Consider the following 116,921-nt stretch of genomic DNA (forward strand, 5'->3'; position numbering starts at 1 on the left):
CCAGCGTCTCCAGGAAACCACCCAGCTCTTCATCCGTGTATTTCACTTGTCATTATTTCTTCTATTTTCAGCAAACTGCTCTGACAGATCTGTGTGCGTCTCATATCCCCCCATCTAACAGATTAGTGGTGGTTTCTTTGGGACGCCAATGAGCAGAACGTACATCTGTCCGTCTGCAACATCCCCGGCGTTATTCAAGCAGACGGCAAAACCTGATAACATAAGTTAAAAACAGCTTAAGCCAGTAATTTAAAAACAGTTTGGGCTTCTCAAAGGAGTTTTGCTGCTCCTCATGTCGTGTCAGAAGCGCATCACTAGCGCAATAAACCATCATCTGCAGAGGCTTGGGCTTCGTGGGAAGGTTTTGGGCGTTTGGCTGAGGAAGGACTTTGTATAGACACAACAGGGAGGCTGGAAACAGCACTGCAGCTCCATGTGGCCTCTCAGCTGGGTGATGAAAATCAGCACATTTCGAGGCGAATGCCTGTTTTTCCATTTCCAACCCACAAGGTGGTGTCACCGACTTCCCCTGCTCCGAGCTGCGGTGCTCCCTGCAAGCCTCCAGTGTTCCCGTCCCACTGGGTGAGGGAAACAAACACGTTAAAAAATCACATCCCGTTACAAAACGCGGCGGGGAAAACATCCGCGCTGCTGGAGCGGCGCCTGAGAGCCGCCAAGGACACGGCCAGGCCGGTCGGTGCCGGGGGGACGCGGGCAGGGCGGGCCGTGCCGGCAGCTGCACCGCATCACCCGCATCACCCGCATCACCCGCCGCGGGGTTAAAGAGCCCCGCTCGATCGTTCCGGTCACGAGCGCTCCGAGCACGATCGCGCCGCCGCGCGCTCCGCCCAACGGCCGCCACCGGCGCGCGCCCGTGTCCTCCGCCCTCCCCGCTCTGCGCATGCGCGGCGCGGCCGCATGAGGAGACGGGTCCCGCCGCCGGGTCAGCCCGAGCCCCGGACCATGTCGGACCGGCTGGGCAAGCCCTCCTGCCTCATCGTCGCCAGCGCCGCCGCCGCGGGTGAGACGCCCTCGGGGAAAAAGCCCCATCCCGCCAGGCCCCGTTCCTCCCCGGCCGTGCGGGTTTCTGCGGCTGCCCCGACCCCCCGGTTTCTGAGGCCGGTCCCGGCCTGCGCGGCCTGGGCGCGGTTACCGGGGGCGCTGTGCACGCCTGGCTGTTCCCCAGTGGTTGGCACTGTGGGGTTTACAGACTACCCGACCCTGCCTCAGTTTACCTGTCTCATTCATCTAGTTCTGCCAACCCCCTCCCTTATTGTTTTATTTAAAATATGGATTCCTGACTCTCTGGTTACCCTTCCCCCTAGATTAATTTTTAAATACAGTGCAGTTTGCCTTCTGGGATTAGTTCACAGAGACTTTGTTGTACATTAAGAATTAGTCTGATGTCTCTCAGTCTTCCCGCCCATGTCCTCAATTTTGTAAAAAGAGCATTCCTTTGTTCAACATTCCTTACAACTGTGGCCGAGCTGTGCGGTCACGCGTGGGTGTTTTTGCTTAGCTTTGCCCCGCACAGGTGTGTAAACACACTGCTCCTTGTGCACCTGTGCTGGGCACAGATGGGCCCCCTTTCTGTCACCACTCATGTGCGGGGCACACGTGTCTGCGTGTCCCCTGTGCACGGCTGGGCTCTCCAAAGCCTCCTGCTTTCCCCTCTGCACCTTCCTGCTTCTGAGCTGCACTCGCACGTACAGCTGGGAGCCACATTCCCTTCAGTTCTGCCTTCCTTCCTTCTGCTCTCCCTGTAACCCTCTGTGCAGACAAACACAAATACCTTCAGCATGTATTTCTCAATACATATAATTAAGCTTGTGCATTTTTTATACCTTACAATACTCCCTGATGTTATTGAGAGATTTGAAGGTGAGCAGAAAACCCTAAACTTGTGTACTTTGCTAGATAAAATGAGCTAGAGTGGCTGGGATTAAAATATAACTGCTGTTTCCTTAAATTATTGGATGTGTTTTTCAGGTGTGTCAGCCCAGTCCTTCCTTCACTGCTTTACACTGACTAGTTCGGCTTTTAATCTGCAAGTTGCGACTCCTGGGGTAAGTAAAAAAGGGGCAGTTACTGCAATTTGAATTTGAAACAAAGTGATATATCAACTCATGAGAGAGAATTATACTAAACTTTATTTGAGAGGTGTTTTATTTGCTCTGCAGATTAAGGGACCTTTTTATTTTAATTCTGTTTTCTTGATGTTCAATTAAATGCATGCTTTGTATAGTATGGTTTTGAACCTCTGTCTGATATCTGTTACCCACAAAGAATGGAGAGGGAACTATTAGAAGAACAACTGCAATGGGAAAAATGGAAAATTTCAGGTTTTTGAGAGCTAAAGGCTCTCCAAATCCCACATAGCTGTCCTTCAAGAAATAAGCAGATGTTTGTGTGGGGATACTGACCACAGGCTCTGAACTGTGTTTTCGCCAGGGGAAGCCGATTGATTTTGTGGATGTGAACGAGAGCAACATGCGCTGGATACAGGACTTCCGCATGAAATCGTACGCCAACCCTGCCAAGCTGGAGTCCATTGATGGTGAGGGCTTTACTCTTGGCCAGTGTGGCATCTCCGTTTATCAGGGAAACAGACGTTTCTTAGCATTAGGTCTTTAGAGGAGAATGACACAGAAAGGCATAAAACTTGTGTTTTAAGAGGAAGCCATGGCAACTGCAGTTGCTATTTTTTTTATTCAAGAGAAAGCCCTGGTAACTGTGTTTATTTTCTTATTTGTCCTGGATTGGTAATTCTCTCTTATTATATGTTTATACACACACACTCTCTCTCTATATATATGTTCTCTCTCTTATATATATGTATACAATATATATTGCTATTTAAAAAAAGAATAAATATTGTGCTAGAGTAGAAGCCAGCGGCCATAGCAATTTTAATCTTTGCCAGGGTAGGAACGTCACATTACAAATATATGTTCTTTGTCCTGTAAATGACCCTTCACTCCACTTAGATCCCTTAGTTTCTTTGTTTCTGACTCTGGTATTGTCTTAGTTTTGTCAAATCTAAAATGGGTTTTTCATCAGGCTTTTTTGTATGTTGCTAGTATTGCAATCAGTTTATCCTTTCCTCCTCACTAGGTGCCAGATACCACGCGTTGCTGATTCCAGACTGCCCCGGGGCCATGACTGACCTTGCAAACAGTGGCTACCTGGCCAAGATATTACAGCACTTCAGCGCTGGGAACAGTAAGTGAACATTATTAGATGTTTTGTGAAATAAAATAGTACTACCATGCTAGTCATGTGAGACTGTTACCTTCCAATGACTTACAAATGTTTATGTAGTTGAAGAGCATTCAGAACTGGAAAGAGCTGCTTTAGAGAAATGAATCTTTTCTTGAAAAACATCCTCTTTATGTAAATATATATATATAAGTATCAGTAGCTTTTCAGTGTGTGTCAGAAGAGACTTATCTGCCTGACAGTGATAACAGAAAAGGCTCTCTCCAAGTCAGCAGGACTCAAGGTTCAGAGCCAAATGTGGAATGTACCAGGACTGTCATTAAGGTTGTAGTTAGTCAAGACTTGTGTGTGTATCTCACTTACCATTTGCCTGTGTGTTTTTGACTGGTGCTGTCTCTGGCCTTGGAGTTTACTGCTAGTAGCTCTTTGCAAGACTGGGGCAATTCTTACTGTAGTGTGCAGGAAAAACTTCACAGCCTAGGAGAGTATAAACGGTGCAGTATGAATTTATTGCAGGAGGGCAAGATGCTGTAACACAAAGAATCTCATGAACACTCATCTGTGTTTTGGCTGTTTGAAGATGTTCACAGCTGCTCCACGTTGCTTGGATTTTTTCTTTTTCCTTTTCTTCCTCTAGAGCCCATCTGTGCGATTGGACATGGAGTCGCAGCTTTGTGTTGTGCTACCAATGAAGATAAGTCCTGGGTATTTGAGGGGTACAGCCTGACAGGGGTAGGTTGAGCTCTCACCTGACTTGCTGTTTAGGGGCATATTTAGCTCTGCAGGGGCCTGAGACTTCAGGTGATGGTGTTTCTGGTTTTATTGGGTAATTTTCTACAAATCATCAGTTTGGTACTTTGAGTTTATGTGCAAGATGTGGGGAGATGTCATTGGCAAGGGGGCCCAACACAAAATGCAGGGAGGAATTATTGTCTCCCTCCAGCTGTCACATGGAGAGTGTTTTCTGTCCCATTGTTCTGTAAATTTTAAGTTGAATCAGTGAAATGCTGGAAATTACTGCTGCAGCTCTTTAGATTCATAGCTGAGGGCTTTTAAGAATGACTTTTGTTTGTTTGTTTCATGAGTGCTGGAGGTAAGTTATAGTTCTCAAGGTTCTCTTTCATTTTGAAAGGTAGAGGAAGTTTTAGGAAAAAAGGCTCAGTACAAACTGGCTTGTAATTCAAAAAGTGGGCAGATACTGTTGATGTTTTATTTAATGTACAGTCATATCTGTGACCTCACAAACCATTTAAGTGGCAGTTGTACCTGTGTGCTGAGATGATGCAAACCTTTGTAGTACAGCTTCTGGAGATTTGAATTTACATGCCACATTAAGAAATTTAGTTTATGGGACCCCTAAAGCTGTCACTAGTCTGATGTGCTTGTATTTGACGTTACAATCCATGATAAAATATTTTAAATAAGGCTTGATGTGTCCTAGCTACAGTTGCTATGGAAACTGTAAAATTTGAGTTCCTCCTGTGCATATAAAAACTGAACTAAGTACTCTAAATTTTTCTCTCTTCATTTAAGCTGTTTCCCATATTCTTTCTAAGGCCAGAATGCTGTTATTTGGACTCTGCAAGTGGCACAGCATTGGTGTCCAAATGTTTGTGTCCAACAGCCAAACGGGTCTGTGCTTTCACAGAGTTAATTGCACACACACCGTTCAGTGTCCAGTTGATGTACAGGAATCTCTCGGTATCTCTGTTTATCTCACGTAAGAATTTTCAGCTTTTTCCCTACAGAAAATCTGTAGAAGCTGATTGTGCTCATTTGATTTTATGCTTCACTCTATTTCATTTCCTGTGTACATTTGAGAGAATGGTAGGAAGAACAGAAAAATAAATTGCAGTGTTGGTTTTGCTTGGCTTTTTTAATTAAAATAGACAAGACAGACTTTTCTTTTGATCTCTTTCAGCCCTCTGTGTACGAACTAGTGAGGCAGCCTAATTTTGCCAGTTTGTCCATTATTGTGGAAGATTTCGTGAAAGATTCTGGAGCTACGTTTAGTGGTAAGTTGTTCTATTGTTGTCCAGGACTTCATGTTTCATAGTTTTGTTTTGGAAATGAATGTTTATCTACTAATTTTACACATAGTATTTTCTTTTTTCTTTAGTAGTCAAAATATAGAATTTTGACTTTGGAACTGCAAAATCTGAAGTTCTGTCCTGTGTGAGGAACCAAAACCACTAAAGCACAAAGACGTCACTTTTTTCCTAGATTATTTCTGAATGTGGATGGAAAAGTGTCTTTTTCCTTTACATGCTGCTTTCTTGCCATACTGAAGAGCTACAGAGAGAATGAAATTGTAAGCTATAAATGGTTCTCTTCAGTTGCAGCTGTCATTCAGTCTGCTATTTTGTTAGGTAATTTTTTAGAATCTGTCCTTCCAGAGAACAATGAGATGCCAGTGGAATTTAAGTCATCCTTTATTTAACAGAATAGTGCCGCCCATTGAACTGACACAATTTGAAGTGGCCAGATTAGAGATTATGCCCCTGACATAGACAGGACACAGAACCAGGCTCCTAATGCCACACAGCTATTTTTCACTAAGAAGTGCCAGTGTCTTATCAAAATGCTCTGTATTCTTTGCTTAATCCTCTTTCATCTGTGGTGTGCCAGCCTGTTTCTGTGTTTAAATGGCATCTTTATGCTCTTCGAATGAGCTGCTGCTGCCACCTTCTGCAGAACAGGCTCAGTACTGGCAGTTTAAAAGCTGCTGTCTGTGGTACCCGTTATGTCACAAATACGTAGTTGCAGTGGTAATGACACATTAAGTATGAACAGGAAAAGCGTGTTGGGTTTGAAGGCATTTAGTCTCTATTTAGATAGGCAGTAGCTCAGAGAGGGAGAAGAAAATAAGAATTGTTCATAACTGACAAAATAATGGTTCTATCTGGAATGAGGTAACTTAAAAAAAAAATCCTGGTTAGAATACTGAACAATTCCTGGTAGACATTAACGTTTTGGGGTATTATCATTGGCCAGAAAATAAGTATCTTGCTGCAGGCTCTTTGTAGCATGGTGATTACAACTTTGTCTTATATAAGAAGAGTTTCTATTGTAGTGCGGGGTCAGTACAACTCTAAAATATATATTTAGATGTTTTTATTATGAAAATCTCTTGATAAATGCAGTTTACCCATGTGGTGTCAATGGAATGAATCCTTTCAGAGATGGGCTTTCTAGTGGAGTTGTTTCAGGATTATGGGCTCGAGATTGTCCCTGTCTGGGGTTATAGGTCAGTATGTCTGGACAAAATAGTTCTATCTTCTGTCAGAGACACGATGTTGACACTGAAGCAGTGTCCACTAACACACTGCTGCTTGTTTTTTCTCCATTATTTAGCCAGCCTTCCGGATGCTGTACATGTCGTTCTGGACAGGCACCTGGTGACGGGACAGAACGAGAATTCCACTCTTCCTGCCATCCAGAACCTGCTTATTCTTTGCAATGTCAGGTGAGGCAATAGGGGAAATAGAACTAGGAGCAGACAGTGGTGGGCATTCAGGAGTAGTGTCCCCCAAGAGATTTTGTTCTTTTTCCCTTGGTTAACTGCTGAAGTGCATGTCGTCTTTGTTTGATCTAGTTATTCGTTTGGTTTTGTCTTTTGGTAAAAAGGATTTGTGACTATTAAAAAAAGGTAAAATGGGTTGGAAAATATACAGCTGTCTGTCATGTCTGGTAAAGTAACACGCAGAATAGGCCTTACTAAACATTTTTGTTAAGAGAAACATCTCTTGTGTGTCACTCTTTGTGCTTTAGTGAGTTGCCATTAGTCAGCTGTCTTTTAGGATTCTGGGAATGGACTTAATGTCTTTGGTAATGGCTTGGCTGTTTGACTGTCTTTCATCTTGTCAGATAGAACACATATAAATAACCACAAACATCTTCTTTTGTTCAGGTGAATGTGTGTTAGAAGTCCTTTCCTGGCTGTGGACTAACAGGTGGTGTCATGTTTGGATGTGTTTCATTCGGCAGGAAATGAAGGAGCAGGTCTCTTTGCAAATAGGATGGATGAAGAGCCAGCAGGCTAAGGATTTGCTTGTCTCTTAACTGCATAAAACATCCGTCTGTGTTTCTGTTCTGGACTGTGAAGTGACTGTGACAGTCAAGTGGCAATGTCAGGTTTTACACATGTAGAATGGATAAAGGTTGTGAATGAGAAAACGTTGAAGGGCATCACACTTCAGAAGCAGCTGTGAAACCACCTTGCATTTTTGTTGCTATATATTGTTTTCCCTGCTTTTCTCTAGACACTTCATCTACAGATGTGGGGAACTGTCTCTTTTTTTTAAAAAAAACAAAGTTGGTGCTATGGATACAAATAGCTGGAGCTGAAGACCTTGCTCTAGGTTGACATGATACAGGTATTTAGTAACTCTGCCCTGAAGAGCACTTGGAACTCTGTGAACCATTTGGTGTTTGTGTTTCAAATATCACAGTCCACACCTAGAGCTTCACTGAAGTGGTTTCTGATGTGTTTTCACCTGTTTTGGTAGGTCACAAAGTTACTGTCTGAACTCTGAATGTGTCTGGGACACTTGGATGTACTTGGAATAGGATGGAAAATGCTGAGCTGAACTCTGAATAAAGCAGAACCAGTTGTTGGAAGGCAGCTCTGTGGTGACACTTGGCAAAATGTGCCCTTGTTTTCTTGCTTGCCTGTTCACATTATTGGACTTCCTGTTTAAAAAGTTTGCTCAGCAGTTTTTAAACGGTCTTCTAACTGGTTGTCTCTTTTCCTTTGTGGTGTTTATGATTTTTGTTCTCTTCAAAATGTTTGAAATATTTCTCCCTGGCCAAATACATTGCGATTGTCTCTTGTTGGAATTTCATGGACTAAGAATAAAATGTAGGCGGCTAATGCGGATCACATCTTCTGAGGAACTGACTGCAAGATGAAATCTGGTCTTCTCTTGCTTTTGAGCAACAGATGTGGCTCAAAGTTGAGCATGGAAAGGAATAATCAGCCTGAAAATGCTTTTCACTGTTGCAGGCTCAAACATACTACATCTATGGGAAAGCAGACAGAGTAACATTTTTCCTTCACTCTTGGGCAACATTTCTGCAGTGCTCTGTGGAGGAAGGGATCTGTGTGGTTGCATTTATTTTTATATATCATAATACAATATATTGATTAGAACCAGTCATCAAGCAGGATAATTTTACGACCTAGTGGCAATGTCAGGAATCCTCAAACCACGCCAGCTCTTGATGCGCTGGTTCAGCACATGTTGTGCAGTGTGTGGTTTTCCCCTCTACCTGGCTGGAGTGCAGTGATTGCACGCTGCGGGGAGGAGCAGCTTTTGGCAATGCTTGCAAATACTTGGTGTTCTGCTGTCTTTGTGAGTAGCTGTTTATAGAGGATTCTGGCCTGTAAGCCACATGACAGGCCCTTTTGTCCCAAAGCCAGAAACTGCTTCTCAAACAAATTGAAAGCTTCAAATTCTGGAGATTTTCAACCCACACAAATCCTGATTGTTGGTGCTGCGCTCTGGAGTGCCTGGTGCTTTGGTCCTAGGGATGTTCTCAGCCTGGCTTATTTCCCTACAAATCTGTCTGTTCCTGGTAACAGCTGGCTGCTGGTTTTTTAATTTGGGCAACCTTATACATGCGGAACGTTATATCTTGTCTGGGTGGAATGCATGGGAACGTATTCTATATTTTCCTCTGTTCCAATGGGCAGACATTGAAGTACCTGCTAGAAGCAACAAAGTGCCTGTGCAATACATGGAGCAGAAACATCTCTGGGATGAATCCAAAGGGATGAGGAGCTTTCTCAGAGGATTTATCCCCAGGATAATCTTTACAGCAGTTGGCTCACAGCTGTAAAGAAACATTTCTCTGTTGCAGCCACATGAAAGGTTTATTCACCAATAAGACAACACATATCGTTGTGCATTGCAGCATCACACTCACCACTAAAGCTGTGTAGGTGGTTCCTGCAGGGAAGAAACAAAAGGTGGAAAACATCTTTAATAGGAGCATTATTGGCCGTTTTATACGCAAGCTGTGAAAAGGGATGCTCAAGGCACTTAAACACAAAACATTTGCAAACTGATGCAGCCGTTGGAGTGAGCCCCGAGACCCGCTTGTGGATGTGATCTCAATATTGATGCTTTTTACATTTCAATTTGATTTAGGTTTTGGCTGTAACGATAATGAAAAGATCTTTCTAGTTTGACTAACCTTGTGTTTACAGGGCGAAAGAGGCTAGTGAGTGATGTAAAAGGTGATGAGGAATGGCCAAATCCCCAACAGCTTGGGCTTTGGTAGCACAGAGGACTCATGGTCACACCTGGAGAGCTTCCTGCTGTACGTGCGGGCAGGAGGTGGCTGAGACCCTCTGAATCCAGAGGAGGTGCCACAGCTTGGGCAGACTCAGCTTTTCTGATGAGAGAAAGCATTCTCTCTTCAAAACACTTAACAGAGCATTTGTTTGCTTTATCCCTTGCATGAGAGTCCTTGTTACTGTCTGCACTTAGTTGTTGTTATATAAGATTCTTTTCTTGGAGCTTCCACAGTATAATCTTTTTTTTAAAATAAATAAAATGAACTTCCTGCTTTCTTTCCCCACCCCCCAGCTTTGCATGTTTGCATAGAGGTGGATGATGAAATTCAAGACCTGCCCCCGCCACAAGGGAAGGTTGATAACATTGCTTTTGTGCTCATCGTTGATTGCTGCTCTCTGGATCTTGGGAAGGATGGGGAGCTGTGGGATGTTGCAGCCTCCCTGGAGGGTGGTGGTGCTGCTCTGGGCAGACCTTCACCTTCCTCCTCAGCCACCAGCAAGCTCTATCCCCAAACACCAGCTGTGAAGACTTTCCTTTCTCTTGCCAGTTGCTGAGGAAGGGGCTGCTGCTTCTGTGTACAGCTGGAAGGGGAAAAAGCTGAGACAGTAGCACAAAATGGTGTGAACAGAGTTATATGCACTGTTGTGCTGTAAGCAACAAGCTGTTTCTGTGGCTTCCCAGCATCTGTGACCAGTGTTGCTGCTTTTCTTGGGAGGATGAGGGCAGCATAGTTAGAAATCTTGTCAGGAAAGCCTCGATCCTTTGTCATCTCTGAAAACGTTATGCAACAGTGCTACTCTGCCTGCTTTCCTTAGAAATTATCCCTCCTCTGCATCTTTTGCTACTAAACCCTTTTTCTCTCAAAGGCCTCCTCTTGGCAGGTTTTTTGTGTAAAACAAATGGCCAACTCTGATTTGCAGCAGATTCTTTTAATTTCTAATCTTGAACTACTGAGTGAAATTTAAATAGCTGTGCAGCCACTGAAGGGAGTTTGGGAATAAGTCTGAGAATAAGAGACAGGACTTGGACTGCTAAGGTGCTGCAGGGGAGAAGCTGAATCCTCGCTTGGGTGCAACATCCCTTGCCATTAGTGCAATGTAGTGCCAGGCTGAGCATCAGACTGAGTGATGTGGGCTGTGGGAAGAGAAGAGTCCCCTCTGCCTTCTAGAAATGTGACATTTCCTTAAGATAAAACTGAGCCTGGAGGGTGCTGCGATGGGGTGGGTTTCACAGGGAAAATGGGAGACCCTTTTGCAAATACTCACTTTGCATGGTCCAGATACATCAGAGCTCACACTGTAAGCTGAATCCTGGTGGTAAAGCAAAACCAAAGTCAAACAAAGGTCAGATTGTAAGCTTTTATTATACTGAAATCAAAATTGAACAGCAGAGCCTGCAGTGGCCTCTGACGTGTAGTGGCTGTGGAACACTGAACCTGCCAGTGCCTCCTGCGGTTGCTGTTGTCCCAGATGTCACGCATGCTGTGCAGAGATCCTCTGAGAGGCCCCGTGTGCGTGGGGACCCAGGGCATGCAAGTCCCTTCTCCTGCAGAAAGGCAAAAAGGAGGATCGGATGCTGTGGGTCATGGTGTGTTCCTCTCCGAGTTGGACTCCTGCACGGACCACAAAAGCAAACCAGCCCTGCCGTTGGGTTAGAGTCACAAATTGCTCACCTTCTGTACAGTTTTCCTTATTTTCCCAGCAGAGTTTTTCTTTTTAAATAGAAATGCAGGGTCATGGGATTTCTGTATAAAGTTTCCAAGACTTCCAGGCTGAAGCCATGAAGCCCAGAAGCTATAGAAAGCAGCTGGAAAAGACAAAGCCTGACCTGGCCTTCTTTCCAGGCAGCAGCCCTGCTGTCGCCTCAGCCCTGCCTGGATGAGCCATCAAGTCCCAAGGGTGGGAAACACCATCAAACTTTAACCTGGTCATTGCTACTGATGGTGTGCTTGAAAGAGTGAAAAAAGACAGGAGACCAGGCAGCAGCTGCCAGTTGGCTGGAGGGCTGACAGCATGGCTTGTGTACGTGTAATAGATACAGGCTGTTAGGCCCATGGATATCTGGGGAGACTCCTGTTGATTTTGAAGATGTTTGGTGCTGATCCTGCCATTTATGATCGCTGTTTGGTGGTATTATTGCAGTTTAGGGCCTCACACTGTGCAGGTGGTGTGTGCTGCATGATCAGTCCCTTTGCAGGCTTAGTCCAAGCGTGCTGCTGGAGCTGTGTTGCTCACCTTTGTCTTGCATTGGCACATACCACCATAAAGAAAACCTCCTCGTGGGGTAGGAGGCTGATCTTTTCCCTCTTGGCTGAGAAGTGCTGGTGTTCTGGCCCAGAAGAGCAGCCCCCCACTGGCATTTCCACTGGAAAGCAAAGCACAAAGGGTGTTTTGTAAGGGCTGTTCCCTTCGCTCTGTGATGTTCCTCAGCAGCTGCCCGTGGCTGCAGGCAGGATGCTGGATTCTGTGCTAGATGGAGCTACAGTCTGGGGCTGCTCTTGAGAAGCACAAGAAGTGTATCTGTTAGGCTGTATTGAAGCCTGAGCTGTTGTTCATAGTTGATGGTAACAAGGAAATTTCTATTTCAGTTAATTCAATAAGTACATTTCCCAGGATTCTGTAGTTGACCTAGCAGAGGCTGATTTTTTTTTTTCTTCCCAAACCATGGTACTATTTTCTTCTGTAAAAGCAGAGGTTTGTGATTTCTGCAAGGGGCTGGGGCAGCGCAGGTGAAGCCCATCTCACGGGGAGGGCCTGCTCATTTGGCTCCGCTGTCGAGGGAGAACTTTCTGTCCCAAGGGCTTGGAAAGGTTTAACCTTTGTGGCTGGGAAGTATTTCTGCTCTGGGCGCATTTGATAAAGTGCAAGGGCATTTTAAAAATCAAATTTTAAAGTGTATGTATTGGTTCTATGGAATTTAAACCCATTTTATCTGCCCCTACTTGCTGAGTGCTTGTGGCTGCGATAACTAAAAGCGTTTCTGGGAGACAGCAGACATCTGCTCCCAATTTCTTAATCTGCGGAGGTGTGGAGATCTGGGAAGTCACTAGGATTTAAAAGGTGGGCTCAGATGGGATCCTGGGAGAGACATCTGTGGGGTAAAGGACACACAGGTATAGGCTGAAGGGTATGTGGTTATTGGGTTTTTGCTCCGTTTCAGAATGGATGCGGACTTTGTGATTTCGCCGTGTACATCAGACACCTCATGACATCTAGTGTGCGCTGAAGAGAGGAACCTCCAGTGCTGAACTGGGAAACTGCAGCTGCTACCGGAGCAGGTAAGGGGTCCTATGGCACTGAACATTTTAAGCATAACTTGTTCACTTCCTGCTCTTGAGGGGACCTCGTGTCTATAGGTGAGCCGAGTAAGGTTTGAGTGTTACTGAGGCACCTTCTCCTGCCTCCATTTTCCCTCTCACTGCGGTATTTTATTGTCTCTTGGGCAACTTTTGGAACGCTTCAGCGTTCTGACAGGTGATCCTTCTGAGTTGCACGGAGAATGAAGCTAGTGTGAGGACTGACCAGCCGGGGTCAGTGCTAACTCGAGTTCATGCAGCTTTGCAGCACAGTTGAGTCTGAACCCTCCCACCTGTGAGAATGCAGTAGTGGCCTAAAATACCTTGTAATTCCTTTGCTGAGAAGTTGGGCATTAGGATGTGCTTGCCTTGGTGTGAGACAAGCTGTGGCAGGCCGAGAGTTGTCCAGCTACCTGGGTGGAGTTATTGTCTGTAAAGAGGCTTATCGGGTGTCAGAGCGGAAGAAAGATCCGTTCTTCAGGAGACCAGCAACAAGCGCGCTGACCCCTCTGTACAGCAGTTCTGTATTCACCATTTCCACAGCCCCAGGTCTTCCTCTTCAGAATATGGGAAATACTTGGGTGCTTCATCACTGACATTGTGTTTAGTGTTCACATTCCCCATATTAAGTAGGCTTGTTGCTCTGGGGAAATATTTTTGTCTGGCTGAGGATCCTCATCCTGCCCTGTCATCTGTTCTGGTTATTGTAATAGCAGTTTTTAGGAAACATGTTGAAGTGTTTGCTCTGCTTGTGAGGGGTGTTGCCTTTCTGAAGTCATCTCCAGTGCTCTGGCTCGCTGTGGTGCTCACTGGTGTGTCACCTCTGCGGTGGTCAGTCCCGCACTGGTCAGGTTTGTGACAGCTGTCCAGGGAGGTGTCATTTCTGCCCGAAAGTCGGGTTTGGGAGCGTCCGGCCAGCTGTCGCTGGGGCTGAAACAGTTGCCAGGTTATATGGCAACGTCCTGACAATATGTCCTGACAATAGTGCTGCTGTGTCACCCTGACGTTACAGATCAGTTGCTCCCTTGGCTTGTTTTCTTGTATTATTGAAGCTGGATATAGCGTGTGTGTCTCAGTATTGGAGCCTCAGTGCTGCCTTTTATTCCTTTTTTTTTTTTTTTTTTTAAGAGGGTCTAAGTTTAAGCAACTTTATCAGGAAACCGTTGTGTCTACGTATAAACAGGAAGCTCTTGTCTACTCTTGATGGAACTGGAGCTATATAAACTAATAAGAGTTATATTTAATTAGTCTTAATGAAATACAGCATGAAATGTAATTACATGCATCCCAACTTAATAGAAAGCCCTGTAATGGGTAGTGCTGCATTAGGATTAGGTCATTCCTGAGGAAGGCTGCCACATGGCTCTCTCACAAAAGCAGCATCTGAAGAATAATGAGGAAAGAATGCGGTGATAGAACTTAAAAAACCAAACCAAAAACCCAGAACCCCTCCTGTTTGTGGGGTAAGGCTGGCAGCATTCCATGGCTGTTGTGTAAAGAAAAGCAGCCACTCCACAGACAATGTACAAGGCTTTGCCAGACGATCTTAAGTTGTAGCCACGTGTTCACTCTGTCAGCTCAGATTAACCAATTGTCAAGTTCTTTTTTAACCACCTGAGAGACTTAGTTACTTAATTTTGAAAGTGTAGCCGTCAATAATATTATGGGTAGTTGTCACTTATGCTTGTGTTGTGATTGTGGTGGCATTTTCAGCTTCAGTCAATTCTGTCTTCTTGCCCATGTCTTGCTTTGCGCTCTAGGCAAGTGGTAAACAAAATGGTAATTGACAAAATTCCTAAAATCGCTCGTGATACAGCTTTCCCACTTTAAAAACGTTGTATGTCAGATTCCTCTGCAGCAGTGAAATGAACACATTACAAGGAAAGTCTGTGTTAATTTGCATGTATTGACAAAAGTGCCACAAAAATTTGAAATTCTATTTGTCCCTTTGCAAATCGATAAAAAAGCATGGTACAGAAATCTATCCATACACAGCATAAGACTTTTACCGGTAAGACATTTGTACATCCATTATAAGCTCAGGTGATCCACTCGTTCAGCCTTCACCACTTGGGAGAACTCTGGTTTTTCTACTTGCCGTTTTCAGCACTGAACATTCGCTCCTAGAAAGAGAGATATCAACAAACAGCAGCTGAGTGTGAGTCTGGGAACTGGACTGCGCTTCAGCAGTGCAGGCTCGGGGCACTAGTCAGTAGTTGTCAGTCGGCAGGAACAAGTGCCTAAATCTGGAAGAGTTGGTGTGTAATTTTTCCCCTCAAAATACATAGTTCAATTAATTGCATTTGAAGGATTCTCCCTAAGCTGACAGCAGACTTTCCCGTGGCCTGGCTATACCCAGCACATCTGCTCCTGGTGCCTCCTACGGCCAAGTACAAGCACGATTTATTTCTAGCTCACTAGCGGAAGGTTATTTACATCTCTCGCAGCACTGCTGACTGCTAACGAGTGCAGAATTAGACTGAAGGGACTTTTCACTTTGACAGTAGTGTTATCTTGATTAGCTGCCGCTCTGAATGCTGCCTTAGGCCCCAAACAGGTGTGGCTGGATATATTTGGCATCGGTTCTTTCTTGAGATGCAGTGAAGTTTACCAAGTTCATTTAGTTTAGGTGGCCAGTTTGCTTCCTGCCTGTATAGAAACCTGATCAGACTTGCTTAGAGATTCCTAATCTTTAGCCGTACTGCACAGAACCATAGCTGCAGTACTTGGAGGAACACGAGAGGTGACAAGAGTGTGATATAACATCTACCTTTAACATTGTCTCCAGTTTAATTGCATCTGCAGCAAATTTTCTGATCCCATCGGATAATTTCTCCACGGCCATTTGGTCTTCGTTATGGTGCCAGCGGAACGCCTTCTCGTCCAGGTGGATCTTCTCCAGATCACATGCCTGAGCTGGGCAAGGGGAATTGCAAAAGAAACAAACCATGTTACCAGATGATTATTATCAAACACCACAGCCTTCCTCAAACAGTCTCAGCATTCTGACCAACTACAGCTGTTTAAAAATTTGAAATACCACTTTCAACATGACTTGCTACAGGATCACACTTTGGGATGCAAGACTGAAAATGCTCCTGATGTTGTTTTAGCAGAGAAAAAAAGTCACCTAGATCATCAGTTTCTCTTAAAATACAATGTTTACATGTATGCCGTTACCTTGTATCTGCTTCTGAATGGTACAGTACTTTCAGGCTTACTATCAAGCATTATGCAACAGTCCTACAGCAGTGAGACATTCTAAGCAAATATGCTGAACAATTAGGTCTTTGAGTATCCGGCAGTACCTAACAAAAGCTCAGTTGATAACAGGCCTCCAAGCCAGCTCGGAGGCTGCAAGCAGCAACCCATGGCTGCAGCTGTGCACAAATCTCATTTCTGAGTTGTAAAATAGCATTTTATAAGGCTACGGAGAAGCAGGAGCAGCGCAGGGGGAACATACATTCAAAGCTATCGTGGCACAGTATTGCTAGATCAAGTCACTTGGTCTTGCATAGGATTAATTTCTAGAGTTTCTGGAGGGAAAACACAGCTTTTGGCACGTCCAGAGCTAACTGCATCACTGACGCAATATTAACAGAAGGTTAAACCAGGCTTGGCGTCTTTGCTAATATTCAGGAACATTTCATCCCAGGCATCTCTCTGCACTCAACTGTGGTACTGAGTACAGTATTTCCTTTAGAGGTCAAGAATTATCCGTAAAGCAGAATGGAAGCAAACAGCAGAGAGCCGAGCAGAACTGCATACTCGACATTCAAGGAGCCTGAGCAAGCCCGTGTCATGCAGAAGTGGACTTTTGTGGACTTACCCTCTTTGATGCTGAGCGTGGGAGTTAACTTGACGTGCTCTTTGCTGAGCTCTGCCAACAGTTTGGGTGAGATGGTGAGATAGTCACAGCCCGTAAGTGCTTTTATTTCTCCCGTATTTCGAAACGAAGCTCCCATCACGATAGTTTTGTAGCCAAACTTTTTGTAGTAGTTATAGATCTTAGTGACACTCTTCACGCCTAAAAATGATTTAGAATGTGCTCAAAACCGTTTTTTTATAAGAGGATTTATACGAGTAAACTGCAGTTGGAGTGAGTAGCTCTAGGGTTTTTAACACAGATGTTAAAAGGAAGGCTGACCTGGATCCTCAGAAGGCTCGTAGGTTTTCTTGTCTCCATTTGCAACATACCAGTCCAGGATCCGTCCTACGAATGGGGAAATCAGAGTCACTCCAGCTTCGGCACAGGCAACGGCCTGAGCAAAGGAGAACAGCAGGGTCATGTTGCAGTGAATCCCGTACTCAGCTTCCAGGACCCTGCAGACAGAGGCTGCCTTGAAACAGCAAATATACATTCTAGTAACAAGCTAGTAGGTGAAACTACTGAATTTCTTGAATTAGATTAGAAATGCGGTACAGTTTATAAGCTTTAAAATTTTAAGCTGACAGCAGATGTTTTGCGCTGCCAGACTCTGCTTTATTTGATGCTGTTCCTTGAACCAAATCCAGACAACAGCATCGTATTTCAGGAAACTCCGTTTGTGGCTTGGCCCTCGTATGACCAAATTTTTTGTCCTTCAACAGAAAGCTGTAGCAGAGCACCTTGTTGTAGCCCTAGTAACAGTGCTTGAACTGTGTTTGTGAACAGGCAGAACGTGCTGTGAATCAGCAGAGCAGGTACCCACACACTTACTTGCCAGCCTGGATTCCTTCCCAGGTTGAAGAGAGCTTTATGAGAATACGATCTTTGCCAATTCCTGCTTCCTTATAAAGGTCAATGAGGCGCCTGGCCCTCTGAATCATTCCTTCCTTATCAAAGGACAACCTTTGAAACAAGAGCAGGACTGCTTAAAACTTGACTTTTTACTATAAATGCTTCCCCTCAAACCCCATTGAAAAACATTGTCCTGTTCTATCAGGATTTATATGCCAATAGCAGGTTTGTGTTCTGAGATCCTATCTGGATTGAGGCAAACTGTTACAACAGATATCTTGGTAAACTGAGGAGACATTATTATACAGAAGAGAATGAGCAAAACTTTTAAGTATACAGGAAATGCGAGGTTGCCCTTGCTTAAGGAACAAGAAGGTTACAAAAATCCAACCTCAGTCTGTCTTGTTTTTGTAAAGTTTTGTCACCAAGCAAACTGGGTAATATCCATGTTCTAATTAAACAAATATTAACAATATAAACTCTTGCTGGCCTTAGTGAGCTGTCAAGTCAAGAATATCTCTCTCCAATTCACATCGTGTCTCTTTTTGTATGTACGAATATCTAGGGTAACCCAGAGGAAGAAGAGCCAACCTTGCATCTACTTCTGTGGACACGCGGCCAGGTATCCTCTTCAGTATCTCAGCTCCAAACAACACAAAAAGTTTGTCAGAGGCATTTTTGATCTGCTCTTCTTCTGACCTGAAAACCACAAAGGGCAAAATCTGTCATATGTGGGGAAAAAAAAAGTGCATTCACACCTTGCCATGGATTGGAAGATCCAGTTTCACGGGCCATTTAACATTAAATTCCAGAGTTCAAATAGCCACTTCGGCTCTGCTCCAGGTTTATGTTCTGCCCTCTGTGCTCCACCAGCAGCATTAGCCCTTGGATAGTATTTCCTCCTGTGTTTTCCTGAGCAGACCCAGGCGGCCACGTGAGAACTGGTAAATGCAGATGCGCTTCTTCAGAGCACATGTGAAACCATGACAAGTTTTCTTTAAGCATTGAGGCTTTTTGGGGCAGGAGATACACCTGTGAGTACACAAGGAGAAAACCCCAGTACACTGCTAGTAGTACTAACCGCTGTTTGTACAAATAAGGCAATTTAAATATAGATCTACCGAGATTAAAAAAACCTCTTTACTTACCCGCCAAGTTTTTTCCCATAGGCAACGGCATCATCCACAAGTTCCTGGTAAGCTGGCATCTGAGCAGCAGCCAGGATCAGAGACGGGTTTGTGGTGGCATCCAGGGGCTTGTACTCATCGATTGCTAGGGAAATAAAACCAGGCTGTTTGAAACCATCAGCAGGCCTGGGCAACTGAAAGGATTTTGCTCAAATATGTGAGAACGGAAACACTTTTGGCTGTAGGATTGCAATGTTTGTGACAGAGCGGATTTGTGCACAATGATGTTTGGATAGCGCTGCCAGAACAAGGTTAACGGAGCTGCAGCGATAAATACAGCAAAGTTTATTCACCACTATGGACATCACCCAAAAGAATTTAACTAGCAGCAATGACAGATGAAGTGGTACTAATTTTCACCTTCTTCCACCTGTCCACGCCACGTTCACCAGCATGGCTGAGTTCCAGGAGTCACAGGGAAAAGATGAGGGGATCTTTCTTCCCTTCCAGCAGTGAAGCGTTTGGGTTTTTGTCTACAGCTGCTCGAACCAGAACAGGAGAAAAAACCCTCATCTGTTGGGCTCTTACAACTTCTCTTATTGTTTTTTAATTTCAAATGGTTGCAGACCAGTTCTTAGAATCTGCTCTTGTAATTTCCTTGTACTAGCACGCTTCCTTCCTCGCAGAAAGTATTTGGAGTTCTGGCTTACCTTAAACCCCAGACTACACCTATTTCAGGCTTTGCCCGTGCACCGTCCAGCCCTGATCACAGCAGAGCTGCCTGACTCAGCACCTTTCAGCTTACAGCCTCCCTGGGTAACACAGCTCAACGTCAAAAATAACAATATTGATTACCAGCTCATTTTCCTCAGCATTTTTGCCCAGGGATGAAACCCCAAGTGCAAATTAGAAACCACCACCACTTGCTGCAGGTACATCCTTGAGGAGCCATCCAAACCAGCATCCTTTCCTACGCCACACCGTACAGCCACGTTTATCTAAACCAAACTGGGAACTGGTGGTACCAACAGCACCTTCACCAGCACTGGTGTTGAACTGGAGTCAGATGGTGGCTGTAGCCCTGGCTGGAGTGTAGGAAGGATCCAGAGGTGACAACAGGCAGCCAGAGATCAACTGCAAAACTCCTTCAGGGAGCCTGTTAAAAGTTTGCAGCGGGCAGCACACAACCTGCGCACAAACACCCCCTTGGCCATCAGAGGGATTTTTTTCCCATCATGCTTTCTGAGACCAGGGTGACAGTGTGATGTTTTAAATTCACATGATTTCAGCACTGGGCTGTAACCAGGTTTGTTGCTGCTTGAGGGAACACAAGCCCGACAGGGCTGAAGTTACTGAGCCACTTCGTGTTTCCAGCTCTTGATGCAATACTTGATGAAACTGTCCGTACCTTCTGTGGTACGGTGCTTGTCTGTTTCTCCCTAATATTTCATGTACCCTGGCACTCAAAAGCAATCCAAAGCATTTAACAGGCAGACACTACCTGGAACCAGTGCAGGGATGTAAATACAGGCAGGCAGTGTTGCGAGGGAAGCGTCTGAGCTGTTGCTGCCTCTCCGCGTTCTTAAATTTATTAACCTAAGACATTTGACAGTTGCTATTTAGGACTGTTTTTTCATCACGTATAGGATTAGGTGAGCAGGACAGAGATTACCGCTGTCTCGGTGACAGCAGAGCAGGACTCAAGTGTTGCTCTGTACAACCCAGAGACGTTCAGGGCAGGGACGTGTCAGTCCCGTGGTACTGGGGAGCCGCGTGTGCCCGTGCAGGCACCTGGGCTGTGACAGCGTCGGGACAAGTGGCTTTAGAATCGACGGCCACCTCCCTTCCTGGGAAAGGAGCGTGCTTGCTCCTTGAGCAAGCATGAGATAAGGAAAAACAAAAGCACTCTGGCATTATTTTATTTGCTTTGTAACTGCTTTGGAAAAAAAGCAAAACCAAAACAGAAAAAAACCAAAACCAACCAAAAACCCTAAACTGGTTATTGGAAAAAATGAACCAACAGCTTTGTAAGCACCGCAGAGCTGAGCTTGTCCAGCTGAATACTGGAATTGTACAGGCCAGTTCGAACTGGGGAAATTAAAAACAAAAGGGAGGTTCTGGCCAATATCCTGCCCGGGCTCGACCGAACCTCCCCGTTCCCAGCTGCAAGGGCCGGGGTATAACCGGAGCGGCGGTAACGGGCTGTCCCAGTGCGCAGGTACCGCGGGGTCGGTCTCACCGGGGACCCGGCGGAGTGAGGCCGATCGGACCGGAGGGGTGGGAAGATAAAGCGCAGCGGCGCAGCAGCTGGGAACGCCCGGATCTCCCGGACCCCAGCCCGGAGGATACCGGGTGGCTCGACGGCTCCCGCCGGGACCGGGATCCCCGGGAAGCCACCGGTGCCTGCGCCTTTTCCAGCAGGGAGCTCCGGGCTGCCCTTCACGGGAACCCGAGAGCGGCCGCCCCCGCGCCCCGCGTTGGGTAACGGCGTTTTTCCCAACGCCGCCCTTGCGCAAAGCGCCGGTACCGAGCGGCCGCGGCCCCGCCGCCCCCCGGGCGCACGGCGACCCCCCCTCCGCCTCCAGGGTGGTTCGCTCCCCCGCGGGCACTCGCCTCTCCGGCCGGGCGCGCCCACTCTGCGCAGCGGGGGAGAAGTGCGCGGTGACCGGGCGCCCCCCTTGCCTCTCACCGTTGAAATCTCCGGTGTCGGCCACCACCGTGGTGTGGTGCTTGAGCTGGTCCAGCACCGACTCCATCTTCTGCCGCTTCACGGGGGACACCGACATAATCCACGGGGGGGTTCGCGCCGCCTATAACGATCCCTGCGTGCCCGGAGGGGAGCCGGCCTGCGCGCGCACCCACCGCTCGCTCCCGACACCCGCCGCCTGTACGGGGGGGCGTGCCGCCCGCCAGCCGCCAATCCCATCCCAGCGGGAAGGCGTTGAGCCAATCAGGAGCGAGGAGGCAAGACGGACGCGGCCAGGAGGAGCCGGGGCAGGAAGAAAGCCGCTGATTGGGTGGTTTGGCGGCTCGTGAGGCGCGGTCGCCTTGGTGACGGGGGATGCGCCGCCATTGCCCCGGGCGGGGACGGGGACCGGGACCGGGGCCGGGGCCGGGAGCGTGGCGCTTGGTTCGACCCGGTCCCGGGGGCCCTGTTGTCCCCAGGAGCTCTCGTGGAGCCTCCTCGCGGCCGGGCATGGCTCCCGAGCCGCCCCGCAAACACCTGTCTCTCTTAGGCCCGCAGGCCTCTCTGAGCCAGGGCTCTGCCTGGAACAGAAGATGGCGGCGGAGGGTTGGTGAGGGTGAGGGGCTCGGCCGGGTGGCAGCCCTGAGGAGAGCCTGGCAGCGGTGCCGTGGCTGGGGCAGCCCCTTGCAGGAGATGAGTGGTGTGTTTCTGCCCTTACTGTTGTGGCCAGGGCTCCAGCCTGCACTGCCGTGCTGGAAAGTGCCCCCTAATCCAGCACGGCCTGGGCTCTCCTTGGGCACCTGTGGCCGTGCATTCACCTAAACTTCATTGAAGCTCTGGAGATCCTGTTAAAGTGATTGTGCTTCTGAAATGGGGAATGGGACTTGGATGGAAACATTGCAGAATCTGCCACTTGGCTGTTAAACAGAGGCTCTTTGGATCATTCCGTTCCCCTCATTTTGCCTTGTATTGTTTCAGTTTTGGAGGCTGTGACAGTAATTTCCGTTACCGATATACAAGAACATGCTTTTGCACAGTATTCTCATGCTTTGTCCAGTCCAAAGAGAAGGTAATGGAAAGAAGTATTAGGTTTAAGCCTTGTTTGGATTTGGTGACTAGGAAACATGTTCTCATTGTCTCCAGGTCCTTTGCCAAGGAACCAAAGTGTCTCCCTTGTGTATCCCTGCCCTGCTCTTTGTTCTCAGCATTGACCAGGGCTAGGAGTTTTCCATTTGCCAGCTCACCCTGTAGTCATGGACAGTGCTTGTGTGTGTAAATCCTGGCGTGCTGTGTCAGTTGCATGTTCCAGAGGTAAGAGAGATTTGTTCTTCAGTAAAGGACATGGTTTGGATTCAGCTGGTGGTTTTCCCAGCATTTGCTTGCAATAGTGTGTGGGATTTTCACCTGCCCTTGTTGAGACATGAATGATATTGAGGCCGTAACATCCTTCCTTTTGCAGGGCAGCCCCCCAGGAACAGAAGGAAAAACATGCTTTCAGATGCTCTGCTGTGCAGCCTGGCAGACTCACAGTGACAAGTTGCTATGAAAAGCCAGCCCTTAACAACTCTTTTTATGTCCTGTTCCTTTAATTTATATGCAAGTGAAAGAGCCAGAGATAAGAGTTATAAGTATAACTTAACTATTTTAATAAATCTTATACAGTGCATGGTTATATCATTTTATCCTTCGTTCAGTTACATTAATGTACAGTACATTATAGCATTATCTGCAGGCAGTACAAATATAACAGATGCACAGCTCAGTCATATGAAAATTTTTAAAAGTGACTTCTGCAATAAGGTCTACCGATATATTTATTTTAAGAAATGCTTCCGTGGTTCCCAGCTTTACAGAACTGTTGCGTACGCTCCTATTATAATCCCAAGTAGCTCTAAGTCTGTGTGATTTTTTCCTTTATACCCAAAGACACGAATGGTGTCATGTTTCCTAGCTTACTCTTTGTTTTTGTTTTTATTTTAGAAATTATTTAGCTTCCTGTGCTCGTAACACCAACGGTTTGCCAGCGTTCACACCTGCTTCCCAAATCCAGAGCCAGGGCTGCTCAGGAGGATCATCTTCTTCATCCCTCCCTGACAAGGTGAGTGTCCTTGGCGGGTTCCAGCCCCTGTGGCAGACCAGCAGGCTTGTGACTAAAATCATGGTCCTCCTCTGTCACTTCCCTGCCTGCACACTGATTCTGCAGCTGCTAACAATGTCCTCTTTCAAGATTAAGAAAATACATCATCCATTAGAAACATTTTTGGAAGACAAAGCCAAAATTGAGAGGTGCATCAGTCTTCCCCGATTTAGACGTGTGTTCCCCAGCCACCTCTTTACAGCTTTTTCTGTTAAATGTGCAAGGACAGGCCCAAATTCTGCAAAGACTTGGGCATGTGCTTAACCTTTAAAGGAGGTGGGAACAGGCAGGGGGTAAAGGAAAGCACGTGTGTGAGGCTTTGTGGAGTCTGGGCCTGAGTTCCCGTTCAACCAAAGTTAAGGTGTGTGCATGAGAGAGGAAGACAGAGTCTTGCCACTCTGGGTGGTTTCTGTGGATGTCTTTGCTTTCCTGCATTCCTGTCAGGTTGATCTGTAAGTGAAATATAAATACAGTGTGTGCCAAACTTGCTGCGGACAGGAAACCCACTGTGTGCTTCCTTGAGCTTTTAAAAGTTTGAGTAAATTATTGACGCAAAATCACTTAATTGTGTCTCTAGGGAAAGGGTTTTTTTCCTTATCCCTACTTAGAGACTGTAAGAGTTGGGGGGTGCCTCACTAGATAGATATAGATATAGATATATACATATGCACATAACATTATTAAGAAAAACAGGAAGTGAAGAACAACACCCTCTACAAAATTAAATTACTATTTTTTTCTTGTTGCCATTGATTTTGTATTAAAACAGCCTTTCCAAGTGTGCTTGTGTTCCTTAGGTATTTAGGAAGCGTTTCAGATTTCTCTTTGCAATGCAAATGCAAAGGTGGGGACAACACCCTGGGAAGGGCTTTGGGTGTGTGAGTGGGTTGTGAGCAAATGGCAGGAGCTTATCTCCGTGTTTGAGGCCTGGCTTTGGCAATACCGCCACTGCCTGACGCAGGATCAGGCTGCCCTGAGCCCCAGCCTTGGCCTAAGTGAGGATTATCAGGCTGAGCTCGCCTATTCGCAGCTTCAAATCGCTGCAAGTTTCACTCAGATCTTGCACATGATCACACAAGGAAAGCCCGTTTCCATGGTTCAAAGCCAGCACTAACTGGTACGAGTGTTTAAGGACACAGCCAGTGTCAGGTGGGCTGTGCTGCAGTTCCAGCCTCCCCTGACAGAAGGATGGGGAATTGTCATGGGGCCTTTGCCAGTGGGCTGTAGGGGAAATCTGCCACAGAGAAGAGAATGAAAAGTGGGGGGAAAGGTTTATTACCTGGTCCCGCCTTGGAATAGCTCATGCTGGGCTGTGCTGAGCTCCCTGCCGTGCCCTCAGCCCCAGCTGCTCTGCCCAGGGGGGTGGCAGCAGCTCCAGCCCTTTGAGAAAAGCTTTGCGGGGTCTTTTTTGCTCAAACGCAGCCATTGTCATAAATTCAGACACGTGTGAATTCCGATCCACTCTGACCACATGCACATAAAATTTCAGTATAAAATATATATAGTTATATATAAAAAAAAAGTACTTCATGCAATATTAAAACACCTTTCCCAATGGGACATGGTCTTATTGTCTACCCTTATCAACAGTGTTCAAGAAATTGTCACTTTGATGGCAACTACACTGCTAAGTGTGGAGCCCTCCTGTCTCTCCTCTGGACTGGGGATTATTCCTTCCGTTCCCTTTTTCTGCACTACTATGACTAACAGCTGAAATAAAGCAGATAGATTTTAATTAGCGGAATCAATCCTTTCCTGGCGACGCTTCATGATTTCTTGGAGCTCCGACTCCCCTCTGCTTTTCTAGAATGGAAACAAAAGAAGAAGTTTGAATGTGAAGTTCAAGCTGTAGTTCAATGATAATATTTAACTAATCCTGTAAGAGCAGAGCTAGTTTCAAAGGGATGGGTGATACCAGTATGACGGCAGATCCGTTAGTGGAGGCGAGGTGATCTGCCTTACAGATTGGGGGCCTTTTCACTTAAAAGGCTTCTCAGGATTTTTAGGTGGTGTGGGAGTTTTTTGTTGTGTGGGTTTTGTTGGTTTGTTTTAATTGTGTTTCTTAGAGTGCCTGTTCAGTGGGGTGTTTGGCACTGCTGGTGCAGGTACCCGCTCCAGGAGAAACTGTCCAGAAAGCCACTTACCTCCAGCTGGTTTTTCTCCACTGTGATTTTGCTGTAGACTCTGTTGCCCTCATCACCACACACCTTCTTCAGCTCCTCTCTGTTGAGGGAGAAGAGCTGAGCCCCGGTGAGGATGCCGAGGTGTTCCACTGTCCTGGGAAGACACAAAGCAGGAGATAACTGTGCTACCTGGGGCTTCTGCGAGTCATGTGAATAAGCAAGACCGTTCCTTTATTTGCAGCTATTCACTAGGTCTTTTGCTGCGCCGTAAGACAAGGTTTATTTGATAGTGTATAAGAAAGAAAGGGAGTAAGTTTGGGCTCAGCATGTACTCATATAGCCTGGATTTAATATGATTGAAATCTAATTTGCAACAGAGGCTCTGTAAGTGAATACAAGTGACTTGTAATCCAGTTGAAGTGTTGCAAGCTCCCCAACTCATTTTTAGACAAAAGATGAGTATTTTGTGTGACAGTAAACCTGCTCTTACTCTTTGCTGAATGACTTTGCCTCCAGCCAGGCTTTGACTTCTTCAGTGCTGGATTCGAAGGTGAGGGGCACAAAGACTTCCTGAGGCTTTTCCACTTTGAAATTCCTCTGGGGAGGCTGAATTTTGTTGTTTGTAATCTTCTTTAGCAACTCATCGTTCAGCTCGTCCATTTGATGAATAAGTTCTGGGGAAAGGAGGCACAAGGTAAAGAGCAGGGAATGAAATCCAGTCTTCAGTCACAAATCCTATTAAATGAATGTGTTTGTGGGGAAATTGTAAGGCAGGTCAGCTGTCTCATTGAACAAGCACATATTCCCCAGTCCATGTTTAGCTGGGTTGGTGTGGTGCGGAAGAGGAGAGCTCGCATCTGCACAGGCCTTTGCTTTTAGCTAGAAGGAGCAAAACTACCCATCGGGCTGCCTGCAATATTCTTGTTCAGAAGCACTTATGGAGGGAGAAGGGTGTCATATTTGGCAAAATAATAGGAGAATATGTTGATAAGAACACACTCGTTTTGTGAGACTGGTATCTGTAGCAGGTGCTGCTGAGGATCTATATTTTCGCCTGCTTTATATACAAATTTCGATTGGGACCGATCTTGTTTCTCGTGTTGCTAACCTATCCTGTTCATCACACCTCATTCAAAGGACACAAAACCCCGCACACGGACTAGGAGCGGTTTGCTTGAGGTTGTAAAACTGATCTAGCAGTGTCTTTGCTCCCACTGATGCTGTCAAACGGTGACAAGGGACAGGGTCCTTTTTCTCTGGTGTCTGATGGTGTATTTTTGCTTTAGTTTGTCAGCTTCCTGTTTTCGAGTTACTTAGTTCCCTTCGGGCTGTTGAAATAAGGAAGTTGCCCTGCAAACTTAGCAGCAGGGAGGGGAAACAACCCAAACCACATGAGACAGCAGAGGTCAGGCAGGCCTGACTGTGTCTGAGAATGAGGTTCCCATTTTTCTGTGCCTCCGCGTTGCCATTTATTTTCTCTCCATTTTCCTTCCAAGCGGAAGGCCAGTTCTGCTGATACCTGTTATTATCACCTAATACAGTTAGGCTTGGGTTTGAGCTGTAGCCCTGCTCCCTCCACTTCCCAGTCCTCACTACTACTTCTAATCAGTAATTTGTTGATCCAGGTCCTGCAGCTTTTACTGTGCGGCTGGATATGAGTGGCAGGACGCACGAGCTGGGAGCGAGCAGCACACTCGGACTGCAGTGACACTTCACCCAGTGTCACTTTTTCCTTGAGGCTCCTCAAGACTGTGGAGAATAGCTCAGTGTTATTAATAGATATGTGGCCGTGATGTTTGTATTTTGGGGATTTCTGTCATCCCCAAAGGGCTCCTGGTTCCAGGAGTGCCCAGGGCTGAGCCCTGGCTGTGATTCCTGGGCTTTCTTGTGCTCTGTGACAGATGTGAATCTCATATTTGGCAGATCCACTGGCTGTGCTTTCTCTGAAAGCACCTGAAAGGCCAGGCCAGGCCAGGCCAGGCAGGCCCTGTGTGTGTGGCAGGAGACAAGAGCGAGGGAAGCCAGACAAATAATTTGCCCTGAATGTGAATAGGGGCTGAGACAGACTGAGATGTGTTGGTGGGAAAGGAAACTCCCTCCCTGGGAGGAGGAGGGTGAAGCGGATCACATTTTAGCCCTGTCTGTGCCATGGCGCGAGTCAGTGAGCGGCTCAGAGCTGCTCTGTTGGCTGTGGGACCACCTGGAATCTCCTCCGTACGCCCCCTCCAAACCCACTGCTGGCCTGGTGCTTATTACTGAAAGGGGCAGTTGTGCAGAGCATCGGAAGAGGGAACTGCACTCGGGTAGGTCTGGTTACGTGCACACAGCAACACATTACAGGGAAAGTGAAGAGAGAAAACCCCCAGGACAGAGAGCGAGCAAAAGCTTCAGTTTCCGTCTCAAAATGCAAAGCCTGGCTCTGAGCTCTCTGGCTGCCTGAGGCTGCTGTGTGTGGTGGAAGAGGTGGCGGGAGCACGCTCTGGGACACGTACGTTCTTTGGCGTCCTGGGGAGAGTTGCGTGATAACATTTCACTGCCCCACTTGTCCCCTGCGTAGCTGGCAGGCAGCTTGTGAGATGGGCTGGATGGTCCGTAGCCCCTGGGGTTCAGTTCTCCTTTGTACCTCTGGTTAGACTGGGTGAGCAACAAGAAAAAAAAAAACAACATAAGATTTTATTTTTTTTGCTATTTTGCATTTTCTTCAACTTTTTGCTTCCCACCCACGAGAGCAAGTTGAGGGACAAATTGCCGTGTTCTCCTGGTCTGATGTGACCTCAGGCGGAGCCGTGTGGGAGAAGTTCGTTTCTGGGGTCTAAAGGGAAGGAACAGACCCCAGACCAAAGGCCAAAGACACTGTGAAGGCATTTACAGCCCTGGAAAACACGTCACACAGAGACACGTGGTGTTTGGTGCTGCCTTTCTATTGCTGGGGCTGACGGCCCTGACCTGGCCCTTCAGCCTTTTGCTGTGCAGAACTTCCTGCGCAGAGGATTTGTTGGGCATGGAGAGCAGAGGATTCCAAAGAATTTGTATATGAAGAGAAAGCACCTTATGCTTTGCCCAGGCTGGGACATACCAAAGTGAGGAAGCAATTCTCTGCTTCCTTAGGGCATTTGGGGCTCTCCACAGCTCAAGGCTGCTGCATGCACGGAAGGATAAGCCTCATTTGGGGAGGGCGAAGGTAAATGGTGGCAAAATGCAAGAGTTTTATCATAGGAGACTCGGGAATCTCCAGGATGTTGTTTTTTCTACCTGTGAGGGTTCATCCTGACTTGTGCACAGCATCCCAAGAAATCCAGGGACGTCTAATTACAGGCTTACTCTGGGAGGCTGATTATTCCCTGTAGCCGGCTCCCAGTTAAATATCACCTGCCTACAGACCTGTTCCAGCTCTTCCAGTTTCACCACATCCAGGATGTTATAAGGGACGTAACCAGCCTGCCCACTCCGGTTGAGCAGCTTCCACCACTGCTTGTTGTCTTCTAACACCTGAGAGAGGGGAAAAAATAAATTTGCTAGTGAGAACATCGGATTTCTGGCATATGTAAACAGCACGTAGTGGAAATAAAGCACACAGTAACCTGAAATTGTCAGAATAGCATCACTGAGGCTGGGAGCTGGCAAACAGGTCTGTTGTGCTCATTTGCAGTTCAGGACTGAAACCTTTCCTGAACAGCATCAGAATTTCTCCTGATGGTGACCAGGAGAGCATCTCTGAGAAACAGACCTGGGGAGGGGGAGAGCTCATACTTCCTACTTAATTTGCCTGTTTCTCTGTCTATTTTCTTCCCAATTACTGAGTTGGTGTTGTCTTTTTGCATTAAAAAAAAAAAAAATCAAGAGTGGCTCCTGGCAAAGATGCCAAAGTGTTATCACATAACTGGAGTACAGGTTACATTGAACTCGTCATCTCGTTATAAGCACCATGTGGCAATGAGATTGCACCGCCCCCTGCTCCTTTCAGCAGGCTTGTTCCTACCCACAACTCTGAGGTTTTTGAGTTTTTTCTTGTTTTTTTTAAGTAATCCTCCCCAAATGCACGAGCTTTGCTGGCAAGACCCACACACATTTCTCATTCTAGCTACATTTTTGAACAGAACTCTTTTTTACACAATAGATCTGTCAGTGTGTAAACCAAGTCATGTCCCACATTCTCCAGCTGCCAACAGTGTTTTGCTAAGAGAAAGGTTATGAAAATCATTGCAGGGTGGGGGGGAATGGTAATAATGAGCATAGGCCCAGCAAGTGGGTGAGCAGTGATTTGTTTTCCTTCCTCCTCATTGCTAATTAAGATGTGACTGATGTGTTTCAGCTGAGCAAATGAGGCGGTACGTGCCGCCAGCCTGCTCCAGCTCAGGCGTCAGGCTCCACGTTTGAGCAAAGCTTCGTGTCGCTGCTCACAAAACCCCAGACAACAGTAAGCTGGCGCTTGGCGGTGTCTGCAGGTCTCTGTCCCGCTCCTGGCAAGGGGAGAAGGGGATGCGTTTTCTGCAAGCACGTTCATGTACCTCCAGGATTTCATCCTTGAGCACTGAGAGTTCATTGGCATTTCGTGCAGTGAAATCGTAGCGGATTTTGGCATATCTCTTCGGCAGAGCCATTCCCTGCGCCTCAAAATTCCTGCCGGAGAAAAAAACCAGAGCTTTAATGGAGGCCCATGTAATAACTAAGGAAATAGATGTTCAGTGGCACAAGGGACAGAGGGACAATGGTATGAATATTTGTGTTGGGAGGGGGCAGAGCCTCTTTGCTGCTCTATTTTAAGGAGGATTTTCACCCCTCATTTTAGTGAAATGTGTTTGGGAATAAAAAAGCTGTTGGGTTAGTGGCTTTATTGGAGACTGAGGCTGCTGCTCTCAGGGTGGGAGAAAAGGCACCTTCCCCTGACAGCTGCTGCTTTGCAAGGACTGGGGAGATTGAGAAAGCACAAAGAAAATGCTCTGATTGCACCTCCTGTGAAAAATAAGTGTGAAACCCTCTGTCCTGCTAAGTGGGAACAGCTGCCCCACGTGCCTGGGTAGGGGAGAAGCAGGAGGCAGCGTTAAGGGAGAGGGTTTTGGAGATGAGTGGTGGTAGAACTGACTGCAAACCTGAGCTTTTCACTAGGCAGCGAGTGCTGAGCTCCTGAAGCAGAATTCTGCAGATGCCTGGGAAAAGTGAGTTGGAATGGTTCTATTCTAAGATGTGCTTTGGGGGAAGAGAGATGTGGTTTGGTGTTTTGTTTGGGAACTTCTGACACAAGGCTATGCAGCTTTCAACATTGAACTTGCTTTTCATTTGGAGAGAGACACACAATAAATATGGTAACTGGTCAAAAATTGAAACTGGTCAAAAAGTGAAGAAGTGGAATGGAATATTTGCTTTGACCCAAACTGAAATGGTTTGTTTTTTCATAACTTTCTGCTTGGCTTAGGAAAATTTTGCAGACCTCATCTTTTTCTCCTCCAGTTAAGATGGGTGTAGTGTTATTTTTTGAAATTCCAAAAATGTTTGCAGTGTGGAAAAACTGTCTTGCCTCATTGTGTAAGGGCAGGTAGGAACCATCTGGATGCACCTTCTACTGATCTTTCTGCTTATGCCTTGCAACCTGCACAGCTGCCCCGTGCAGAAGCCTCTGGGGTGCTGTGTTCACAGTGGGTGTGCCAATGGGGGCAGGTTCTCTTCCAGTTTATGTCAGTTCTGTTGATGTCCAGCACTGCTGACAATGAGGTGTTTTAGCCTGATGTTTTCCCATTGCTTAATTCTTGGGTTTACTCAGTGATTTTTAAATCTACAATCTGTGGGAGCTCTTTGCGGGCTGCTGAGGCATCTGTAACACCTGACTTTGAAAAGCGAGGTCATTGTGCTGTTTCAGTTCATTTTAATGTCTTCACTAGATAATTCAGTGCCCGAAGGCAGGGAGGGGGAGGAAAACCTGAGGTAGGTAGAAATTACTTATTTTGTAGCATTCCAGAAGGTAAATGGATTGTGAGGAAAGAGGTGGCGGCTGCAGGAGTTTGGGGCTGATGTGTACTTTGCACACACCGAGGTTTTACACAAGCATCCTTTGATTATGACAATATTGCTTGGGGTTCTCATGACACTTGTCTGCAGCAAGAAGCCTTGGTGTAATAACAATACCGATGCACAGGTATTTTTGCTAATATAGGGCCTCTCAGTTAGAAAACTAGTTCAAACTGCTCTGAAAAAAGCGTGAGTATAGCAGGAAATATGTCTGTCCCAGAAGCATCATCTTGGCAAACAGCTGGGCAAACTTGGGCAGGACCTGCTCCGGGCTCACAAGGGCGTCTCAGCACATTCTCAATTTCAGCATCTGCTTCAGTGCCCTTGACTTTGGGGTTTGTTTGTGTGGGGTTTTTTTCTTAAACATTATGCATGAGGAGGACTTGCTGTTGACAGTCTGAACAATAGGTACAAAGTACAGCAGCTATCCCCGGAGAAGGGAGATGCTCTTTGGCTCTAAAGCACAGCGGCTATCCCCGGAGAAGGGAGATGCTCCTCGGCTCTAAAGCACAGCGGCTATCCCCGGAGAAGGGAGATGCTCCTCGGCTCTTTCCTGAGCCCGCACTGCAGTTAGACCGGGTGGTGTCTCAAGAAAGAGTCACCTTGGTAAAAAGGCAGCTGTGATTTGTATTTCAGGACTCCATGCTACTATTTATGGTTTATCTGTGCTGAGACTAACAGAGGAAAATGTTTTGTGTGTGTTGTCTACCAGTCACTAAAGACAAGCTTAAATGTACTCAAGTAGACTAAGCTCTCCTTATTTTTTGTAGTCTCACTGAGAAAAATGGAATTGGAGAAAAGAATTCGTTATTGCTCTTTCCCTACTCAACACTGTATCTGTACCATTCTATGGGTCCACCAGGACCTTTGATGGCATGAATGGGATGAATAAGTTATTATGCTGAAATAATTGGATTTAAGGTATTTTGCTGTGAATTTGAAGGTTTTTTTTTGGTTTGTTTGTTTGTTTTTTGTAGTAGAGCTTTTAAATGTTTAGATTAGAACATAAAAACATGAAAGAAACAGTCTGGCGTGAAGGTTTTTCCCCAGTCCAGAGCTGGTGACAGAACAGTGTGTGGTTGAGTGCTCTGCTGCATCTGGGTTTCCCATCTTTAAAGATGGGAAGTTGATAATGTCATGTCAAAACACTGCGAAGCAGAGTATGGCAGAGAGCTCATTTGCAATTTGGGAAGAGTTTGCTGAAACGTGGAGATTTTGTGAGAGTTTCAAAGACATAAGCTCATGTAAACAAGCAAGGAGGTGAAAAGCCTCTAAACTTTGAACCAGAAGTACTTTCCTAAAGATTTTATAGCACTGAGTAACTGGTGATGGAAAACACGCAATGGGGCAGAGTGTTGGATTAAATTGTGAAAGAAACATCTTTCCCTTGGAAAAAAGCCTGAGGCAAAGGGGTGGCCTGGTTGGGAACTGAACTTTTCAAGGCTTCTGAAGAAAGTGGAGGTTTTTCCTCAATTTCTACATTTATCTTCGTAATGAGTTGTGTGAAATCAAGACCTTGGCACTTGTGATGAGCAGGGCTGGAAACACTTTTTTTTTTTACACAGTCGCTAATGAGTATCTTTCCCTTTGCTTGTGTCTAAAAGCAAAAGGAGGAGCTGCTGCCTCCAGTGAAACACACGGGCGCTTCCTCGCTTCAAGCATTTGCTGTGCGGCGCTGCTGAGGTCGGGCTGCGCTCCCCCGCAGCACAAAGTTTGCACGTGCTCACGCTTTACTGCTGCATTCCTCCTAGGAGCAGGTTCTTCCCACGCAAGGTGTTGTGGCTGTGGGATGAGTGGAGGGACACGAACCTCTCTGAACGAGCAGAGAATGAAAGTGCAGCGCGGTCTGTTTGGCACATGATCCTTACTATCGCTTTGAGCTGATGTTATGAAACAAGATCTACTGATTGACTAGTTAAGTCAGTCAATATTTTTGCCTCTTGGGGTGGAAAATAAATGTAACCCATTTCCTTGTAGAGCTGCTGGTGATTAAAAGCAGACAGTGTTTACATGAATAATCCCTCATCTAATCTTTCTCTTGATCTTGTTAACAAGCCTGAATTATGGCAGCGCGTTATCTACCAGGGTACCAAAACATCCTGGTGTTGTGCTACGTTGCGGTGGGTGTTTCTGTGGTTAGGAGGGGGAGCGGAGGCGCCGCTGTTACCTATTTACATGCTGAGTTACGTTCTGTTTGAAGGCGTCCACAGCTTGTGTCTGGTCAGCACTCTGGCCGCGCTTGAGCGAGGAGTTCCGGTAAGGATATCCATTCGCCGACGAGAGCTGGAAGGGGAAAAATGGAGTCAGTGTCACCAGGAAAAGCGTGTCAGAGGAAAGGAGAGTGATAGCGGGAGATGAATCATGGCCTGGAAGCTTTTGGTGCACGTCAAAGAAGTGTTCTTCAGGCAAACCTGTGTCCCTGGGGCTCAGTTACAGTGCAGTATCCCAGTTCCTCTTGAGCAGGAGGTGAGGCTGATTACTGCTGCCCTTTTCTGGCCTTATTTTCCTTCCATATTTAACTGGGGTTACCAGACCCAACTGAGTTTTGAGCCGACTAAATGTTACAGACCAATACAAACTCCACAGATCCATCTCTCACTCTGAAAAAGGGGGAGGAAGAGGAGAAGAAGCGAGGCTGACGAGGGGCACGAGACTGACCTCTTCTTGAAGGTGGCCGATATCTATTTCCCAGGGTGCTCCGCGGAAGATCTCCATGGGCGCTTCCCAGCCGTTGCGGAATTTGGGGATGTAGGTGGGGATATTTGCTTCTCGGGGCCACTCAGCTCTAGGACATGAAGCAGGGAATACGCGGTGAGATTCAGAGGGAACGTGTCTCGGAAAGGACGTCAGGGAGAAGCGGGGGCATTGGGGCATCCTTGACCAGCTGTAAAATCCCATCTGCCTTTCTCAGGAGCTTGGGGAATCTGCTGAGACCGCGGCTCTGTCCTCACCTGGATCTGGTCCATGTCTCTCCCAGGGATTCCCAGAGGTTTATCTCTTTTGGTGTCAGGTGTCCTCTGAGAAAGTCGGTAGTGTCTTTAGAAAGAAGCGGGCTGACCACAGACCTGGCAAGCTCGGGGCCACCGCAGCTGCTGACGATCTGGGTTAAACACAGATACAAACAGATGGGAGAGATTTTGCAGGAAATGTTTGAAATATCAAACAAGCACACACACACACAAAAAGAGCAGAAGTAAAAGAGAGAGAAGTGAGCGGCTCTGATCCTTTGGAGTCTCTGCCTGCCCACAGGCACTTGAAAAAACATGGAAAATCGCTTGGTATTTCTGTGTCTCTTCTGGCTGCTTTTGCAAGCTGGGATTTCTGCTTCCTATTTGCAGTGCAAATACTGAGCTGGCTTTGCTTGCAGGTGAGGTCAGGCAGATTCCCAGCCGAACCAGAGCTGCCTTGAACTTCTGTTCACAGCGAGTCTTTGTTAATGAGGTGGAAAGATTCATATTTGCTAGCGTTTGTGTACTTAGTTCAAGCTGGAAATCAGATCAGAGGCCAGAAACACTGGCGTTGTTGCTTCTAGACCTCACTGAGAAAGGTTTAGCCAGTTGTGAGCAGTTTTCTAACCCTTCTGCATACTCTGCTGCCTGTAAGTGCAAGAGCAACATTAGAAATAAGAAGTGAGTTCACAGTGAAACCTGTGAGATTTACCAGTTCCAGTGGCCCAAATAGGAAATGCACCAGCTCGGAAGCGCTGGGGTTCTGGATGTGCTTTCTCAGTTTGGCCTGAAAAGAGAAAGGAAACCGGGTTTAATCCTAACCTGATTTTGCCTTCTCTTGTCTGTCGCACCAAGGGATTGTTGCTGAGATTTGCGACAGTTAACACAGCCTAAAGAGTCAGGAAAATTTCAGCAGTGCCCCTGAAATGAGGGAAGAAGAGTGATCAGGGAGTAGGTATCATTCCGTTTTAGATTATTTTGTGTCAATTTCTAAGGATGCTGAATTTCAGGAGTGGAGTACATACCATACTGTGTTAAAACTGGTCCCTTTGAAGCTATTTGGAGCAGAAGCAGAAAACCTTGGCTTATTTTGAAAGTCTTAGCGAGGAAGGGCCAGGCCTGTTGCTTCTGTCTCTTGCAAAGCTGAAAATCCCCCTGGTTCCCCCAGAACAAGTATTTTGCGGGGTCCCTTGGCAAATGACTGACAAGGACAAGTCTCCGCCAGGGTCTTTCCTGCAGCTGCGTTCACTGCGCCAGTCTGGTGCGAGCTGACAGAATTCTCTCCTGGCTCGTTACCCTCCTGCTTTCACACGCCTCGCTAAGCGGAGCTGGCAGCGCTGGGAGCATCCTTATCATTCTGCTTTTCATTCCCGTCTTAAGACGGCAGCTCCTCAGGGGAGAAGGAGGAGGAGCCGGGGGTCCCAGGGCAAGGAGGGACCCAGTTATTGCCAATTGGTCATTGTTAACCAGAGACTTTGCAGGCCCCTGGCTCAGGCAGCTTTGCAGCTGCTCTCTAGAAAGAGTGGGATGAGAACAATTTAAAGTAGAAAAGACTTTTTCGTGTGCATTTTTTTTTTTTTTTAAGTATTTGCAGTGCTCTGTTTTATGCCTTGCAAGGATAACAAGGGCTACAGCTCTCAGAAAACTACCCAGACTTACTTGCTTCTGCTTGTGGCTGTTGAATGTAGAGCAGGGATGTCTACAGAAGCCTTTGCACAGCTGTGCTCAAGGTGGGCATGGCACTTTCGGCTCTCTACACTCGCATCAGGGCTGTATTTGCAAAGAGCTCCAGGCATCGTGGGGCCCCTGGCTGCTCTGTCCCCTCCTGGACTTTACGCTCTAGTTTCAGTTTAACAACCTGCCCCAAGAAACTTGCACAAGCCCGACACAATGTTCTTCTGGACTCTGAAGAATCTGGAATCATGCCTTTGTCCCTTAATAATGTGTTCAGGTCAAATTTCATTTTAAGTGCTTACTACTGTGATATATGGGGAAAAAGCCCCGTCGCTACATGGCACGGAAATACCCTGTCACTTACCAAGAGGTTAAAAGCCAGTTTGGTTTTCTGGAAGCAGTCGATGAACTCGGCCTCACTTGGGGGTCTCGCTCGAAGGGTCAGCATGCCCTCTGTTGGGGGTGGTGGAGAGAAAGACACCTGAATCAGAGCATCCCTTTCCCTGTCCAGGACACTTTCATTTGCTGGCACAGTGAGAAAGGTGCTGAGACTAGAACTGCTAGAAATCAAGGGTGCAAGAAAGCTAAAAGTTTTCCTCTGTGTTGGAGGCTTTGTGTGCGCTACGACGGGACCGCAGACCAGCGGCACCTTCCCAACTGGCGTAGCTGGCGTTGGGTCCATGGCCATGCTGCAGCATCAGCCTGGCCTTGCTGGGCTGCGAGCTGAGGGCCCCTCCCAACCTTTATCCCGGGCTCCCCGTTTGTTGTAGCCGTACCTGCTGGCCCTTTCTTCTTGTTCTTCTTTCCTTTCTTCCTTTGGTTGAGCTGTTTGAATGCCTCTGCAGCCTTCTGAAGCCTGGCGACAAACACTTCAATGTCATCCAGGGTGCAGTTCAGGATTTGCTGTGAGGACAGAAATGCGACAAATCAAGGTGAAAGGAGCCCAAAGCGCTCGCAGCTGGGAAGCCCCGTATCCAAAGTGTGCTGCTCTGTGCCTGCCTCCTTTCCTGGAAGAATGCACAGGAATCCAGGCATGAAATGAAGCTGAATACATCACTTTCCGAACACAAAGCTGTGCCTGGTTGTCTGCTGTTATCAGTGTGACAAGTGACCCCTCTGCTAATGGGCGTCTGGAACATAACCCCCAGAGCGGCCGGTGGGCTGGGGAGGAGCAAAGCTACCACAGGGCAAAGGAGGTTGTGACTGGCACAGGGATTGTAACCAACCCACCTTGTGTTTATGAACAAACACAAAAAGAATCAGTTTAGCAATGACTGGATTTTGCCTAAAGTGTCTGCTCAGGGAGGAGCCCTTGGTTGCTTCCTCTCCTTCTGCCTATTGACCATGTGCCGTTCTTGTTACCAACCGTTTCTTTTTCAATCTTCTGTGCTAACATGGCTCGGGACTCTTCATGGTCGTGAGAGCTGGAGCCTCGTCGTTCATAGTCTGCAAACGAGGGAGAGAAAAATATTTACTGTCAGAGGTTGAAAATAGGCTCCATTAAACGCAGGGACCTGTGGGATGGCGACTCCCAGCTTGGTTGTTTATTCTGGGTTATGAGAGCACCGCAGGAGATCACAAAGAGCAGGACGTGATCAAAGTTACCACCGATTAAATCTTCCAAGGTCACAGCACCTGCTCATCAACCCTCTGTGTTGATAACGCTGCCTGTTTTCTAATATAAGCAGTGAATGAATCACGAAGAGTGTCCAGCTGCGGGCAGGGACCTGCCAGCCCCGTCTCCGGGTGCCGTGAGTCACCAGCTCCTTTGCCTTTGATGCACCTGAGTTATGCCCACTGAAGAGCCACCGCAGAGCACTCCACGTGTGTGGAAAGTGTGATTAGATGAACTCCCACTCGCTCTTCAAGCCCCAGCTCTCCGCAGGAGCCTTCCTTGTCCCAGGGCTATCACTTTATCTAAATAGTAGTTGAGAAAAACCAAAATAAGACCTGGAAGTGAATGCAAATGTCACTTGCTAGAAAGCAGCATGCCAGGAATTCTGCACGACTGAAGTTTAGGCAGGCCCGTGCACAAATCAGCGGGTTTGTACAAATTCCTGTGCAGTCTCTCAAGCGTTTTCAGTGGGTATTAAAAAATATTCATCCTGCAATGGAAAAGCACAGGCACCTCGCAGCTTCCAGGGCACCGACCGGGGCTGGTGGCTCAGTGCGAGCAATTGCTAGGTGGCCTCTTGTGGAAAGAATAAAGAGTTAGCTCAGTGAAATGGGGTTGGAAGGGCCAGGTGTTGCAGAGCAGGATTTGTGCAGTGAACTGGGGAGGCAGCCTTGGCAAAGCACTATGAAAAACATACATTGTCTTTAATGGTTAAGATGAGGCGATTAGTTTTGACAGGTTTTGTAGAAAAAGCAACAAGGCGTGTATCAAAGGAGAGGCTGTTTGATGGAAAGCTGCTGTGCATCAGAATAGAGATGCTTAAACGTGGGCCAGCTCTGAACTATAGATCTGATTTTCATTGTGCAAAGCTGGAGCTGAGACAGGCCGCTGGATCCGCTGCTTGGCTTCGGATCCCAGCCCAGGGAAACGAACGTGGGTTTTTTCTTTTCAGCTGGCGTCTGGAGTTTTATGTTGTACCCTGATCGCTGATTTGCCTTGAACAGAGAAGTTAATCCCAAGGGAAGGTGGTACAATAGGCAGTGATAAAAAGGCTTAAATTTTGCTCATCATCTTTTTGCGTCATCATTAGTCAACTTGAGCTTTTGTCAGAAAAGAGCTTATTTCTGTTGCCAAGAGCTTATTTTTGTTACTTCTTTCTGCAAAGAGAAATACAGGTTTTTTCAAGCCAGCTCAAACAGGCTGGAGTCAGGATGGTTTTGGAATAAGAATTGAGATGAGCGCATGAGAGAGGCGAGCTCAGATCTGCATTTCCATGCTCAGCTCTGGGAGAATTAACGAGAACCAGTTGATTTCCAGGGGTGAAGTCTTGGCTCCTGGGAAGCAGCAGGGCCAGGAATTTGCCTTTCTGACCAGGTCTGTGCGTTTTCTGATCCCAGTGCCTGGTGCAAACGTCATGCGATGGCTCAGTTTTACGAGGGGCTTTCACCTCTTTTGGGAATTTCAATGTCCCCCAATACAGGTGTCGTTACAAGGAGTTTCTAGGAGCTTTGAATTGTTGAGCAAATGTTTACCACTAACCCAGTGGGTACAAACCTTTCCTTTGGCCCAATTTTTAGGCATTTATAAAGCACAGCCAGAGATAAAACAAAAGTTGTGCCTTTGGTGCATCTGTGTTACAACACAGTGAAAAGACACTGGGCTCCCTTGTGCCCCAGCGGTGCAGGGCCTGAAACGCCACAGGTCTCTGTGTCCAGCCTGAGTCCCCTGTCCCCAGGACGGTACCTGAGTTGTGCTGGGACGGGGGCGCCACCCGGTTCCTGTTGACGGCCGAGCCGCGCGCGTCGTGCTGGATGGGGATGGGCGCCGGCCCCTGCGGCGGCGGGAGGATGGATTGCCTCTGCTTGATCTTTTCTTGGTTTGCTCTGCAAGGGAAACAACGCACAGTAACCCGTCAGTGGCTGCCGATCCTGTTTCTGAGAGACTGCTGTGTGAATGCGCCATTGTAAAAGGGGCTTTTTAATGTATTTTTTAACTCCGAGCGGTATCCTGCGGTACTTACTTGAGTGTCTGTGGCCGTATCTTCTTGCCGTGCTTGTGGTCTGCCAGGGCGCTTTCTATGTCCTCGTGAACCATCTCGGCCTCAAAGATAAAACAGGGATGTTTTTAAGGGCTTTGCTTTGGGAAGGGTGGAGGGCTCTGAGCGCGGAGGGGCTGGCAGGGCCGCAGCACACTGTGCTGTGTGTTGCAGCGGCACGGGGGGCTCTGCTCACCTCCACCTCGTCGCAGTTGAAGAAGTGGATGTCGGGTTTGTGCTGCTCCGAATCCTGGCACACCAGGAGCAGCACGGAGGAGTAGCGCATCTGGTTCAGCACCGTCTGGCAGTGCTGGACTGTGGGCAGAGGAAAGTCCTCCAGCTCCTCCTAGAAGAGAAGGGCTCAGGCAACGGGGAACCACTGAACTGCTGGGGAATAGTGCTGTGTATGAACTCTTGGGATCCCTGGGGTTTTTTGTTGCTCACCATTGTCTAATCGCTTTGTTTTACCTGCACCAGTACACTTGTCATCCATCCCAGCGGAGCACTGGGAGGAAAGATGCTTTCTGCACGGGGTTTACCCTCCCACTGTCTCCTTGGGTGACCTTGGGCTAATATTCTCTAGCTTCTCATTGCTAAAATCAGGCGGCATCATCTCCGTGCCACTCTCTGGCTGCTGTGTGCCTTTTGTGCATGTACACATGTCACCTGTCAAAACAGGGCGCTGTTCTCAGGCAGGTGATCCTACGTGTTATTTTAATGCTAGCAATGCGTCCTTCCTGCTCTGCTTGTGCTTCCCGCAGATCTCCGTGGACCTGTGGCTCTGTGTCGCTCCCACAGAAAGCACTTCTGTTGGCCTGGAGCACGGCTCAAGGTGTCTTTCACCTGGAGTACCTGTGCTCTGGAGCCGCGACTAAACCATCACACACTAACCTGCCCTTTGAATTAGAGTCAGCCAGCCCCGGCGTGCCCGGGAGTGGATTTTGGTAGTGATTTGCCCTTATTTGGATCCCCTAGAAACGGGCACACGCTGCACCCTGCGTGTCATCCAAGAGCTCTGGGTACCTGCGACTCGCAGTCCAGCAAGCGAATGGACTTGTCGTTCACTTGCAGCAGCATCTCCTGCGTCCAGATCTTCTCTTTGGAGCTGAGCAAGATGAGTTTTCGAATGGCGTCGTCCACCGTCACGATGGACTCGCTCTTGTCCATGATGAAGGTGGCCAAGTGCTGAAGTTGGGAGGGAAGGAGGAGAAAACGGGTGAAAAAGCTTTTTGTGTGTACTAGTGCTAAAAGCATCTCTAAAGGCTTGAACGACTATTTGTGTGCCCTTTAGAGCAGAGGGATGAAAAAGAGTTCCTGCAGAAAGTTGATGTTCTGCTGTTAGTGCCAGCCTGTCTATAGTGGTGAAAGATCGGGGTTTCGTAACACAGCAAGGCTTTTCATAACGAGTTTCACCACTTGCATATTTATCTCATCATATGTCAATGCTGGCAGCTCTGGCTCCCATCCAGCAGCGCGTGTTTGCAAACGCTTCACACACACGAGTTAGTCCCCTGGCTTTTCTGAAACTGGCTTGGAAATTTAAATACGGTAGTTGAACTTCACTTGCCAAGCTAAAAGCATTTTGCTCATCTCACTTATCAGATGTCCCTGCATGGAATTTGTCCCAGGGAAGGAGCTCACAGAAGAGCTCACGCTCCAGAAATCAGGTAATCTATTCAACTCTGACCAGCCACCGGGAGCGAGCGCTGCTCTCAGGGCTGGGGAGCACGGCCGTCTGCCGGCACGTGGGACTGTGGGGCAGGAGAAGCTGGAGCCAGGCTGGGCCAGTGACAGCACGGCCACGCCATGGCCAGGTGGTAACAGGGGAAGGGGAAAAAAAAACGAGAAGGAAAAGGCAATGGTCTCGTTTCACCTTGTTCCCTCTGCCCTGCTGTGTTCCAGGGAGGAGACGGGAAGGAGAATGTGCCTGAGTGGGAAAGCAGCTGAAGCTTTTCCCCATCAGAACCAACTTTCTCGAGGAGAGACAGGCCAGAGGTTTTCAGGCAGGCAGGTTGTAGGTCTGAGCAAGGTGTCTGTGCCAGGGTGGTCCCCGCGCTGAGCAGCCCAGGGCCCGGCTCCTTCTCTCTTCCCTGGAATATCGATGGCCCATCCACCAGCGGTAAATACACATTGCTCCTGAATGAGCTGGGGGTCAGCTGAAGGGCCTCGGAGCAGATTAACCCTAATTAGGCCACAAAGTGGGGTGTGAAATTGGGAGAGGCTCTTTATCGTCTCTAGTGACAGGGATGAGATTTGCCTAGCTTTTCTCCCTCCCATTCCTTGTCTTTGTGCCTTCTCCCAGGGATCAGACACAACCTCTTTTTAGGTTCAGGCAGTTCCTGTCTGGTGCTGGCTCTTTGTTACAGGGGTCAGGGTCTGGCATGGCAGGGCACGGCACGAAAAGCCAGGAGACCGGCAGGCAAAGAGCTACAAAACGTGAGAAGAGGAGGAGGAGGGACTGGGGGAAAATGTGTCAGTCTTCAGTAGCAGTTTCAACTCATGAGATTTAAAGCACTGGTAGCCCTGACAGGCAGAAAGGAATTCAGTTCTGGGAATCAGGGGTGGGCAGGGCTTGTGGTGACCAATTTGTTGTGCAGGTGTGGGCTGGATAATTCACAAAGACCGGAAGGAGCAGAGAAGAGCAGAAACACTGCGGGGTGTAAGACCCACTCCTGTGTTCACAAAGCAAAGGTATTGGGTGAGGCGCTGTCCAAATAAAACTCCTGGCAGGTATTCGAGCTGAAAGCTGAGATTAACCGTGCCATCAGATACGAGAAACATGCTTGGGTATACATTACTGTAATTGTAAAATAGTGCACGAGAAGGTATTCACAAAGTCAATATTATCTGTGCAGAGGTGACAAACCCTCTGCTTTCTGAGCAGTGAAGGGAATTGGTTTATACCTGATGACGGGCATTCTTATCTGTTCTATTATTATAACCGCCAGGTTTACAATCTTCATAAATTCCTGCGTTGTTTACTGTTAGGTAAGTTAATTTTCATGGAGGGGTTTGCTACTTGTCTAACTGGGACTTTTTAGGATATTTTTTACTTTTCCATTTTCTTTAGATAGCGGTGGAGTGAGAGAAGCTTGCTACTGCCTTGGATTTATCTCGTTAAAAGCCATTTCCATTCAAGTATAGTAGCTTTTGTAAGAATGGGCAGTGACTCTGTCCGCTCTTAGACTTTGATCAGCTTACAGATTACTTCAGAGGGTGTAAAAATGCCTCTTGTGAGGAGAACTCTTCCTGCCTCAGTGCCTGCCCCTGAAATCCTGTTCGCCTTGGTCAAAGTTCAAGGCAGAGACTTGCAAACGGGTGGCATGTGGCATAATTAATGAAGAATTCATGTACATGTCATGGTTTAAAGTCCCTTCTCTGCTTCCATGGGTGACTTGACTTGGCAGGAGTCACTTTTTAGTTCAAAGAAACGTATGTGAGAGGAGAGAAAGGAGAGGAGCCCATCCAGCCCCAAACCGCTGGCTCATAGGATGGAGCGAGGTCAGTCTTGGGAGAGGAGTCATGCCAGGACCTGTGCTGCTCTCATAGGCATTTAGTTTATCCCCTCCAAGTGTCCGTGGTGAAGAAATTCCTGTGCTCTACCTATGTCTGCTCTTCGTTTTCCTATACACTGTGTTAGCAGCATCTGGCACTGACGTTGGCCTCTCGGTCCATAGGGTTTCCTTGCGCACTCACCTGTACGTGGTACTGGGAAGTCTCGTGCATTATGACATTGGAGTTGGAGTATTTTTTCCTTTGTTCTGAAAAAAAACAAAAAAGAAGAAAACAAGCCTTCATGTTAGTGGCTGTTTATGGGCGTAGCAGGGTTTGAGAATTAAAGCTCTCATGATGGGCAGCTGCAGTCGTCAGTCCCTGAGCTTCCCGCTTCAGTCAGAGTGCTGAGAATAATAAGACATATTAACAATATTAACCTTTGTCACAAAGATTGGCAAGTCAGGTGTGTAGCGTATACATTCACCTTGTATCCCTTAATGCTGCTGATCATTTAATTCCTGCAGGTCAGCAGCACTTGTGGAGGAATTAAGCATAGTGTAAAGGGCGGGGGTGATGGGGGATGTGCTGGGATGCGGATTGGGGAGGCTGGGACGTGCACGTGGCAAGAAATAAAGAACCCAACCACAAGCCAGCAGTTTGGAGATAAGAGCCCATTGGAATGTCCTCCAGAAGCACCCTCTGTGCTGCTGTGACGTGGTTAGTTTGCTCGCCCGCGGTTCCTGGCAAGCACTGGAGTTGCAGATAGGAAGGGCTGTGGGGATCAAGGCCAACCAGTCAGGACCTGCCTTTCTTGTACAGTATTTTTATGAGGCCACAGATCTTCATTGCTTCCTGCACTTCTTACTGGAAAGCAGCTGTCAAGAGCAGCTGAGAGAAAATTGCTTGGAATTTCATGAGGATATTGAACATAATCCTATAAGAATTTACCCTGCCAGCTCTTACTTGCTGTTTAATTGGTACTTGTCCAGGGATTCCTTATATTAATAAATTGCTTGAGTACTGGAGGAGAAACTCTCCAGGCGCAGTGGTGTGGGAGCATCCGAACTGAAAACATGTTCGTGGCCAGCAGAGGACATCCTCCCACTGTTCTGTACACTGTCACACTTGTTAAAGCCTGTGCTAAAATAGCGTGTCTTATGCAGCAACAGTCACAACCAAAGGGATTTCAGAGCGCAGCAAACGTTAGTGCTCCTGGTGCTTTAAAGAGGTGTATATTAGTTTGGTTGTGGTTTGCTTCAGAGCTGTCTTTAATGCCTTCTTGGGGATGCTGACTGCTCTCTCATTTTCCCCTTGTCTTTGAACACAGAAAATGCAGCCTCGTTTAACTAATTTCACATTAAAGAGGCTGGCACCTAGAAAATTAATATTCTCATAGGAACTTGTTTGGTCAGCTTCCAAACTTATCTTAAAGACAGGAACTTTTGGTGAAGCGGTGCAAGACCAAGATACAACTTTCCAAACTGTTCCCTTAGTTTATACTTTTAGTAGCACGTCACATGTAATTGAAAAGCAGTGCTGCCCGATGGGCGTGCGTGGCTGCGGAAGAAGGAAGAGCGATGAGTGGGGGCGATACGAGCAGGGAACAGCTCCTGGTTTGCTCTGGGGTTGTTTGCACGTTTGCTAACAGGCTCTTTACAAGTGTATCTTATAGAGGTGGCTCTGGGAGTGACAGTGGGGACACCTGAGCTGGTGTGTGGGCCAAACCTGCCCACCCCAGGGGTCTCTGCGTGGGAACAGGGTCCAGCCAGGGGCAGAGGACACACCAGAGCACGCACAGAAGGGAAAGCTGTTGTGCTCAGCACAAGTGGTGACAGATGCAGTGCTGCTCTGACAGCCTTCTCCTCTTCTGACTATGTCCCGGCAAAAGTGGTCTCTGACTTCTTCACCCCAGGAAAGCATAGTCCCCTGGTTACTCCCAAAGCACAGTTGTTTTCTACAAGTTCTACTAAGCCTGACCTTTGCATCTTTTCCAAGGGCATCACTGAGACTCCTGCAAATGGACAACATCTCCAGCAGCTGCTGCTGCTCCTGTTCCACACCGGTTTGGACCATGCGTCGTGTCCGCCCCTTTCCCTGAGCTCGCCTGAGTGAACTTGTCCCACAACCATTTGCATGGGGACAGCGGAGGGGTCAGTGGGCTGCAGCGATGGGATGGAGAAATGAGGGTCACGATTGGAAAGGGTGGCAGCTCCTGAGGCTGGTGATAGTGATGGAGAAGATGTGACACTGAACTACAGCCCGAGTGTTGGCTGGGGGTGGTTTCCCAACTCTGACAAGTGTTCTTCTTTAGGTCTTACATACAGAAGGGTGCTAGCAAGGAGTAAATGCAGCAAACAGGGCATTCTGCTGTGCTAAGAGCAGAAAATAAATCCCAAAGCACCGGTTTGGAGCTTTAGCTTAGTCCTGGGGTGTCCTTGTATCCACTTCTCACCTGAATAGCTGTTATTTAAACCTCCTGCCAGCAGATGCTGTGCAAAGGAAGGAGAAGCTGCCCTGACCCTGCTGCTTTCCCAGCCTTAAGTGTCGTACAGGGACCTGCCTCCTCAGCACTGATCGCCAGGATTTCTGCGAATGTCCTTCCTCATGTGCAGACCCTTCCATGGAACATGCAGTGTCCTGCCTGGATTTTTCCTGCCTAGAACAGGACAGGGTTTCCAGCCATCCCATCCAGCTCTGGGAATGCTCCTGTTCCAGCTTACTCTGATTGAGCTCACACCCAGTAGGAATTTGGGGTTTCTTTCCCTGTCCTGAAATCAGAGTCAGGGAGGGGGGTTAAAAACTGGGGATGCTGAAACAAGCTCAGACCTCTCGGGTGTATCAGACTGTGAGTCTTTTGCGCTGTTTTCTTGCTGTCAGGTGCTCTCACCCCTGCGATCTGCCCAGGTTTGGGGCTGCAAAGTGCTGGTCAGCCACAAGGGAGGAGGGAGGACATGTTCAGGTTTGCCCCGTGCTTTTGCTTTGGGTTCCACCTCTTCCCCAGGCTCCCCTTGCATCTCCATTACGCTTTTTTTTCCTACTTGGCTTCTGTGGAAGGAGGATGAGTGCGTCCCTGAGCTCAGCTCAGGCTCCATGTGCATCACTAGCAGGTGTCTCTCCGGAGCAAGCACTGGCCCCAAGGGCAGCTTTCCTTAGGATTTAGCTTGGGATTGGTACCTTTCTCTTGGCTGAAGTTGACAGAAGCTGATTTCAAGCTGATTTCTAATGCTTTTCAACACTTTTCTAACGCTCTGTAAGCCTGGGGTGTGCCATCAGCTTGGCAGAATACCTGAGTACTTTGCACCTTGTTTCTCTGTGCCTGGAAACACAACAGTGCGTTTTGCCTCTGCCGCTAATTCCTGGTAGCCCTGAAGGGACCGGCGTTCGCAAGTAGAAATGATTTATTGGTGGGCGGAGTGGCAGAGGGTTAACAGAGAACACGGGTCTCTGAGCCGCTGCCTTGTACACCGCTAATGCCAATTCAGAGGTGGAGCGAGGACAGTTTGGGGGTAAAGACCTCAGACACCCAGCACAGCAGCCTGCTCAGTCATTAGCCTCCAGAGTGACCTTGAGTAAATCAATTAATATTTCAGCACAGCCACTTCCCACTTCAGGCTCGCACTGAAGGGTCAATGGCGTTTTGTGTTTGCTGGGTGTTTTAATTGCAGTCTGCCCTACTTCAGATGTGGGGCAAGGGCTGGAATAGGGCACACGGCAGCACACCCCCCAGGGACGCATGTCTGATGCGAGTCACTTTTTTTCCTCTCAGTAACCTCAATTTCCTCTCGGAGCGTTTCTCGTGTAAATAGATGACACTGATGGAAATGAGAACACTGCGTCTGTGTGTGACGGAGACAAATTTGGATTTTTAAGACATCCCATCCCCTCCTTTTTCAAAGGGAATGGAAAAGGCCAAAGTGGTTGGTCTGGGGAAAAAGGTGTTTTACATTAGGACAGGCAAATGTGTCCATCCCTGAAAGGAAGGGCGCAGAGCGGCGCCAGGAGCTGCTGCTCCCCGAGGAGGGGAAGGTGTACTGGGGGCACTGGGATCGCAGAGAGAGGGCTGGCGTAGGACTGCGTTTCTGGTAGAACAGCCTAACCAGGCTGTACATGGGGCTTCTGGTAGAACAGCCTAACCAGGCTGTACATGGGGCTTCTGGTAGAACAGCCCAGGGAGCTGCAGCGACGGTCAGGGCTGGGGGAGTTTCTGCATTACCTTTCAGAGTTGCAGAACTGGGACAAAGTGCCTCTATTTTGTCTCAGGATGCCATTCAGGTGACGTCCCAGAAACTGCCCAGGGCGAGGAAAGGGGCGTTTCTGCATATTCGCTTTCCTGTCCTTTTCTTTAAGATGCCTGCTTGTTCTTTCTGAAATAGTTTGTCTTGTTGGCTTCTACCTGGCCCCACACCCATGGAAACTTTTATTTTTGTGTTTCCTGCTGGCATCTGCAAATATAGGCAGGCTTGAAAACAGCCGGGCTTTCTGGGACAGCGGGGTGCACAACCATGGAAATCTCCCTCTTTCCTAGTGCTTAGTTTTGATTTCAACACAGAAAGAATTGAAGGTCCGGGCTGCAGATCACAAAATAGTCAGTCTTGGGCCACATCTATCCAAGAAGCGTTGGGTGCTTTAAAAACAGAGGTTTGTTTACTTCAAAGCAATGTGGTGAAACATTGCAGACCGTTCTGTGGATGCATCATGGTTGGCTTTAGCTTAACTTTGGCTCTGGTTTTGCGGGGCTAATGTGAATATGCCAGGGTGACTCCTGCAGGGAGGTGTGTGGCTGTTTGCCGGTGCGGATCAGGGATCCTCTACCTGTGACAGGTGAACTGCCTTGGCCAGAACAGCCTTTGGAGGAGCAGTCGCCTGTCCCGGGTGGCTCCGTGCTGCCCTTATGCACAGCTTGTCCTCTGCCTGCTGAATTTTGTATGAATGAAGGCTGGCACGCCAGCAGCAGTGCCTAATTTCCTCCCAGTTTATCTGACACCTCTCATACGAGGACACTTTGCATTTCTACAGCATCTTGCAAAAGAGAAGGCCTGAGCACCATAGGTGTTAACCAACCCATCCCCAGGAGAGCTTCGGTTTGGAAGCATCTGTGCTGCTTCTTGTGAAGCACGAAGCTCCCTGGTTTTCCTGTTAGCACCGTGGTATTTTCTGAAGCTTGTCTGTGAGGCTGGGAGTCTTTGCATGGGGCAGCTGTCACTCACGACCGGCAGCTGTCATTCACCACCGGCATGTTAGTACGTGATACGGAAGCTCTCAAAGTGAATGAAAAGGCTCCCATTGAGGCTGGGGGCAGCCGGAGGCGTGAATGGTGTGGGCAGGAGGGAGCTGCGTTACTGCTGGGAGGTGCCACAAGGCTGAATTCCTCCTCGGAACGCTTAATATTTGCCACCAGCTCAGAGCCAAGTGCTCACATTCCTCTTTTATTAGCTGAAGACACAACCCACTCTACAAGAGCAAATAAAAACCTGACCCACGTCCTGGGTTGTGCAAGGACTGAGCACAGCAAGAAACACTGCGTGTTTGTGTGCGGGGATGGACAGGAACCTTCTGTCTGCTGGGCTGGCACCCGGGGGCCGCTCAGCCGAGAAGAATCGGGGCATTGAGGAGCTGCAGGGAGGCTCTGCGGTAGAGGTGTTCCTTTTTACCTTTACAACCAGAGCTGGAAGAAGTATGCCAAGTTATTTTTCACCAAATAATCCAAAATGACGTTTTCTGAACTTCCCATAGCTACTAATGACATTTTTTGAGTGTCAGAATACGTTTAGTAAGGTTGGAGGAACCTTGATTTAATTAAACAGCCCAGGCAAGTCAGTTTTCCAGCCAGCAACACCCAGAGCAGGGCCTGCTCCTCCCAGCAGCTAAGCCAGGGCAAAGCTGAGCCTAAATGTTCCCTGTCTTACCCATGGCTGGGTTTTGATCTGCTGCCTTCCTGTTTCCCTTCCAGCCCTGCTTTCAGTTGGGTATTAAATGTCCAAGGCTTTGAATAAAAGGGTCACCCCAAGGCAGCATGGGAGGAGAGCCGGGGTAATCTGAAGCTGGAATCTCGGATGGGAAAGGGGATGAGAAGAAAGAAGCTGAACAGGCACAGAGGGAGCAGCGGGGCAGGACAAGGGCATTATTGGGGCTGGCGGGGAGGGGATGGGGAATGAATGTCTGGGGCGCTGCCCTGACTCAGACCTGTGACCAGCGCTGCCCAGGGCTTGCTTGCGGTGGGCTGGGGAAGGAAACGGTGACAGCACATGGGGACACTGTCCTGTCTGTCGCGCACCTGCTGCAGGAGCGCTCAGGCTCCCTGTTGTTGTCCCATTGCAGGGGGCAAAGGCGCCCAGGGACGCTCCCTCCTCTGAGCATCCTCGTCCTGGCAAAGGGCAGGAGTGGGGAAAAGCAGCGCCCAAGGCTGAAGTGTGCTGGCCGTGGCTGGGGACGGACACAGCTGGCTGTCCGTCTGCCCTGTCTGCTGCTCTGCAGGTTTTGGGCAAGCAGAGCAGGACCCAGCAGCCCCTGGCTGGTGGTGCTGCTGCGGGCAGCACCAGTTCCCTCCTCCCGTTTTTCCCAACCGCGAATCTGCAGGACAGTCTGGGGAAGTGGTTCCTCCTCCCTACGGCAAGGAGCCTTGATCTCTGCGAGTTCTCAGCCTTTCTGTCCTGAGGGGTGACGGCTTTAAAGGAATTGCCTGTTCAGTCAGTCAGGCGTGAAGTTGCTTTATCCAGAATTGCAGCCTTGCTGCTTTACTGACGGCAACGCCAGCCGGCTTCAGGGCACGGGCTGGAGCCTCACCCGAGTCAGACGTGCCTAACACCACACACCTGGCCTTCCTGCCCAGCTATTGAGCCTCAGAAATTGGCTCAATGACTGCTCGTGCTTTCCAGTTTTAGATTTTGCTAAAAGACACAAGGAGACAGATCTGCATCAGCAGCGGGATTGGACTAGATGACCTTTCGAGGTCCCTTCCAGTCCCTAGCATTCTATGATTCTATGACACGGCGGTATCCCTCGGGTGGCACTGGTCAGTTGCTGCCAGATCCCTTGGCTTCAGGCGTTCTGTGGTCCTCTGGACCCAGCTGTGTTTCTGACAAGCTCGGTTTCTTGCCGCTGCTCCTGCCAGGGTTGTATCTTGCAGACAAACCAGCATGTGTTAAATTCCTGCACAAACCCTGTTCAAGAGGGCTGTGGGGAGGGAACAGCACCTCAGCGCTCCCATTGAAAACTGTGTGACTGCCATGTGGCTTCCAGCTGAAATAATTAACAAGCTCGTGGGCAGGCAATGACTAATAGTAAATAATGACCCTTTTGTTGGTCATCGTGCCAAGCCGGCAATAGGAAATGCACAATCACAATGCAACTTTAGGGAGAGCAGGAGTGTCTGGAGTCAGTGTTTCTGTCTGTCTGCTCTTGGGGCTGTTGGGTGTTGGCACAGCTCTCATCTGTGGTGGTATCTCACAGTGCAGGGAGAGACCGTGGCAAGGAATGACAGGCTGGGGAGCATGGGGGCTGGCGGGTCTCATCTTGGAGACCTGCCCCTGTGGCTGGGGTCTGTGGAGACCCCTAGGAGTCGTTTTGTGCCTGTTAAACATCATTTACTCCTTTGCCATTCTGCCAAGCAGCTGCCGGAGGAGCCTCCTCTCCCAGGCAGATGATCCCTGTCCCAGGCCACGCCAAGCAGAGGGAACGGCTCTTCTCTTTGTGTTAGTGCCCGTGTCCTGTTACAGCGCCGAAGCTTTTCTTGGGTTACGGGGGATGTGCAGTGTCAAGTGATCGCGCCGCGCAGGCTGCTGCTGCTCAGCACCACGCTCCTCCAGCCTCATTCATTCTATAGGCAGCTTCTCTTGCTCCAGAATCCCTTTTCCAGCCCTGTACCCCAACAAGTTCTGGTCTTTACTGGCAATGAGTGTATCAAGGGTGGTGTGGGCAGGTTGGAGCCAACTGGCCGCTCTCACAAGTTGGGATACGAGGTGAGCTCTGCCCTCCTGCCAGGCTGGCGTCTCTCATCACTGTGGTGTCCCTCCATCCCTCCACATCCTGTCCCTCTGCGCCGTGGCCCTGCCGGGGCTCCAGCCTGGTTTGGGATCTGCCGGGTACTTCTGTGCCACGGCGCTTGAAGTGAGAGGCAAAGACACCCAAGCAGTTGGCTTTGCAACTGGAATCCTCTTGGCAGGGCAGCCAAAACAGAAACGGGCTGCTCTGAACGCTGCTCCAGAGGCATTGCCCTGAGGAATCCACTATAATCATTAAACTCTATGCAGCTTCTTGTGGTTATGGGAGACAGCGCTGTCTGGTCACCCCCGAGAGCAGCTCAGATGAACACCTGCAGAATCCACCTGGCTGTCACCGCAGACAGGGGTGGCAGAAGCTGCCCGTGGGACGCATGACGCCAGAACACTTCCTTCCAGCCCTTCCCCTGGCTTCTGCCGGAGCCACACTGGTCTCTCCCCCACAGCCTTTCATCTAGGTTCAGCACTGATGCCGGTAAGCGGAGAAGCAGCTTAATTTATTTATGGTATGCATTAACATTTATTCAGCTGGCCGCTGTGCGTTGAGGAAGGTGGCAACCTGATCGGCGCCAGCCATTCCACTGCACCGGAGCCGGGGTTCGCTCTGTGCAGGCAGCCACAGATGCTTCCAGAATGTGGAGCCAAGCAAACCTGGTGCTGTTTTGCTAAGCAGGGAGGAAAGGATGAGTATCCTGCTCCCATGGCAGCAGGAAACTCCACCAGGGACAGCTGAGTACGTAGATAGTGTATTGAGCTCTGATAGGGACAGAGCTGGGGGAAGATACTCCAGGGCTTTAAGCCAGTTTCTCTGCAGAATGCTGGGGTGACTTGTGGTATGGCTCTGTACCCCTCTGTGCTCACCGCAGTGCAGAAGAAACGGTGTCGTGCCCTGTACTTATGACAGAATCATCGAATACTTGATGATCGAGGCCAATTAGAGCAGGCCAAGGGTGACGCCAGGGCAGCCACCATCGCCAGCCACGAGGCCGTGTCCTCTGCGTGGCCTGTGCGGTTCACGCTACGTCCTGGAACCCCCAGAGCAGCCTCACAGTGATGCTTTTAAATATCCCACTCCAGGGTCTCGCCTGAGGTGGATTTAATGCTGCCAGTAAGTCCCTATTCATGCTGGGGACACCGTGGCCCACAGCAGTTGTGTCCCTGCAGTTGGCACCGGGTCAGCATTCAGAGCCCAGGTATGTGGCCCCTTCCTCCCAGACCGCTGAGTGGTGGGAGGCGCTCGGCTGTAGGAAAATTCATCCTTGGAAGAAAGCTAAAACCAAGGCTGCTTTCACCTAGGAATAATATTTAGGTGCCTCTGTGCATGGGAGCCGCCCCTGCTGGAAGGACATTACCCCATGAGCTTTAAATGCAGCAGGTGTCTGTGTGCTCTGAGCGTGGGAGTTGCTGCGCTCGTTCTTGTGGGGCCTGGCAGCATACACGGGCTGAGGGGCCAGCCTGATTACACGGGCAAGAAATGGAAATGTGAAAAGTCTTGTAAGCTCTGAGTGTCCCTTAGCAGCATTATAATCAAGGCCATCTCAGCTTGGTGTGATTTGTTTCATTATGAAACATAATTCTCCCTGGAATTTTAGTTCTTGCTTGCCCTCCACTCCCCAATGTGCCAGCTCACAGCAGAAATTAATGTTGGGGGAGGGAGGATCCAAGTGTGACGGGCCCCAGATGTTTAAGTATTGGTTTAACACATGCGGAGCGTCCTTGGAGAAAGGCATGCTGAATTAGCGGGTGGCTTTCAAGGTCTGCCAAGCAAAAGCCCTGTGTATTTATGCAGTAAATTACTGCAGACCTCGGACTGCGCTTCAGGGGTGACAGGGAAGGAACCGGCAGCTGATTTACTCCTCCTGAGGACTTGGCCCCTGGACCCGTGGTCCTAATTTAAGGTTTGCTGGAATTTGATCAGAGAGGTCCCATCCCTGGTGAAATTTGCTTTTGGGGTGTGTTAATGTAAAAAAATTTAAAAGATGTAACTGTGTTGAAATGACTTATTTGAGAAACCGTGTTTGTTCTAGAGGCAGTTTGTCAGCCGTTCCCTTCGCGAGTGTTTGTGGTGCCGAGGCACCAGTCAGCCAGTGCTCCCACTTACATCTCACCCCGAAACCCTGGCAGTCCAGAGCCTTCGCCCATGGGTGCCAACCTGCACGTGCCGTGTGTCAGCCACAGTTATCAGCGCTCTGTTTCATTTTTACATGTCTCTATATGGTTCCCTATTTACCTTGCAACTAGAATCCTTCTGCCCGCCATCAAATCTGCAGGATCTTTCAGTGCACAGCAAAAGGGATGATGCCATTGTCCTGCATGCGCGGTGGAGCAGCACCCAACCATTCCCACGCCTCGTCCTCTTGCTTCATTCCAGGCTTATCCTGTGTCCTGTCATCTCCAGACACCGCTCAGCCTCTGCTTGGCACCTGCCCACCACGCAGCATCCGGGCCACAAACGCCCCCCAGCCACTAACACCCTATTTCTGATCTACCTTTATTCCCATGTTTCACTTGTTTGCAGCTAATCGAAGTTAACAGTGATTTTGTTTAACGCTTCATCCGCTAAGACCCACCAGTGACCGCTCATCTCCAGGCAGGAGAGGTGGCCGGTGGCCAGTGCTCCAGGCCACTCCACACCCATAAACCTCCAGGCAAAGCCCTTCAGCAAAATCACTTCCTAGGGACAAAGAAACCACCGTCACCTCGTAGCTGCAGAGGGAGAATTCTGATCAAATACAAGCTCTCCAACAGGGGCACACACAGTTTGTACCCAGTGAAAGCATCAGCCAGGCAGATTGACAGCTCTCGGGTGAGAGAGTTTGCAGGCTCAGACTCCCTGAAAGCTGCTCGTGTTCCCCCATCTACTTATCCAGGGGGTGACTGAGGGAGGTGAGTTCTCACAGGACTTTCTGTTTTTTCTGCCTGCCCCAGGCCAAGGCTTCCCCTGGGATACGTTAAGAGAGATGCTAAGGTCAGGAATAACTGTTATTGATATCTAAGCGTTCACTACAGCTCTTTGCCCAGTGGCTCCTCTGGAGCTGGGCTGGTTTATAAAGAAGCTGCAGATCAGGCTCTGCACGAGCACCATCCCAAATTCCCTCTGCTTCCAAAGAGCACTGGACTTTTCATGGTTCGCTGCACAGCTAAAAGAGGATAATGATTAACCTGCTGAGGACAGTCTTTCTTTTGTTGGGCCCTTTATCAGGTTATCTTGCTAGCAGAACTGGAGAGGATTTGGATGAGGGGAAGCAATGTTCTGTGGCACTTGTCCTCACAAAATCACGCTGTCCGCAGCACAGGAGGCAGTGACACACAGGTAAGGGGCATTTTTTCTGCCCTGTCAGGCCAGCCTGTTGCCTGTGGAGGATTCACATGGCTCTGATTGAGTCCCAGCCTAAAACTCCCCAACAGCCATGTCCAGATCTGCAGAGGTGCTTTTGCTGTAGGAAACCCAAGACGTGTTTATGGGCACGACTCACCGTACAGGTCCTTTGCGCTCAGCTTGGCGGCTCCGTCCGCTCTGCCCATGCTGCCACTGGAAGAGAAGGAAGGTACAAATCAACTGTCAGCTACTGCATCTTTCAAACATCTGTTTCCACGCTGTGGCTCACGCGATGGTCAGCCCTGCAGCTCACCCCTGGGGGACCAGCCCTGCCCTGCTCAGCCCGTCCGTCAGACCTGGAGCGACTCCGAATTACCAGGCAAAGCATTTGTGTGTCAGCCCGTGCTGGCGGCTGCCTCTGCAACCCAAGCTGTTATCCACACCGCAGGCACATGTCACTAAACCCAGCAGCTGGAAACAGGAGACAGAGGAGCCCTTCTAGGCCTGTCCCCACTAGAGTTACCTTCACACGCGGTGTCCCCTGGAAGGACATTGCTGCTGGAGGGGCTGTTTGAAGGGCAGTTAAGGGGGGTTGTTACAGGGAGCAGCACAGGAGGCCCTTCCGCATTATACCTGAGCCCACCTGGACCTGTGGCTGTGTAAGTGCCAAGATTAAGGTCCCTAATGAATGGAACCTTTTGAGATACTCTCCAAAGGCAGGTGCAGAATGTGTCCCATGTAAAAATGTGCCAGGATGTTAATTGTGCATAAACACTTGGATTTTGGGGTGTCAGGTCTCTAAGCAGGACTGCTAGGAGCACCTCTGGGTGCTAGGAAGGGGTGGTGGTGCCAGTGTGAGGTGGAGGAAGCCACAGAGATCCTTACTTTGAGCTGGGGTTGCTGCTGAGGGATCCCTTGAGACTCATGTCGCTTCACAGGACAGGCAACTGCAGGAGAAGCAGAAGAGACGAGGTTAGTGATGAGGAGACACACTGTCCGACAGTTTATCCGTGTGCGTGCTCTGACGTGGGGTCTCCAGGCAGCAGGGTGGGCAGGCGACAGCAGCCGGGTGAGCACAAAGGGGTTTTCTTGCTGCCCTCTGCTCAGCCACCTCTCTCAGCCCCGACCTGGGCTGAAGGTGACACATCCCCAATACCTTTCCAAAACCTATTTCCGCCTCTGGCCCTTCCCTTCCAGGCACACCCTGACTTTGAGGTACTTTGGCACATCTTTTTTTAGCAAAGCTGCCCTGCCTACGGTTTAGCAGAGACTAGTGTGGCCTTTGTGGGGACGCTTTATATTGGCATCCAAGGTATTATTTGCTTCTGTGCAGTGCGTGAGCTGAAGGAAAACGAGACAAGAGTCTTCAAGTGTTTTTCTTCACTTTGGAAAAGCTGAGGGGACAGCTACCCGTGGGGCGCTCGGCGCCTCTGTTTTGCTTCGGCTGGGTCGGACCCCGCTCACCTTCTTTTAAGGTTGTCAGAATTCAAAGGGATGGCTTTAAAATATGTGTCATTGGCCTGAAGGAGGAAATTCATCGGTATCTTGGGTGGCATTTCCTGCAAGGAGACCTTTGGATGTGCTTGGTGTCCATGACAGCCATCCCTGGCAGGCAGCAGAGCCGCCTCGCTAAGCTTTGTCTTAACTGAGCTCAGCCTAAAGCGGGTGTGATCCCTGGGGAACACTTTGGAGTCATCCCTGGCACCTGGGATTTCCCGTGCCGAGCCTGCCTGGCTGCTGCAGGGCTTGTCCTATCCCATCTGCTTTTATTTCTGCTTTGTATCCTGGTAATACTCCTCAGTGCTGGGATGCTGTTAGGAATGACTTTGAAGTGCATTTTGTAGCTGGTATGTGAAATTCTCCCTTTTTTGTCTCTCTTGTGGTTGATACTACAGTCCGTGCACACACGTATATGCAGATATAAATTCATATACATGTTAGAAGAGAAACTTGGTGTTCTGCCAACCCCTCCGAGCGTAATAAAACCCATCCCTGTGCCCAAGCTTAGGTAGCTGTGAATTTTCCCTCTGTTAATAGCTGTCTGCTGGTTTCCTTTTACAGTCCTCAAACTGCTCCTATCTCCCAGATCTCCGTGTGCATTAGCATAAGATACCTAGAACAGGGAACGGGCTCTAATAAATAAGCCCAGCTCTGCTCTGTTCGCTTTACACCATCTGGTTGCTTCGGTCCCATGGCTGATGATCATGGTGGGGAATATTTCTGTGTATTATTGTAATATTTCAAGCTCTCTTTCACTTGCTGCAAGGCAGGCTGAGCTATCACGGACCTCAGCCAGCAGAAATGTCACCGGACCCTGCAGATGTCAGGAGGACTTGTCACCGCACTGAGGGAACACCCGTGGCCCGAGAAGCAGCAGAAAGGTTTTGTGCTGCTCGCAGTCCCCTTTACACCCCGACGCTCCAAAAATCTTCCACACAGCCAAGCAGAAGCTGTAAAGCATTAGCACCGCTGCCATTTCAGCCAGGGGCTCATTAGAAATTGCTCCTTCTGACCCCCACTCTGTCTCGGCATTTGTAAAGCAATAAACCCCCATGTCCCCTCCCTGTGCCCAGCGCTGTGGGAAGCTTGTTCCTGTATCTCCAAGGGCCTGGAACTGGAAGCACCACAAGCACCTGCCAAGTCAGCAGGTCCTTATCCTGCCGGGCTCCCTTCTTTTGATTTATTCATGCTATTTTCATTATTTAACCTTTGCCTAGTTCTTGCCACTGTTGTGAGGGCCGTGTCTGTGTTCAAACTTGTGTTGATCGAAATGAGGCTGTGGTGTGATGCTGGCCAAGTTAAACCAGGACAGAGCCTTGCGCCAGAGCTTTTAATTCAGTTTAAATTGCCTGATATTAATTGAATCCCAGCTGGCAGACTCGGGGGGCACACGTTTCTGAAGCAATGGAGACTTTATAATGATTTTGCTAAATCACAGGTCAGTAGGACTTGAATAGATGAAGAAAGGGCTGAGAGCATTTCACTTTTGAGTGCAGACAGAGCCCAAGGTAAGACATGAGAGGTACCACGTCCCAGGCCAGGAGATGCCATGAGCTGAAAGGCGGGGCCGCAGGGAGCTCAGGAGTGGGTGCTGAAGGACACCGGGGTGGGCCACGTCGTGCTGTACTTTAAAGCGAAGGAAATCTCACTCCCTGACTTTCCGGACCATCCTATCCTTGGAGGTGGAATGTCCTCCCACAGACCCGCGGAGCCGGGATCGGAGCCTGGCATTGTTGTCTGCGCTACATTTTGGTACTTTTATAGCAAATGGAAGCGGGCCATACATTGTTTTGACTTTCTTTGAGTCCCTTTGAAGAGGGAGCTGCAGTGTTGCAAGGGTGGAGAAGCTCTATGGGAGGGGAAAGATTAATAGCTCTGCTCCGAGGGCCGATCACTGCTATTGTCATACAAGATTTTTATTAGAAATACTTCTCCCTTGTCTGCCGCAGTCATAGATTTTTGTTCTTACAGCAAACAGAGATTGTGAAAACCTCTGGACTTTGGGTGAAGAAACTTGAAAATGTGAAATACTAGTGTCATTTTTTAGGGCTATTATTATTCTGATGACTGTTGATACTGATAGCAGCGTCTAGTGCTTGTGAGTGTCTGAGAGTACCCAGGCAGGGTGTGCTGGAGGTTTCCTGGTATCTGTTAGAATATAAGATTGTAGCAGCAGGAAAATGCTGGGCAAAATGCAACATCTTTTGCTGGAACAACAGGAGAAAAACACAGCAAAAAGCCTCAAAAACTTAAGAAGCAATGAGCTACCTAGCAGTAGCAGTGAGAGCAGTAACAGGGATGCTACTGTCTGTGCGTGGGGGCTGTGCCAGCTGGAGGGTCTGGCAGAAACGCTTGATTAGCAAAAGCCTCAGCAAGTAACTTAAAGCATCGGTTGGAAACATTAGCCGGCGACCACATGATGTTATCATTTAAACTTCCCAGGACAACAAAGCGCTGTCTGTTCAGGCTGCTGGGTGTTTTCACAAGGGAATGTGACGCTGTTTGAGGGACTGTCCCACTGGGATCGTACTGAAGGGCCTGGCAGATCGGCAAAGCTACAATCCCACATCAACCCACCAACAGAACAGCTTTGGGTGCGAGTGAGGGACGGGGGTCTGTGCGCTCAGTGCTGCTCACGAACCACCAGTATTTACAAATTCCTGATGCCAGATTGTCCAACTACGTAGAGAGCACATGGGAAGTTACCCACCGTGCCCCCCCGGACACACACACACACACGGACTCGTGTGTCCGTGGCTCTTTCCAGTCCATGTGCAGCCAGACCGTAATTTAGGTGTGTGTCAGGAGTGCAGGCAGCGCTGGCGGCTCTCGGTGCCCCCGCGGTCCCGGCTCTGCAGGCTACCTGAACCAAACTAGGAGCTTTTATATTCCTGCCAGAAGGTAAAACCTTCCTTCAAGAAACACAACCAAGAGCAAGTCCAGACAGCGCCTTGCTCTATAAATACCCAGGGAAAATGCGCAACTAGATGCAGCCTCCATGATCTTGGGAAAAAACTGGAAGCTGATGCCACTCCCCCTCCAAAAGATGTGTTTGCAGAGTCCCCGTGCTGAGTCACAGCTCCTCACTTGACACTTCTCCTCTTGCTGGAGGAATCCCGCAGGAGCCGAGTCGGGGGGGAACAGGGGGCAGGTTGGGACGTGCTGTGTCCGCTGAGCCCAGCTCTTGTCAGGGGTACCAAGCTGAGCTTTAGCTATGCTTGGGCTGCAGTTTAGCCAAGCTTGAGAACCAGACCCAGCAATAGCGTGCCAAATATTCATAGATGCTTTTGAACAGACAGAAGGAGACAGATGAGTGCACCTTGCATAAAAATTCATTAAATGGTTTAAACTAAAAGACCCCAGTTCAAAACTTTCTAAAGAGGAGAAAGTGTGAGTCACTTGCATTCCCCAGGAAGGAAAAACGTGACGTGTTCCCCAGGCTTCCCGGGAAGTGTGTTGTGGGGAATTCTGTACTATTTTATTTGTGCCCATAGTACAACTGATACCCAGAAAGTTTGCTGAAGATCTACACTGGTAGTTGTCAGGCTGAAGGTTTTTCTGCCCCCCATCTTTATTCTACATCCCCCCCAAATGACCCCTTTCCTGGTGCTGGTGCTGGACTCTGGGAGCTGGATCACCCCAGCTGGGATTTTTAGTGGGGGAAGGATTTGACACTGCAACTCTGTTAATGAAAGGGATCCTTTGTGTTTTCTTGGTGTAGAAATCAGGACTCGGACCTCAGGCCAGTAAAATTAGGGAGTGACTGTGTGTGTGTGTGATGTTCCAGATGGATAACGGCACAAGGCGCTGCTTTGCTCCAGCCCCGCCTGACGGGGGGACATTGAATTGTCTCCCTTCTCAGGGAAAACACCCAAACCCTGTGTGGAACTCGCAGAGTGCTCGTGTGTTCCAGCTGCAAGCGCCGACTCCCAGAGCTGTTCCTCACGTGCACCTTGCTGTGTAGCGAGAACCTCTCTCGTTTCCCTTATGGCTTTTCCAGGCTCGAAGGCATTTGTGAAATAGCTGGGGGACTCGGCACAATGCTGACGCTGGTGGCCGGGGATGGAGAAGGTCTGAGGCTCCTGCTGAGTTCACACCGCGATGTTACAGCTCCGGTGGAGGGCACAGCGCGGTGTTCTTTATGGTGGGACTTCAAGGGCAAAAAGCTGCTTTGCTCAGGGCTGTCCCATCCATGCTCAAAAGGTGGTGGGTGCTTTGGCAAAGCACCCGCAGCAAAGCTGCTCCTTCCAGAAGCCTAGAAGCTTCTCTGGTCCAACTATCTGCTGCCAGCACAGTAATAATAGCTGGGTGCTCCTTGTTCATCCCCGATGGGTGTCAGTCCTTTACTGGCAGCTGTGGCTGTACAGCTGGGTGGGAGATTGGCCTTTGCTGTCATGATGGCTTTGAGCTCATCACTTGGGTTCCTTAATTGTTCATTAAACGATTGCTTTAATGTGTAGGTACAATGTGACCCTGCCTCATTTAACACTGTGCAATCCCCACAAGCTGGCTGTCGCAGTCCCAGTTTGTTGCTGCTTTTACAAGAGACCCATAAAAATAGATAATAATAATTTGTAAAGAAATGGGCAGGCTGATTGATTTTTCATGTTACTTCCCAGCAAATGCCTTTGGCCCCAGGAGGATGGCGATACTGCAGCCTGCACATGGCTTGCCCGGCCAGCGCCAGCCCAAGGGAGGGTGACGGGGTGACACGGCTGGTCCCTCAGGATGTGCAGAAGCAGTTTTGTTTGTGAGTTAACTCCTCCACGCTGAGATGGCCGGGATGTTTCCACCGCCTCCTCCTAAAGGAAGGGCATTTTTGGTCACTCCCCGAAACGCTGATTCAGTCTCCTGGCAGCAGCTCAGGCGTGCAGCAGCATGGTCAGCCTGCCAAGAACTTCGCTTCATCTGAGAAAAACCTCTGATTAGGCTGAGAGCCACTTTGGGGGCCACACTTAGCTTCTGTTTGTCTCCAGCATGGTCATGTTGAAGTCTTTGGGGTAATCTGAACCACAAAATACTCCTCTCCCTGCACAGGAAGGTCACACCATGGTATCTTTCCCCAAAAGCGGCCCGTCTTCCCCCTGCCTGCACCAGTCAGTGGCCATTTCACTCTGCTCCCAGCTTGCCAAATGTCTGCCCACAGCAGCCAGGGCTTGGGGAAGCTAATGCATCAATCATTTTAATTTCCTGCCGTAAAACTGGCCCTGGGGTTTTTGCTGGGAGGGTGTGACAGGAGATTTAAGGGAGGAGATTCATCTCTTGAAAATCACATTTGATGTTTAAGGCTTTTCCAGCCTTCTCTGGGCTAATCACGCCGACATTCGTTGCCATCTCTCCCCACCCCAGTTTGTGCTTCCTACTCATATCCTGTCTGGGTATTTTTGGCCACTGGCTAACAATCCAGTTGAGCTCCAGCTTGGCCCCCAGGGGCTGGGCTGGGGGTGTCACTGCAGGAAAAGGAGCCGATGCGGGTGAAGCAGCTCAGGGCCGCGGTGGCAGCTGCGGTGGCAGGGACGGGCAGGGCTGGGAGCAGCTTTTGGGGCGTACGCTGAGATGTGATGTCGGGCCATCGGCAGCGGGCGCAGCTGGGATCACCGAGGGTCCCTCATCCCTGTGCTGCGCAGGGGGTAAATGAGAAAAAAATGGCCACACAGCAGCACTTGGGCATTTTTTTAGGAGCAGTCTAATATTTTTTGTTCCTGTCATTGGTATTTCCATATATTTGTCACAGTAGATAAGATTGTATGTGAAAAGTTGTGATTTGTTACTTTCCGATCATCGTTGAAAGGCAGAAAGGGGGAGTTAATCCAAATGTGCTTTTGCTGCCAGTCATTTCTTTGTTTTACCTGCAAAATGCTGAGATTTTCCAGTTCCCACAGGATCCCCACAGGAGCCGTGTCCATTGCCGATGCAAAACGTGTTCTGGTGGAAATCTTTAACCAAACGTTCGTGCCCAGCTAAGGGTAGCAGGTAAATCCTGGGCTCTTACAGAGTGCTCAGCCATCATCTGCAGTGATTTCTGATTCCAGGGCTTTCAGTACAGCTACAAAGCTCTGTGGATAAGGCCGGCAAGAGGGGTTTTTGCAGCACGAACAACCAGTTACACAGTAACCAGAACAGTCCCATGAGAGAGCATTCCAAAACAAAACAAAAAAAATGTTCCTTTGCCCTTTGTTTCCCGGAGAATAGAAGGATGTGTGAGGTTGGCTTTATCAAAAGATTTTAAATGGCAGTTTCTAATCTTACTGTGCAGAAGTGTTTTAACAATCTTGCCGAAAAAAAGTTAATCTCCTGCAAGGGCAAGGAAGAAAAAGCACAAGTGGTGCCGGCAGGAGAGGCCTGGGCTGAGGCTGGGCAACCTGGGCTGGGCTGGGCTGGGGACCTCCTGAGGGCCATCCTTGGCCTCTTGTCGGGAGCTAAGCAAGGCCTCTTGTTGGGAGCTAAGCAAGGCCTCTTCTAGCTCGAGGTGTCGGGGGACAAGAGGACGTGAGCGCCCGTCGCCCATGTGGTGCTGGAGCAGTGTGTGGTCTCCGTGAGCAGCATTGTGGCAGCTCCGTGCACTTGTCTTGGCAAGAACTGATCACGTTGGAGTCAGCATCACATGCTGTGCCCCAGGGAACAAACCAGGGGCTGCTGAAGGTGGTGATGGCCCCGATCTCAGTTTTCTCCACTGCTTTAGGTTGTTCTTCTCACCTTTGACCATTTGCTCACCAGATCTTGGCAGGCAGGGGGCAGAGAGCAGGAGTCTCTGGGCTGGTGCCAGCTGTGCAGCAGATGTTCTGGGGACCTGTCTGGTCTAGTTTGTGACTGTGGCAGGCAGGCTTTGACCGCTCCGCTTGTTTCTTCCAACCACTCTTAGTCCTCGCTGTGATTGAACTTACGCAACGTTTCCTTCCACCGAGCAGTTGTCGGGGCTGGAGCTCCTCTCCTCCTGTTTGGCTCTGAGGAGCCGGGACAGGGGCTGGTCCAGCAGCTCTCCCGTCACCCCTGCTCAGTTGTGGCGGTGGGTTGAGAGCACATGCGGATACCCAGAGGAGAGGCCCAGAATAGGACACACGCAGGGAGCCTCTCTGCAAAGTTTCCCAGCCTGCAGCAGTGGGATTTGAGAGCTCTCAGTTATCCTTTTTCTTCCCTGAACTTGCCCAGCTGCATTTATCCAACTACATGTAAACTTTTGACATCCCGAATGGCCTGTGGCGAGATGCTGCGCAGCCGGGCTCCGCGCAGCGCTTCAGCCCTCTCCTTTTGTTTGTGCCGCACTTGCCAGCTGTTGGTTTCACGAGATGCCCCCCAGCCCTGTCACCGGTTCACAGCTGGTCCCTTGTTCACCGTCTCAGTGCCACGGGCCGTACCGCAGATCTGCAGGAGAGCAGCACCTCAGCTCTCGTCCTTGTAAGCTGAAGTGTATTGGAAGTTTCGGAACTTAAGTCACATATACGGGGGCGCTTCCTTCTTGATGTTGCAGGTGGAGCGGTGAGCAGGGGCTGCTCACTGTGCGGAGCATTGTGCTGGCAGCGCTGGCCCGGCTGCACCACGGGTGTTACCTGCTGGCGCTGGCACGGGAGCAATGAGCTACATTCACAATTTATCCAGCTGAACCCGCTCCTGGCTAGTTCACTGCTGACGTACATCGTTGGGGCATCAGCCCTTTGACTTCAGTGGGGCAAATTCCTGTTTCCATAGCTCAGAGGTACTACTCTGCTCCCGCAATTTGTGAGGGTTTGTGTTCTCAGGTGTGGGCAAGCAGAGGTGAATCAGCAGAGCGGCTGCTGCGTGGTCAGGTACTGTCTGGAGATGTTCTGGAGATGCTGGTGAGCAGGTGCCTGGTGGTACGAGACTCCTCCTGCCACCCTAGGGGACCTGAGCCTCTTCTCATGTGTCTCTGAGCGTGGATCAGACCTGTTGAATTCCATCAAATTGTGATCAGAGGATCTGCTCAGGTGCAGTCTGGGGCACAGTCTCCATCTCAGGAGTTCTGACTGTGTCAGATATTGAGGGCTGGACTCTCAGCAAGGGACAGTTTGCAGAGCTGTTGTGGTCAGCATGCATTGAGCGAGCACCATCCTCTACCACCCAACCTGACACCAGGCCAGCAGCATCCACGCCTGCACAAGCTACCTGGATACATGTTATTCCTCTTCCTTCTGCAGGGAGCTTTGAAAGTCACATATCCCAGCCTAGAAGCAATGCCAAGAGCATCAGGGACTGAAAACAAGAGGAACTGCCTTGCTGTGTGAAAGCCAGTGTTACAGATTAACCCGCAGGAATGGCCAGAGACGGGTCCATTCGCCTCTTCCCCAGGGGAAAGCAGGAATATCTTTCTAGGGAACAGAGAGGTTTTAATTAGTGTTCCCTTCTGCATAAAGCCTGCCTCTCCTGCTCTGTCTCCTCAGATGCACACAGCTATAATTAAGAGGCAGCAGTGTCAGGAATGAGAGCAGGCTCCAGCCTGTGATTTATTAAGGGATGTTGTGGGTGCAATTACTTTTCTCTTTTCTCTTCTCCCCAGTGTTTTTATAAAGCGAATTTACTGATGAAAGGAACGTCTCAGGCTCAGGCAAATGGACGCCTCTGTGTTTATGTGCAGTACAGAGCAAAGGCAGCTGGGCCAGGGCAGCCACCAGCACCCTCCTTCTTTCCAACCAGCAGCGGCAGGGTGAGCAGGGACCCCAAAGGGTCCTGTTGGTGGCAATGAGGAGGGAGCAGCAGACAAGGACAGGCCACTTGTGTTGTCCACAACGAGGTGGGTCAGGTTTGGGTTTTGCTTCGTATTTGCCGGTGCAGGAATCTGGGGGAGCTCCTGGCTTTGGGTGGCAGCTCTGGTTCTCCTGGCAGCCAACACCTCCAGTGCATGAAGAGATTAGAACTGTCTCAGCTCCCAGATGACTTCTGGTCATCTTCAGCAGGAGGAAAGTTACATGTAAACAGTCTGGGGGATGGCCATGTTGATTTGGATTGTGCCTGTTCACTCGATCTTTATCATCCTGCCAGCAGGATAATTTCACTTTCTGAATTACTCAGTGCTGGTGAGCATTTCTGCTGGCTGGCTGAACTTTGGTTTACTGCTGTTCAGATGGTCTGCACTTTACCTTTGTAGGATATAAATCTGGACAGGTTGAGACTGATAAGACAGATGGTGGAAAAAAAAAAAAAGAAAAAGGAAGCAGGAAGAACAAAATTCAAAGAAGTTCCAATTATGAAAAGCTTTTGGGGCCAGTACCCCAACTGGAAACCAGAAAAAGGAAAGCGTTCGGTGGCGTTTGTTGAGGTGGTGTTGAAAGACCCCAGCCCACCAAATATGGAGTGTCAGTACTCTGCTGGGCACGGAAAGAGCTGCCAACACCTCGGGCAGGGTTGGTTTGTGCCCCTCCTCCTTAGGCAGCGATGGATGGAAGGGCCTGGAGCCTCCTGAGCAGGTCCAGGTCCCAGCTGTAGCTCGTCCCCGGCTCCACACGGAGCGGTGCAGCCGCCGCCATCAGCTTCATGCAGGTGTCAGGGTCCCTCTGGTTCAACCGCGCCGGGAGGAACAGTCACCTCCCAGCTTCGCGTGGTGCTTCAAACCAAACCGGGGCCAAAGCAGCTCGTCTGGTCGCCCCGGTGGCTGGTCCGGGGTGGCTGAGCAGGCAGAGCCTGTGGCTCCCCACCTTTGGCTTCCTCTTCCCGTGGGCTGAGAAGATTTGGTGTGTTCCCTCTGCCGGGGCTCAGCGAGCAGGTTGCAGTAACGCCCTTGGGAGCTTTTGGGGAATGGGAACGAGGGTTGGGCTCTGCTGGGGAATTGCAGTGCAGGTGAATGGGGAAGATCTCCAAACCGGTCCAGCACTCGGCTCCACACCCTTCCCTCCCTTCTTAATTGCAATTCCTTCTGATTTATCTGGATTACCAGGAAACAAAAATACCAAGGCTTTTTTGGTTAATGCTCCCGGCATCGTGCATCTCAAATTTGCAGGCGGCGCCCTGGGAAGGGACAAACTCTCGCCTTGTGCGCAGACTTGACCTTGTTCATGTGGGAGCAGCACAGGGATCCCACCAACACGGGATCCCCTTCAACTCCCTCTTGGCAGTGATTTGATGCAGGGGAACTAACTATTTTAGGGATGGGTGACATACTTTTTCCCTGAGCTTGCCATTTCAAACCCGCTGCGAGCAGACAGAGTTGCTGTTTGCCATATGAAATCCTTAATGTTCTGCTCTGGTGTAACCCTGACAGGTGAAAAGCTATGTGGTCTTGCGGGCAGGTGGAGATCCAAGAGCCAAATTGTGATCTTGGGCCTCCTGGGATTTGGTCTCCTGCGTCACTCGGGTGTTGTACAGCGCCTGGCACCATGATGCTGATGCTGATGAGCAGGGAGGGTTTCTGGAGGTACCACCCTCCCCTCCCTCTGAGTGGGAGGCTCGGGTGGGGATTTTTCTGGGCAGCTGCTGGACCTTGGCCAAAGCGGGTGGTTCAGGAGGCCGCGCACGCCTGCTGCTGTTCAGGCAGACCCTGCTCCCCATAGAGCTTTACCAACCTGCAGGAAACCATCTCAGTCACTCCGGGAAGTCTGGGCCCTTTCCCTGGCACTTCTGCTTGTGGGACACTAGGGAAGACTCGTAAGGCTTGAGTATTTTTAGAGGGTAATTAATTTTATTGCCAATCAAATCAAACTTGTAGGCTAAAGGTTGTGCACTGCCATCTGCCCTGGAAATGGGAGCAGTTCTGCTGACTGCTGGCAGGTAAAGTACATGTGAGGCCACAACTGAGGAGAAAACCTCCGAGTCTCAGCAAACCTGCAAACCTGGCCTGGCCTCAGCGCTTCGAGAGAGACCATGGCAGGGAAGAGAGGAAGCAAACACTGTGACGCAGACACCGCTCCAAACAGCACCCCGGGATCCGGCCCTCTGAGAACAACACTCCAAGGCTCCCCCACGCACTCAGGCTTTGCATGCAGACTTATTTTATATGGATGTTTCTCAAGCCTACGCAAACCAACGCATATATTCTCCCCGTTTCACTCCTTTCTTTGTAACAAGGACCGAAACCTCCTGAGTCCTTTAGCACATCAGGGTCTCTTCTGAATCTGTTCCACTTCCAGCCTGACTTACCCCTTGACCCGATGAAAGGACTCTGTTTTCCAGCACATTCAAAGCCATCTTGCCAAGATGAGATGGTGACAAACATCTGGCAGATTTGGCCATCGCCAGCAGGGGGTCCTGTCCTGTCCTGGCCGTGCAGCGTGGTGACTGTGCAGGCTGTGCCGTGCAGACCGGGCACCCGCATCCATCGACAGCCAGGCAGCCAGAGCCCACAACCAGCTGTCTGGAGGAGCTGCGTCACCAGGCGCAGGGCCAGGCTTTGTCACTCTAGCTGACGGCGAGTTGTTTGCAGTCAACAAAGGTGGGCACCGAAAAGGAGCCCGGCACCCAGAAGAAGTTTCGTGTTGTGTGCTGGCCAGGCTCTCACCTCTGTCGTGGTGCCTTTGCCCACCCTCTTGTTGGGGGGCAGAGGAGCAGGGAACCAAGGACTGAGATATTGTCTTGGCAAACTGCTTTATCGCACCAAGCAAGCCATGTGCGTGCGTGCCAGCTGCGCTTCACCGCCTTGCACAGCTTTTCCCTTCCCCAGGACTTCACCAACATCCACTTCAATGATGCCGACGCTCAACTTTTTCTCAGGTGCCTGAAAACAGCCCTGGTCCCTCTGAGCTCCAACATTTGATGATGAACCTGCCCTGCAGAGTGCAGTGGAGCAGATCTAGCTCTGCACCGCCTGCTGGAGGGCTGGGACCCATCCAAAAGAGCACCAGGTCCTCAGTCAGTCCGGCTTCCTAACGCCACAGCAGCAGAACCCAGCAGCAGGTGCGACCCCGGCCCCGCCGCAGTGGGGATGGAGCTGTTGGTGTCATCCCAAACACCCGTGTGAGCCGCGGTTTTACACAGGGCGAGGCAGCAACCTTTGCCACTCACAGGCACCTTCCCACAGTGGATCCCGAGCCTCGTGACACACTTGTTTTAAAGGGCTCCCTGATTCAGTACCTGCCCTTGCTGTGTCTGAAGGAACAATTTTTCTGCCTGATCAACTAAAAACTCAATCGCTCAACTAAATGGAGCCAGGACTGTGCCGCTGCAGGGGTCCGTGCTCCAGCCAGCCGGTGTCAGCTGGGTGCTGAGCCTCTTGCTGTCATTTCTTTAACTCAGAAAAAAGTCCTTTTTAGGGGTAGATCCCACCAAAGCAGCTCGGCACTGGAGCTCTTGGACAAACAACCACCGATGGATCCGATCCCTGTTACAGCGTTCGCTTCGTGCAGCGTTTCACAGCAACCCAGCAGTGCAAGTGTTACTCCCCGTTGCCCTAATTACAGCAGGGCAATTACCTTACTTTACTACTGTGTTGTCTCACAATTATTTCCAGTATTTAAAATAACGTCAGTCAAAGAGTTTGTCCCTGAGCCTTGTCCTCAGTGGAGTTTGCACCGGCATTTTCCAGGCAAATAAGTGAAAGGGGACAGGAGACCTGTGCTCCGGCTCGTCGGGGCAAGCGAAAGCTCCCGGAGCCCAAGCTGTCACCCAGGGGCTGCGGGCACTTCCCCTCGAGCCCTTCCCTGCCTGGGGAGTGGGGGTGGATGTTGCCAGCGCCCCGGGCAGGGGGATCTCACCCCGCACAGGAGCAGCTCCGCCAGGTGCCCCACGGGGAACGGCAAAGTCATCTCTGTACGTGGCCCTAAAGGAGGAAACCCCAAAACTTACAAACAGCTGCTTAAAACTACATCTCCAGACTTCATTAGGAACAGGAAAAAAAAAAGCCCTGTTCTTGTGCCAGACGGACATTTTGCTGCCAAGAAAGTGCCACCTACTGATCAGGCCCGGCGGGGAAACGCGAGAACGGGAAGCAAACCCCGAAAACATAATGCTGGAAAAAATACTTTTTTTCACCCTTAAAAGCCAAGGCAATTGTAGGCACTGCTCGCCCAGCCCAGCCCCCGCTCCTGTCCCGCTCCCTCCGCAGCACGATCCACCAGGCTTCTGACGCACATAAATGTTGGGGGGGTGGAATGTGAAGTTTTAGGCTCTGCGAAGGGGACTCACCAGTGCTGAGAAGCCACTCTCGTCTCCCGCCGTCCCCTCGGCTGCCGTGCGTCCTCTCCCAGTTTGCCGTGCCCTCCTAGTTAAATCCTGCTGCCATTCTCCGGCAAACCAGCTCCTTCTCCCTCCCTGCACGGCGCTTTGCCTGCCCGGCCCAGAGGATGGAGAGGAGAGGGAGGCAAAGCCCACCCGGCACCCAGCCCGGGGGTCCCCGCGCTGCTGCCCTTTCGTCCTGGTGCCGCTCGCCCTGGTTGTCTGAGAGCAGGTGACAGAGGTTTCTTGGCAGAGGAGAGAGAAGGGGAGGGATGTGGAGCAGCGAGAGGTGGAGCTGGACCCGGAGCAACAGGTTACTGTATAACCAGGAGCCGGTGGCCCTGGCAAACTGGCTGCGTCCCCGCAAGGTGCTGGGGGTGGCTGGGCCTTTGGTGTGAGGGCACCCAGAGCCGAGGTGCTGGCTGGGAGGGATGTGGGAAACTTCAGGTTTCTTTCACCCCTGAACATTTGGTACCCGAGGGGTGGCAAGGGAGTGCTTGGAGCTGGGTTTTCCATGGCCGGTGAGGGAGGGGACGCGCTGCCCAGCCGCCTCGTTGTGGGGGAACAAGGCAGCTTTTGTGCAGCCCGATGCTCTCCTCTGCAGCTCCGCGCTGGCTTGCAGGGTGTTTTCCTCCAGCTGTGCTCCAACCCCGACATCTGCAGCGGGGAAAGGTGAGATGGGGAGAGGGCAAAGCAGCCTCTCTCCCCAGGTCCCCGAAGCAGCGGGGTGAGGAGCGGAGCCCCCTGGGGTACCCCACACCGTGCACCGTGCTCCTCGGCGTTACCCGGCCCCAAAGCCCCTTGTTGTGCCCCAGCTCTACCGTGAGTGGGAGGCAGCAGGGCCCGGCTGTGCCACGCATCTCGGCACCACGCTTGAGCTTGTGCTGAACATTGTTCCCGTGCTCTATGGGGAGGGTTTCTTTAGAAACCCCAGCCTCGTCACATAGTCTCCAGGGGGAGATTTTAAAAGATGGCAAGGCCGCTCCTGAGTTTGTGTTGCGAGACTGTGAGGAGGATGTTTGGGTTGTGCTTGGGGTCTGGAGGGACCCTGAGCTCTGGGAAGTGGTCTCTTGTGGGGCAGGCATACTGCTTCCAAGGAACAACTGGTTTCATTTGCCTCAAGACTTAACGTTTTTTACAACAATGGGATGAGCTGATCGTTAAGCTGTAAAACATTAGCTGGATATATGGGTCTTACAGACATGTTTGTGGCAGTGTGGGATCCAGCTGGTTAGCCAGTCCTCTCCAAAAAACGGGGCTTTTGAGAGCATTTTATTGAAGTGCATGTGCATCGCAGGCCTGCCCACCATGTGTTGACCCCATGGCACGTGCATGCTAGAGAGACCCCTGTCACCAGGAACAGCTGCAACCCCGACAGACACCGGAGGAAGAACCAGGAAAACGTTTCCACCGCAGGACACAGGTCTGGGGGACGCCTGGCATCCTTAACTTGGCGCTTGGCGAGCTCCCTGCCACCGTGGTTTTCCCCAGTGCCTGCTGTGGTGTGGGGGCCAGCGCTCATCTCGCTGCCTGGCCCGTGCTCAGCCGCCGCGGCGCAGGGAGCCGCCCCGGGTGAGTTACTGCGGGAGGAATGTCGCCGGTCGGGCAGGGGAGAGCCCGCTCCCCGCATCACAGTTACGGTTTTGGCAGCTTGGCTTTGACGGAACGACCTCTTCCGCCATGGGAGAACGTGAACTGATCCTGGGTGCGATGCACCCGCCCAGTGCCCTGTCATCCTGCTCGCTGCGATGTCAGTGAGATCCTGGGGAAAACGTGGTGCAGGACACGGGGTGACCCTGTGACACCGTGGCAGTCCCTGTACGGCCACTCTGCTGACGTGGCTCCCAGTTGTGGAACCAAATGATGGAGTATCTTCAGCCTTGCTCCTTTGGTGATGGCTCACAGCCCTTCAGTGCTGTGACAGGGACACTGGTCGCTGGGGGCTGCACCACTTTGGACGAGTTTGGGTCTGTAGGCTGTTTGTGCCTCCCCAGGAGCACACAAAGGCCACGGACCCATAAAGCCCTATCTCTCAGAGTATCTCCAAGTTTAAAATCCCAGGAGGGTAACTTGCCTCTCGGGATCAGCCTTTTAAATCAGGCTGGCGGCAGACACCCTGTGATGGCTTGAGAACAAAGACTTCTCCCTCGCAGAGTAAACAACACCCAAACCCAGCTCCTCAAAATATGTGTTCCTCTAAATTTTTAATGCCATTTTCATCGAACTTGCTCATCCTGTTTCAGAAGGGCTGGGCCTCATAATTAAAAGCTCCAGCAATCTTATGTCTGGCAAATGTCATCAATGGCTTCACTGTGCCGTGCTCTGCTTCTCTGAATGGGACCGGTTTGCAGAGGGGCGCCTGGCCAGGGCAGCTCTGAGGCCAGGGCCTGATCCACTCTGGGTCTTTGTGCCAGCTCAGCGTGGAGAGAAGCTGTCAGGAAATTAGGGTCACCAGCAGAAATGACGAATTCCCATTCAATGCCTGGAAACACCCAAGACAAAGGAGTTATCTGAAGCTTCCAGACTCTTCTTCCTTCTACATTCATCAGAGGGAAGGGCTCTCAGCAGCAGAAGGAGCCCAGTGCCTGCTCATCTAATCCAAAAAAAGTTCATGGGCAATTCTGTTGTAAACTGGAAAACCGAAACAGAGCTGTCCTGCCCTCTTGAGGGTGCCTACCCAGGTTGGTGCCAGTGAGGACTGACAGCCATCCCGGTGTCTGTGACCAGGCTGCCAGCCACCAGGCTGTCCTCTGACATGAGCTTCAAATGTATGTTCGTTTTCGTCTGTGTACATTTACCCCTTTGCTGACTGGCAGCAAGCGTTGTCCCTCTCTTGTTTTTCATTTGGGTGATGGTCAGGGAGCAAAGGGCTCACCACGTTTATAACGTGTATATAAAACACACGGTTTTGTAAAACCCAAGGAGGAGGCTGCTTTACTCTGCAGGCTGTCCCACACTCATGCTGTGCTGTGGGGACAGCAGAAACGTGGCAGTCATCACCCCATTAACACCTTCGTTGAAGAACCATTTTTGAGGGCTCTTTTCTGCGCTGATCAGCGCAGGGATCTGGTTTGATGGCGCAGCGTCACAACTGTTTGTAGGGCCATAGCCGAGGGGTGGTGATCTGGATCCATGGTGGGAACACCCGGGGCAGGGACACCTTCCGCTGGCTTTGTGTGGCTCCTGAATCCGCCCCCTGGTCATGCTGATAGTTTGTGTTTTGTTTGCAGCGAGCACCACAGAAGGAAAGTCACGCACAGATGCTGCGACCTGAAGTTAACGTGTGAGACCCCATCTGCCGTTCCACCTGCACGCAGGTAAAAACAAATTCCACTTTGAAGTATTTCCTTTAGAAACTGTCAGATTTGTACTTTGTGTAAGGCGGGTGTAAGTACCAGGAAAAAATGTGGTTTTATTTGTATGCATACAGAAAAGAGTTTTGCTTGGTATGTTTGTCATCAATGGGGCAGGTACAGCTTGGTATGTGACAAGTATGCGGTGGGTACATTCCATTATGCCACGCAAATCTGGAAGGACAAACGGGCGGGTGTTCCATTCACGCGGATTAAGCACAGAAACTTTTGGTCCCTCCGTTTCCTGACTGCTCCTTAGTGCACAATTCTGGCACTGTCCCCTTGTCTTCATGGGTGCAGCTGATCCCCAAATCACTGAGTCCAACGGTGTCCCTGCACCGGACACCCCAAAATTCACACCATGTCTGAGGGCGTTGTCCACACGCTCCGTGAACGCTGCCAGGCGCAGCTGTGGCCCAGGGTCTGAACGAGGTGCTCTGCACTTCAAATGCTTCTTAGATCGCAAACATTATTTATTTGAATAAATAAATACAAAAATAGGAAATTCTGAATATAAAAGCCTGCTTGTACAAAAAGCCCACAAACTTCTCAAGCTTTACACTAATACATAGTTTTGATACAGTAAAAAAATAGGAAATTGCACATAGTTCTTCATTTAAAAAACAAGGCTTGAATGCAGTAATTTTTGCAGAATCGTGGAAATCAACACATTTAACACTGAATAGAAATACACCCGACAATGTTCTGTTGGACTTTTAAATAGGGCAGAAGGGTGAGTGATTAGTGAATGTTTCCGCTCATCTTAAGGCCCCCCTATAGAACACCGGAACCCTCATGCTCCCGCCTTGGGCCTCCGCCTCCTTAAGAGCCAGCCGCGCAAAACTCAGCTCTCCCGCCGGGATAAAGCAGGTACTGCCCTACTAAAGGCAGGGAAATTACCACTGCGCTCTGAGAACACAAATGGAATTAAAAGCAAAACTGTGCCCTCAAACACACGAGTGTCTGTGGGAGGGCAGAAATGAGCCCAGACTGCGCTGGCCTCATTCATTTCTGTGTCACTTTGGTTGCTGTTGTGCTGTGAAGACTCACGTAACCTCAACAGCATGTAGCCAGACAATGCACTGGCTGCTGCTCTGTGTTGGGAATGAAAATTCAGTCTCGATCCCTGATGAATACGAGAGCATTAAGTGCTTCTGCTGAATCGCCTCTGGCCTTTGCCCAGCAATAGCTGAGGAGATGGTGTAACACGGCTGCTGGACAGGATGTTTTACCCACTGCTCAGGGAGACCTCTGTCCCTCAAAAGTGAGTGCTTTCAACAGGACAAAGCTTTACAGCATTTTTATATGCAGAAGAATTATTTTGTTTAAATAGAACCCCACTCTTTTATAGAAGAAATGTCGAAAACGTGTTGAAAACTGCTGGGGTTTAGCTGACAAAAGCAGCAATGGCTGAGACCTTTAGTACCGACTCAAACCCGTAAGCACAGAGGAGAACAGAGTTTAGAATGACGTCTGCTTTCAGCACGTACGTTTGCCACACCAAGAAATAGACGGACAAAACCACGCTCCCCACCGAGCCCGCGAGGCTGAGCCCCAGCGGAGCCTCCTCTTCTGTCAGGTTACCCTTTGAGCCTGGATGGAAACAAAAAGCTGATGTGAGTCTTTGATTTCTCCTGCCAATATCACAAGCCATGCTGAGAATATTCCTGTTCAAAAAAGGCTCCAGTTGTCACAGCTCAGAGCACACTGAAATACCAACCCCAATTGAGGCTCTGTCCGTAAACATAAGAACAAACACCCACAGACCGTCCACTTCTTGCTGACCAGAGTTAATCTAAATGAAAAGCACCCAGTTGATACTCAAAGTCACACCACAGATCATTGGCTCTGAAGCTGCAACCAGTTTGATCGCTCAGCTTCTCGATCACCAAACTTTCCCCCGGGTCCCCCAGCGCCACACTCGATGTGACAACTGCGATGCACATCTAAGCACATCCAATCCTGATTTTAAAATCTTACGCAATATGGAATCTTCTCTGTTCCCTGCTCATCTATTCCTATTTCAAGTTACTGTCATAGTGGAGAAGCTGCACTTTTTTCTTCCTTGCATCTTATTTCCAAGCCGGTCTCAGCAGATTTTGCTGTTTGACTACGTTAGATTTGAAACTCGCTGCTCTGTTCACCCAGCGGGCTCCAGGCCAACAGACGCAGGAGCTTCAGGGCAGCAGGGGAATTCACCCCACAGCGACTCAGCTGACTCAGCAGAGACCCACCTTCCATAAATGGCTTAGGAATTTTAATAGTAACTTGTTTTTTTTAAAAAAAAAGGATTTTATGAAGTTTTATCAAGCTCTGGAGAGGGGTCAGGAGGCACTTTACACTGTTCTGCCTCAGTGAAATGAAGATGTTGGAACTGATGTGTGTCTTCCAGAGGAGGGGAAGGGAAAGGTGGAGGTGCTGTCCCAGTTCGATTGCTTGCTGACCACCCAGCTCTTGCTTTCAGTGGTGTTTTAGATTATATTTCATATGAGAGCAAATTCTGTTTGACCCTCTGGCCAAATATATTGATCAGTCAGTTAAATTTTAATGACAGAAATGAACAATAATCTCCAACTGTCTGCTGTTCTGCTAAACTGGCAGGTTTTGACACACACTCCATTTCAGAATGATTAATGTTTAGAGATGATATTCCACTGAAAAGGCCCAGTGATAATGTGACATACCCAAGTATAACCGTAGCACTTCAAGAATGGCCATCATGAAAAGCAGGGCTAGATCACGAGCCAAGAAGTCATCTGGATAACTGAAAACTTGACCTGTCAAATAACACAGAGTAAATAAAGCAGGAGTATAGAGCAGGCGTGCTGACAAACCACAGCTGCGTCATAAGCACACGGCCAGTGTCTGTGTTAGAACATGTGCAACTTACTTTTATAAACAATCATTGCAAGAGTCACCAAGAAGTAAAAGATGTAATAGATGCCATTTACATAAAATAGAATCTGTAAAGGAAGAGATGAGAGCTGATACCCGTTGTTAAGGATTTCTCAGAGCAATGAGGTGGGATCCATTTCATCAGTAACCTCAAAATCTGCTGCTGGGCCTTTTTCTACTAAATGCTTCAACTGTGGCTTCCTGGGTCGGGTTCAGAAAGTCACTTGGGGTTGCAGATAAATCTACGTGGATCCACTGCCAAGGCCTTCAGAGCTCCACAATCCTTCATACACCCTCCAAGCGCCCCCCGTTCCTATATGGCAGGTAGATCCGCACTGAAGGAATCGTTTGCTCTTGAGGCACGGCAGCATGTGATAATAAAATACAGGTGTGTAGGATGTCCTGGGCTCACCAGCACAGGGAGAAGCTGGAATGTGGCTCCAGAATCCAGAAAGTTTGCCCGTTCATATGTGTCTTTGATAACCAAATGATACCAAATGCCTTTCTTAGCTTTAAATAATACAATGTAATTGATATAAGGAAGATCTCAGTGCAGATTTCATTATTTCCACACCTGGCTTTCCATACTCAAGATATTCTTTATCCTCCCCTCTCTTCCCTTTTCCTGTCTTGAATCTCTCCGAGCAGGGACTTGAGCACGGGGAGATGTGGGGGAAGTGCCCAGCCGCTCTCTGGAGGCAGCAGCACCCACACGCTGGCTCTGCTCCACTGCCCAGAGCAGCTCATTTCATTAAACAGAACCAGGTTTGGGGGTTTTTCCAGTTGGAGGAAGGTGGAGCAAAAAATTACTAGATAGGTTCTAAGCATGGAAATCTCTGAGGCCAAGGGTGTCTCCTCTTTGGAGGCTTCTTAGATCTTGGCAGGAGTGAAGGCAGAGGGAATAAACATGAGAGAAGAGGAACTGCTACTAAAAGCCACTTTTACTGCCTCCTGTGGGCTGCGTGTGAGGTGAGGTGAGGTGGGCCCAGCGGCCCACAGATCCCATTTTTAGCCTCGCTTCCTAAGGAAATGAGAGTGACGTGACCATAAATGTAGGACCGCAGGGTGGGTTCAGGGCCTCTCTCCAAAATCTCAGCTAATGCTGCAAAAAAATCTTCCCCTGGAAGAAATGTTTTACCAGTTTTGCTTCATATGGATGGTGCTGGTGATGGACAGCTCTACAGAATTAACACAAAAATAGCATTGTGCAAATTTATTAGACAGGAAGATGTGAATGCATTTCAGCCAGACCTCCTGAAGATTCCCACATGCCGGGGTGGAAGGTACAAAAAGGATACAACTGATGAAGTTCTTCCTTTCTCTGGAGAAGGAAAAAAATCAAAGAGAAGAAAATGAGTCTAAATATTCCCCAAAGTGCTGCAGAAACATCCAAACAACTGATGTTACTAGAGACGTCAAGCATGCTTGAGAAATTGTTTTTTCTCAGTTCACGGCAAGATTGACTGTTTTCTCACATTATGCAGTTCAGGTTCCGAAAATAACTTGTTCAGCTACATCAATTCTAAAGTCATTTGAGGGAAACCCCTGTTGTGAAAAGTCACCAAGGAACCCATCTCTTTGAAAACATGAAGAGCAGCAGAGGCCCCACCCAGAACTCGTTCATCCCGTCCCGTCGCAGCAGACATCCCTCCCTCCAACTGCGCAGGAGCACGGGGAGCGCACAAGGGAACCAGAATGTGCCACTTGTTTTGAAATGGTGAGAAAGCATTCCCTGGTGCCTCTAAATAACACCCTTCCTTCCCAACCGGTTCCCTTCAAAAGCACACTCATTCTATGCAAAACCTTAAGATTTTCCAAACCAAACGATTCTATGATTCTCTGTTCCAATCACCCACAGAAATCATACGGAATATTTTCTCTAAGCCACCCACTGCATTTTACTGTTTTCTTTCTGCAAAATACACACACGGATAAGATTCCCTTGCAACATGATGGCACTGACCTACTAAAGTAGGTCTTAAGTAACTCATTAATATTCTCAGCCTCTTTCAGCCACATGAGGAATTGAAAAGTTAGGGTCAGTGTTCCACAGAGAGCAGAACTGCCTGTGAAAGGCCATTTCGCCCGTCCGCTCAGAAGCATCATTATTGTCAAATCAGTGGGACACACTCACCTCCCCATCCTCACCCCTAGGTTTCTGGAGGGCACTGTCCTCGTCACCTCATAGTTTTATGCAGTTGGGCCCAAATTAATCCCCTCTAACTTTAGGCACCTGATTAACGTACCCAATTTGGGAACACTGGAAGTAGGCAGGAATTTTCGGTGATTTGTGCTGTATCTCTGAAGGGACTGGAGCTCCCAACAGACTCATCCCTTCACATTTTGATGCTTCTTGTTGCAGAATGGGAGTTAAAGCTTTAATTACGTATATTATTCTGCAGCAACTAATGGTAAAAGATGCGTTTGTATTTATACCCCGGTATAAACTCTCATGTGAAAGTAACGCCTTGTGTCAAGGTGACGCGTCTTGCGCAGCAAGGAGATGTCTCTGTTTTAAGGTGATTTTCAAATGTGAAGTAGGATGTTAATTTGAAGTACCACAACGCATGTGCAGATGTTAATATTCCAAAGAAGTGTCTGGATTGGAAACTTTTTCTGTATAACCAAACACTGATCTGTACTGCTGTGGCCTTATTAACACCGGGCAGCTATGCTGCCGTGATGCCAGTGGTATAGTTAGAGTAATATGATTTTACTGCGCAGGTAAATCCCTAATGGCAGCTCTCCAGCTTTAAACTTTTTCTTTTTAAAAATGGTTTTCCACCAGAGGGCACTGACGACCTTCCTGCATCTGTCCCGCCGAGTGACGTGCTGCCTCCCCGAGTGACGGGGACGTGTCACACGGGTGAAACATTCAGACCCCACAGCAGGCTCTGACAGGGAACCTGCAGCTCCGTAGTCCTTACTGTGCCAGCTGAATATATGATTTCAGGTATAAGAGCAGGCTGCTCTTCCCAACAGCCCCAGATCATCTCACCACGAGGATGAAAGAACTTGCAGCTGGGGGGGGTTAATTGGAAAGCCAACGTGTTTTTAGGATTCGGGCAAACGCTGATTGTTCAAGCCAAAGCTTTCAAAAGCAGCTTTGTCCACCTAGGGTTGAATTTATATTTTTTAGGGAAACCTCTGACCTCTTTGCAAGTGGAAATGAACCACTTTGACCCCGCTAATGAGTGGGAAGGACTTTTTTTTTTTTCTCTGCGTCCCGGTGGTTCAGAATTTGAAACAAAAACTTGAATTTTCAAGGGGTGTCACTCGGGCTCAGGAAAGCTGTTCGCCTGCGAGTTAAGGTGCTCGTCAGCCCGCACAAGCGCCTCCTCACGCCGACACAAGGCCCGCAGCTGCCGCGATCCACCTCAGCGTGTCGCGGCTGTCGCGATATGGCTGTCGGGCTGGGCCCACCTCTGTCCCCGCGTCGCTTGCGTCGTGCCCCCCCGCCTGGGGCGGCGAGAGGTGTCCTCTGCCACGGTGGGGAGCAGCGCCCGGTGACCCCCCCAGCCGCGACACGGGGAAGGAGCTGCGGGTATCGGTGGCAACGCGCCGCTCACCTCGCCTCACGACCGCCATCTTGGCGCCCCGCCCCCGCCGGTCCTCCAGCGTCCCGGCAGCCCGTGCGCCGCGACCGTTCGTCTCCCCGCCCCCTCGCTGCCTTCGGGTGCGATCGGAGCGCTCGGCCCGGTTCGGCCGCTTTCGGGCGGATTCGGGCACTGCCCGTTCGGGCGTCTCCGTTCGGGCCGGCGAAGGGGAATTCGGACGCGATCGGAGAGGACTCGGCACCGCTCGGCTTTTCTCGCGTCCGCCTCACCCGCCTTCGGGCGCGATCGGAAAGGACTCGGGCGAGCTCGGGATTCTTCGACCCTCTGGGCCGGACCGCTCGGGGACTCGGCCCTGTTCGGGCGGGCTCGGGTTCCCCACCCGATCTGTCAGGTACCGCTTCGGGCCGCGCTTCTCCGGGCTCGGCCGCGTCCTGCCCTGGGATTGGCCAGCCGGCAGGAAACGCGGGCCCCGCTCGTCGGGAGCCATCGATCGCCTTCGGCCCAGGCCTGGGAAGACTCGGGACACTTCGGGCACCATCGGAAGCGGTTCGGAAGCGCTCGATTCAGCCCGGGGAACACGTTCGGAAGCGCTCGGGCGAGCTCGGCGCCGCTCGGCAGCCCGCCGAAAAGCGCCCGAGTGACCCCGGAGGACCGCCCCCCCCACCTCGCGGCCCCGTCCGCCCCCCCCAGCGGGACTCGGCGGCTTTAAGAGGGGGAGCGGCGGGCGTTGGACCCGCTCGGACGGGCTCGGCTACCCCCGCCCGCCGCACGCCTCGGATGGAGGACGCCGACTCGGCGGCGAAGCAGCTGGGCTTAGCGGAGGCGGCGGCAGTGGCGGCCGCAGTGGCGGCTGCGGCAGGACCCGAGCAGCAGCCGCCTCAAACGGCGGCCTCGGAGTCGGAGCCGGACCCCGACCCCGAGGAGGAGGAAGAGGAGGAGGAGGAGGAGGCGGCGGCGGCGGCGCAGGTGACGGTGATGGCGGCAGATGCCGAGCACATGGAGATGGGAGCCGAACCCCTGCCGAGCGCCGACGAGGCCGCCGCCGCCTTCGCAGGTCAGGGCGGGCGGAGCGCGCATGCGCGGCCGCCTCAGCCCCGCCGGCCGCCCCCGACCCCCGTCCCGCACGGGCTCGGCCCCGCAGCGCCGCGCGCGCAGCGGCCGCCTCACCCCAGCAGGGGGCGGGTCCCGGCTGGGGCTCTCGCAAAATTGCGCCGCTGTTACATGACATGTCGTTTTCTTCCCTGTAAAATGAGCAAGAGCCGGCTTTGTGCGTTTACAATTCCTTTGACCCTTTGTCCCATTAACAAAGTGCCCTGAAACATGCAGAACTGTGAAGGCGAGTCCTGATACGCAGGGAATTTGAGAGCTCTTCATGCCTAAATGGGTGTCTCCATGGGAGCTCTGGTGCTGGTTTTTCCCTCTTGCCCCCCACGAGGCACTGAAAACCCTCTGATTTCAGCCAGACAGCCAAATATCTGTGTATCACAGAGAGACTGGGCTGTAAGTTCGGACAGTTTTTAACCAGACCAAGCGTACAGAGAATGGCACCTTAGAAATTAATAGATAGCAGAGGGGGAGGCAGTCATTCTCTTTATCTTGGTGTTTGCCAGTCACCCCGCTTTTGATAAAAAGCATCACAATTTGGGGGTTTTTAGCACAGATGCAATATTCATTGTTCCTGTAGTTCATCACATGCTCATAACTACTGTTGTGGTCTCAAGGAGGTTAAAGCATGTTCAGCCCAAAGCTTAGTAAAAGTCAGAATGGTTGTGCTTGTAATAAGTGTGTCATGAAAAATAAAGCTAATTTTGAATAGGAAGGAAGAAGGAAATACAAGTCTATAGTTAGCTGTTTATCAGGCTCCCTGGGTGCGGCAAAAAATTAATGTAATGTCTGGTTTGCGTTTCAGAAGTCACCACAGTGACAGTGGCCAACGTTGGTGCCTCCGCAGACAATGTTTTCACTACATCTGTGGCAAATGCAGCTTCAATTTCAGGACATGTGCTGGTGAGTCCGTCCTTTCATTGCAGCGCCTTAGCAAAGAGTAAATGAGGATTTGCAATCAAGCTGTAGTATCACGGTATCACAGTATGTTTGGGATTGGAAGGGACCTCAGAAGATCATCCAGTCCAATCCCCCTGCTGGAGCAGAAACACCCAGATGAGGTCACACAGGAACATGTCCAGGTGGGTTTTGAATGTCTCCAGAGAAGGAGACTCCACAACCCTCCCTGGGCAGCCTGTTCCAGTGCTCCATCACTCTCACTGAGAAGAAGCTTCTTCTCAAATTTAAGTGGAACCTCTTGTGTTCCAGGTTGATCCCATTACCCCTTGTCCTATCATTGTTTGCCACCGAGAAGAGCCTGGCTCCATCCTCATGGCACTCACCCTTTATATACTTATAGACATTAATAAGGTCCCCCCTTAGCCTCCTCTTGTCCAGACTAAAGAGACGCAGCTCCCTCAGCCTTTCTTCATAAGGGAGGTGCTCTGCTCCCTGAATCATCTTTGTTGCCCTGCGCTGGACCCTCTCTAGCAGTTCCCTGTCCTGCTGGAACTGAGGGGCCCAGAACTGGACACAATATTCCAGATGTGGTCTCACCAGGGTGGAGTAGAGGGGAAGGAGAACCTCTCTCGACCTACTGACCACCCCCCTTCTAATACACCCCAGGTACCATTGGCCTTCCTGGCCGCAAGGGGCCAGTGCTGGCTCATGGTCACCCTGCTGTCCACCAGGACCCCCAGGTCCCTTTCCCCTACACTGCTCTCTAATATGTAATTTCCCAACCTATACTGGAACCTGGGGTTGTTCCTGCCCAGATGCAGGACTCTACACTTGCCCTTGTTAAATTTCATCAGGTTATTCCCCACCCAACTCTCCAGCCTGTCCAGGTCTCTGATGGCAGCACAGCCTCTGGCGTATCAGCCACTCCTCCCAGCTTAGTGTCATCAGCAAACTTGCTGATAGTGCACTCTATTCCCTCGTCTAAATCGTTAAGGAATATATCGAATAACATTGGCCCCAGTACTGCCCCCTGAGGCACTGCACTAGATACTGGCCTCCAACTGGACTCCGCACCAATGACTACCACTCTCTGGCTTCTCTCCTTAAGCCAGTTTGTAACCCACCTCACTACTCTATTGTCTGGATACATTTTCATTGCAGTATACAGGTTTTAAGCCACAAAACCATCATCTCAGGGACATCCATTCTTTTCTGTATCACTTTTTTTATCTTTCCACCCCCATATACTCATTCTGTAATGGAACTGGTGACCTGGAACATGTAACCTTTGAATTTGGTTGACCAAAACCTCAAAAACTGACCTAATAAGTGCCAGACTGATTGGTGGTTTAGGGTACGTTTGAGAGGGTTTGGAGGAATACTGAAATACATTGGTATTTTAACCCTGTCAGTTTAAACTCTTCATTTCTTCTACAGTCTGGGAGGACGGCCCTACAAATCGGGGACAGCTTGAACACTGAGAAAGCCACGCTCATCGTGGTTCACACGGACGGCAGCATCGTAGAAACCACCGGGCTGAAGGGGCCGTCGGCGCCTCTCACCCCAGGTGAGGCAGCCCGGGTTTGAAGTGTCCTCCTCCCGGAGCGTTCGCTTTTTCTCCGCTTTGTGTTTCTAGGATTAAAAATCTTTATGTGCGTAATAATATGCAGTTGCCTTATAAGGATCATTTGCCTCCTCTTCACACAGTACTTGTATTTCTTGGGAATAGAGGAATACTTAGATGGCTTTTTTTTTTTCTCCTGTCAGAAATATATTTAATTTTCTTATTCTTTGCCCTAACCCTTGCAAATAAGCTTCTTGAAGAATCCTGCCCTGCTGCAGGGCTGTTGGATGCCTTTCTGCGCCCATCCCACCCCCAAAGGCAGGTGGATCACGTTAATATGGACAATAAAAATACAAGTCTCCTAGTTCTGCACGTGGGTTCTTCTGAAATTATCCTTGAATCTAGTTTTATCTCCATTGGGGCTGCTTGCCGATATTTGACCGTGGCAGCAGCTCATGTCGTTACTGCGGTTTTTGCTCACTGCTGCTCGGCAGTTCCCTTCGTGCCCACAGGATGTCATGGCAAACTTTGAGTGCCACAAACCCTTCACAGGGTCGGCTGCTTAGAGCATCTTTCCTAAGATGCCTTTTGCTTTATTTTGAGTCGTTTTCAGTAGGTTCAAGCTGAATTTTTGTGGTGTGCCCTGTAACCGTGTAGAGGTTACCGAGAGCGTTGCGGAGCAGCCAGCATGCTTTTTGGTCACTGCCACCTTTCTTTTCTGTTTTTTCAAAGGACCACAATCTCCTCCTACCCCATTAACATCTGTCCAAGAGAAAACTGGAACCAAGTACAACTGGGACCCGTCTGTGTATGAGAACGAGCTCCCAGTGAGGTGTCGGAACATCAGCGGCATTCTGTATAAAAACAGACTCGGCTCAGGTAACAACGGCCTCGGGTGAGGAGGCATGACGGCTACTCGTATGCTTTTGACCAGGCTACTTTAAGGGCCGATTGTGAAGGAAAAAAGACAGTTTCCTAGGCAGCCTAGTCCCTTTGGATATTATCGTTCTCTTCCATTTTGCTCTTTCTTCAGAGGCTTTTAAACTTTTTTCTTAAATCTATGAAGATACGGGCTGCTGTGCAGTGAGTCTCCCCAGTAATAGGTTGACTCCTCTGACGTTCTTTTTCTCAGAAGGAGAGTCGTGTTTCTGCAGAGCTCCAAAGGATCCCTGCTGGAACGGAAAATAGAGAGCTTGTCTCCTAATGGGACTCCGGAGCGGCCTTGGCCCCTCCTCGTCTCTTTTGTCGCTGCGGGAAGCTGCGGAGGCAGCAGCAGCAGTTGTGTCAGCAGGGCTGACTGCGCAGCGCTCGCCTCGTGGGCACAGTTTGCTTCATGGCCAGAAGGATTAGAAATTTAAGTGCAAATTAAAGAAGGGCTTTAAATTCACGGTGTTTATCCAAGACAGACTCATCTTTATTGTGGCTGAGTAATTTTTTCTAGCCTTTTGATGCACTGGCGAGGCCCAAAGTTGGCACTCGCTAAACAAGCACTGTCATTGTCTCGGGTGAGATAATAAATGGGCACAGTTGTCCTGGAGTGATGAGAAGTAGCAGAAGGGCCTGTGGGGTGATTGCTGCAGATTAATGGCTGTTGTGTCCAGCAATTTCAGTATTTGCTTCTTTAGTACAGTGACAAAACAATTCTTAACCTCTACTAACAGTTTATTTCTTCTGTTTCATTTCAGGAGGCCGTGGTAGGTGCATTAAGCAAGGGGACAGCTGGTACAGCCCCACAGAGTTTGAAGCGATGGCGGGACGGGCCAGCAGCAAGGACTGGAAGAGGAGCATCCGCTACGCCGGGCGGCCCCTGCAGTGCCTTATTCACGTAAGGTTAAGTTTGCTTCCCCCGTTCTGCTGGCAGGGGCAGAAACAACGTTTTGATTTGGTTAAGAATCAGTGGTGTGGGAGGAATTTTTCCAGATGATTTTCAAATAGCACAATACAAATCTTGCTCGTGCTTGAGAAGAGGTTACCGTTCTGCAGGATGAAGTGCAGCCTTGGGCTGGGTCGCACAAGTTGAGAAGTGAGCTCTGACCCATGAGACTGTAACTCAGTACCCTGATCTGCTCCATTCTGTTTGTCTGGCCAATATATTCTTCACTTGCACCATACGCTGAGTGTTTTTTGAGGTCCTTTATTTCCCGCAGCGTCCAGGAGTCTCCTGGAGAACTGGACATTGCCATCAGGTTGACAGTTGGTTTCTGCCTGGGCAGAAACTTGATAAAGTCTCAAATTCTCATGTCCTTGCCTTTTGATTTGAAAGTTGTTCTTCCTTCACTGTCCTGTGTGCTCACCGCATCCCCACGGTGGAGCGGAGCTGCTCTCTGTGGTTGCGCAGGGTCCATGGGAGGGAGCTGGTCAGTCTTTCTGGCTGCTGTCTGGGTCTCTCAGCAGAAAAAAAAAACCTAGAAAAGCACTAAACCTTTTAGTGTTTGGGTGACTCTAATGCTGAACGAGTAATCTTCTAATTTCAGGATGGGATTTTAAATCCTCACGCTGCCTCTTGTACTTGTGCTGCTTGCTGCGATGACATGACTCTGGTGAGTTGTAGGTTTTACATCCGTTGCTTTAAAAACAATTGATTAACGGGGCTGCCTCAGCCATTGCTGAGCAGGCTCTGAGTGTCCTGGACGTGCTGAGCAGGGCTGTGGTTGCAGCTTTTTCTGTGCTTCATAAAGAAAGGAGGTGAGGAGCTGCTTGCGCTGTTGCGTAGTAGCCTCAGTAAAACTGGGTGATGGTTATTGCCTTCTCGTCTTTTTTTCCTTTCTAAAGCATGTATTTACATAAACTGCCTTTTGGGGGTGTCAGAGCTTTATGTGATTTTTGATTCAAATTTTTTGAGCTGTCAGAAATGACTTATAAGGCAGTAATATAATACGCTATGTTGGATCATATTTTCATATTAAACTGCTTGGGTTTGTTGGTTGGTTTGGAGTTTGGTTTCTTGTTTGTTTCAAAACCAAGGTTAAAGTCCTGAAAGCAGAAGTCTTGAGCTTGACTTGGCCAGGTGTTCTGCCTTTCTTTTCTGCTGGGAACTGGGTGATTTGCTTGTTTCTTACACCTGAAACTAATGAATTGCTTCCTGCCTTCCCCTCACTCTTGTTCTGGGAAGATGAGAGTAAACTCAAAGTCTCCAAAGAGCTGCCTCAGCTGATGTCTTTGCTGTTTTCCTTTCTCCCCAGAGCGGCCCTGTACGACTCTTCGTGCCATATAAAAGGCGGAAAAAAGAAAATGAAATGCCTGCGACTCCAGTGAAGAAGGAGTGCTCCAAAAACATCACTCTGCTGCCTGCCACGGCTGCCACCACATGTAGGTTCCTTTCTCCTGGGGAAAGTCGCTGCTCTTTTTTGATGAAGAATTGCCCCAGTAGATAAGTTATATCCATCGGTGGCCCCTCAGAACTAACCAGCTGAGAAAACTGGCTAGTTTTTGCCACTTCTTTTTCATTGGATGCTTTTATCAGCTCGGTGTCTTTAGGTGATTGTGTTTCCTATTTTGTAGAAGCTAGCACAGTGTTGCCACATATGGGCTGCAAGTCAGGTAGGAAAAAAATGCAACTCTAGACCTCAGGAGGTTCCTTTTTAAGCATCTTAAGGTCGTTTTGCAGTGAGCAGTAGGTTTCCTGTTTTGAGCTCTGGGTTATTTTCCCCTTTTGGCTGCTCGCTCAACCGGGCAGCGGGGGGGCTGGGGGGTCCCTTGGGCACGAGTGGTGTCACGGGGGTTTGTCACAAATGTCAATTGAGACATTTCCTCCTGTTGAAATGAGGTTGAGGGCGATGCTGGCCCTTCTCTGCTCTGCCCGAAATCCCCATGCCTTCCCCTGCACTTCACTTTTGTCCTTTAGAAGCTGGCGGGGGCTGTGGAATAAGCTTTGTGCTATTTATCGAAATTCATACAAAGTAGGTTCTGTGCAGCTGCAATGAAATCCAGAGCCTGCAAGTTGTTTATGGAAGAGGCAGAAGGTGACGCTTTCATCTGCAAATTCCTCTCTAAAATTCAGGACACGCTTTGTTACGTACTGGTTTTGATTGTCAAACCATCTGTGTGAGAACAGAAATTAATTTGCAAGCTCATCCAGCTCACAGGTTCGCAGTCACATCCCTGCGTCCCTCCTGCTCCCCTCACGCTGGCCTCATCTGGATGGTAACATTGCAAAGTGAACTGGGGAAGAAGCAACAGAAATCCAAAAAAGAACAGCCAGAAGTGAGATGAGATGAGATGCGATGCGACGCGACAGCAGGGAAAGAAATACCCAAGGATTCTGTAGAGTTGTTTGGGTCCCCCCCGAGAGGCTGAAGCTGTATGTGTTGGTTAGCGTGAGGGCCGGGGAGGCTGCACGTGTATGTGTTGGTTAGCGTGAGGGCCGGGGAGGCTGCACGTGTATGTGTTGGTTAGCGTGAGGGCCGGGGGGGCTGCACGCCTGCTCGCTGGTGTTGGCGTTGGCCTCTGCGTGTCCTGGTAGCAGCTGCATGTTTCACCAGGCAAAAATCTGTTTTCTCAATGCATTGAAATTGAATTATGGTTTGTGAAAAGATCCTTCTGGCTGAGCGGTGTGGCGCAGAATCTGCCTGTTACCAACTAGTGGTGCCAGATTAATTAATCCTGTTTAAAAAGGATTTTCAACATTTTGGAGCCACTCAGGTATATTTATCCAAAAGGATTTTGTGTTTTGTTCCTTGCATTGGCCAGGCCTGTTAAATCACTGTGTAGACAGTTAAAACCGTCCAGCTCACCAAACTCTCACAGAATTAGTTGTAATCCACAGGTTTTAGTGTTGATTTAAGTAGCAAGAACCACTCTTGCTAAAGTTGTAATAAATTAGGATCAGCCAGAAACTGATGGGTTTTGTGGCCCTGCTGGATCTTTCCAGTAGGTGTTAAGTTTTGGATCATATAATAATGAAAAAGTTGCTGTGAGTGAAGCCCTGGCCTCCCACCCCCAGAGGCGGAGCAGAGCAGCGCCTGCACAAGCCAAACGGGGCTTGTATTCCCACTTCCAGTTGTACTGGTCACAGGTGTGATCCAAACTGGGGTAGCACTGATCTGTGAGTTCCCCGAGGGGGCAACTCAGAACAGGGAAATGAAGAGCTGAACACCGAGGCCTCTGCACTGACTGTTAATTACCGAAGTCCTTCTAATATTTCCAGTCACGGTGAGTCCCTCTGGACAGATCACTACCTCCGGAGCCCTGACCTTCGACCGCGCGTCCACAGTGGAAGCCACAGCGATTATCTCAGAAAGTCCATCCCAGGGAGACGTTTTCACTGGAGCTGCTGGTAAGAGTTCAGGTGTTTGTCTGCCAGATCTCCTTGAGAAGGAGAAAAAAGGGTTTGGGTGCCCGTTGCTAGGGGAAGCAGCGTTCTGAATGCTGCACAAAGGATTTATTTCTCAAGAGTCATCAGAGGGACTCTGCGTAACCCACTGCCCTTCCCTTCAAATGGTTTCAGCAGTGTGAAATCTCAGCAGTTGCACAAAGGAAGTTAGAAGTTTTGTGCAGATGTTGCAGCTGCTGATATACACCTCTGCTGAGTTCTGGGGGTTTTGTCCTAAAATACTACCAAAAACCCCAAAAAATAGCTGAGTGTTGAAACTGACTGAAAAATGCTGAAAAACAAAAACGTCAGAATAAATCAAACAAAATCCAAATGCCTGACATACATTTCAGTTCTTTCTGTTAGCTGTGTACATGGGGCTGTAGGAAACGCGTGCCAGCTGTTACAGGATGGTTGTGACGCCGTTGTTGTTGTGCAGTTCAGGACACCAGCGTGCAGCAGCCGTGCCGGGTCAGTCACCCCGAGCCCCACTACCCCGGGTACCAGGACAACTGCCAGATCTCCCCGTTTCCCGAAGCTGCGCTGCCAACGGCTCACCCCAAAATCGGTACGTTTTATCTCCTCAGTGTGAGGGACAGCAGTGCTCCCATTTACTCTCATCTTTCTCAGCAAAGGTAAAGACGGAGGCAGAAAAAAAACCTGGCTCTTTGGCTTATGAGTTTTGTGGTTATTAAGATTTGGACAAGCAGATTTTCCACTCTGTGGAGAGTTTCCCATTCTGGTTTTGAGAACTTGGATTTGTTAGTTTCTACCAGAGGAGCTGTTGTGATCCTGCTGCCTAAATGAGCCTGCAGTCCCTCTGCCTGTCCGCAGGCTTTCACTTCAAGGCTTTTCGCACCGCTTGGGCACTGTGGTGAAATATTTATTTAGCATTTGATCCGAGGCGACCTTTAAATTTATCTCACAGAAGCTTTTCTAAACATTCCCCATCTCTTCATGAATCCCCTGATACCTTAATGACCTTCCATTTGTCGAGCTGATGGACTCATTAAGTGAACTACGGTGCTGTTTGAGCGTTGCCTGGACCGATAGAAACTGGGAGTGTTGAAGAAGCTGGAATCGCAAACTGGGAGTGTTGTTTTTTATGTGTTTCTGTCGAGCCTGTGACTCTGTGAAGTGACTCTGGTACTGAACTCGCTGACACAGCGAGCAGGTTTCCATCCCTGTTTCCATTCTCAGACATCAGGAAAGATCCTGTGCACATGTTCTATTCCTTTGTGCAGTCTGAAGGCTTTTTGAAGGCCTGTGCTCTCCCCTCTGTGTGACCTGTTATTTACCGATTCGGGGCAGCACCGTTCGGTTCCTGCCCTGTCCAGAATGAAAGCTGGCTGGTGGTTTTAGCTCTTTGTCAGATCTCGATGTTACTAATTAAACATTGACTTTTTTTTTTTCACCATGAATACTGATATACCAATGTCAAAATGAGGAATCGGAAGTAATTCCTCTCAGATAAGTTATCAAATGCCATGCTGGGATAAATACTGTGCTGGAAACATAGCAGTGGGAAAGGCTCTTCTGCAAACAGGTCCTGATAAGAGACCATTTATCTCTTCCTCATATCTGAGTGCAAATAGTTCTACCCCAGTCACGTGCAAATGGATTGATATTACTATTTTAATTAAGGGCCACTGAGGGTAAAATGTCCGGTTACCTGCAGGGAGAACTTGCAATGCTGTCTGTCAGCAAAGGGACCTGCAGCGCTGCGGGTTTGGGACTCCCTCTGTCTGCACATCTGTGCTGGGTTTCTTCAGCGTCTGCTGCTTGCCTGCAAAACTGCCAGATGTGACTCAAAAAGGGTTCAGTGGTTGATCCACTTCAGTGAGTTGCTGTCTGGGAAGACACTCAGTGTTCAGTGCAGTGCTGGAAGAAGCGTCGTGTGTGAAGTGGGCGCTTCCCTGAGGAGCGGGTTTGCTCCAGCCTTGGGCCAGGGCTGTGCTTAAGATCAGAATTTGGGAAGCGCAGGGGAGTGTGGGGTGGATCGCTGCCTATTTTTTGTACCATTGCAACCTGAGAATTGACGTCTGTGTAGTGACATTAGAATATTGCAGAAAACTTGATGTTTTGGGTCACTGAATAACTTACTTAAATCTCACTTAGGGATGGTTAAAGGAAACATTAGGTGGACGTTGTGATGATAAAGTCCCTGGGAATGCTGCTCTCTCTGCTTAGTTGTGTTTCTCCCCGTGCTGGGAGGTGAGCATTCCTTCCTAGATAAACCATAAGATTCCAAGTACATGTTCACAGGAGGTAGGTCTGTTTAGCAAAAACGTAGCCGGATTGGAAACTTTTGCAGACCATATTTTTTAAAAAAGGCAACCAAGTAATACAACAAAAAAAAAACCTCCCCGCTTCATGGAAATGAATTCCCTCATTCTCTCTATTTTCCTTTTCTTCCTTGGGTTCAGTGCTAACCTCGCTCCCTGCCCTGGCGGTGCCTCCCACCACCCCCACCAAAGCCATGTCGCCCTCGGTGGTGAACGGGCTGGAGGTGACGGAGCAGCGCAGCTGGCTGTACCTGGAGGAGATGGTCAACTCCTTGCTCAGCACCGCCCAGCAGCTGAAGACGCTCATCGAGCAGGCCAAGCAGGCCAGCTCCTCCTTCCGCGAGGCGGCTGTCACACAAGCCAAAATGCAGGCTGATGTGGAGAGGAAAGAGGTAATGACGCCACAGGAGGGGAGGTGACCCAGCCACAGGCATCGTTTTGGCTGACAGATGACCAGTGGTACCTCGCTGGTTCTCGCTGGTTCTCACTGGCTTAGAAATGGTTTCTTGATGTCTTGAGGGCAGTATTACCAAGAGAAATCTGAGTTATTTGTATCTTGGGGAAAGGAAGAGAGTGCTCTGGGGTTGCAGGAGCAGCGGGCAGCAGGCCGGGGATCCAAACACTGGGTGTCCCGAGTCCTGAGCTCTCCCGTCAGCCATCCCTCGGTTTCAGAGACGTGGGTGCTGAGTGCTGGGCTGGGGAAGCCGGTGGCCGTTCTGCCGTGCGGCGGCTGCTCTCGGCGTGTGGTGTGAGCGGGGCTGGCGGGGGCTTTCGGTGGCCCCAAGAGAGAGAGGGACATAAAGAACAGCAAGATGTTTGATCAACACGCTTGCTTGTCGTATTGTTTTGATAGCCAAATAGCAATTCTGAAGCTTGTGGCTGCGTGCTGGCTGCTGGAACCGCCCGGACGAGATTGCAAGTAGCTGTTTCTGAATGCCAGTGAATTCCGTATTTGACAAAACCTCCAGGTTTCTGGAGGGCTGGCGCTGGAAGTAATTACAATAAATGTCAAATAATGGGCTGTCTGCTTTCGTGTTGGCCAAAGGCACCGTCCAGCTGTGACGGATGTTCCCCTGATTTGTAACACGGGTCCCTTTCCCACCCTGAGCGCCCATGTGGTGACACCGCTGCTTCTGACAGTGAAGTGACTTGAGAGGGAGAGTGAGGTTCTTCCCCCATGGGCTGCCCTTGGTTTTTGCTGGACTGGTTTAATACAAAGGAAACAGGGGCTTTACGTCTGTTTTGTCAATTTCTGTGCAGCAGGATGTTCCCAGGTATTTAGATGTGAAGGATTGTAACATTATATCAGAGCTACAGAGCAAAGGCACAACAGATTAACTGGTAATGGAGCTGTAGACTCAGCTCTTCCCGGAAGGTGACTTAGGACAGAGCAGGATTAAAGAAATCTGCAGGGAACGGGGCTGCTGCAGCCTCGCATCGGCAAACACCAAAGAGAAGTTCCATTCATGTTACTTAGGAGCCTTGGGGAGCGACATACTGAAAGAAAACCAAACCATAAACCCCTCAGCTCGGTGTTTATATTGACATCTAAAATGCGTTATGCTTATTACAAAAATAACAATATAAAAATATTTATAAGCTTTTTCTGAAATGCAGCATTTTGCCTGGGATAAAATACAACTGCTCTGTCAGGACTTCAGGAGAAAGTTCTTCACCCTCATTATCAATGACCTTGTGACGGAGCGTATCCGGCCTTCGCTACATCCGAGTGTTGGTTTTGTTGCAGTTTCTGATTTAGGGAAAGACATTTAGGAAGAGAGTGAGTGGGGCAGCAAAGGCTCCAAGTCTCCTGCAAGAGATATTTGCTAGTTTGCAGGACTGGCCCAAAGGAGTGGATTAATGTAATTTTTTTGAGTGTGCATTAAGCCATGGTTTATATCAGATAAACTTTTGGAGGGGGAGAATACATGAACTGCCCAAATTCTGTGCCAGGAGACGTTGCTGGAAGGCAATGAAGATATTCAGGCAACGTGTTCAACAGTTTTTCTGTATCAATTAAGAAGAATCAGTGTTGAAATCTGAGCAGTGTTTTAATGGAAATAGCTCTGTTCTTGTAATGCAACGATGCCTTTGGAGCCCGGCCCATTGGAAACAAGGTGGAAGATTAAATCAGCTAACAGCTGGGCCAACCGAATTCCTTTTTAGAAAGATTAAACCAATTCAGAGCCAGAGAGTATGAAATTAACCTAAAAAGGGCCGGGTGTTTAAGAAATGTAGCGCTAGTCAGCAAATAATGGCTCGTGTCCCTCAAAGCAGCAGGGAGAACAGTTGGGAATTGGAGGTTATCGGTTTTCTGGAGCCGGTTTTGTGAGCGGTCTGGACGTGTCTGGCCTGATCCGCTCTGTCCTCACGTCCTGCCGGGCCAGCCCGCGGCACCGGGCGTCCAGTCCCAGCTTCCGCGGCCGCTTCCCACTGACGTTAGCGCATCATTTTCTTCCCGAGATGCAGCAGGTTTGATTCTTAGGCCAGAGGCCGCAGCTGGAGCTGGCCGGTGCATTCCCTGCCTTATGGCTTGGACACGATTTTGGTTTTCCAAATGGTACTTTTGGCATTTCTCTTGCGTGGCGCACGCTTTGCCCGCGCGGTGCCGGGAGCGCTGGGGACGCCAGGCAGGGGTCCTGTTCTGCTGATCAGCCTGGCCTTGCCTATTTGTCAAATAACGGCAGAACTCAATCGCAGCAAGAGGTTTCCTGGCTGCCTCCTCCGTCTCCCTATTAATTTGAATTTGTGTCATGGTAATATGAAGGTTTTGAAGGTTGTGATTTCACAGGAGAATAAATACTGCGATGTCAGGTCATAGAGACACTTGTAAATTAAGCCTTTAATCTCCTTATATGTCGGGTCATAGTCACTCCTGGATAAACCTGCTTTGCCTCAAGGTGGGGACTTGGGGCTTTTCGTACTTTTTAACTGGTCCAAATACATTTACATCAGGATTAGTGTGTAATCAAACTGGGATTGGTTCTGAAGTCCTTTGGTTTAGGAGTCCTGTCCCCCAGCAGCACCTGCCTGGACATGAACTGGTTCAGAGTAAACGTGCAACACACCCAAAGTGTCCTTTGAAAGTCCCCCAGAGGACATTCAAAACCTCTTCGAGAACCCTTTTGTGCTTTTATTAAAAAGGGGAATAATGGGGATGGTTGATGCTGTTTCTAAGGTCTTGAGTTTTTATTAAACTTTTTATTAAAGCAAAAAAAGCAACCAGTTAATTTTGTCTGTTTGTCTGTTGTTGGTTTAGTTTTGTATTTTGTGTGGGCTGGTGTTTTGTTTTTTTGGACTGTGGCTCTGAAATGAGAAGTCTGGTGGTTTTTTTCCTTGTAGCAATATCAGAACCAGTTATTTCAACAAACAGAAGATGTGGATGGGAAAACAGAAATCATCATCAAGGTAAGCTGGGGATGCCTCGTATTTCACAAAGAGTCTTTTGTTCTTTGTTTTACTCCATTTAAAGATGTGGAGCTTTTTATTGATGCTGCAGAAGTCAGTGTTGTGCATCCGGCCTTGCCTTCTGGCCATGACCGCAGCTCTTATTAACACGCTGTTTGAGCAGAGTGTGTCCCCTCCTGATCCTTCTTCATCGTCTGGCCATGTTAATCCATCTGCGGCCCCTGGGGGCTGCGGCCGTCACCAGCTCCCACAGGGATGAAACTTCTTCCTTTTTGTCCTGGTTTTTAAAACTGCAGGATCCCCTCTGGCTTTGGGAACGGGAGTAAGAGTTGAGTTAGTTCAGGACCCAGGATTTAAGGCCTGCAGCTGTCTGTGGTATTCAACAGTCTTCCTGGGAGCTCCAGCTACAACTGCACGCACTCTGTGTTTTCAACATTTTCCAAGACTGTTCGGGTTCTGAAAAGCCTCAATCAGGTATCCCCTTGGGACAGGCTTTGCAAGGCCCCTTTTTGGTGGCTCTACATCAGGAATATAAATATAGTTCAGTCACACCAACCATTAATTGTAGGGACACTGGTGAGACGTGAGCAGAGGGTGTTAATCAGGGCGCTCTCAGATTGGTTGTGCTCAAAGAGAGAAGGAGCTGCTGGAACTGAAGACGCTGGTGACACTTTCACAGCCGAGAAACGCGTCCTGTCAGGGCCTCGCGCCGCTGCTCCGACGTGCTAATGATTTGTCAGTAATTTAATGAGCTGGAAACAGAGTGCTCTGTGAAGTGCTGATTTTTGTGATAGTTCAATGATATTTCCACCTAAATATACAGGTTATGTTAATTGATGTCACTGATACAAGATTAAAGCGATAGACACAAAAACATCCTTTAAAAGCAAGGTGTGATTTTCTATCCATGTATCCTCTCTCGCCTTACTCCGAGGTTCAAGTCCTCGCTCCTGTTGTACCCTTCTTAATTGTACCCCTGTCCTCTCTTTCCCTGTTGGACACGGAGCGGTGCTGACTGCAGAGGGGCCGGCCTGCTCAGCCTGTAGGAGCTGATCCCTCTTTCCTCTCAAAAAGCAACCAAATGTGCCTTTAAAACTTTAAATTGGAGATAAACTCCGAGCTTGAGTCTCGCTGGCCCGTGCGCAGCCTGCACAATGCGGTTTGAACACGCCAGCCCTGCAGTAACCTGGTGTCTCTGGGGTGCTGTGGGCAGATTTTCATGACCACTCAGTGTCTCAGCCATGGTTTTGAGAGTTTTGTTGCCCACCAGAGAGAGAAACTAAGGTATATTTCATTTTCTGTGGTGGTGTTATCTCTGACGTGGTCGCTTTGCTGTCCGTTTTCACAGCAGTCTTGTGTCAACTGTGGCCGTGAGGCAACAAACGAGTGCACAGGATGCCATAAAGTCAACTACTGCTCCACGTTCTGCCAGCGCAAGGTATGAGCTTGTTTGTGGGTTGCAGATTCAGTTGTGGGGAGAGGGCTGGGGCTGTGTGACCTGTGAAGAGCCAGACGGCTCTGCCTGCTGGGCCTCAGCACAGCCAGAGGAACGGGCAGCAGAACTTGCTGTGCGGTGCAGGCAGCCGGAGCACGTTTGCTTGTGCAGCTGCAGCTTTCCAAGGGCCCGTTCCCCTCACGGCCTTCCCGTCTGCTCTTCCCTGGCAGGACTGGAAGGACCACCAGCACATCTGCGGCCAGTCGGCCGCGGTGACGGTGCAAGCCGACGAGGTGCACGTTGGGGACAGCGTCATAGAGAAAGTCACCGTCTGAGCACAGCTACCTCTTCAGCTGTTCACCACCAGCGTGGGGCGGCCGGCTGGATCGGCAACCCGGCGTGAGCGGTCTGTCTGTTACAAACCACACTCTTCGCACGAGCAAACTCATTTTTGAAAGAGTTTTTTTTGATACTGTGACAGCATTTGCCTACTCCTCATCCTCTTCCAAAACTCTGAATAGCACAGAGATTGTGAAAACCTCATCTGGAAGAAACAAGCCCCTCCTAAGTGCGGCCTGGCAGCTGGGAGCCACCCGCGGCTTCACCGTTTCCAGACTGGAACCTCCACCATGTGGATTACAGCGCCCTCATCATCTCTCTTGAGATGGATCTAAAGCAGGTGATGCAAAGAGATTTGCCAGTGTTTCCTTTTCCCTGTGCCTCCCTACCTCTTGTTTGAAAAAAGAAATGAACCTTCCTTTGGTTTATTTAATTGCCTTGGTGAAGTCAATGCAAGTTCTTAGTTTGCCATCAGAAGAACTTTTTTGGTTTTTTTCCCTGTGTTCCCTCTGTGTTGGGCAAATTTGGAACACACTGGGGCTTCTGCACTTGAATAGAAGTGAGAAATAACATGTTGTTAAATAAAATGCGGTGAAAGCATGAGCGTGCCCAGCGGTGCTCTTTGATTCCCACAGCAGCGCTTTAACGTGCTCATAAATGCAGGAAGCGGCTGCCGGGAGTGGGGGCAGCTACAGCGCAGCTGCGCTTACACGCGCGCGGCGTTCCAGGCGTGGTTACACGTGCACGCGGTGTTCCAGGCGTGGTTACATGTGCACGCGGTGTTCCAGGCGTGGTTACACGCGCGTGTTGCTATAGCTGCGGTTACACGCGCGTGTTGCTATAGCTGCGGTTACACGCGCGTGTTGCTATAGCTGCGGTTACACGCGCGTGTTGCTATAGCTGCGGTTACACACACTTGTCGACCAAACCCAAAGTAAGAGAACATTAGCAGAGCTGTCCTGTCATTGCCATTTAGTAGTTACTAATTAAAGAGGTGGTAAGCATTAGGAAGTTACTTGCTTCATTGACTGCAAGAAAATTATTTAATTATTAATGTTCTTCTTTAATAATTTAGGCTAATCGATGTCTTTACTGGTGTTTGAAGATTAGTGGCTCAGTAGGTCAATGTCTCGGTGGACATGCACACCTTTCCGCTGGGGTTTTTCGCCTTGGCTGTAACAGCAGTGAGGGGTGACTTGTCTTGTCTGGTTCTTGACTCCAGTTTCACATTGGTGGGTGAGGAGGATTGTCGTTCAGATTACACTCCAAGAGGAGTCACATCTGAATCACAGGGACCCCACCCAAAATCATAAATGCTGTCAAAAGGAGAAAATGCTATTCAGAATTGCAGAAAAGTAATAATAGAGAAAAACGTGATGAGTATACTGAAGTCTTATACTGGGGGTTTCTGACAAGTCCGTTCCCTTCTCTGTGAATCTGAAAGGTCTCGTTACATGATGCTCCTTGTGTTAGGGGGAGGTGGAAGCTGATTCATCATCTCCTGTGGCCGCACGCTGAGATCTCTTGAGAAGTGCCCGTTGTTGGGGTTGCAGCAGCAGCTGCTGAGGAGCAGCAGTTGGGACCTTTCCAGAACAGTGTCCAGCACCAGTCGGTGGCAGGTGATGGGTGTTGCTCTCTGGCTCTTCAGTGGAAAAGTAAAAGCTGCATGAGGAGCTGAGCTGAGCCGAGCCACTGGGGACTCGAGCTTTGCCAGGTCTCTGCCTCTGGGGTGACGGCAGCAAGTTACACGCAGAGTCCTCCCCTGTCATTAAACAGTTTGTGTATGGCATAGCTGACCCTGGTTACTGTCTGAATTTTGGCTTTAATGCACCTTTTAAGGGAAAAAAAAAATCAGAAGAGGGGCAACTTTCCTAAATTACAAAAAGGTACTTATGACTCCCCTGTAATTAAAGGCCTCAGGGAGCTTCCTGTCAGAGCCCCGGTGTCTGGGGCAGCTGCGCCCCAACACAGCGGCCAACTATAGAACTGAAAAATGGACAATATCATCACTGTGGCAATCTGGTATGTTTATTTGTTGGCGATAAATTGTTTGAGCAATTGTTATTCTTAGTCAAGGAAAAGCTTAAGACCTCCCTGCGGTACTTTTTTGTTTGTTTGTTTCTAAGCAAACAACTCACTCCTTAGAAAGCAACAACCCCATACAAAGATCATTACTCAGACAATTGCTGTTTTGTGCAATAAGCATTTTCTTCCCTACAGCATTTGCTGCTCCATCAGCTGCCCTTGGTGTCATTGCACTCAGGTTTACAAGATGATATACAGGATTTTTTTGTGCAGGCTGGAAGTGGTTCCTGGCAGGAATCATAGGGCTTGGTAAGGAATTCTGGAGAATGAGCAATCGCATTGTTGTGCCTTTAAACAGGTGAACCTGCAATTACTCCTAGACAGCTGTGTGCACCCTTACAAGGACGTTGAGCCTCTCATCCCTGGCAGCCGAGCGTGTTCTGTGCCCCTGCAGCCTGAGTGCGACCTGTCACTGTTCCCAGGCAGGGAGAACACAATTAGCGAGGCAGGAGCACTGGTTTGCGAGCTGGTAACGAGTGAGGCGCCTGCCGGCTCTCGTCAGCCAGAGTCGCCGCGTGCGCAAGGGACGAGCGATACCGACCTTTCCAAAGGGCTGGGAGCCGGCATCCTTCCGCTGCCGTCGCCGCTCCTGCCGTCCTCCCAACAAAGACAGGAGACCTTAGGCAGAAATAGATCTTTAATGAACTATACAAAAAAGAGCCTGTCGTTCCTTCTCCCCAGCCGTGCTGCTGGGCTCAGCAGAAGAGGTGCAAGACTTTGCGGAAGAAGTTCCTGAACTCGGTGTTGAAAACGGTATAAATGATGGGGTTGAGAGCACTGTTGACGTAACCCAGCCAAGTGACAGTGCTGGTGACTTGAGAGGGAATGGTGCAGGACTTGCAGAGAGCCCTGGTGATGTGGACCACAAAGAAAGGTGTCCAGCAGAAGAGGAAAGCACCTGCCAGAGGGATAGGAAAGAGAAAGTGACGTGAATGTTAAAAAGGCTTAAATTTACCAAGTGCAGCCTGGGCCAAACATGAACAGAGACAGCTCAGAGTGCCTGGGGAAAGGCAGCAGATGTGCTGACAGGTAGAGCTGGGCTTACGCCCAGACAAAATATTCAGGACATCATTCTCATCCTAAATGTTGATGAAGAAAAGTCTAATTTATGTATTAGCTTTAGATTTACATTTAAGATATGAGGAACCACAGGTTTACCTTGAAGAAAAGGTTGGATTGTAAACACTGTCCATCTGTGGCTGTTGGCACGGCTCTCGCTCATCTCATCTGGGACTGAGATGTTCTCTGGATAAACATCCTCTCTCAAGGAGAGATGGTATGGCTGGTCTTAGGCCACTACCAGGCTGTTCCACAGGAACAAGGTGACCGTGCATGTTAAACCTTGAGCCCATGCAAGACGGGGAGGACGGAGGACCAAAGACATGGCACTGAGGAGGTGGGACATGAAGGAGGTGGCTTTTATCTCACCTCCATCTCCTCCAGCAAGGAGAAGTGTGGCTCAGACACACCCTGCCAGCCTGAACCCCACTGCAGGACAACGCAGCGTCTCCCAGCCTTCCCCAGCCATCACCGCCTCTACTCACCGACGACAACAGGCAGCACCCGCATGGCCTTCCGCTCCCGGCCATTGATCTTGGCCCGTTTCCGACCGTGTCCTGGGGGTGGGTACTTGAGGTGGGGATAGGAGACAGTCGGGATGCCATTGTTCATCACATAGTCCCCAGGGTGGCTGGAGCGGGCGTAAGGGCCGCACTCCTCCGGCTCCAGTCCCGTCTGCTCTCTCTCAATAAAGGTTGAGGGGTGATAGAGCTTCCTGTTGGCCCCGTAGATGCTCCCCCTTAGCTTGGCCTTCCTGGCTTCTTCCCAGCGCTTGAGTCCTTGGAACATGGCGCAGTAGAGCACCAGCATGACGGGGCAAGGGATGAAGAAGGAGCAGATGGAGGAGTACACGATGTAGTTGTCATCCTCCAGCTGACACAAGCTGGGGTCCCGGTTTGGGACGTTGTTGAGGCCAAATATGACAGGGGATGCTACAGCAAAGGCGAATATCCAGGTGGTAGATATAAGGATCAGCTGCCGTAGGTCGATTTGCCGCCGGTTGTAGTTCAGTGGGATTGAAACAGCGATAAACCTGTCAATACAGGGCACAGGTGAGCCAGGCCCAGTGTACTGTTGTCGCCACTCGTAAGGTAAGCGAGTGGTCCCAAATCTGCTTGCCACTCTCCTTCCCCCCGTTAATTCACTTACATAGCCCAGGCCTGGGCTCAACCAGTCCCCCCTCAGAGGAGCACCCAGAGGGGCAGCTCTGCCTCGACACACAACTCTGCTCTCAGCTGGGCCACCACAAGGGTGCTGGTGGGACACAAAGCTGGCGATGGGGACCAGAGGTGTGTATGGAAGCAGCTCGATGCCAGGACACAGCACTCGCTCCTCTGGCGTGAGGAGGAGGAAGGCGCTTACCGATCCACGCTGATCGCACAGAGGTTGAAGATGGAGGCCGTGCACAGCATCACGTCCATGGTCATCAGGGCATCGCACAGCACCGTGCTGAGGGACCACACGCCTCCCTGGAACTGAAAAGATCCCCAGGGTCAGCAGACGACCAGCAGACCCCCCACAAAAACTCCACAGTCATCAAATTTGCCACCCCGACGTCTGCCCAGCAATGCGGGGTTAAGTGCTTGCTGCACAGGGAGCAGGGAGAGGATCTTCAACAAGTCACAGAGCATAAAGCTCCTCTTCCATTTTTCATGTCCAAACTGCTCCAGCGTCCTGTTTGCAGGTAATGTGAATAGTTCCTGTGCCTTACACAACTGTTTCATTGTGTCACGCTGAGCACAAGGCCACCCACTCAAGCCTGTGCTCAAGCTAGTCGGATATCATCTCTTGTCTTCTCTGCAACTGCAGCACCCAGGGCAGAGCAAAGTGCTGCCAGCGAGAGGACGTGACCAGACGTGAGTTATTAGTCCATATTACTTGCAAGCGTTGGCTCTGCTGTACAAAAGATACCAGTTAAAAAAATCTACACTGCTGCATCCTAAAGAATCCTCAGAAAAAAACCAAACCAAACAACAAACAAACAAAAGCTCTGCTCAAGCTGAGCCCCTCCAGCCAGGCTTAGCAGTCGGGAGGCAGAAGGGCTCCCTCATCCGCCTCTATCAAACTCACAAAAGCTCTGTCTTCCCACACCACCGCATGTGGCCAGCAACACTGATTACGAATTAAGTTCTTCTCAAACCCACTCAGCTCCAGGCACAACAAACAGAGCTGCTTGGTCTGTGGTGACGATGTCTTGGGCCTGAGTGCTGTCTCTGTAGGGAGCAGGGCACCAAGTGGTAGTGCAGCAGGAACATGGGGGGTTCTCTGGCAAGAAATAAGAAAAGCAGGGCAAGAAATGGTGCGCTCTCCCAGGGGACGGGGCTGAGCAATCTGAAGATCCTTTTTTGAAAAGTGTTTCTTTTTCTCCCCAGAATGGAGAGCGTATTTCGCTTGGCAGGCAGAGCCTCCTCCCCGGAGGTTCAGGCAAACCCTGGTTTAGAGGTGCTGTTCTCCTGAGCATCGCTCCATTTCATCCCCACTATGGCTGAAACAGGAGCTAAAGGTATACATATAAATAGGTATATAGAATTATATGTAGTAGACATATATTATACTAATTGGATATATATTTTATATTGCTGTAGTAAAAGATATATAATATAGTAAACATTTATAGATATCGTTCATATACGGGGGCTTTAAAATGTTTTTCTATAATATATATCAACACAATATATAACATACATCATATATAATTTATCGATATATATTATATGTTATATATGTAAAATATGTATGTATAAATTAGATTTAAAGTCATTATATTTATTATTAAATCTAGATAATAGAAATATAAAATGCCCCTTGGACTTTGCAGCTCTGCAAGGATTCATATTGGGCAGTAACCATGTCAGGCACAGGATTATGGTTAGTGGAGCCATTCAAGCCAAAGGAGACTCTGAAGAAACTGTCTGGCCATTTTTATATAGGAATCTCCTTGCGAGGGAGCGCAGACCCCGGGGAGGGCTGCGTTCAGACCTGAGCGCTGCACCCAGCCTGTTCTCCAGCACAGAGCAGCCGCCACAAACCAAACTGAGGAGCTGAATCAGAAAAAAAACCCTCAAATTTTTGCCAAGCTCACTGGGATCCTGACAAGTTCAGCTCAGATGATGAGTGAGGCAGTTTGATTGTGGGCTACAGTTTTCAAAAGCTGTTTGTGATTTGGGGGAACTAATTAATTCTAAAAAGGACAAGAGCTCTCGGGCTGCGGCACCTTCAGAGGACACAGCCTGTGCTGTGAGGTTCAGGTTGGGCACCTAGAAAAAGCTACAAACTCTTCCCTTTCCCCACCAACTCCCAGTGCTCAGGCTTTGGGGAAAGCGCTGGGAGAGGACTTGCCGTTATACCACATTTCTCACCTGCCACCTTAGCAAAATGTGCCAGGAGCCTCCCTGACGGGTGAGTGACTTTGGCTTGGAGGCATAGCTGGCTTTGCTGGGTCATGTGGTAAGCGGTACCTAATTACAGGAGGTCACAGATTAGCCCGTCAAGGTACAGGGTGTGAAGCTTTGGGGATCATTAACGGCTCAGGCCGCCTTTAAGAAATGCTCCAGCACAACTCCACTTCCTTTGGCTATTTTGTGTTCACTGCTCTTTCCTGAGGCCCCTGTTTTTCTCCAGCGATGCAGGATCCACAGTGCTGGCGCTGAGCAGACGCATCGTGTTGCACAGCAAAGCAGACACTACAGGCGAGCTGTCTCCCTTAACAAAATGGAACAAAGCTGCAAATAGAACCCCGCTAGCCAGCCTACCTGCTATGGCTTTCCTAGGGCCGTGGCTGTGCTCTGCACGGCTCTGCCAAGAATATAGTCTAAGCCTTAAATAAGTGAGTTGGACATATTAACCACCACACTTGAAACCTCCAGGCATCGCCTCCTGGAAGATGGAAAACTCTGTGTGTGTGCCGGGGGGTCGCACTCTGCCCTGAGCTCAGCGTGTCGTGGGAGACAAGGAGTGTTTATAGGGTGGTGATAATGATCGCCGCTCGGGACGCAAGCCAGACCCCTTTCAAAGCGATATTCCAGGTGCAGACTGGCTGCTTGTTCAGCCACCAAAGCTGGTAACACCAGGAAATTCACATGCAGCCACTGTGGTCTCTTACAAGATACCAATATCTCACTACAAACGGCACTGAGGTTCTGGAGCAACCCTTATGTGCAGGGCAGGAACAACTCCAGCTGCTGCTTACGAAGAACAGAAAGAGGCTATGGAAAAGTGATCCTTCAGTCTGTGGTGGTGAAGGCACCTGAAAAAAGATACCCAGACAACAGCAGCCTGCAAGTGAACTGGGAAATGTCCAGCTGAACGTCCAAACCAGCACCCGCGTGCCCTCGGCAAGGCCGTGGCTCAAGCACTGATCCTGAGAGCCCAGGCCAATCAGAAGAGTAATAATCCTTGCAAGCGGGCAAAGCCCAGCATCAGAGTCAAAGAATTGTCCAAACGCCCACAACAAGCTGACTCTGGGCCCTTTCTCATGGCCCGTGACGACTGCTGCATTCTCTGGAAGATACAATGCAAGGGGAAAGAGAGGGAGTGGGACACAAGACAAAGGTGGCCTCATGTCCGCCCTAATGTCCTTTCTTGATTTAAATCATTGAAGTCAAGGCTTTTCAGAAATGAGGAGCAAGTCTGACCATCCACCTAAAACATTGTAAGGGCACAAGACGCAAAAACGCCTCCCTCCCATTACTGGTGACTGCAAAGAAAATCCTCGGCGCTGGTTTCTAATTGCTGGCCTGTGTCACCTCCCCAGTGCTTTGTGCAGAGACTGTGTGGCTCAGATACCAGCCAGGCCTAGAACAACATCTATTTCCACTAAAGCTATATGATTCCAGGAAAGACTCATCTTGAACGCTGCTGCTGAAAGGATGACATGCATTCACAGAGAGCCATGGAAAATTCGGAGAGGTCTGGCCTCTCATCAGAAGAGCTGCATCACAGGCACACAGACATGAGATGCTGCAAAGAAAAAGTGGTCTTTTGATACCAGTGGTACACAGGCATCCTGGAAGTTTTATGCAGAACTGCATCACCCTCACCAAGAAAACAGGTTGTGTCATTAGCACTGGCTGCTCGGTCGCTCTGAGAGTGCACGAGGCAGAGCGCTTGCCTGGAAAAACTCATCTTCCCTGACCTGTAGAAGGAACTGGGTGGACGTGCGGATCTCCTAAACCATTTCCTCTTCTTCGTAATCAATTACAGAGATCTCAGTGGCAAAGATGTTTACATAACTGCCTCCCAGCTCCTGCCAGCAGCCGCCGGATCAGACCTGTTCACAGCTCAGGCCCCCGCTGTGGATTAAGGAGCGAGCTGACAGGGGGAGTCTGCAGAGCGGGGCAGCTGGGAGGTACGACCTACAGCACAGTCCCCAGAGTGGAAGGTGCTCAGCCTGGCGACTGCCCTAATGCTGGCAATGCTTCCAGTTAATGAGGACTGTATAAAACTGCTGCTGCAGCTCCTGTCATCAGAGTCTTTGGGTAAAGGAAGCCCTTACACACAAAAATAAGCCTTTGTAGCCATGCAACTCCCTCACTGCAATTTCTAGTGGGCAAAGCCACTGTGAGGCTAAAGATACCTACAATATCTCCACAGCACCATGTAGCTCTGCCTTCTCGTGTCCTCACCGCCTCAGGGGAGCAATAACCCCTGTTTTCAGTGCTGTTGGTGCTCCAGGCAGACTCTGGTATCTTTTCCTGGCCTCTGTTCACACAAAAGCAGAGCTTTGCCCCTGGGGAACGATGGTGGAGCCCTGGGAGCTTCCCATCATCCCTGCCTTACTGGCACTGGACTGATTGCCAGGAGAGCACTTCACTCTCATCAGACAGACAGGACCGCTGCAGAAGAGCAGCCTGTCTTCCTCATGATTTTTACCTCTCCCTGTCGTGCTGCTGAGACTTCAGATTCCCGAGCAAGTTGGAAGATAACAGTTCTTTGTTCCCTGTTTGAACAAGTTCGGTGGAAAGTGCTGGACACATCTGCACCAGCACGCTATGATTTGCGCCAGGACTGCATGTGTACATACCAACACCTTTGTGTAGCGGCTAACAACTCAAATGGCAAACAGCACTAATCCACCTCCTTCCAAACCAGCACTCCAGACAGAATGAGGAATGAGCAGGGAACAGAAGTTCGCCTGCCCTTCTTTGAAGGTGGTACATTTCTGCAAAGGAGGAGCTGGCTGTAAACACGGCCCTGGCAGGAGTTCACTTCATGTCCATACTGGGGAGCTGTTCCATTTGGAAATGGATGCTTTCAACCAGTGAAAAGCTGATGTTTCTTCCCTTCCCATCTTGGTTACATCAGGTTGTGGAGGATCAGGACTGAGAAATGAAAGCAACATTTGGAGTTGTGAAAGGCCAGCTTCATTACATCAGTTTTAACACTCTCATTAAGTCCCCAAGCGTTAACTTGAGCTGCTGAGGTAGATAAACTAATGCAGAAAGAGATACAGCCTGAAGAACTCCCAACAATGCAGTCAAGACTGCAGTGATTGTGAAATGGTGCAGAAAAGAAACGGTTGTGACCACACACACCGTGTTCCCTTTGTCTAGCACCTGCTTCCAGCAACCCTCCAACAGTTCAGCTGTGGCAAAAAGTTGGGCTGGCTCTGTCAGAAGTACAAAAGGAGACTGTGTGTCAACAAATGCTGCCGACACATCGGAATAAGCTTTCTTAACAACTAGAAACAACGGTCAAGATCAAGGCCTCTCCCGCTGTGCTCAGGCTTCTGTGAACAGCAGCAAGGCGTAATCCACACCTCACAGGGAGGAATCCCAACCGCACTGAAGCGCGTGGGAGATCTGTTGTTCTGTGGTGATGTCAGATATCACCTCCAAAGTTTAAATCCCTCCAGCTGTCTTCTAAAGCCGTGACTGGGAGGGATGTTTCCAGAAACCGAACGCAAGAAGCCATCTCACAGGAAAACAAGCACAAAGACGACTGAGCTGCTCCTGCTGAATGAAGTGGTCACAGTATATTGTTCTGCTCCTGCTAAACAAGAAGCAAAAAAAATGACTTAGCTGGTTTTTAAGTTTTCCAGTAAGCCTTCAAAGTCCATCTTTACTCTGTCAGGAGCTCTACTGAAGTTGAAAAATACCCAACTAAACAAAAAAACCCCACACCAAGAATAAAGGTTGAACTGAACGTGCAGGACTGTGCATGCCACATTTTCAATGGCTGAATTCAGTGGTACAGAATGCAAGTTGAAATCAAGCAAAACAGCAGCAGTCGCTATACACTGCGCTCCCCCAGCTGAGCGTCTGATTCCAATCTACAGTTGTCACTTTTGCCTCCAAGAAAATAACATTTAAAAAAATCTGTCCCCTGGCACTGACTCAATGGCTACTCTGACTTTTCCTTAGCATATTCAGAACTAAATGAGCTGCAAATTCTGCATCAAATACAGGAGATTATTAAAAAAGAACATGGGCCCTGTGGGCTCTGAGCCCACAGAAACTCGCAGGCACGGAGCGGGTATGGCTGTGGCACAGGCAGCAGCTGCTGCCCTGCAGCCTCCTGCCCCTCTCTCCCTACCTGCACAGCACCTTCCACACCGTCTGTGCGCAACTGCTGAGCAGGACAGTACAGGTCCCGGTGCACGCTCGTTTTAGGGGTCTCCTACACCTGGGAATGCCTGCCTTGTCACAGGAGCTGCTCAAGTTGGAAGGAAAGACAATTCTGTTGTAAGACACCTTCACTCCCTGTTGTTTAATACCCTGGATGCAGAGACATGGGTGAATTACACCACGTAACGGATGTTTATGAACAACTATGAAGTGAACACATGAAATATCATCATAGCAAAGGCACAAGCTGGACAGCACAGGTTCCTAAAGCTCATACAAAGCTGAACGCCCATTCATTGAGCATCCAGATCTTGTGGGATGTGTGTGAAACCCAAGGAAACCCCCACACCTTCATGGCCAGTTGAAGGGAGATTCAGAGGTACCCCAGAGTGTGTTACTAGCATTTTACATATGCCAGCAAAACTCAGGCCTGCGGACTAGAGGAAAACACACTCGTGTGTGTGTGTCTGCCCACAGAATCAGGAACTGGAGACACAGAGAGACAACGGAAAAGCAAGGGAAAGAAAGGGAATTCCAATTAGGAAGAAGTAGCTGAGAAGAATCATGAAGAGAGAGGCTTTCTAACTACCAAAAGTGAGTTAATGAGGGAAAAGCAAAACCACTAAAAACAAAGAGCATGGGGGGATCCTGTCAGTGTGGTGGAAAGGGAGAGGGGAATCTAGTGCTCCTGTTCTTCACGGGTCCCCAGCTGAACGTGTCCCTCCAGGATACCTGTGTCTCCAGAGAGGTCACAATGTCCTGCAAAATCCTGGGACGAGGTAGAGAGGCTAAAAGCATCCTAAGCTCTAATCTGCAGCCTTCCTTGCTTAAGAAAGCACAGACCCACCCCAGGCAGGTGCTGAGCAGCAGCCCTGGCATGGGAGGGAAGGGGAGATGAGAAGGCCGGAGCACTGCTGGTGTGCTCGTGTGTGAGCCGTCGGGGACGGGAACAGCGGTTGGAGTCAGCCCCCTTTGCTCCCTGAGGAAGCACTTGGGCCACCACCTTGCAAATCATGTGGCTGTCACAAAACACAAGGTTCATCTGACACCCCCAGTCCCCAAACTGCAGCTTGCTGGGGCTGCTCAGTGCACACAAGGCTGCAGCCCAGCCCTCCCCACATCTGGAAAGAAGAGGACTCTTCTCCCAGCTCCTGCAAGGGCGGGTGCAGAACAGCTGCTGGTTTGGTCCAGGGTTGTTTTCAACCACACGAGCAGGGAAGGAGCCACTGGCTGGTTCTAATGGTCAGGCTCCAGCGAGGCTCCTCACCCCGGGCCAACAATTCCCTCCACAACCACATTATCAATCCCCGTTTATCTCCCTGTTACAGAGAGCCAGAGGGAGATGCAAAACCACTTGAGCGCAGCAGCTCCTGTTTCTTTTTCCTTCAGCTGTCACGGTCTTGCAGGTGAACAGGTTTTGGAGGTGAACAAAAAGCCTGAGCCAGTCTCCCAAGGTGTCTCTCTCTCCACGGGCACCCCACGCACAGGGTCAGGCCTCTGCAAACCACAGAACCTGCCATGGGGAGCCCTGCAGCGAGCCAGCTAAAGCCACCTGCATGTAGGGTGACCAAATCCCATCCAGCTCCCTAGAAAGACAGCTTCCCGTGCTGGATGTGGAAGCGCGTATCCTGGCTAAGATCTCCCTTATCACCAAAACCTGCTCACCTGAAGCCAGCACAGTATCTGTCCCTTCCGAACCATTTGCTCTTGGCAGCCTGGGATGTCTGCAAGGCGAGGGCTCCCCAGAGATGCGGTCCCGGCCCGGGGCAGACGTCCCGCCGCATCTCCGCTACGTGCGTTTGCTGCGTTTCCCCTCGGTGCGCTTGCAGGTCGGGAATCTCCCGGCAGAATCGGGGACCCACGGCCCTGCCCGAGCCGGCCGCCGCCGCTGGGCGATGCGGGCAGCCGCGGTGCCCGGCGAAACTCGGTCTCTTGCCGGTCCCACCCCGCAGCCCTGTAACTTTAAGGATCCCCGGGCAGAAAACCCACAACCCGCAGACTCCGAGCAGCCTCACCTCGGAGTAGACATAGAGGGGCAGGACCAGGAGAGCGAGCAGCAGGTCGGCGACGGCGAGGCTGACGATGAAGTAGTTGGTGGTGGTTTTCAGCGCCCGCTCCGTGCAGACACTGAGGCAAACCAGCCCGTTGCCGCCCACGATGAGCAGGATGAGGACGATGCCCAGCACCAGGGCGGCGATGTTGTGGCCGCCCGGCGGTGGCAGCGCGGTGCCGTTGGCGGGCGCGGCCCCGGCGCTGCCGTTCCCCAAGGCGCCGCCGTTCCCCAAGGCGCCGCCGTCCCCCATGGCGCCGCGGCGCTGCCCCGGCAGCCCGGGGCATGGGAGCTCCCTGGCCGCGGGCTCCCGGCTCGGCTCCCGCCGCCGCCAGCCGTGCTCGGCCCCGCGGCGACGCTCCGGCCGCCGGCCGGCCCCAAACTTTCGGCGGAGCGGGGAGGAGCCTCCGCCGCCCGCCCGCCCGGAGGCAGCTCCACCCGGCTCCGGCCCCCGCCGCTCCAACTGGGTCACCAAGCGGCTTAGGGGGCGGTGGCGGGGGGGTGACACAGGCTCCCAGTGCCCCGGCCCCGCCGAGCCCCGGGGAACGGCCGCCGCGGGGACCCCGACCCGAGGTGAGAGCGAGTGGTGGCGGCTCGGCCAGCCCTGGAGAGCCCCCCGTGGGGATGCTCTGTGGGCCCGAGCTCCCCCCGTGGCCGCGGTGAGGGCTGTCGGTGCGGGGCTTTACCGAAAAAAACCGGGGATTAACGCCTTTCCCTTCACTGCCCAATTTAACCCAGCCCCACCTCCAGTGGACGAGTCTCCTTCTCCCGGGACTGGGCTTCGTGCTGCCTCTGGAGCAGAAGAGCAGCTGTGCACTGACACAGCTAAAATTCCCCCTTTGATTAGCCACCTTCTTCCAGGTACACCAACAATCGGTTGGGATTCTGGATCCCACGTTCTCCACCCCGAAGCAGCTATCTGTGGCTCTGTGACCTGGGAGCACTTGTAGATGTGGGGAGAAATAGTAAATATCACGTATCTTAAGTTTAGGTCTAGCTGCAGCCTCACATGGCATTCTCTTGAGCAATGCAAGAGGAAAGACTGGGTGAAATTATTACAGGTTATGTGAATAACTGGAAAATTGTATTCCAAGTCCTATGCAGAATCTGGTAATATTTAGTGTGAATATAACTGCCCTGAGTGAGGGTCCAGAGAGTCACTAATTAAATTTGAGGATACTGTCAAGACAGGAGAGGCTGTGAACATTTTGGAGTACAGAGTAAGAATTCAAAATGGTTGTGAGAAGTTGGAGACATTGCCTGGGAATCACAGGATGCATTTCAAAGGGGATTTTGCGTCTGTGCTGTGTTTGGGCAGGAATAATCGGGTGCAGCAATGCAGGATTGAGGAAGCAAGCGGATAGGCAGCAGGTGTAGGAGTAAAGGTGGTGGAGCAGGTCACAAGCTGAACATGGGGACTAGGATGTTTTACTGTGGAAAATCAGAGGAAAGGAAAAAAGGAAATGCTCTGCTGGGATAATGTGGTTTGTGAGGTACCTGTGCACCTGCAGCCTCAGCCTGCTGTTTATGGGAGGCAGCAGGAAGAGAAGGCATAGCAGGAAAGCATCATTTACACTACATGGGGGGGGAACTACCCTATTGGCAGCTTTTTATAAGACAAGCGGCTTCTCAGAGCTGTTTATAGGCTCCAGCTATCAGAGTTTCATCTAATCTATTAAGAGACTTGGAGAATAAATCCTCTCTCTAACCCCCACCCTTGTTCCCCCAGTTCCTTACTCTTTTTTGGAAAAGGACGCGATTAGCCCTCAGCATGCACAGCACAGAAAGCCAGAGCCCTGTCGTCAGCCAGGGGGACACAGCCAGGTCCAGGTACCATCCTTCCCTGGCGTGGATTAACAGCACTTGATCCACACAGTCTGTTTCACCCAGCTGCCTCGGACTCCACAATTTCATATGTGAGTAGGAGAAAATTACCTTGCTCTAAGCACTTCACTGGCAATCTGGATTGCCAAATATTCTGTCCAGAGCTGTGGCTTCTAAGTTGTTTCTAAACCTAGCAAGACTGCATCCTTTTAATAGCTACTGAATTGTATGCCCCCCCCTCTCCTATCCCAAAGGTACTTTTGTCATCCTCATGTTTATCCCAATACCCATGGATTTGTCTGGTCATCTCCTATTTCCAGCTGACCCAGCTTTGACATGCACTTAAATCACAGTGCAAAGACAAAGCTCAGTCCTACATAGCACAGGAAGGACAATTCCATCTGCTCTGAATGGGAGCAGCTCTTCCTCCAAAGCTGGCTCTTGCAGCCAGCAGCGCTGGAGTGGGAGCTCAGGTGCCTTCGGCTCTGCCCGTGCTTCTGCATTCCTCAGGACCAGGCTGGTAGGACCCCGGTGGGCTCACGCGTGCTGCACAGCCAGCAGGTCAAGAAGGGCTCATTTGGTAACACCTCGTCCTGTGAAGTTCAGACAAGGACCATACATGTTATCCAGTGCGGCAAACCGGGACTAAACCCCACCAGTGGTTTTTAAGCCTTTATGTCTTGACAGTATGAGTTTGCTCAGTGGTTTCGCAGCTTTCCTGGTCTGGTGGTTGGTCCCTAAAGCCAAGCTGCTGGCTCACTTGCTGCTGTTACAGCCTTCACCCAGCGAGGAGCTGGGACAGACGAACTGCTCTTACTAGAGCCCTTTTAATCCAGGAAGTCAACTCAAATTAGCCAAAGGAGGCCCTGAAGTGCATTATTGAAACTGCACTGAAACCCTGTGTGGACAGAATAGCCTGAATTTATTTATGTTTAAATACCTGAGCAGCAAAGAGAGCAGGATGGGATTGTGACTGTAGGCCTTCTGCCTTCCCACAGGGATTAATGCCGTTTATCTAATCCACTTTAACAGTTAATTTATATTCATTATCTTGATTTTCCCAGTGGGTTAGTGCAGAATGACTCTTAACTCTCAGTGTGGAAACCCTTATTCCAGACCAACAACGCCTTAATCCTAAACTAGTTTAATCCTGGAGTGGATTAAACTAATGTGAAAAAAAGTTTTTGACTTCCAAAAAGAAGCAGCCAAGCAAAGCACTAATCAGGACAGCTCTTGCAGACTCACAGGCTGCAGTAATCCCTGCTCACTGGCACTGCCACCCGCAGCTGCTCTTTTTGTCAGAAAACAAAGTTGTATTCTGTCCTAAATAGGTGCTGTGAAGGACACAAGGTATGAACAGCAGCAGCTTTGCCAGCACGGACACCCCAGCGTTGCGTAAGACTGATCCCCCGGCTGCTCCATCAAGGACATTCCTGTCCATACACCAGGGACAGAGTCCCTGTATATACCTAGGTTAGTGCTTGTCAGATGGGACTCTGGTACCCAGTACCTCTTCTGACCTCTGCCTTTCCTTCTGTGCCACACATCTGTGGCCACAGCCCGCGGCACGCAAAGACTTTGCTGGGGAGCGCAATGTCACTGTCACTGCCCTCCAGCCACCTCCACGCTCCGCTGCTGAGACCAGCTCAGGGCAGCACCCATGCCTTGTGCAAACCAACAAAACAGTGGGAGATTTGCCTTTTTGGTGTGTTTTGGAGTGCGTTTTGAGAAGAAACTCAGGAAAGCGAGCAGCGCAGTTGGCTTTCAGCAGGGCTTTGCTTGTTGGAGGGGGCAGCGGTGGAGCTGGTCCCCAGCAGCCAGGCAAGGAGCCGGGAGGAGCCCCAGAGACTCCCAGGATGAGTTAATGGAGGGTTTGGTTGCAAACCAGTCCAAAGGATCAGGAAAGTCGCAAAGTGAAACATCTGCCAGAGTCTCCCAAAAGACGTGGAACTTTTATCAGTGTGGTTTTTCACACCCGAGGCACTGATTATTTTAAAAAGGAGAACAGAATTACCTGGCAAAGTTTCAGCACAGATGTGCCTAAACTCAACCGCTGAATAGTACCCTGATAGCTGGGCAACAGATCACCTGGGCTATCTTCAGGTTCAGAACAAAGGGAGGAAAATAAAGAGCTTTTAAGGCCAATCCTGTTCCTTTTATTTGACATATTTAGCTGAGCAATTCTCTGTGAAAGTGTCATCTGCAGCAAAGCTGTCCTGCTTTACAATCTGCTTGTAATACATTTCCCAGAAAAGAGTCAGGGCAGCATCCTGCCTTGCAGGTTAACCTTTGCGGGAGAGGGACGGGGATGGCACAGCTCTCTTGGCTTTCCAGGCTCTCTGAGTCTCCCTCTAATAAGGTGCAGGGATTTCTGTATGCACTGAATAGATCTTTTGACATTTAACATTCTGGCAAGTTAGGATAAATCCATGTAAGATGTGAAAACGCATGCATTTTTAATGGTGATTAGCTGTGAGGATGAAACTACAGATAAAATGGCTGCATTTTGTGCCTCTGTTAGCTTAGAATCAAAGCTAGATGTTTTTGTGGATGCCTGATTTCAGACTAAGCCACATAATTGATCTCACACAGGGGTAACCTCGTGAGATACCAGGGTTTGTGTCATAGGGCAGATCAAATTAATATACTTCAAGAGCCCCTGCTGATTTTAAAACATCTGTGAGCTTATTAGAGTCACTTTACGCAGGAAGGATTTAACCATGTAGTTCCTAGTACCATCTGACCTCAATAACCTCCCGTACCATCACTGCATGGGTCACAGGCTCCTCGAAGGTCAGCTGCACCTAGACAGCTCCTGCAGGACTGGACACCATTGCTGGGCATGTGTGCTGGATGAGATGGTCCTTCCCCAGCCTTCTCAGCCTCTCTTGACCCTTCTGCACTTTGCCGTCTCAAAGGCACGGGCCTCAAAGAGAGCGGTGCAGAGACTGTAGGAGCTTTTTGTTTCTTTAGGATGTGCATTTTGGCCACGTGTCTCCATGGAGAAGAGCAGCCTCAGCAGATCCAGAATTGCTGCTGTAACACAGCTGGGGTCTGGACTATGGCCAAGCTGGCAAGGAATTTTACCTTGTTGCCCTGGATAAACAGCAACCTCAAAGGCTGGATGGGCTTTTCTGGTCCCAGGTAGGAGCACCAATGTCCACATGACACTGTAGCAGCATTTATCCAGCCTGCTCTTGCAGGTCTCCAGAGATGGAGTCTGCATGCATCCACACTGCAGCTCCAGGCAGAATGCCTTTTCTGATCTTCTGTATCAGTTTCTTTGAAGTATGAATGGCAATGTCTTCCCTTCAAATCTCAGAATGACCCCTAGGGCTCGCTGTGCTGATTTTGAGTCTGCGTGCACCCGTCTTGTGGTGTGGGGTCAGGATATCTGGCTTTATGATGAAACCCTCTCTTTCAAAATACAGTTTCTTCTCTCTTTTTCTCCAACACAGAAAAAGGCCGGGCTCATGTGCTCTCCTTAAATATTGCCGAATTTGGGACTAATAAATTTAGCATAGTTATAAGATGCATTTCACACCGCTGGTTTGGTGACCCCTCCCTCCCTGTGTAAAGAGGAGCATAAAGACCTTCCTCTGTGCCACTCTCAGCTTTAACGCCTTTGGGCTGGCTCAGCTTGTGTGCAGTAGCCGTCAGGTGCCCTTTAATTCAGAGCCTTGGTGTTGAAGCAGGGATGGCCCCTCTGTTTCATAACCTTCGCTCACCCCCACGCACGAGGGTGTCTCCAGCCGGCAGCGTGGCTGCTGTGAATAGCCATCGCCCCCGTGGCAATGGATTTACTTAAGGCAGCTCACCACGGGTTTCTCCACGCAGCACAGCACTTGCTGTCAGGCCTGAGCACACGTGGCTGACACAAAGATCCTGGTGGCTTTACACCTGGCGGTGTCCCCAGGCCCTGCATGTCCTGTGTGGCGCCCAGGCTCACAGAGCCCTCTCCTCCTGCCCTTCCCCAGGAGCACTGAGACATGGCCGCAGCGCTCCTTTGCGTTACCCGTTTGCAGCATTTTGCTCTATATGCTGTAAACATGGTGGAATGTCCCATAAATGAAGAGGTAAGTCACTGGCAGCTGGCAGCAAGGATCAGTTCAGCAAGGAGCAGGGATCGGACCGGGCAGTCATTTCCTTTGTCATTCTTAGAGTCAATGACCAGGAGCTTTTCTCTGCAGTGGTGCTGCACAGAGATGATGGGTTAGATTACAGTGATTAATGGATGATTTAATCACGCTTTGTGCTTGCTGGCTGCAGGCAAGGGGAATCTCCGCTCCGGCTTTGAACACTCACACAAATGGAGAATGGGAAAAGCAAGGTGGAAACTCACAAAGCTCCATTTAGCTGATATTGCTAAGCAGTACTTTTTATCACTCCTGTTTCCAGAATGTCTCCTGATGAGAATTTAATGTTAATTCTGGTTAAAGAAGAATCAGTTGTTGTTTCAGGACTGGGGATTTGATTTGGGCTCAAGTTTATTCAGGCATACATTTCAGCTTGCAAAAGCTTTTGCGTTTCCTGGCACGATCCTGAATTTCCTCATCAGGAGCCCCAGGAGCTGCGTTTAAGCTCAAGCCTGTGGGTGTCACCTACGTTATCTTGCACCAGTGTTGGGCACGGCCACGCGCTTTTCTACCCCATCCCCTTTCCACTCTCTGCCACGTTTTTTTTCTAAGTAATTAAATCATGTTGTTTCATGTTCTTCCAGTCCCCAGGGGCTTTTGCTGCCCTGTCGCTCACTCTCTGCTGCCATCATGGGGCCTCTCCCTCATTGCGGCCTCTCCTGTGTGCCCGTCTAGAGCCCCTTGGATTCCCACAGCAAACTGAGTTTCCCGAGGAGCCTGGGGGCGTTTCAGACCCAAGGAGCATTGGCAAAGGTAGTGCTGAGCCTTCCTGCGCACCAGCCGGTGGGCTATTCCTCAAAGGGAAGGAGGACGGGGCAAATCAGGTCCTTCCCAGCCCGCTAGGGACGATGACACCCTCTGCTTCTCCAAAAAAAAAGAGATGGGTAGACGAGAAGACATGTAATATAGCCCCTATTTCTCCAGTTGGAAGTGAAGATTTATTTATAATGATTAATCCTTCCAAGTTACTTCATACAACATAAAGAAGGGGAGAAAGGGCATCATCCTATTTTCTCCCTCCATTTCGATGTCACCTTTAGTAGTGGTATTTGATAGCAAGCAGCTCCAAACCCCAGCAAAGGCAGGGAATACAGACAGGATGTTTTCTGCCCATATATAAGTATACTTCTCTGTGAAGCTGTGATACAGCCTGTTCTCAGCAGACCTTTCCCATACATGGCTGTGAAACCAAAGCTTGAAAGGTGATGTCCCGTCATGCAAAAGTCCGCCCTTGTCCTACTGATCAGACAAGGTTTGCCCTAAAACGTGGCATGTTGTTTAGCCAAACCGCAGGTGCACGCTCACCGACTCTTCCTGGCAAACAAAGTCTAAGCCAGAGTTAAAAAGGAAGAACAGAAGATTAAGATCCTATAAAAAGGTAATTAAAGCCAGGAGGAGAGATAATGACAATCATAATGAATCACTTGGTACAGGGATGTTTGCCCAACAAATTACTGTCGTTAGAGACAGAAGCAGGAATTATTACCCATCAGCAGAAATAAGGTCCCTCCAACTGCTGCGAATGACATGGTCTGCTTTAGAGAGTAATTAAAAGGACATTCCAGCCTGGATGCATTATTTGCTGTTAATCATGATTACCCATATTCATATCTTTACCCAAATAATTGCCTCTGATAAGGGCGCAGATTTATAGGGGCGCATGGAGAGGAGCGGGCCAGCAGTGCATCGCAGCCGAGAGACAGCAGCGAGCCGGGACTGAGCACGCCTTGGTGAGTACGGCTGTGCCGGCACCGCCAGGCTGGAGGGGCTGCCTTCTCCCCCTTTCGAATTTTGGGTGGTGGATTTCAGGCCTCTGTGATGCTTTGCTGAGCCTTTGCCATGAGGCCATCCACCTCCTGAACAGCATTGCTGCTAATACCTGGGGTTTTCCTCCTCTGGAGCAGCAAGAGAAAAAATGGAGCTTAAACAGCTGGACCAGAAAGCTTCCAGAAATAGCTGGTCTTTAGCTTCAGGTGGAGCACAACGGATGGGCAGGAGCAAGAAGGTGCACCTCTGCCTCTACTCATCTTGCAGCATCTCTAGAGCAGCAAACAGTCCCAGAAGGGCGGCTAGAAAGTGTTCAGGAGGCTCTGACAGTCCTTTAGAGCTCTTTGTACTGTCTAGTTTCAGACTAAAATAAAACCAAAGTGGGAGGACTTTGATTTTGGGTTAGCAAGTGCTATCTGAGAGTTTCCAGGACAGCAACTAAGGAAGCAAGATTTGCTTCTTTGCAGGAGGAAGGCAGGTGTATTATAAATTACAGATATGGCTGCTGCGTAATCCTTGCAAAATGTGAGCACCCGTATAAAGGCTCATACACATCTCTACAGGCCCAGGGCTGCAAAAAGAGCCTGGAAACAAAAGGGAAAACACACAATGGCCTGTGATAAACAGAGTGTGCTTTTCTTTTCTGTTTCAGTAAGAAAACAAAATACAAGGTTCTGCTGCTACTGCAAATGTGTGTTATTTCTTTTTTCCTTCTTGAAAGATTAGAGGATAGGCAGCTATTGGCACACACAGGAGCCCTTCTCTTCCCCTGTGTGCAGATGAACTTTTATTTGGTACATGCTATTTTTTTTTGTCTCAAAAAAACCCAAAGAGATTTCTCCTGGGCATGCTCCAGCTAACCTGCTAAGTGTCTGTGTGGGATGTTTCCAGGAGTGCTTTAAATCCTCTCCCTGAAGGCTCAGCTCGCAGGCACTTACAGTAGAACGGGGTTTTGCCGCTGATGGGTTAACTCCACGATACCTCCCTGCGTATT

At 49.7% G+C, this 116,921-nt stretch overlaps 6 protein-coding genes across 11 annotated transcripts; 2 read left to right on the plus strand and 4 right to left on the minus strand.

The window, feature by feature from the left end:
• Positions 1-948: 948 nt before the first annotated feature.
• On the plus strand, positions 949-6,689 carry GATD1 (glutamine amidotransferase class 1 domain containing 1; the record flags this gene model as incomplete). Its single annotated transcript, XM_080345613.1, has 7 exons — positions 949-1,021; positions 1,990-2,066; positions 2,452-2,557; positions 3,115-3,222; positions 3,857-3,951; positions 5,141-5,234; positions 6,574-6,689. Exons 1-7 carry the CDS (start codon positions 964-966, stop codon positions 6,687-6,689), a joined length of 654 nt encoding a protein of 217 aa, XP_080201739.1. The 5' UTR covers positions 949-963.
• Positions 6,690-10,926: 4,237 nt separating this feature from the next.
• Positions 10,927-21,532, minus strand: TALDO1 (transaldolase 1). 2 transcript variants are annotated; one of them, XR_013922236.1, is made up of 9 exons: positions 21,353-21,532; positions 18,685-18,808; positions 18,128-18,235; positions 17,516-17,647; positions 16,964-17,139; positions 16,646-16,843; positions 15,587-15,732; positions 14,826-14,939; positions 10,927-11,066 (listed from the first exon to the last, which is right to left on the minus strand). XR_013922236.1 is itself a non-coding variant. In XM_080346191.1 (8 exons), the coding sequence occupies exons 1-8, from the start codon at positions 21,447-21,449 to the stop codon at positions 14,907-14,909; spliced, it is 1,014 nt and encodes a 337-aa protein (XP_080202317.1). In that variant the 5' UTR covers positions 21,450-21,532; the 3' UTR covers positions 14,711-14,906. The 2 variants fall into 2 exon arrangements, 1 of the variants encoding a protein (XP_080202317.1); XM_080346191.1 differs by lacking the exon at positions 10,927-11,066 and having other exon boundaries at positions 14,711-14,939.
• Positions 21,533-25,217: 3,685 nt separating this feature from the next.
• Positions 25,218-55,621, minus strand: EPS8L2 (EPS8 signaling adaptor L2; the record flags this gene model as incomplete). The annotated part of the gene is made up of 20 exons (XM_080344657.1): positions 25,218-25,289; positions 25,631-25,763; positions 26,100-26,283; positions 28,102-28,243; positions 28,991-29,098; positions 30,118-30,229; positions 33,780-33,895; positions 34,271-34,397; positions 34,564-34,712; positions 35,273-35,347; positions 36,599-36,687; positions 37,011-37,137; positions 37,601-37,680; positions 39,593-39,732; positions 39,870-39,949; positions 40,081-40,230; positions 40,908-41,069; positions 43,581-43,645; positions 54,853-54,908; positions 55,581-55,621. The coding sequence occupies 20 exons, from the start codon at positions 55,619-55,621 to the stop codon at positions 25,218-25,220; spliced, it is 2,208 nt and encodes a 735-aa protein (XP_080200783.1).
• A 17,547-nt stretch (positions 55,622-73,168) lies between these two features.
• TMEM80 (transmembrane protein 80) lies at positions 73,169-79,134 on the minus strand. Of its 2 annotated transcripts, none has more exons than XM_080344667.1 (5): positions 79,108-79,134; positions 76,837-76,859; positions 75,534-75,627; positions 75,328-75,420; positions 73,169-74,236 (listed from the first exon to the last, which is right to left on the minus strand). In XM_080344667.1, the coding sequence occupies exons 1-5, from the start codon at positions 79,124-79,126 to the stop codon at positions 74,031-74,033; spliced, it is 435 nt and encodes a 144-aa protein (XP_080200793.1). In that variant the 5' UTR covers positions 79,127-79,134; the 3' UTR covers positions 73,169-74,030. The 2 variants fall into 2 exon arrangements, with proteins under 2 accessions (XP_080200793.1, XP_080200794.1); XM_080344668.1 differs by lacking the exon at positions 79,108-79,134 and adding an exon at positions 77,785-77,815.
• An 83-nt stretch (positions 79,135-79,217) lies between these two features.
• On the plus strand, positions 79,218-101,046 carry DEAF1 (DEAF1 transcription factor). 4 transcript variants are annotated; one of them, XR_013922203.1, is made up of 14 exons: positions 79,218-80,149; positions 81,005-81,102; positions 82,537-82,666; positions 83,396-83,542; positions 84,349-84,488; positions 85,138-85,203; positions 85,846-85,972; positions 87,810-87,938; positions 88,414-88,542; positions 90,401-90,651; positions 93,602-93,667; positions 95,016-95,105; positions 95,333-95,781; positions 100,958-101,046. XR_013922203.1 is itself a non-coding variant. In XM_080345698.1 (13 exons), exons 1-13 carry the CDS (start codon positions 79,873-79,875, stop codon positions 95,435-95,437), a joined length of 1,755 nt encoding a protein of 584 aa, XP_080201824.1. In that variant the 5' UTR covers positions 79,218-79,872; the 3' UTR covers positions 95,438-95,996. The 4 variants fall into 4 exon arrangements, 3 of the variants coding, with proteins under 3 accessions (XP_080201824.1, XP_080201826.1, XP_080201825.1); XM_080345698.1 differs by lacking the exon at positions 100,958-101,046 and having other exon boundaries at positions 95,333-95,996; XM_080345700.1 differs by lacking the exon at positions 100,958-101,046 and having other exon boundaries at positions 79,218-79,486; positions 95,333-95,996.
• Positions 98,222-108,453, minus strand: DRD4 (dopamine receptor D4; the record flags this gene model as incomplete). Its single annotated transcript, XM_080345331.1, has 4 exons — positions 98,222-98,424; positions 99,071-99,618; positions 99,948-100,060; positions 108,166-108,453. 4 exons carry the CDS (start codon positions 108,451-108,453, stop codon positions 98,222-98,224), a joined length of 1,152 nt encoding a protein of 383 aa, XP_080201457.1.
• Positions 108,454-116,921: the final 8,468 nt, after the last annotated feature.

Source organism: Nesoenas mayeri (assembly GCF_963082525.1).
Source record: "Nesoenas mayeri genome assembly, chromosome: 5".
Taxonomy (NCBI): Eukaryota; Metazoa; Chordata; class Aves; order Columbiformes; family Columbidae; genus Nesoenas; species Nesoenas mayeri.

What these genes read in the sequence shown, in the direction of transcription:
- TMEM80 (XM_080344667.1), bottom strand. An exon ending in TGCAATGATTGTTTATAAAA is followed by an intron (nt 75,421 to 75,533) that starts GTAAGTTGCACA and finishes GTTATTTGACAG; the next exon opens with GTCAAGTTTTCAGTTATCCA. An exon ending in AGTGCTACGGTTATACTTGG is followed by an intron (nt 74,237 to 75,327) that starts GTATGTCACATT and finishes GTTTCCATCCAG; the next exon opens with GCTCAAAGGGTAACCTGACA.
- TALDO1 (XM_080346191.1), bottom strand. Translation starts at nt 21,449, where the DNA reads ATGTCGGTGTCCCCCGTGAAGCGGCAGAAGATGGAGTCGGTGCTGGAC. An exon ending in GAAGGAATCCAGGCTGGCAA is followed by an intron (nt 17,140 to 17,515) that starts GTAAGTGTGTGG and finishes CTCTGTCTGCAG; the next exon opens with GGTCCTGGAAGCTGAGTACG. An exon ending in AACTGGAGACAATGTTAAAG is followed by an intron (nt 14,940 to 15,586) that starts GTAGATGTTATA and finishes CTCTCTTTCTAG; the next exon opens with GAGCGAATGTTCAGTGCTGA.
- DEAF1 (XM_080345698.1), top strand. Translation starts at nt 79,873, where the DNA reads ATGGAGGACGCCGACTCGGCGGCGAAGCAGCTGGGCTTAGCGGAGGCG. An exon ending in GGCCGCCGCCGCCTTCGCAG is followed by an intron (nt 80,150 to 81,004) that starts GTCAGGGCGGGC and finishes TTTGCGTTTCAG; the next exon opens with AAGTCACCACAGTGACAGTG. An exon ending in CAATTTCAGGACATGTGCTG is followed by an intron (nt 81,103 to 82,536) that starts GTGAGTCCGTCC and finishes TTTCTTCTACAG; the next exon opens with TCTGGGAGGACGGCCCTACA.